General features: G+C 38.2%; 2 protein-coding genes across 3 annotated transcripts; both read right to left on the reverse strand.

Annotated features, from left to right (window-relative positions):
* Positions 1–4,725: 4,725 nt before the first annotated feature.
* Positions 4,726–66,803, reverse strand: LOC122096126 (programmed cell death 6 interacting protein). Of its 2 annotated transcripts, none has more exons than XM_042666544.1 (18): positions 66,435–66,803; positions 54,841–54,895; positions 52,973–53,042; positions 46,326–46,453; positions 43,803–43,956; positions 41,993–42,093; positions 39,587–39,703; positions 37,357–37,579; positions 36,102–36,225; positions 32,372–32,549; positions 23,327–23,438; positions 21,994–22,163; positions 18,135–18,383; positions 16,513–16,647; positions 15,324–15,418; positions 11,034–11,157; positions 9,839–10,026; positions 4,726–8,081 (listed from the first exon to the last, which is right to left on the reverse strand). In XM_042666544.1, the coding sequence occupies exons 1-18, from the start codon at positions 66,641–66,643 to the stop codon at positions 7,910–7,912; spliced, it is 2,604 nt and encodes an 867-aa protein (XP_042522478.1). In that variant the 5' UTR covers positions 66,644–66,803; the 3' UTR covers positions 4,726–7,909. The 2 variants fall into 2 exon arrangements, with proteins under 2 accessions (XP_042522478.1, XP_042522477.1); XM_042666543.1 differs by having other exon boundaries at positions 39,587–39,718; positions 66,435–66,789.
* Positions 66,804–77,986: 11,183 nt separating this feature from the next.
* Positions 77,987–79,737, reverse strand: LOC122096115 (general transcription factor IIH subunit 1-like). Its single transcript, XM_042666532.1, has one exon. The coding sequence runs from the start codon at positions 79,643–79,645 to the stop codon at positions 78,002–78,004; it is 1,644 nt and encodes a 547-aa protein (XP_042522466.1). The 5' UTR covers positions 79,646–79,737; the 3' UTR covers positions 77,987–78,001.
* Between the last annotated feature and the right edge of the window lie 64,442 nt (positions 79,738–144,179).

The following is a 144,179-nucleotide window of genomic DNA, read 5'->3' on the forward strand; positions in this document are numbered from 1 at the left end:
GACTGGGTTGTAGAGATTTCTCCTGCCTTAGGAAAATGGTGGGGGGGGGGGGGGGGAGCGCTAAAGAGTTAGTGCTCCAGCAAAAGCAGCTTTTAAACACTTGTTACCCCTCTCACCCCAGCAATGTCTGGGTGCTGTCCTTTGAAACTTTTGCCCAAGCAGCACCTGAGTCACCTGACCTACGTCACACAGATGTGCGCATGGGCAGGAGTGGGGCCCACTCTAGAAGAAGCTGTGGCAGCCCAACCTGGATCTTTCTTAGCCCTGCCCTACCCCCAATCCACAGCCATCACCACCAATTGCAAACTCTCAGAGCTAAAAACCTGCAGTGAGTCCTGGCCTTCACCCCAGCTCACTCCCAGTGGCCTCCTCAGGACCACTCCTTCAGAGTGGGACATACCTGGCTCATCCAGCTGCCCCTCCCACGCAGGCTACCCCACCAAGGACAGCTGAAGATGTCACACACGGGGATTCAGGAGATTTACGCTGAGACATGTCCATCTTCCTTGGCCTGAGCAAGCAAGACCAGGATCTGCCAAGATCAACCCTTCTCCTCCATCGTGCCCCTACTGTCTAGTCTTTGTGATGCAGCGGGTAGGAGAGGATGGAAGCGGGTGGAGCCAGCCACTCAGGTTGTCTACACTTGCTCTAGAAGTCCAAATCTGGACTCAGGAAGAGTGGGTGCAGATTCCTCTCACAGCCTGCTACAAGCCTTCTCCGGAACTCCCAGGGCCACACCCTTGGGATGTCATTCAGTGCCACAGTTTTCTCAGCCACCAACTAGGAAAGGGCCACCAACAGACCCACATGCACTTCTCCAGGGTCAAGGGAGGAACTTCAGGTCCTCCCCCCAAAAAAACTTGCTTCCAGTATGGCAAAACGGGTTGTGTGATTTGAATGTGCCTCTTGAAAGATCTTGTGCTAGAATTTCCGTTTCCCAATTCCTGTTCATGACACTTGGAAATGGGGGTCTGGGGACACTAATTAAATGAGGTCACATGAGCAGGGTCCCGCTGTGGGCTCTGTATGAGGAAGAGAGACCTGAGCTAGCATGCCTGCCTTGTCTCCTCCATGCAGTATGTCTTGGAGTTCACAGCCTAAACTAAATAAACCTCTGTTCTTAATAAATTGCTCCACCTATGGTATAGTAATAGAAAACAAGCTAACAGTCTTCCTCAGGATTGGGTAGTCCATTGCTAAGCCTTATGTGACAAGGTTGCAGGCATTGTAGGAATACTGTTTTTTATGGTGCTAGAGATGTGCTCTACAGGGTCTTAGGCATGCACTGCTGGACTACTGAGCTACATCCCAAGCTCCCATCACTGACGTGCTCAAACATCCTAATTCAGGCATCTCTCTCCAAATGATAGCACACTTGGTGATGGAAATGACAACCAGGAATCTCCCAAGTATCAAGCAATAAATAAGACCCCTTACATAGCTTGACTAGTGGGTAAAACCATTCAGAACTCTCTGAAATGCAAAATGAGGGAAGCCAACAGCAGCCTGAGTACATATTCACAAGGCAAATATGTCTTCCATCCCAGAAGTGGCAGAAACATTGTAGGTGACAATCAGCTGAAGCCCACCAAGCCAAGGATACAAGAAACATCATCATTCATTGAAGTCATTGGCTTCAGTCAAAAGCCATCCTGCTGGATGAGGAAGATTGTCTCAGTAATCTCTGGCTCTCCACATGAATGCCAGATGCCACCTTGGGCCTTACCTCATTTGAAGCATGACAGCTCTGTCATAGCTGTACCCAACAGCCATCTCTAAGATTTTACCACCTCTGAGATTTTACCTCCTGGACATTGACTCCAGCTCCTGCTCCCAACCCATGTCCCTCCCGGTAAAATAACCCCAGAAACACACTCTAGTGTATTTATCTGGCAAGAGAGGAAAGCAGACCAAAAAAAAAAAAAAAGACCACATAATATTAACCTCCAACCCTATAGCTCAATCTCACCGTCTCCCAAAATAAAATTTCAGATCATTGTTATCTTCTTAGTACCTTGAATAAGAGGGAGTCTTTCAATATATAATTTTGTGAAGGAAATACAAAAGGGTGGAAGGGCCATGAGTTGGTGGCTCATGCCTATAATTTTAGCTAATCTCAGGAAGCTGAGGTCTGAGGACAGAGGTTCAAAGCCAGCCCAGATAGAAATGTCTGAGAGGCTCTTATCTTCAATTAAGCAATAAAAAGCTGGAAGTGGAGCTGTGGCTCAAGTGGTAGAGTAAAAAAGTGAAAAAGTGAGTGAAAAAGCTAAGAGATAGTGACTAGGCCCAGTTCAAGCTCCAGCACACACACACACACACACACACACACACACACACACACTTTCTCTCTCACACACACAATGTACACACACAAATAGCTAACATAATTGAACACGTATGTTAGAACACCTACAAAGACCTGATGTGCAAAACAAGACTCCAGAATCAAGAGCACAAGGGGAAAAGATGAGACATTTTCTGAGCTTAATTTTTGTTTAAAAATGTACATTTGTATTAAAGTTCATCTGTACTTTTGGGCTCTCCAATGTGAGATGTGGAGAATTTAGAAGTTGTCATTCCATGTCTCACGGAGAATAAATAACTTATTTTAAACCTATCATAGGACTGAGGTCACAGGCAACAAGTACCCACACACATACCCCAAACTGGAAAAACACTTGAATATACAGCTTTTGCTTACTAGGAGCAAAAGCCACTAGAGCCAGGATTTGGAAGGAAAGCAAATGGTCACAAGACAAAGGACTGGAAATTGTGTGTGAACCATCCTGAGTTATAAAATCTGCAGTTCCATCAGAACATTCTGCTGTGTCTGCCATCAAAGGAACCTAGTTTATCAGAGCCTGCCAATGAAAGGAAGGGATCCACCCAACTTCAGCCCCTTCAAGCCAATGGAAAACGTAAGAAAATGGGTGGGGGAAGGAAGAGGGGAAGAGGGGGTAAGATTGAGAGAAGGCATGACTCTGATTAAAGATGCGTTGTACACATAAATGGATATTACAATGTGACCCCCTTGCACAACCATTTAAAGATTACAAAATAAAAAAGAGGGAAAATATACGCACATCTGAAAAAAATACAAAAGAGAATAAAAAAGAGGCAATGAGAAAAATATTGGCAAAATACATCTGATTAAGGAACTTCATCCAAAATACAAAAAGAACCTTTAAAATACAAGAAAATAATCCCAACTTAAAAATGGATAATATTCCTGATCCTCATCAAAGAAAATGTGAGATGGGATACAGAAAGACGCTCAACCTGTTTAATGGTTTTAAATTATTCCAAGTTCAAGCAGCAATAATACTACAGTATACACATAGTGACTTTTTTTTTAGGTCTGATGATACCAAAATGCTGGCAAAATGTGCAAAAACAGGACATCTTATTCATCTCAGTTGGAGATCAAAGTGATGTCAACACTGGTGATTGTTTGGCAGTTTCTTACACAGAAAAATACAGTCTTGTCATGTATTCCTGTACACTCCTGGATTTTCACTCAAGTAAGATGAAAACTTGTATCCACACAACCCTGCACTGAAGTGCTTATTCATCAATTCAGAAGATCACAGTTCAAGGTGATGCTTCAGTCCTCACAAGTTACCAGAACTCATGTCAACTAATACGCCACTTCATGCTTATTTGTTGCTAACTTCCACACCTGTGATCTTAGCTACTCAGGAAGCACAGGTAAGAAGGATCATGGTTAAGGTTGGCCCTAGGCAAAAACTCAAAGACCCTGAAAAATATAACTGAAGCTAAAAGAGGGACATGGCAGGTGAGTTCAAAGTTCAGAACTGCCAAACATGTATATGTGTGCCCTTCAAAAGATGGATAACCTAACTGTACAAGAAATTCACACAATGAAATTAGTGACGAAAAGAAATGCACTATCAACCAAAAGGCCACACAGGGCAAGGTATGGTGGCTTATGCCTGTAAATTTAATCTGGAGGCAGAGATTGGGCTAATAAGGCTCAGGTCCAGCACAGGCAGAAAGTTCATGAAAAAAGAAAGAACCATGTAACTGACAAAGTACAGGACCCTTTGCAGGGAGAGGCAGCATTGAGCAGGAAGGGCAGATCTGGGATCTCCAGCCCAAAATAATTAAATTCTGCCCTATTGTTTTATGCTAGGATATACTCAACATCTTGCCCATCGAAATTTAGCCATGAAAAAAATTGGCTCTTGAAAATATGTATCTTGGGGGCTAGGAATGTGGCTTAGGTGGAGTGCTTGCCTAAGCATGCATGAAGCCCTGGGTTCAATTCCTCAGTACCACATAAGCAGCAAAGGCCAGAAATGGTACTATGGCTCAAGTGGTAGAGTGCTAGCCTTGAGCACAGAGAGGCTCAGGGACAGAACCCAGGCCCTGAGTTCAAGCCCCAGGACTGGCAAAAAAAAAATATATCTCAAGTATCAAAAAAAGTATCTCAAGATGGAAATGTGGCTCCAAGTATTAAGGCACTTTCCTAGTAAGCACAACATTGAGATAAAACCCCAGTACCCACCCCAAATCATAGTAACAAATATTGCAAAATCTGAGGTAGACCCTAACTAATGAAAATATGGTCCATCCATAAATAAATGCTCAGTCATGCATTTAGTCAGAATGGATTCTTTCCCAACCCACCTTTTGTCAAGAAATTACTGAAACTCTCAAGCTTACAGTTAAAACACTTTAAAAAAGAATTCATACTCCAAGAAGTAAGAATCTTTCAACTTTTATTTCTAGGATACATTCATTGGGAATCTTTTTGTTTCTTTACAATTTTTCCCCTAAGAGAAATGAATACAATAAAAATATAATCCAACTACCAGCAATGTTTGTAAGCAGAAAAGAATCTAAAATCTCTGGTGTGATAATATAGGATTCTTTAAAAAATATAAACTTCATACCAGAAATAAAGCCTGAATATTCTCTTTCTTTAAAAATATAATTTTTCCTTCTTTGCTCTTCCATGTAAATCTTATAATCAACCATTTACCTCTAAAGTCTATATTTAAACCAGCAATTATAACACTACAGCAGACTGTCCTGCTTTGTATCTTGCCTATCCTGTGAATCAAACTAACACCTGCAGGCCTTTCAAAAATGAGATGTCACTGGGTTATAGCAAGACTCATCAAGATATACTAATAAAAATTAGAAAAGGAAACCATTAGAAAACTGAAACCTACTTAACAAATTATATTTTATCCTACTTAGGAAATTAGAAAGGTATACAAAGCACTTTTGCAAACTGTAAAGCTCTAATGGAAAACTTTTTTTCATCTTTTTGACAAGAAAAGCTGCTGATTGGTACAGTGTTTAGGATACAAGACTGTGAAAAGCATTTTTTTCTGTAACTCTTACATTTAGGAGGGTATATAAATTTCAAAGAGGCTGGAATCTGGATACAGGATCATATATAGACTGATTGCTTTGTAGTGAAATGTGACTCTTTTTCGCAATTGGGAATAAAGTCCGAGCAGCACGCAAATAGCTTTCTGTAGACCAAAACTTTGCACAAGACAGAAATCAGGACATTTGTCTCCAACCAGGAATACTAGAAATTAGGCAGTTTTCCCCAAATTCTAATTCCACTATGCATAGCTCCATTTTTTTAAAGTACAATCCATTTTATAACAGCATTCTAAAACCTCACATAAATGGCCTGAGGATGGTTCCCTTATGAAGAGCAACAACAAAAGCCTATTTATAAACATGGGAACAACATACAAGAGCCATACAGTGAAACGCTCCTACCTCCAAATGAACAGCACTAATCATTAACTTTATGGGTATTCTGTAGAATACAGGAAGCTAAGCAAAGGACTAAAACATTAGGTAAAAAAAATGGAAGCTTCTTTGTTTGCTAAATAAGAGAAGTTTTTTCTATGTCTCTTTCCAAAATGAGAAAGATCTATGAGGATAAACCTAGCACCAATTACCCATAAGATAGTCAATAGAACAGAAAACAGGTGACCTAAAGAAAGTTAAATACTGTAAGGATGTATGAACTGCCGAGAGGATGGGTCTGGGCTGCCACATCACACCAAGGCTTCGCTATCAGCTGACAGGGAGGCATGCTGGAGAGGATGCCTCCAGGGCTCTCTCACTCATTCTCCTGTGGGGTCTGGGACCAGGCCAGCTTTGCCTGGGAATGGACTAACTGGCTTTCCAATGATCTTTTGGCCCTCTGATGCACTTCTTTCTTTCAGTGCCCTCTTTACCCAAGAGAATATTCAGGCCAATTTTTTTTATTCTTGCATTAGGAAATATAAACTAGCAATCTGGGATATCCCTAACTCTTGAGTGTTTTATGCCAGTACAAGGTACCTCAACTACCATTTACAGAAAAGTCAAATAAACCCATCTCACACTTTGATGAATCCAGAGTGTTAAAACTTAGCAATAATACGTAATTTGCCAAGGTTTAACCACTGGACCTTAAACCAATTTCAATATTCATCATTAATATTGAATCAAACATGTCTGTGTTTCCCACATACAACAAAGATTCTTGAAAATATACATGTTTTTCAACCAATTTACTCCCTTTTACAATCAGATCTTTACTCTAACATTTAAAATATAAATCTAAATTGTCAATGAAAACAACAGTGGACTAAGAGACAGTATCATTTAAATGAAACAATGCAGAAAGTCATCATTAAACTCAGAAAATAAACACAAATGGATGCATTGGAAATCTGTTCTCGGGAACCCCACACAGAACAGACCCACTGTGACCCTGGACAGCTTGTGCCTTTCTCCCTTCTCATTCCATGGTGGGTCTTGTTTTTCCTGTAACTCAATATCCTCACAGCAGCGACCAAGTACAAAGCCTGTTCTGCAATTAGTACATGTTCTCAACAATTATTCTGCGTGCTCAAAATAGCCCAAAAATTGAGGAGCCAAAAAAAAAGAAGGGCTCAGACCTTTGTCAACAACAACATTGTTATTGGATTAAGCCAATAAAATAGAAGAAGAGTACAGGAAACTTTCTCCCAACAACTGTACATAGACAGTGCCAATGACATCAATTTATTTTATTCAGATTTTGAAGAAAAATTCTGGATGATTACCAGAATTTGTATCAATTTCTTGGGGAAGTTAGCAATAAAACATTAAAGATGAATTATATTCATTCGAAGAATCTTTGGTAACAACTGTGTTTCTTCTACAATATAAAACTTCTTAAAACAATTGTCAAAATTAATTAATGAACATACAAAAAATAAATTAAGATACTATCCTTTTGGTTTTTTTATAAAATGCCCTTCTACCTGTTAACTTATACTGCCTGTGCATTTAAACACAGTATGTTTAACTTGTGAACATACAAAATGAGAGACTAATACCAGAAAGAAATTAGACAGTAATGAGAATCAATGACAAACATAACAATGACAACTGTTCTTAAGTAATTTATTTTTAAATTATAAGATTTACAATGTCTTGATTATGCAAAATATCAAAATGAAATTAAATCAAATCAAGAAACCAAAAGAGAAAAGAAAATTTAGTTTCCTTGAATATCAGTACTGAGACCATCTTCATAAGTATCTGATGTCCCAACTGCATCATATGTAAAAAGTATGCTAGCTTCATTCAGAAGGCTCACTGGCAGCTTTAATTTCTCATCTTCAACTTTTATCAACTATAATGTAATTTATTTCAAATCTTATTATACCTAGTATTTATACTGCAACAGTAGCAAAATCTCACATGTGCAATCAAATGTGAAACTGGGGCACAGCTTTTAGCCGCAGACAGAAATAATACATTGTATTCAGTACAGTAAAGTACATTATATTAACCAGAGCGTAGAGTTTAGTACACTTTATTGCAGGATTGATATTTCTTTCCCTCTGAACTGAACCAGTTGAGCTTCTGAGCAGAAACATTACTGCTGAGGATAGTAGGACTGCTGTGGGGGCTGAGGGAAGGAGTATGAAGGCTGCTGGGGTCCTGGGTATGGAGCCTGTCCAGGGCTCTGGTGGTACACTGGTGGATATGGCATGTTAAACCCGTATGTGTAGACATTATAGCCCATGGGCATGGGCATTTGGCAATACCTGGTGGGGAGAAGAAGCCAAAAACACTGGGTTAGTAAATCAAATACTTGAAATATATAATAACTACTCTGATTACTTTTAAAAGCCATTTTTCTCTATTTACAATCTAGATAACAATACAGAGAAAAGGAAACTATTTTCTAGGTACTTCTCAGAGAAAAACCATTCCTTTTCTCTCATTAATTAAAATGAAAGAATATCAAACATGACAAAACTAATACTCTCAATAGTTCCTGCTCTGTATGAGTCAATATTCACTATAATGCATACAGATGTACACCTACAAATCATGACTTTGCAAGTGTACATATTAAGTAAAATTTAGAGCTTTTTTTTTTTTTTTGGTCAGTCCTGGGGCTTGAACTCAGAGCCTGAGCACTGTCCCAGCTTCTCTTGCTCAAGGCTAGCACTCTACCATTTGAGCCACAGCACCACTTCCAGCTTTTTCTGTTTATGTGGTACTGAGAAATCGAACCCAGGGTTTCATGCACGCTAGGCAAGAACTCTACCACTAGGCCACATTCCCAGCCTCTTAGAGCATATATTAACAAAGGAAGTAAAGTTTTTTATATAAATAAATAATTTTATTGTTATTAGGATGCTGTACAAAGGGGCTACCATTTCATAAGTCAGGCAATGAGTACATTAATAATGTCACCCCAAGTATGTGTGAGGCATTCATGGCTCATGCCTGTAATCCTAGCTACTCAGGAGACTGAGATCTGAGGCCTGCACTTCAGAGCTAGCCCAGGCAGGAAAGTCCGTAAGACACTTATCTCCACTTATCTTCCAAAAAGTCAGAAGTGAAGTTGTGGTTCAAATGGTAGAGCACTAGCCTTGAGCAAAAAAGCTCAGGGAAAGCACCCAGGCCAAGTTCAAGCCCAAGTCTGGCACAATAAAAAGTAAACAATAGCCAGACGCTGGTGACTCACACCTGTAATCTTAGCTACTCAGGAGGCTGAGATCTGAGGATCGAGGTTCAAAGCCAGCCCAGGCAGTAAAGTCCATGAGACTCTTATCTCCAATTAACCACCAGAAAACAGGAAGCGGCACTGTGGCTCAAGTGGTAGAGCATTAGCCTCAAGCTGAATAGCTCAGGGACAACGACAGGCCCAGAGTTCAAACCCCATTACTGAACAAAAAAAAAAGTTAAAAAATTACCCTGGGGGGAAAAACAAATTACCCTGGCTGGGGATGTAAGTCAAGGGTAAAGGATTCATCTAAAAATGTGGTCCTGGATTTGTCTTTTTTTTTAAAGGCCCTGGATTCAATCAGTGCCAAACATACATACACATACACACATACACACACACACACAAGAAAGAAAAGAAAAAAAAAAGAAATTGGCACACAAAAAAACTAAACTTTAAGTAATTCCCTAATGAGATCAATTACTCAATGGTTTGTTAAATTCCAAGATTTCACAGTACAAGTATGTAAACAAGGTTTTACCAATCTTGCCTCTAACTACTTATTACCTCAATAAAAGGGGACAAAGGAACAAATACTGAATTCTACATGAGAGAAATATGTTTAATACCAATGCAAAAAACTGAAAGGGTACATTTTAAGAGCCTAGAAGATGGCTATTTAACTATTCAAGTGATTTCAATATTATTTTAATTTCCAGGTAAGCTGACCTTGTAGCTTATTCATCCATAAGGCCTTTTTAGAGAAGGGTTAACAATCTTGTCTTTAGAAAACAATATCTAGACACCATAGCCGATATCCTGGAATGCGCTACGTGGTCCTCTTACCCGGGATATCCTGGATAGGTAGGATAGGGTGGTCCCTGGGCCTGAGGAGGAGGTGCTGAGCCAGAAGTCTGTGATGGAGCTGGTGCAGCAGTCCCCACCCCCACTGGAGGCGGAGCAGAAGCAGGAGGTGCTCGATTTGCTGGAAGCACAGGAGGTGGAGGCCGGGCTGGGGGCTGAGGCTTAGCAGGCTATAAAGAAAAAAATAGGCACTGACTACAAAACTTTCATGTGTCTCGCAAACTATTAAAACAAATTATGGCATATGAGAAACTAACATCCAATCAAATATACTTCCAATCGCCATTCTTAAATATTGGCTTATTACTCTAAAAATGTGTCAGAGTAGAAAAATAATTCTTCAATTTGTGATAGCCACCCTCTTCCCGATGCCTAAGATCTATAATTTGCTACTTCCACCAATGGTTGGACAACTGAGATGGAAAGTAGCATTAAGGTATATGGTATATATATATATATTTTTTTTTCTCCACCTAGTCCCTAAGCTTCTTTATTTAAAAAAAAAAAACTCCAAACATCTGAAAACTTAAAAGAAAATTATAATAAAGCAATCATACATCTATATGGAATTCTGTAACTATTAACACTATAATACTTCTTTCATGTAGCTATCTCCGTATTTATCTATACATTTGCAGATCCACTTGAAAGTTACAAACCTGACACCAGATTTCAGCATTCAAGTCACAGTAAGAAAATTGTTCTATAAAATCATTTAGCAATTATTCTCAGTATCACTAAATATCCACTCCAGATCCAACATTATCACAGATAAAGCTCTTGTGGCTGTTTTTATGAGCTAAACACAAATCACAATCTTTGCATTGTGCTTAATTAGAATAAATCTTTTAATTCTTTTAACCTAGAACACCTTATGTATATTAGAAAAGATCAACTCTTATGTCACATATAATGTCTCATGTTCTAGAATAGCCAACTGTTTGCTAACACCAGTTTAACTTAATCACTTTACTTGCTATAAACAAAGTCATTCTAAAGGTTTGGTTGAACTCAGCTTAGTTTTTCACAAGAGTTCATGATACAGTGTTCTACATACTGAAATGCATCCACCTGACCCAGGTGGTGACCACTAGAACCTCCAAAGGAAAACTGTTCTTCCTTTAGAGCAGGCAACTAATGTTCACTTCCATCTTGCAAATATACTGGCAGTACTAACCGGCATGCTTCTTGGAGCTGGTGTTGGAGGAACTGTTGCATGTCCCCCTGCTGGAGAGGACTGATATGCAGGAGTAGGAATTGAAGGAGCACTAGGTTCTCTGGCAATGCTTTGCTGCAAATCCCTTTTTAAAGACATTATAAATACACAGAATGTGGGGGAGAAAAAGTACATAAATACCAAGTCTGATTTTTTTTTCACATGTAAAACAGATAATGGCCTCTAAATAATGATATTTTAGAAATATAGCACTTCTATTTTTTTTACAACATTCCTACTCATGACTAAAACATAAATCATCTTTGTACAGCTTAACAAAATAAGGTTCTATTTTATTTCTGAAGATTACAACTAAAGATAAATATTTTTAGAGATCATAACTACTACTTAAGAACACGTTAAACTAGACAAGCATCCCTAAAAGACAGCTCATTATTTACAGACAAAAGATAAAAAAGACAAAAGACAAAAAAAAAACTACTCAAAAAGTAACAGAAAACACAAGGCACCAGTGGCTCATGCCTATAATCTTAGCTACTCAGGAAGCTGAGGATCTGAGGATCACAATCTGAAGCCAGCCCAGTCAGGAAAGTCCATGAAACTCTTACCTCCCATGAGCCACCAAAAAGCCAGAGGTGGAACCGGGACTCACGTTTTAAAGCAAAACAGCTGGGTATAACACTCAGTCCCTGAGTTCAAGCCCAATACCAGCACACGTGCACGCGTGCACACACACAAATTTAACAGAAACCACAACCATTTGATCATCTAGCTAATACATGAATCACTGTATGACATCAACATTTATACAAAACAATATGGCCAGGTATGTAATCCTAGCACTCAGGAGGTTAAGGCAGGAGGGATTTCAAGTTAGAGGACAGCTTGTGCTACAGTGAGACTCTGTCTCAATAAACCAAGTAAATGAATTACTACCTACCCAACCCACCTCCCAAAAAACAACTGTTAGAGCACTGCTCAAGTAGTAGAATATGTGCTTGGCATGTACAAGGCCTGGGCTCAATGGAAGGAAGGAAGGAAGGAAGGAAGGAAGGAAGGAAGGAAGGAAGGAAGGAGAGAAAGTTAACTATATGATGAAACTGCTATTCTAAGAAATATATTACTGAGATATATTATGTCAAAAGAAAACTCAATTTGTTGCTAAGGTAACTTACAAAAGATAATGTTGTAAAGGCCATTCAAACAGTACTAAACATTAGGAGAAATTTTAACTGTAATTATCCCCAAAATCTCATAAGGCCCTGTTACATCTAAAATACTATGCTCAAGTTCTCACTACGTTATTGAACAAAGCAAGCACGTGTCTCTGAATGCCTATACAGAACATCTGCCCTGATGTAACAATCCCAGCAATCTCAGCAACTCCTCACACCTACCACCTACACTTGAACTCTCAAGAAGGACCCTAGCTAAAGGATAGTCACTCCAAATACAAAAACTTAACACACCATTATCAAAAAACAAAACTACTTAATTTAAGTAAATAACTGCTTACAAGGTAAACTGAAAAGTTGTACCCAATATTAAAATTCTAAAAGGTCCAATTTTGAAATATCATTTTATATATATATAGAGAGAGAGAGAGAGAGAGAGATATAAAAACCTGGGGCTGGGAAGGTGGCTCATGGTAGAGCACTTACCTTGCATGCATGAGGCCCTGGGTTCGATTCCTCAGCACCACATAAGCAAAAAGAAAAAAAGCTGGAAGTGGCACTGTGGCTCAAGTGGTAGGGCAATAGCTAGCCTTGAGCTGAAGAGCTGAGGGACAGCGCCCAGGCCCAGAGTTCAGGCCCCATGACTGGACCCAAAAAAAAAAAAAACCTCTCCCACTAATTATTCATTTACTAATGATATCAATCAAAGCTATTAAATTGTAAGACAAATAGTGTAAAAAAGCAAAAATAAAATGCCACCAGTATTCCTATACCCAATAACCATGCCATGACATTAGTCTAAATCATTTGTGAAAAGTAAAGGTCAGGATAGTTTTTCATGAAAAGATTTCAATGAAGTTAAAATGAGGAATTAAAATTCAAACCTTCTAGCTAACAGGTTTACATCTCACTCATCAAGAAAATGAACATTATAACCACAATGTGCCAAGCAGAATAATTAATGGTGAAACTGAGGAGCCACAAGACTTCTCACAATGTGCTGCTAGTAATATAAATGAGTACAACCACACTGGAGCAATCTGACTGGCAATACCACATAGCAGCTGGGCACTATTTCCTATATGTGTACCCAGCAGCACTGGGCATACCTGCTCACCAAAAATAGGCAACATCTAAGGCAGGAACCACTGGGCAGCTATAGCTGTAAAATACCCACAATGGAGCTAGTCTGAATTAAGGGTATACTCTAAGTTTAAGATACATATTGGAATTCTAAGATCTGGTGTAAAAAAAGTATCATGTTCAAATGATAATATTCTAGATGTACTTAAATGAGATACACTACTGATATTACTTTTAAGTATTTCTTTTTTTCTATAGCTACATTTTCAGTAGCTTACATCACTGTTTAATATTTCACCATGGAATTATAGCCTTATTCCACCAGTCCCACACAGCTAATTCATTTATTCTTTTACTTCTAGCAGCAGACTGGCAAACTAATCTGTTGGGGGTTTTGTTGGTTTTTTTTTTTTTGGTTTTGTGGTGTTTTTTGTTTTTGTGAATTGCTTTATGAGACAAGGTCTCAATTTGAGTTCATTAAACTCAAAATTCTGCTGCCTTTGCCTCCCAAGTTCTGGGATTACAGGTAACCACTACATCTAGATAGGACAACTGTATTTTACAACATTGGTGCCAGGATAATCTGTGTAATAACCCAAAACTACAAACTAATGAAAGCATCTCATTTGCACTGAAATGAGAATAAAGATCTATAAATATTCACAACTAAATGGAGGAGTCTCTCAAGTACAGTGTTCAAAAAAAGCTAGTAACCAGAGTTTATGACTCCATTTCTATACTGTGCAAAAACATGAAGTAACTGCTCCACACAGTTAGAAAGGTAGTCACCATGAGGAAAGAGTAATTTCACAGCACAGATACAACTTTATTTCACCAACTCTGGACACAATTCTTCCATGCCCATAAGCAATGAAGAAATAAATAAGCTCATATGCCATTTCTAGTAAATGCTAATAAATTCCCCAAAATAGACTAGATACACTCAAGGAATTTTGCTTCACACAGACTGCACCTTTCTGTACTTTCACACCAATATATCATGTCTACTTCCACAACGTGCCAATGCAACATATTAGCCAACTGTCAGACTGGCACCAGTCTGAAAAGTGCTACTTCAGACTAATTTTAATTTTCTGTTTATACTGAAGCAGCTATTTCACATGTGTAAGAGTCACTTCTAGTCCCTGCTCTGCAAAAGTTACGGTCCTTTCTTTTTTTACTTTTCTTTTTTTTTTTCATTACTAAGTTCGAGGAGTTCTTTATAAGCAAGGTAAATTAGCCTGTGGCCTATGAATTAGGCTTAAATATCATTTTCCTATTTTGTTATATCTTATGTCTGCTTATCATGCAGGGAGTAATAGTTGTTTTAATTCACTGTGAAATGTTCATTCAGAATTTTCATACTCTGGTGAGTATTCTTTATTAAGATTTTTTAGAAGTTCATTTTTCTATCTTCAAAGGTACAGTATCTTTCATCACTACTGGGTCAACTTTCTACTGATAAGTAAGCAAGTAATGGCTCCTTCAGAAAGGGACTTTTTTTGCTGATACTTTCTGGGCTATTCATCCTGTCTTCCCCAAGTGTTGTATGTCTCATTTTATGCAAGGAATCTATTTGCCACTGAGTCTATTCACTGTGCTTCCTGAGATCTACTCTCAGGCATTTTATCATCACTACCATGATCTCCCTTTCTTCTACCTAACTTTTTGCTCCTTTTCATCCTTCCATTCCCAAACTGTGCAGATCTTTGCTTGTTACTTTGTAGCAATTCTCAGAAGAGAAATACTCAGAAAAGAAATTGTTCTCTCATACTACAAGTTTATCCCCAAAGTTTTCTACCTGACTTTTTTTATGTGCTGGTCCTGTGCACTGTACCTAAGCTTCTTGGTAGTTTACTGAAGAGTCTGACAAGACTTTCCTGCCCAGGCTGGATTTCAAAAGCGATGCTCAGATCTCAGCTTCCTGAGGAACTAGGATTATAGGCATAATCTACCAGCACCTGGCTCAACATGACTTTTGTTTTTTAAGAAAATACTTTTAATTAGAACTTGATACATCAAACAAACTTACTTTAAGAGTTCATCTCTTTCTGTTTTGCGTGCAAATACTATATCACTGCATTTGTTCTGGAACCGGAGTAGGATTTCAGTCAACTCATTGTAAAACTGTAAACAGAGAAGCAATCCAAGTAACAAAGACAAATAGGTGTTAACCTGGGGAGTAATAACAGTCTAAAGCTAATAACAATGCTGGTTTAACACTAAAGACCACTTATTATGCAACTTATTCTATGTAACTCAAAGTTAGTAAAGAAAATCATTTTTTACAGAACATTGTCATCAAAAACTAGATGGTAAAAGTTTCACAATCATAAACATGTTCTCAATTTCTAGAAAAAAGTCAATGATTTAGTAATGACCCTGAATCCATTTAGTGAAGGTTTAAATTTCACATTCACTACAGAGATGCAGACGTTATTTCAGTCAACCTTAAAAGACTATCCAAAGGCTCTCTAGGGAGTTTCCTCAGCTTATCTATTTGAACAAGGTATTTATCCAAACTAAAATGACATTTTACTCCTCTCTATATTCCGAAGCCTTCACAGTGATTTTATCATCTCTCCAGAGAATTGTACTTTATACCAAATGTATCTCATCAAGATAACTATTCGGTGATCATTATGGAACTAAGTACCAAAATTATACATCTGAAAACTTACAAGCCATTTGTTCTCTACGGAGTGTAATAATCAGTAGGAACAAATACAAGCATCTCTCTATAAAGTTTTTAAAGGACAGAAAAGAACAGCACTTAAAACATAGTTAGTAAGCACTTTGATTCTCAAGTAGATCACAAGCCTATCACAAACCACTAGTGAAGAATATAAAAGTCATGCATCCCCAGCCTCTTTTCAATCAAAGATCAGCATTGGTTACTCCTAGTACCTCATAATTCATTCAAATGGGTCTAGTTCTAATCCTCGAAAAGGTGTCATTGGCCTTTTGACCTAATTCTCACTACAGGAAATACTTATATTCCCTTTCTGCAGCTGTAATATATAATTTACTCTTAAAGTTCTAACAAAATGCGACTAACTTCATTAAGCTTTCTCCCTTTTAACAAACAAGAAGGTAAAGGCATGAAAACTACCAAATTCCAGGCAAAGAATAATTTGACCCACATAGAAATACCAATAAACCTCCAAACTACATTTTCCCATCTAGTTGATTAGCTAGTATTTCTCCTCTGTACTTCATACCTTTGTGCCCTCTTTCAAATTAGCTACAAGTTCAACAAAGTTGTCATATGCAGTAGCTAAATTCTTCAAAACTTCTTCTCTTAAATTAGCTTCATTGTTAGATTGTTTCATTTTTGAAAATTCTTGATGTGAGACCTTGTTAAAAGAAAGGTAGATATAATGTGCATTTATTTATAAAATCAGTTTAACAACTACATTTTTATTGATCCTTCTCCCAAATGTGAAAATTATTCAGGGTTCCAGACATATATAAATTACTAGAAGCACCTCATATGATATTTTTTTTTCTTTATGAAACTGAGACTTGAATTCAGGTCCTCATACTTGCCAGGAAAGCACTGTACCACTTGAGTCATATACTAGACCCTGTAATGTTTCTTTGGAGATAGTACAATGCTTTGAAATTTTCCTTAAGTAAAAATATCACAAATTCAGTAGATGTCAAAATATAACCAGTAATCATTACAATTTCTATTAATCTGTAACTTTAACAAAAAAAACACCATCAAAATAAACTCTTTTAATGCCGGCACCAGTAACCAGCCACTCAGAGGCTAAGATCTGAGGATCGTGATTTGAAACCAGCCAGGACAGGAAAGTTTGTGACACTCCTATTTCCAATGAACTTCCAAAAAGTCAGAAGTGGAGCTGTGGCTCAAGTGATAGAACACTAGGTCTTAAACAAAAAACCTCAGGACAGCACTCAGGCCCCAAGTTCAATGCCCAGGATCAGAACCAAAAAAGTAAATAAAAATGAATTAAAAAAAAAAAAAACTTTCACTGGGCTGGGAATGTGGCTTAGTAGTAGAGTGCTTGCCCAGCCTGCATGAAGCCCTGGGTTCAATTCCTCAGTACCACATAAACAGAAAAAGCTGGAAGTGGCATTGTGGCTCAAGTATTAGAGTACCAGCTTTGAGCAAAAGAAGCTCAAGGGCAGTAACCAGACCTAGAGTTCAAGCCCCAGGACTGGCAAAAACAACAACAAAAAACAAAAAAAAAAAACCTCTTTTACTTATTTAGAATACCTTTTATTTTATAGAAATATTCACTACACACTGTAATATTCAAACAGAAATAATGCATACCAACTACTAAAAGGACAAATTTTCCAGTCTTATTGTCTAAAAAATATTTATGAATATAAATAACTTTAAACATCTAAATAGATTTAATTTTGCACTATGTTGAAAATCTAAAGCGTATATGGATTAGCCATACAATTGCAGCAATATGTGCAATGATTCCAACTAATTTTGATTTTCCTCACATATAGCCAAAAAATAAATGTTTTCTTTTTATTTTTTGGTAGTGGTGGTGGTACTGGGGTTTGAACTCAGGACCTATGCATATATTATATACCACCTGAGGCACACTTCAGTCCTTAAGTCTTCTAAATATTTGGAAAAACTACTATTTTATCTGAAAAAGCAAGCATTGCTTGATATAAAAATCAAGCACTACAACATATAACATTTTAGCACTAAAGAGTTTTGAGTTAAATTTTCAAAACATAGATATGTCATACTTCCCACTGAACCACAGACTCTCAAGTTGCATGTAGTGCAGGCATATCCTTTCTGCAGCTTATTAAACATACATCCTATTAAGTATATAAATTTTACCTGAATACTTTTTAGAAGTCCCTCCTGTTTCTTTAGAGATTCTTGGACTTTATTTGTAAGACTGCCATAGATTCGATCCAGTTCAGTAACAGAAAGCGCTTCTTCATTTATCACACCATCTTGAGCCAGTGCTGTCAAAAACTTGCTTGTCATGTCAAAATTTACTGATTTCAGGTCATTCTCAAGACTTTCTCTATCCTTCTTCACTTCATCAAGGTTTGTCAATAAAGACTTTAAGACATTTACCACCTAAACAAGAAAAAAAAAGGTATCTTAATTTAAATAACAAAAAGCCCATTTCAAGAAGGAATTAATATACAAAGGTTAATTCATGGTCAGAGGGAGATACTTTCTCAGAGAGATAGTATAAAGTATACATCAGGTATTATTTATGTGTAGACATTGTACTTTTGTTGACTCAGATTATAACAGGAGCAGTACTAAATAACAGTAATATAAGCTATAATTTACTGAATTTGCTATACCAGGCACTGTGCTAAACAGTTCACAAATATAATTCCTTATAATGTTATAGCATATCTATATACTGTATCTCATTTCAGACATAAAGAAATTGAGTCCCAGAAAAATTAAGTAACATGGTTACAACATAATAACAGCCAGTAGTAACATTAGTCAGCTAGGCAGCCTCTGGCTTACATTCAAAATCTTAAGTGCTCCTTTATATTAATAGTATACAAGTGCCTCTAATGTTGCTTTCAAGCTGCCTCCTCCACACTCATTTCATCATACTTAGTAAGTGGGGGGAGGGGGGGGAGGAGATGGGAAGGGAGAGGAAGGGGAAACAAAGGAGGAGGCAACAATGCTTGATAAGAAATATACTCATTATCTTGCCCATGTAATTGTAACTCCTCTGTATGGTATTTTCACAATTTAAAAAAAAAAAAAAGACTATAAGGGAGAACTCCAACCCCCCTCCTCAGCCCCAATCTGTTTACCCTGCATAATGTTTTCAGAAAGAAAGCTGGGGAAAATACAAAGGATGATGCCCATAAACCACATCTCTCCTCCTCCCTTTCTTTTCACCAATGGCAATCTCAACTCCAGTGGACCTCTCCAACTGAGTATTGCTGTGCTATCCTGTCCTTCCTACCTCAGTGGTCAGTTCCTGGACAGTAATATCCACAGGTAATATTCCCTACTGAAGAGGAAAAACCTGAGGAAAAGTCTGAAGTTCCTTCTGAATTTAGGTGAACTTCCTTTGACCTTCTGTTCACACTCATTTTTCCTAAATGCCCTAGTGTTAACTTTTAAGAGAGGAGGCTTTTGAAAGGGAAGGAGTAGTACAAAAGCATATTTGTAAATCACTGTATTCTGAGTAAGAAAAAAATTACAATATAAAGATATATATTATTTAGAGACATCTTTACAAAATGAGTCTTTTGTAAAAAAAAAAGCAATAAGGACAAACCAGTAACATATTAAAAATTTGGTAACTTCTAGGAAGTATATACTCCCTAGCAGGAATAAGACTGTTCTATATGTACCTTTGAATCACAACTTTTTTTTTTTAACACATTCCAAAAAAATTAGCCAGGTGCCACTCTGTAATCCTAACTACTTAGAGGGGCAAAGATAGGAAGAATCACAGTATAAGGCCATCCCTCGAGAAGGAAAAAAAAAATCCTAAGACCTTTTTTCAATCAATAGCTATACACATGGTATTTGCTTATCACCCTAGCTTTATAGGAAGCATAAATAGATGTATGGCAGCCCAGAAATGTGCCAGGCAGGAAGCAAGACCCTATCTCAAAATTAACCAGTACAAGAAAGGGCTGGAGGCATGGTAAAATGCCTACCTGGCAAGCATAAAGTTCTGAGTTCAGAACCCAGTATCATAAAAATAAACACAAAAACAAAATATAAAGATGAAAGATAATTACATAGGAAAAAAACGACTTCAACTCTGATTATATTCCCTTTAGTAGGCACAATGGGCTTGCAAGGACAGTTTACAAATACAAGCATTTCTAAACTTTTTAAAGGACAAGAAAAGCACTTAAAAGATATTTAGTAAGCACTGGAAAATTCACCTGTAAAATAGAAATTATACCTATTTCAGGACCACTGTGAAGACTGAAATAACAAATAAAGTGGCTAACCTGATTTGTATCAAAGGGTAACAGTTCAATCATATTAACCACTGCTACTTGATAGTTGAGTTTCATGCCTAACTGTACACAGTAAGCCTGCCTCAGTCACAAATTATACATTTTTACCAAATATGGTCAAAAACAGTAAGCTTGAAGACACAAAAGAAATTTTAAAAACAAAAAGTTTTAGTTCCCAAGTGTACTACACAGCTCGGTTTGAGGTGGAAAAGTTCTCAGTGAGCCTCTGATTATCATCACTTGTGTTTAAATCACGTGTGTGATCTGCTGTTTCCCTACCTTTAACTGTAAGTTCAGGGATCTGTCATTCTAAAAGCAAATAGTGTCCAAAATACAAATTTAAAAACAATTTAATTTAAATAATAAACTGGACAATTTTATAGATTCCTTATATTGCAAGTTCTTTTTTTTTTTATTTTGGTCATAACCTTATTTTAGATTGCAATTTTCAAGCTGCTGAAGTTTCAATTCTTGATCTAAACCCTCACAGTATACTTTGTTTCCTTTTAAGCTCTATCCTTCATTAATTATCTTTGTACATGACTAATTTTCCACATTGAACTACAAATTGGGTATCAATCCATTTGTCAGCTTTTCAAAGTACTTAGTTGAGTGTCTTCTAGTAAGTGTTAAACACATGAAATCATTCTGTAAAAAAGACAAATAGGCAACAATATTGTTAGCTTTCAAAATCTACTATCTCAGGAAACTCAACTGTTTTTGGCTTATTTTCCAGTGTACTCTGGCACATCTACATCTCCTATCTCAGAGCATTTATCCATTCAATTTTACATGCTATGTGATCCTCTCATTAGGACTTTTCAAATAAGATTCCCTACTACTGATTTTCTCCTTCCTACCACAGTTAGAAATACCATGATGAGGGGCTAGAAAGGTGGCTCAGTGGTAAAGTACTTGCCTCCCATGCATGAGGCTCTGGGTCCAATTCCTCCTTATCACATACACAGAAAAAGCCAGAAGTGGGCACTGTGGCTCAAGTGGTAGAGAGCTCACCTTGAGCTGAAGAACTCAGGGACAGCGCCCAGGCCCAGAGTTCAAGCTCCATGACCGACAAAAAAAAAAAAAAAAAAAAAAAGAAAGAAATACCATGATGATGTTACCCATTTATTAAGTTGTCAATTTTCCCTTGAGAAATAATCCTAGCAGAATATAGTGGAAGGTACTATGCAATCTTTTAAAAGAAGAAATTATAGTCACAAGATTATATAGCTAAACCCAGTTTTGTTTGCTTTTAACTCCAGGGAAGTTTCTATACTTCCAAGGCCCTCTTTTATGAAACTTGAATACTGTGAATATATGAAGTATCTAGAATTTAGTACATCCTCATTAAGGCATTTAAAGAATGAAATTTTAACATTAATATCAGTAATAATTACCTATCAAACCATATATAATATTTTAAGTATTTTAAACAACCCCCAGTTATTTCTGAATAAATATGTGTGTATATGTTTATAAATACATATATATATGTATATATACATACACACAAGCAAGTATATGTGTATATATACATGTGTATATATGCTGGGGATCATACCTATAGGCTTGTGTGTACTAAGCAAATGTTCTATTACAGTTATACTCACAGCAAACTTGTGTGTTTTTTAAAGAGGACAGTAAGACATTAGCAGTTCACTGTGCACAATAGCCTGAACACAATTTTTATAAGCAATGACCACTCACACCAACTTTCACCCTCTTACCTCGCTGCCCTGCATGGTCTTTGCTGGGTTAGCAGAGGGGATGGCAGCATTCAGCTCAGGCTCTGGCTTACACAAAAGTGCAATGGTATCACGATGAGACTGATAACGTTCTTTCACTTGGCCATCTGCTTGTACAGCTTTGTCTAAAACTGTTCTGAAGTTGGTCCCCTCTGAGGAAAAAAGTTTCCAGAGCTTAGCATAATTCTAACAGCAATATTTATGGACCATATGTACTTTTAAGTTCTCATCCTCAACTTCACTCATCTTCCATTCCTATAGGCCCCAAATTACTAAATAAAATCTCAGTTGTCAATCTTGGCATTTTTGGTTTTGGAAAAATAAAGTCAGAAGCATAGACACATGTTAAATTTGGTATAATCTGGTGCCAAATAAAAGCACAATGACATTAGTCTAATCTTTTCCTATACTCAATGAATATCAGAAGGTATTAGTCACTCAAAAAATTGAACATAACATATAAAAAGAATTATCTCAAAAGACAACTTGAAAGCTGGGTGCCGGTGGCTCACACCTATAATCCTAGCTACTCAGGAGGCTGAGATCTGAGGATCGAAGTTCAAAGCCAGCCCGGGCAGGAAAGTCTGTGAGACTGTTATTTCCAATAAACCACTAGAAAACCGGAAGTGGCACTGTGGCTCAAGCAGTAGAGCGCTGGCCTTGAGCTGAAGAGCTGAGAGACAGCACCCAGGCCCAGAGTTCAAGCCCCATGACTGACAAAAAAAAAAAAAAAAAAAGACAACTTGACTTTAAAAACCAGTAGACATATTTTAGGTGGAAAAAAAAAAAGTGTGAAGATAAATAAGTCCCTAGTCATGAGGTATATCATAAGTACAAAATATTTAAATAGAGCCAGACACCAGTGGTTTATGCCTGTAATCCTAGCTTCTCAGAAGGCCAAGATCTGAGGATCACGGTTCGAAACTAGCTAGGGCAGGACAGGAGATCTTATCTCTATTTAATCACCAAAGGAACCAGAAGTAGGGCTGTGGCACAAGTAGAGCACTAATCCTGAGCAAAAAGAGCTCAGGCCCTAAGTTCAAGCCCCAACACCTGCAACAAAAAAAATTATAAAATCATCTATATGACTTCCTATGATTTTTAAATATAAAGATAGGCTGGCAAAGGAAATAAAGGTTCATTTTTTTTTTCTTCTTAGGAAGAACAGGGATCTATTGTAAGAGAAAACACAATTTTTGTAGTAATACACAATTCAGTAAAAATAAGTTTACAATTTATTCTAACTTAATCAAGCAAAACCATGGGTACAAATCAAGAATCTATTCTAGTGAAGGTCATTTATATATACTCTTACCTGCTCTTAAAGGTTTGTAAAGGTCATTGGATGGTGTCCTTTGCCAGCGATCCTTAAATTTTGCTCTTAAGTCGTTATCAGTTGCTTCTTCTTCATCCAACAATTTTAGTGACTTGAAAAAAGGAAGCAAAAAAACACTGAGATACCATTTCTATCATACAAAATTTAGGCATTTTAAAAATAATCATACCCCAGGAAAATGGATGTACCTACAACAAACCACACTCAGTGAAGTAAGCCAAGCTCAGGGAGACAAATATCATATGTGGAAACTAGATCTAAAATACACTGGTACATGATAAATTATACAGAACTCTAGGCATTCACACATAGTGAGACCAAAGAAGGATACTCTTTTTTTTTTGGGGGGGGGGGGGGGGGGCGGAGGAGAGATCCGGTCGTGGGGCCTGAACTCAGGGCCTGGGCGCTGTCCCTCAGCTCTTCAGCTCAAGGCTAGCACTCTACCACTTGAGCCACAGCGCCACTTCTGGCTTTTTACTTTTTGCTTATGTGGTGCTGAGGAATCGAACCCAGGGCCTCATGCATGCAAGGCAAGTGCTCTACCACTGAGCCACCTTCCCAGTCCCCAAAAAAGGATACTCTTAAGAGAGTGCCTCTGATCATACAAAATAGTATTTATCAAAATGAATTCCAGGAACCAGAAATAAGAAGTACTTTCTTCGTTGCTGCTTTCATTTTCTTTTTTGTCCTGTTTGTTTACATGTCTATGGGAGGGTAAAGGGAGGCACAGAAATGGGAGGGACTAAAGGTAAACAAATGTAGCTGTGGTACTCACTAGACACTGTTGAAAATGAACTATACAATTTGTAGGTGGGGATGGGAGTGAAAAACTGGCAGGGTGTGAGGGAAGGGGTGAAAATGTCCAAAAAGAAATGTACTCTTTACCTGACTCACATAACTGTAACCCCTGCATATAACATTTTATATTAAAATAATAATAATCATGCCCAAAGTAAGTGAGCTTCATAACAAAAACTTGTACACTACTGATTAATGAAAAAAATACTTTTTGTTTTTGTAGAAACCTAAGTTATATGTAATAAATAAAAAGTCATAAAATTGGGCTAGGGTATAGATCAGTGGATGAGCAATTGCCCAGCATGTGCAAGGTGCTAAGCTTCATGCTCAATACCATAAAAAACAAAAACAGTAACAAAATGTAAGGTTTACATTACTCATAGTATTTCTCAGTAAAATACTTCTTTAAAGTATCAAAGTACTTTGAAGAAATGTTTAAGATTAAAATAAACAGAGGCTAGGAATGTGGCTTAGTGGTTCAGTGCTTGCCTAACATTCATGAAGCCCTGGGTTCAATTCCTCAGTACCACAAAAACAAAATAAAATAAACAGACGTCATAAGACAAACCTCTGAACATAAAACAAAAAGAACAATGAAATTATGCTATGTAAGTCTGACTTCTATCCCAGTACACAAATTGAAAATTGTATGTCACATATAAAAATTCCCTTCTAATGCTCAGTTGTAAAGAAACACAAGAAAGAGCTTAATCTACCCATGGACACAAGGGCCAGAGCCAGGGGTGTGTGACGGGCCTTGATCACTTAGGGCACAGAACAGAATCTTTTCTGTCATATACCAAAGAGGAAATACTTTAGGCCTTGCAGGCCTCATAGAATCTCTATCATATATTATCATCTATATTAATATATTATCATACATTATTTTTATAATCCTCTAACAATGATAATGAATTCAGCTAGTGAGTGCATACAAAAGTAGGCCAAAAACCAGAACTGGCTTATTATCTATACTTTGCCATCTATGAAGTTCATCACTGAACTTAATATATGAGGAGGAAACAAAAAACCTAGGTAGAACCAATATAGTAAGAAGTGAGAACAAAAGCACTTTCTTTGTTAAACTAGGAAAGTTACAAATCAGAGACTCGCAATGAATATTTTTATTTTTGTGGGGAGAACATAGTTTGAACTCAGGGCTTCATACCTGTTAAGTGAGTGCTCTACCACTTCAGCTACTGCTCCAGCTCATTGTTGCCTTATTTTCCTGATAGGGTCTCAAATTTTTGCCCAGAGCAGCCTTAATCAGGCAATCCTACCCATGCCTCCCACATAGGAAAGGAGAAAGAAAGGAACTTTATGTATAAGTTCTCAAGGAAGGAGAAAAGATGGATTTCACTCAAGGAGCCAGGTGTATTGAACTTCCTCAACACAATACACGAATATAGGCCATCTCTGAACAACTAACAGCTAAAATCAATCAGTCTTGCACCACATACATAGCCATGTTTTTCTTCCAGTAGTACCATAAAATTACATGCCTAATGATGCTGTAAGTACACTCTGATATCTGCGCAATGACAAAAGTCACCTAACAAGTGTTTCTTAGAATATACCCCCACATTAAAGTGACACATGACTTTGCTTACTAAAAAAAAAAAAACTAGAAAAATAAATAATTAAACACTGGAAGCTTCCCTGTAAGATTAAAAAACAAAAGGATGTCCACTCTCACCACTGTAATACCACAAAAATTAGGCAAGAATAAAAACATCCAAATTGGTAGGAAAAAGTAAAACTATCTCCAGTTGCATTTGATAAAAACATATATGCAGAAAATACTAAAGATTGATTCCAGGCACCCATAGTTCATGCATATAATCTAGCTACTCAGAAAGCTGAGATCTGAGGAATGCACCCTAGATCCGCCCCAGGGAGCAAAGTCTGTGCAACTCTTATCTCCAATTAGCCAAAAATGGAGTATGGCTCAAGTGGCAGAGCACTAGCCACAGGGCCCAAGCCCCAAGTTCAAACCCTAGGACTGGTAGAAAGGAAGAGAGGAAGCGAAGAAGGGAGGGAGGGAAGGAGTAAGGCAGGCAGGTAGGCAGGCAAAAAATTAATAATTTCAGTAAAACTGTAAAAAATAAAATTCACATAGAATTTCACATATTTCAAACTTTAGTAATAAACAGTCCAAAAAAGAAGTATTTTAATTCATTTATAGTAACATCAAAATGAATAAAATAATTAGAAATAAATTACCAAACAGGTATTACAATGACTATACACTGAAATCTATATAACACTGTTGAAAAAATTTAAGACAAAAAAAAAATGGTAAGATATCCTGTGTTCATGGGTAAGACATAACATTGTTGAGACTGGAAATACTCCTCAAACTGATTTAAAAACTTAGTGTAGCCAGGCACCGGTGGCTCATGCCTGTAATCCTAGTTAATCAAGAAGCTGAGGTCTGAGGATCACAGTTCAAAGCCAGCTGGGCAGGAAAGTCCATGAGACTCTTTTTTTTTTTTTTTTGGTCGGTCGTGGGGCTTGAACTCTGGGCCTGGGCGCTGTCCCTCAGCTCGTCAGCTCAAGGCGAGGGCTCTACCACTTGAGCTCCAGCGCCACTTCCAGTTTTCTGGTGGTTTATTGGAGATAGGAGTCTCACAGTCTCTCCTGCCCGGGCTGGCTTTGAACCACGATCCTCAGATCTCAGCCTCCTGAGTAGCTAGGATTACAGGCGTGAGCCACCAGCGCCCAGCAAATAATTATCCTTTTTTTGTTGTTGTTGGTTGTGGGACTTGAACTCTGGGCCTGGGCCCTGTCCCTCAGCTCTTCAGCTCAAGGTTAGTGCTCTACCACTTGAGCCACAGCACCACTTCTGGCTCTTTCCATTTATGTGGTGCAGAGGAAATCGAACCCAGAGCCTCATGCATGCGGGGCAAGCACTCTACCACTGAGCCACCTTCCCAGCCCTCCATGAAACTCTTATTTCCAATTAACCACCAGAAAACCAGAAGTGGTGCTATGGCTCAAGTGGTAGAGCACTAGCCTTGAACTGAAGAGCTGAGGGACAGCACCTAGACCCAGAATTCAAGCCCCACGACTGACAAAAAAAAAAATGCAATCCTTATCAAATTTCACTTTTTATTGAAAAACTTGATAATCTAATCCAAAAATTTATATGAAATTTTAAGAGTCTCCAAATAGAAAAACAATCTTGAATGAATAGAGCAAAATTGTAGGATTAAGCTCCCCCATTTACAAAGCTACAGTAAAAAAAAAAAAAGTGGTAAGAGCATAAACTTAGATTTCATACCACATTCAAGATTTGAGATCAAACATAAGAGCTAAAGAAGAATATATAAAATATATATAAAGAAGAATATATAAAAGTATTCATGACCCTGAATTTTTAGCAACAGAATCCTAAATGACACCAAAAACACAAACAAGGAAAAATTACATAACTGTACTTCAAAACTTAAAACATTTGGCTAGGCAGTGTGTGTACCTGTCATCACAACTACAGAGAAAGAGGAAATAGGGAGGCTCAAAGTCCAGGCCAAAAATACAATATCCTATATAGAAATTAACAAAAGCAAAAAGGTCTGGGGGGCACGTCAACTGATAAGAGTGTCTATCAAATTCGAACTCCAGCACCACCAAAAGAAAATTTTAATTCTTCTACACAAAAGAACAATTTCATAAGAATGAAAAGATCATCCACAGAATAGGAAAAGATATCTGTAAATCATATAATGTATAATGCATAATACAAAATAATACTGTATAATATAAAAATATATGACACCCTTATAATTCATCAACAAAAAGACAATATGGTTTTTTAAAGGCTGAAGGCTTAGACATTTCTCCAAAAAAGGGACACAAGTGACAAACAAGCAAGTGAGAAGATACTCGTCCTAATGATTAGCCATTAGGAAAATGTAAATCAAATCCATACCACTTCATACACACCGAGTAAGCTACACTTGTTTTTAATAGAACAATTTCAAGGGCTGACTAGGATGTGAATACACTATAGCCCTCACACACTGTTGTCAGGAATGTAAACTGGTACAGCTACTCAGCAAAACAGTTTGGCAGGTCCTCAAAAAATTAAAGTTGGACTTACCACTTGACCCAGCAATTGTGATCTTTCACATATATCCAACAAAACTGAAAACACACATGTTCAAATTAAAACTTTTACAATCATACACACTAATAGCAGTAGCATTCACAACAAAGTAAAACCTCCAGTAGTGAGGAACAAAATATGGCATGCCCATAAGTAACATACTATTTAACTTTCACGAAGCACTGATGCATGAACAGTATGAGGACTGAAAACATGTTAAAACCAGCCAATCTCAAAAGGCCACATATGAAAGGATTCCATTATTATAAAACATCCAGAACAGACAGAAACATACATATTCATAGTTGCCAGCAGTAGAGGAAAAGTGAGAGCAAGTTACTGCTGATAGGTAGAGTTCCTGCAACTAAAGTATGAATGCTCCACAACATTGTGATGGTACTAAAGGTCATTCGATGCATTTTAACCAAGTTGATGGTGAATGTCAGGTGAATTTTACCTCAAATAAAAAGGAAGGGAAAAATGGCAAAGAAAGGAAGGGAGGAGAGAGCAAAGTTTAAGATAAATATGAGATAGATGAGATGTTTTAAAACAACTAGATATCTTGGAAAGGAAAAAGATCAAGGAAATTCAAACAAACACACAAACACACACACACACACACACTGAACAGAACAAAAAAGGCATAGCTACAAGCCAACCAACAATCTAGGATGCTTACGTAGTCTCTGAAAGAACACAGAGAGAAATGGTTTAAAAAAAAAAAAAAAAAAGACCATAAGTGATATTTACAACTGATTCTGAAGCCCCACCAGCAATCTAACAAGAAAAGGAGATGACAGAACAAAGGAAAAAAGGAGTTGGGCGTAATGGTATACACCTGTAATACTATCATCTTTGGGGGACTGAAAAAAGGGTAAAAAGTTCATGAAATCCTATCTCATCGGAAAAAATACATGCAGTGGTATGCTCCCATAATCCAACTAGGGATACATTTATATATAGGAAGATCATAATACAGGACAGTCCAGGAGAAAAGACTACATTAAAAATAGTAACTAGTGCAAAATGGACTGGAAGCATGGCTCAACTTGTACCTGTCTTGCAAGCACAAAGCCTCCCCAAGTTCAAACCCCAGTATTGGGGGGTAGGAGGAGGGAATCCAGGTGCCAGTGGCTCACATCTATAACCTTAGCTACTCAGGAGGTGGAAATCTGAGAATGGCAATTCAATGCCAGCCAGGGAAGATAAATCCTTAAGATTCTTATCTCTAACTAACCAGCAAAAAGCCAAAAACAGAAACACGGCACAAGTGGCAGAACACCAAACATGAACGAAAAAGCCAAGAGAGAGCATCAGGCCCTGAGCTCAAGTCCCAGTATCAACACCAAAATAAACAAATTTAAAAAAAAAAAACTGAAAAAAATCCAAGATTTATAGATCCAACATTTATAGGAAACAACAATGATAAATTATTAAGTACCAAAATTACAAGGGAAAATAAAGAAAAGCACAGTAAGGGGTGACATTGTCCAAGAAGCACTGTATTCATTACCTTACATACAGAGTTATAATTCCTTTGTATAACTCCTTAATTTAAATTTGTAAATTAAATTTTTAAAAATATGAAAGAAAAAAATTACACTGGGTATCACGGGTAATTCTTGTAATCCAAGCTATTCAGGAGGCTAACCAATCTAGAGGATCACAGTTCAAAGCCAGCCTGGTTGCTACAACTTCAAAATAACCAGCAAAAAGCCGGGCTAGAAGTATAGCTCAAGGGATAGAACACCAAGCAAGCAAGCTGAGAAATTATGCAGCCTTCAGTTCAAACCCTGTACTAGCAAAAATAAATAGAAATAGAAATAAAGAAAAAACCCTAAAAATTTCTAAAAATCAACACCAAAACAAAGTGTGTGAAAGCTACTAGAGAGACAAATAATGCAAAAAAGTAATAGTTTTACAACTTCACAACTTAACACCTTACTTAAAAGGAGACTCTCCAAATATAAAAGGAGAGTCTGTAAGTACAACTAATAGAGTAAAAGAAAACCTTCCTTACAAGGCTGTTACAAATAAGATAAAAATGTGCTTCATACTGAGATGAAGACAAACACTACTGTATAAGATGAATTTTTTCACATTCATAGTTATAAAAATTCTTCTCATAACTGATGACATTTCAGTAAGCAAAGTTTTGATTAAAAAAAGTACTTTTTAGGGGCTGGGAAGGTGGCTCAGTGGTAGAGCGCTTTCCTTGCATGCCTGAGGCCCTGGGTTCGATTCCTCAGCACCACATAAGCAAAAAGAAAAAAGCCGGAGGTGGCGCTGTGGCTCAAGTGGTAGAGCACTAGCTAGCCTTGAGCTGAAGAGCTGAGGGACAGCGCCCAGGCCCAGAGTTCAGGCCCCACAATTGGACCCAAAAAAAAAAAAAGTACTTTTTACAAAACCAAACGTGTATCTTCCATTCAATATCATCTTAAACATCAAGGAAATGATGTAATACCTAATGTCTAACTTAGACTAAGTAGCAGGCACATCTATTACTCTACTTCACAACTTTCTCATCTTAATTTCCAGATGAATCAACATGCAGATTTTAATTCAGGTCCGAGATTCTGAATTTCTAACAAGTTTGGCAGCAGCAAAGATTTAGTACTCAACTACACAATACTAATGATCGCGTTTAGTTTTTCTGATTATTATGTCTTTACAGGCAAGGCAGATGAATGCTGACGGCATAGGGTAGAATCCCTCATAAGCAGCTTTCCCAAGTCAGTAATGCAGTAAGTTCCCACTCTAACTTTTTTTTTTTTTTTTTGGTCCGGTCGTGGGGCCTGAACTCTGGGCCTGGGCGCTGTCCCTCAGCTCTTCAGCTCAAGGCTAGTGCTTTACCACTTGAGCCACAGCAACACTTCCAGGTTTTTTCTTTTTGCTTATGTGGTGCTGAGGAATCGAACCCAGGGCCTCAGGCATGCAAGGCAAGTGTTCTACCACTGAGCCACCTTCCCAGCCCCCACTCTTTTTTCAAGCTGATATACATTGAAAGATGAATAACAACCTTCATTCTCATTATCAAGTTATAACAGTTGCATTACCACTGTGATAATGTAACCATAATATAGCTATAATTTATTAAGAACAGACTATGAGTCCCAAGAGCTAGGTATTTCACTGTCTTGATTTAATCTTTGCAGTAATCCAGGGAGGTAAAAATTATCAATCACATACTTCACAATATCCTAAGTACTTAGAAATTCTGGGCTGGGAAGGTGGCTCAGTGGTTGAGTGTTTGCCTTGCATGCATGAGGCCCTGGGTTTGATTCCTCAGTACCATCTACGCAAAAATAACCGTAAGTGGCCCTGTGGCTCAAGTGGTAGAGCACTAGCCTTAATCTGAAGAGCTGAGAGACAGCACCCAGGTCCAGAGTTCAGGCCCCACAACCGACAAAAAAAGAAAAGAAAAGAAATACTTCCTCTTCCTCACAGTACTCAGAAAGTGAAGTAAAGCATATTCTCTGAAAGCTAACTGACAAATCAAAATATTATGTATTAAAAGCACTGGTAAGAGAACAAAAGAGAATATGTAACTCAAACTAGCAAAAGCTTTCTAACCAGTTTAAATGTATTCGTTAAATACAGAAATTGGGAAGTGCAAAGCCACCAGGAAGAGAATTACACTGGTAAATAGTTAGCTTTAACCAAAACAACTTTAGAATATTTCATTGAAAAAGTGCCATCTCTTCAAAGTAAATGAATTCAACCACCATTGGATGGTCTAACTTCCTTTGTCTGATTCTACATTCACACAGATATTATGTACAAAAGAAATTATTAACTATGAGGACTTGATATCGTTTGTGCAATAGTTTTCCATTGTATACTAGTATGATACAATGGCTCTGTCAATTTCATTAACATGCATTTATTTTCTCTTAACAATGAACTCATTCTCAACAGAATTTCCTCTGAAGCTGAAGATCAAGCTCTAAGCTACAATGCATTCACCCTGGTGTTGAATGTTATTCCATGAAACCCTCCAGTCTCAATTCCTACTGGATACCAAAAGGTAGGTTTTACTTGAATAACATCTTTCAAAACATACCATATCATGTTACAATAAAATATAAATAAATTTTTAAAAAAAATTTTAAACATACCACATCTAGGATTTCTCTATTTCTTTGCAATAGTTCAGGTAATTCTTTGATCAACTGATCAACAGTTTGGATGCCTCCTTGTTCAATGACAGATGTGGACTTGGTCAATATGGACTGAGGTACAGTATCTCCAGACACATCTTCAATCGCTGCTGGAAGATTGAGGGAAGCTAACACCCTGTAAAAAATAAAATAATGTATCATGCAAAGCCTAAATAACCTTTATATTATACTATAGCCACCAAAATCATTATCAATAGAATAAGCATCTCCACATGTCCAAAAAAGATTAGTATATATGAATATAAAAATAAAGGGAAAAGCAGAAAGACAGTGATTAATAAAATTAAAATCATTGGAGAACTAAAGTTCACAGTTCAGAATTAGAAGCTAAATTCTATGGACAGTATAAAATATACTTGGCATTTGGTTTATAGTTCAAACTAACATTTTTTCAGTCTAGTGAAAAGCTGAAAATTCTACCTTTAAAACTACTTTTAAAAAAAGTTTTTTTATAAACAAAGGAGGAGGCTGCAATGCTTGATAAGAAATGTACTCATTATCTTGCCCATGTAATTGTAACCCCTCTGTACTGTATGTTCACAAAAAAAATAAAGTTTTTTTATTATACTTGATTTATCATATTGTCACAATCATATAAAATAGGTCATAGTTAGAAGTCAGTCCACACAGAAAACTCAAAGAAGGAACCAAATAAATAGGCATATAGGTCAATGATAGAATGCCTACCAAACACATACAAAAATAAGGGGAAGCTGAGCGCTGGGGTCTCTCATCTGTAATCCTAACTACTCAGGAGGCTGAGACCTTTCGCACAGTTGAAGCCATCCTGGGCAGAAAAGTTCGTGAGACTCTTATCTCCAATAAACTACTCAGAAAAAGCCAGAAGTGGTACTGTGGCTCATGAGATAGAACACTAGCCTTGGTCACAAAGAGGCTCAAGGTTAGCACCCAGGCCCTGAATTCAAACCCCAGGACCAGCAAAAAGAAAAGAGGGGAGGGGAGGGGTGGGGAGGGGAGAGGAGGGGAGAGGGAAGAGGAGAGAAGGGGAAGAGGGAAAGGAGGATCCAAAGATAGCAACTGACATGTCACAGAAGAAAAATAAGTGGCCAATAAGCACATGAGAAGTTCAACATCACTGGGACTCAAGGAAGTATAAATTAAACCACAATGAGATACTAGTACACATGCACTAAAATAGTTAAAATTACCAATGGTAAGACTACAGAGAAACTACCTTTCTTGAAGCAAGAATACAAAATAGAATACTCAGGCTGGAAAGCAATCTTGGCACTCTTATATAAAGTTTAATATACTACACTCACTAATAAATTCCATTCTATTGGGTAAAATACTTGCTCCTTGGGTATTTTAACAATGAACTTATTTATATTTTAATAGTTGTACATTTTCATTTTAATTTAAATAAACTGCTATATTACCAAACAATGGGATAGTGCTCAATCACAATGGAACACTGTTCCGTAAGATCAGAGCTGGGATACAGCTCAGTGGTAAAGCATTTGCCTACCAAATGAAACATCTGGAGTTCAATATCCAGCTCAATATCCAATTATAAATATATAAATATATATTTAATAATATATACTGTTATCTATTGTTATATATATACATATACATATATATATATTTTTTTTTAAAGATCAAACTGACCTGGATGAATCTCAAAACATTATTCTAAGTGAATACATTTTACATATAAAGTTTCCCAGAAAAATAAGGTTTGAAAATAAGATTGAGTCATAAGGGAACAAACGTCAATGGATTTAGCCACTAAATGAGTTCACAGGTGAATGGCCCTTAAGAGGTATGGCCTAATTGAAGGAACTAAGTCATTGGGATTATGTCTTTGAAGAGTATTATCTTTTTACTTACATTTTATTATCGATTAATTGTATGGGCAGGGGGTTCATTTTGACATATCCACATATACTTGCCAGTGTACCTTGACCAGATGCACCCTTCCATCACTGTCCCCATCCTTCCCCACATCCCAAACCAATTCCAGTGAGTTTCTTTCTTCCATTTTCACACATGTACATCAAGTATTTTGATCATATTCACTTTCTGCATTCATCCGTGTGTGTGTGTGTGTGTGTGTGTGTGTGTGTGTGTGTGTGTGTGTGTGTGTGTGTGTGTGTGTGTGTAGCGTCTTATCCACAGACCCACCTTTTGTCTGTTTCCTGACTACCTTTAGATAAGTAGCTTTCTTCCACCATGCCCTTTTGCCATGCACAGGCCCAGAAGCAACAGAGCTCAGTGAACATGAACTACAACTTCTGAAACTATTTTTTAAAAAAAAGTTCCTCCTTTGTTTTTTTCAGGTTATTTTGTCACAGTGAGAAAAAAAACACAGGAGTACATACACTATATACTGTATTTTACATTATAATAACATACATACATATATATACATATGTATATAATATATACATATATATTATACTATAATATACATACTGTACACACTATAATGATTGCATTTAAACTGTATGAGAAGTAAAACTAACCTAGCTGGGCACTGGTGGCTCATACTGGTAATCCTAGAAACTCAGGAGGCTGAGATCTGAGGATTGCAGTTCCAAAACCTGTCCAGGCAGGAGAGTTCATGAAACTTATCTCTAATTAACCTCCAGAAAACCAGAAGTGACAACTGTGATTCAAAGGCTAGAGCACTAGCCTTTAGTAAAAAAGAGCTCAGAGACAGCACCTAGGCCCTGAGTTCAAGCCCCACAACCAACAACAACAACCAAAAAAAAAAAAATAAACTGTACTGATAAGGAACATATAGAGGGTGTCCAGAAACCAAAGGAGTAAGGGTTAAAAGCTAAGAGGAATAAGCATTTCTTAAGAAATAGTTCTTAACTTGGTCTAATGGATAGGTGAGTACATTTATCAAATTTAATTACGCAGTATACTTAAAATGTGTGTATCTTATGGTATAAATTATATATAAATTCTTTTATACCAATTAATTATTCCCTTAGTCTTTTTTCCATCAGAAGCAAAAACTGGTTGAGAATACCTAAAGTACCACGCATCTACTCAATTTTAACTTTCACTTTTTCTTTCACATATATTGCCTGAGTTTTCCCATATGAACAGATGTATAATGTATCTTAAAGAGATCCTTTCTTCTAATTTCCCTGAAGCAAATCTCTTAAAATACAAACTGGTAGCCAGATGCTGGTAGCTCAGGACTGTAATCCTAGCTACTCAGGAGACTGATATCTGAGGATTACAGTGTGAAGCCAGCTGGGCAGAAAAGTCTGTGAGACACATCTCCAATTAACCACCAAAAAGCTAGAAGTGGAGCTATGGTTTAAGTGTTAAAAGTGGCAGCCCTGAGCAAAAAAAAAAAATCTAAGAAAAAGCACCTGACACTAGGTTCAAGCTCTAGTATCAGCACCAAAAATAAAACAAAAACAAAAATTTAAAATTTTTAAAAAAACAAGTACAACATGGTAGTCAGCTTCTGTAAACTAACTTCTTCCAAGTATTATTTTTCTGCTAAGTTGCAATAAAATAGCCCAACAAATATATGTGTATCTGTCTTCCTACAACTGTACCATATATTCCTGACATTTAGCTACAAACTTAGAAAGCTAAAATGCTCATGCAATTTAGTCAAATAATTATTCAACAGGAAATTTTAGGAACTGATTTATGAAATGTAAACTCTACCTACCCATTTGCCAAAGTGGTAGCTTCTCTCATTTGAGCAATTGATCTGTTAACCAAATCAGCTTTCCTCTGATTAAATGCAGCTAAAGACTGCTGCACTGACATCGGGACCATCTTCTCAAACAAATCTGAAATTAGGAAGGAAAGTTCCAATAAATTTTTAGAACAAAAACTCAAACTGTAAAAGCAACTGTTCATATTTTCTTTCAGTATTCACATAGTCTACCAATACTTATCAGATCAAAACTAAACCATTATTGAAGGCACAATGAAGCAATTTCTGACCACCAAATTCATGACAATGGCAATAATGAACTTTATTTTTCTTTTTATTTCTTTTTGAACTTTATTTTCTGAATTTTATTTTTTCTAAACTAGAGAACATGAAAGACCTTTGATGACACCACTCATTTGTTGATTCAATTTCCAGCTCAACCACTTCCTAGGCTCTATGACCTTGGGAAATAACTACTCAATGCATCAATATCCTCATCAGTAAAATGAGAAAATTAACAGTACCATCTCATGGGTTTTGTGAGAAATAGATGAGCTACTCATGAAGTGCTTAAAAGAGTTGCTGGCACATGATAGATATTTTGTTTGCTAAGTAATCATAAGAAAAATAGTCCCTTTCCCTGGCGCTTAAAAATATTATACCTGGATTGGGTGGGGGGGAGGGGGGAGGCTGGGAAGGGAGGTGAAGGGTAAACAAAGGAGGAGGCTGCAATGCTTGGTAAGAAATGTATGCATTATCCTGCCCATGTAATTGTAACCCCTCTGTACAGTATGTTCTCAAATAAAATAAAATTAAATTAAAAAAAAATATATTATACCTGGAATCTCAGCTAAGGGATACCAAATACTGCATCATTTATTACAATAACTAAAGATATATTTACTTATTTCATACAAATGAGTTACTCCAAAGTCTGCCTATTTAAAAACGTATTTTTAATGTCAGTATCTTAAATACAAAAATAATATATTAAAGATGGTAAGTGAATATCTAAAATCTTAAGCATTACTCAGTTTCTAGTTTCTGCCTATGCTCCATACTCTACATATGCTTTATCATTAACTTTCCACCTTAAAATTGCACTAAAGAAACACTTTAATTTTTATTCTCACTTTCATTTTGAACATGAACGCAAATAAGACCCAAATTATACAAAGCAATTGTGACATTAGCTAAAAAACAAATACTTATTAAGTATCTGCAGAAAAGAGTACATTGAAGAGCACCAGAAGAATAGGCATACCAGTAAACTTCTGGCTGATGGGTACACTGACTGGGGTAGATTTGACTAGTGTGGCCTTGCCAATAGGATCTAGATCTTTAAGGTCTGGAACTCGATCATGATAAATGAAGTCATTATCCTTCTTTGCTGCAGTAAGGGCACGGTTGATCTTGTCAGAAAAATCCTTCACATTGACATATTCATCATAGCGAGATGCCACTGTCTTGATTAATTCTGCAGCATGCTAAAAAGAAAAATGTCAAAGGAAAAACAAAATCTTTAAGAAATGGCATTTCCAACATTGTAGCTGGCAAGATAACCTGGGAAGTCTCTCATCATAAAATCTTCAAACACTGAAAGGTAATGCACAGGTGCATTGCCAGGTAAATTGACAGAATAATACCAATTTAGCAGGAAGATATAAAACTTTAATTTTGTATTTAATACATTCTAGCTATATAAGTAATTATTATAAAAGAAAACAATAACTCTGCCTATACCAAAGTGGAATACTAACCAAAAAAATTTTAGACCATTATAGAAGATTTGAACACAGTGTGTTTTACCAGTCATAAACTTTTGAGCTATACAGAGACAGATTCTAACACATACAGACAATACTATACAAAACAATTAGATGAGATAAAATAAGCCTAAAACAAAATCACAAGACTACTACAAGAAAATTTACCTATACAATCCTCTACAATAATTTAAACTGGAAATCACAATCTTATGCTGAAAAGGGATTTCAAACTTGGATAAATGTCTCCCAAAGGCCGATGTGTGTTAAAGGGCTGGGGCTCAGACCATGATGTACAGAATGTGACCATCCAATGATTTCTCTCAGGTTTACAGGGTACTCATCTAAGAGGGTATATAGGAAAATGATATTATCTGGTCATCTATCTTATTTAATTGCCTGTATGTTCTATTTGGCCATCTATGGGCTGAAAATAATTTTTAAATATTTCATGCCCACTAGAGAAACTGTCTTTTGAGATATGGATTAGTGAGTACTTGTGCTCTTTGTTAACCTTTGACTTACCATTGAAGCTATAAAACTGAAATCTGTCTCTACAACTAACAGTCTTATTGTTTGAATTTGGAAGTTTCCTTTCTGAGAAAGCATCTAACAATTAGATTAGCCAGGTGCCAGTGGCTCATGCCTGTAATACTAGCCATTTAGGAGGCTGAAATCTGAGGATTAAGGTTCAAAGCCAGCCTGAGCAGGTATCTCCATGAGACTGTCATCTCCAATTAACCACCAAAAAGCTGGAAATGGAGCTGTGCCTCCACTGAACAAAAGTTCAGGGACAGTGCCCAGGCCCAGAGTTTAAACCCCAGGATGAGCACCAAAAAATTTCAAATTAAATTAATAATTCAAAAGTTTTCTTGAAAGGTTTTATATAAGCCCCTTAATTCAAACAGCCTCAGAATTCCTAAAAATGCATAGTAAATTCCAAATGATTTTAATATGCTATCCTTAAAAAAAAAATCTTTCCCACTGAAAGTTTTTATTCAGAAGCATTTTATACAATAATGTAAATTTTGTAATTATGTGAATTTATGGAAAAACCATCCATATATGAAAATCTGGGTTTTATCAAAAAACATCTTTTTCTGATTTTGTAACTATGGATTTGTTTACTCAAAAAGACTAATTTCAACTTCATAAAAAACACTTTCATGGTATGTTCTATTCAATCCTTACAGGAGTTTCCCTAATACTCTTGTTCCCATCTTCTACTTACCAATACTAAACACATCAATAATTCATATAAGTAGTACAGCCCCTTTCGCACAGTTGCTTTAGATATCATAACAAGTTTCTGACAACCTCCATAACACTGGATACAACTGCATAAAACTACCTACTGTTTTCATGTGTGTGTGAGTGCACACGCATATATGTATAACTAATCTCCTTCTCAAGCTGTGGATTATATCCTCCATTTTAGACTGAGGCAATCTAAAGTATAATTACCATGTTCTAAATATTAATATGCACACCTTTTTAGAGCATGGTAATTATACTTAGGATATTTTTATATTAAAATAGCATGGACAAATAAGAAATTAAATGCAAAAACTCCACTAAGTTTTTAGATAAATTATATGACTTCAAAAATATGCAGTATGTAAAGCCTACAGATAAAAAAACATCACCTTTCTTTATTGAATAAATCTAGAAATCTCACTAGGAAAAAAATGGCAAGTCATGATACCTGTTTATTACTCTGAGACTCACCTGCAACCTTGCAATCTCTTCCCCAAATTTCTTCTGCTGTTTTGCCAGGATAGACTGGTGGTATTCAGCATTGGCCTGCATGATGCAGTGCTTGGCCGCCAGGACAGGGAACACCTCCTGGAAATAAAAATACTGACCAGGGAAAGTCCAACCAAACAAACCATAACAGACAACAGGGATGCAGGAAGAAAAAGGAAAAGGAGAGGGAAATTAGAATCACCCCATTAATGGTTTAGAGACAGGTTAGTCACTAGGTGTAAATGGAGAAGGCAACATGATGTCGTGAGGATTGAACTCTATAAATTCAAGGTTTTTCTTCTAGTTAAGGACTTTTAAATTAAGGGCTTTTAAAAAAATGTTAACTGAAGCTAATTTACATTTTTTACAATTTTCGTTAATTAAGTCATGAAGTCAGCATTCTGTTTACAAGGAAGAAAGGAGAACATGCATTAGAAAGAAGAGAACTAGAATGGCCAAGCACAGGGCTCTTACAAACTTTCTTATGAGCCCTTACCCAGCTCTTAGAATTACCTAAACCACCATTACTCACATATACTAATGAAACTGCTCTATAGCTGACTGTTTCGTCATGTTAAAGAGACAAAAGAGAGTAAAGTAAGTTCTCACTTAAATTCATATGCTGAGACTTAAAGATTATTTTTAGTCAAATAAAAAATGATTTAGTAGCAAATATATACTAACAGTACCATATTCTCAAAAACACGTCACAGACATATAAATGCACTACATTAATAACTAATGACAGTGCTATTTTCCCTAATTTTTTTAAAATGATTTCTGTTCAAATTACTTTTAAAAAATCCAATTACATGAACCAAAAATCCACTATATTGATAAAGGCTCTTCCAAAATACCTAAGCCTATCCTGTCACTTCATTGTTTCTAGGAAACATTTTTTTTTAACATTTAAGAAATACACTAGACAATGATTGTCTAGACAGAAATATAGTTGAATTAAAAATTGAATTACTACCCCAGGGTTTCCTTGTCTCTCTCAGTGAACAATTTCCTAGCTTCCTGGGTCACTACTTGCAGATACACCAGTTTTATAACCAGAATGAAAATCCCGTATTAGCTTTATTAGTAAGGAGAAAACACAAGACATCTTTATCTTATACTTCAGTCATGGGAATACTCAAGGTAAGGCTGGAGCAACTTGTTACTTAAACAAGCAGTGTTTACAAATAACAGGAATGTTTAGAGACAGCTTCCAAGCCTTTGAAATGATACTATTCTCTTTATGACAGTAACAAACTCATAGTCTAACTGAATGTATCTGTACATTGAACAGCTGAACACTAGGTCTTTCACATAAAGAAAAGGGGAGAGGAGATCCCAAGTCTCTTTGTAACAGTAATGTTACTAATTCCTGGTGTCCAGGGCAAAATTCTACTAGGCTCTTAGTATTCTTTTTTTCTTTGCTAGGTAAGTACTCTACCAGCATGCACTCACTCTAACATTATTCTACACACTAGCCCTTTATGTATATGTTAAATCCCTAGAAATCCCTTCACATTAATTCCTATTTTTAAATCATCACTTATGTGAATTTTTTACTATAGCCCTAAGCTCTCTGCAAGAGAGAGTTCATAATGTCCAATGATTCTAAATATTACTTATAAATTCATAAATTCTCTTACCAAAAAAAATCACAGCATATCTGCTTCCACATAGGTGAAACTATTTCCTGAATTCTCTAATTCTGAAGAGAGTAGTTCAAATGTACTGTATATTTAAGTTCCTTTTTGACCATTCCAACTTTACTGCTTAGTCTAGTCATCACTTTGTCATTAACAAATGATCACCTCTGAACAATCTTTTCAATAATCACTTCAGAAAAGCTCACATTAAAACAGAATACTTCCTGTGATATGCGGTTTAAGATGGTTGCTTTTCCTTAGCTGTCCATTAGCAGCCCAATTTTCTATCCCTGTTGGCAAAACTTAATTCTAATCAAGGTATCAGATGAATTTGTTAAGTTTTCTTTTCCTTTTTTCTTTATGTCTGTTTTTGCGCCTTAAGACTCATCTTTAAGAAAACAGGACAATAATTAAAAATATGAATAATCAACATGTTCAAGTATTCATGCTTATACCAAATCACCAACAATTCAGCATGACACAATGCCTTGATCAGACAGATGATCAGTTTTTCTGAAAAAAGTATAGCTTAGGAAAATAAGTTTAGCACAGAGTATACATAGTATAAATATTAAATATAAAAGATTGTTCATGCATCTTCAATTTAAAATTTTATTTCTACAAATACGTTCTTTACATTTATTAAAATTTCAGATTTTTCTATACGAAACTTTTAACTTGATTCTTATATATAAAATATTTCCACATGCAAAATAACCAACTATTTGTAAAAACAGTAACTGACCTTGGGGAGTGTATCTTTATACTGACACTGTTTGAAAGCATCACCAAAGTAATCAGCAGCTTGATTAGCCAATTTAGCTATAATGGCATCTTTCATTTTATCTGGAATAAAAGGGACCATTATAATTAAAATAAGTAAAATGATACATGACTCAGTATAAGCACTACAACTGAGTTTGTGCATTTACTTTAAAAAATTCTTATTGATGATTAAGTATTCTTATAAGACTCAAATTGTTCTATAGACAAATCCAAAAACATAAAAAATAGAATCATGGTTACCAGCAGCTGGATCAAAAGGGAGTAAAGAATGACCACTAATGTATAGGTGTCTTCTTGGGGTGACAATAATGTTCTAAAATAAGATGACAATGGTTGCAAAATTCTGAATACACTAAACAACACTGACTTATAAAGTTTAGAATTTTGGTGTTTATGAAGTCCACCTCAATATAAGCTGTTTCTTTAGTTGGTTGGTTGGCTGAGTTTTTCATTTTGCTTTTTCTGGTGTTTGCTTTTAGTTTTGTTTACTTTTTAGTAGCACTATGGCTTGACTTCAGGGCCTAACAGTTGGTAGGCAGGCATTCTACCACATAAGCTATGCCCCTAGCTCTTTCCTGTCTTTTTGCCATGACAGGTTAGGTCACAATCCTCCTGGTTATTCCATAGCAGGAATGACAAGCAGACACCACCATGACCAGTTCTGGTTTTTTTGAGACAAGGTATCTCACCAACTTTTTGACTCTAACTGTAATCCTATCTCTGCCTTCTGAGTAGCTGGGATTACAGACTTCAGCCACCACATCTAGTATAATCCTTTATAAAAGAAAAACTTATGTTAGTTCTGCTCTCTAATTTTCAATTTCACTGCATTTACATATCTATATTCCATTCCCTCACACTAACTTCTACGCCTTAGAAGAAATGTTCTTACTCCCTTATACACCAAGGACTTTGCCTAGATGGTTCCTTCTTGTCATTTAAGTCTAGTTTAAATATAACCTGCCTTGGGCTGGGAAGATGGCTCAATGGTAGAGCGCTTGCCTTGCATGCATGAGGCCATGGGTTCAATTCCTCAGAACCACATAAGCAAAAAAGAAAAAAAAACAGGAGTGGCGCTGTGGCTCAAGTGGTAGAGTGCTAGTCTTGCGCTGAAGAGCTGAGGGACAGCACCCAGGCCCAGAGTTCAGGCCCTACAACCGGACCCAATAAATAAATAAATAAATAAATAAAATCTGCCTCTAGAAACTCTTGACTACCCCCTACTCAACACCTTTTTAATAAAGATTTTTTAAAAAACTTCTCAACTAATGAACCTAATTAGCATGACCACTAGTCACCACTATTCCACAGCCAGACCACCAACCACTACACATAATCCAGAGCCATTTTGTTCTCTGAAATGACCTTGAATAAATTTCTTCCTTATCATCTACCTCCTACTAAAAAGATTGAGGTCTTATTTGTTTGCTAATTCTGTTTATCTAGACATTAGAACAATGCCTGGCACAGAACAGATAGCCAGTAAATATTTGCTAAATAACATTTTGAATTATAAACACACATCATTATTATTCCATAATTCAGTATTTAAAGACAATATCTATCCACTCTACAAACTTTCAAACACAGCCTATACTTAGAGTACAAGTTTAAAAAAAATAGGAGTTAAAACTTTTCAACAATCCATGTATCAAGTTCAAAAAGTCTTAATAAAAAATCATTTTTAATCATATTTCAAATACTTTCTTAGTTTAAGAGCTTATCACTTCTTCTCATAGGCAATAAAGTGGAGGAAAAATTGGAGTTACCTCTTGTGGCTTTTAAAAAAAAAACTTCTTGTGCCTGTGCCAGCATAATAAGACTGAGGGTCCCAACAGTGTCTGGAGATATGTCCACAGTAGGTTCTCGATTTAAGGCAGATAAAACCGTCTCTTTAATATGTAAAAAGGCACCACTAGCAAACTAGAGAGGAAGGAAAAAAAACCTTTAAAATGTATAGGAATTCTGAAAGATTTAGTTTACTATGGTTACACACAAAAATCAAATGTTAACTGAGTGAATAATTGTTACACAAAAACTTTTATCTCACTTTACACAGTATCTTTCAAAACTCTAATACAAAACCTAATAAAAAGGAAAAACAAAATAAAATGATCACAAGTGTTAGATACACCTCTTCAAATCTGACCTAAGGATAAATGAAGGAAAAAAATTATTAAATGTTTTTAGTACTGAAATGCTCTTGTTTTGATCTCAAACCTGTATGTCAAACAAGCTCAGGGGAATCTCATCTCTGACACTTTGTCCTCTGAGGAAAAGCATTGCTACTTGTCTCAATTTGGTCTTCAAGACTCCCTAATAACAGGTGAAGCAAATTACACTGAGAAAAAGGGGAAATTTAACGTAGCTAGTTATTCAGGGTACATAGCTAGCCATACTAAAGAAAGTAATACCTTGTATACAGTCATAAAGTAGTCATAAAACTAGAGTATCTGAAAGGATTAATCAAACAAGCAAAGAATCAAGGCTCTCTCACTCATATGAGGAACCTGGTATCCAGAGAGGTCAAAGACTATAATGGCTTCTGAGTGGCCAGCAACCCAGACCAGGAGTGAGGTCTAAGACCATGTGGCCTGCTGTGAATACTCACAACACAATATGAACTCTATAATCTTACATGTCAATTAACTGAGTTACAGTTAAGAGAAAGCTAAACAAAATTTTAACAGATATTTAACCGTTAACAGAAAGCTAAAGTTTTATTGTGCTTAAGTATTTTGAAATATTTGTCATTTACAGGTTCAAAGAATAGTATGTGCATTATGTGTCACTATGACCACCAAAACAGTTCAACAAGCCACAAGTTGATACCTATGCTTTGCTTACCATTTACCATGTGTTTTCTTTTTTTTTTTTAACTGTATTTTTTTTTGTCTTTTCTTTTTTGGTACTGGGGATCGAACCCAGGACGTTGCACTTGCTAGGCAAGCGCTTTGCCACTGAGCTACATCCCATCCCCATGTATTTTCTTTTCAGTTTCCCAAAATAGCATTCCTCACTTTTCCTCTGAACTTAAACAATGAGGAAAGTCAAGATACAAGGCACATTTGAAACAAGTAAATTCCACAGAAAAGCAATGGAAAAACCAACAGAAATACCATGAAACTCAAAGTAAGGACAACTTTACCTCAAATGAACTGCTTTATTAATACTGTGCTCAGTCTCCTCACTGAGAGACATTATAGACAGACAGACAGACAGACAGAGATACATATGCATATATATAACATATATGCATCACAGGGTTTAAATAAGAATCAAATAACATGAGGTTAGAGACATGGTTTAAGTGATAGAATGCCAGCCAATGAATGAAAATATCAGATATCAAGTTCAAATCCCAGTCTCAGACCAAAAAAAAAAAAAAAGATCTAATAGCATACGCAAAAACACATTGTAAATTGCAAAGTAACATAAAATACAAAAACAAGATCATGTTATTAACAAGTCACTTATTTTTCAGAAACCAAAAAACCTCAATAAGTAACATGTCATATTAGTCATTGATTAGTAGCTAAAATATAGATTTAGTCATCTTATGAACTGTACATCTGATCATATTTAAACACAACCACTCTACTACAGGTCTGAGTTAAACTTTTATTTTCCTACCAAAAGTTCTTAATTTTTATATAACACTTGTCAAATCGTAAGTGTATGTCACTCTAAGAAAACATATAAAAATGTATAGCCAGGCTCATGGCTGCAATTCTACTCAGGAGGCCCTGAGTTCAAGCCTCATATTGATACACTCAAAATAATAAGGTATAAATGTTACAAGTAAAGTCATTTACTTACATTTATCATAAATGCAAGTGAATGACTTTTCTGATCAATCAATATTTACTAAGCCTCAATTATAAGTCAGGCATATAATGCTTATATAGATAGTCCAAGAAAAAATTCATTTTGGGCTGGGAAGGTGGCTCAGTGGTAGAGAGCTTGCCTTGCATGCTCGAGGCCCTGGGTTCGATTGCTCAGCACCACATAAGCAAAAAGAAAAAAGCCGGAAGTGGCGCTGTGGCTCAAGTGGTAGAGCACTAGCCTTGAGCTGAAGAGCTGAGGGACAGCGCCCAGGCCCAGAGTTCAGGCCCCACAACCGGACCCAAAAAAAAAAAAAGAAAAAATTCATTTTAAAAGTGAATTGCTTTTCAAAACAAATACTTGGTAGGTAAAGAAAAATGCAGGTTATTTTCAACTCAATCCAGCACTGGGTGATCATTATGTGGTGACCAGTTTACTACATACCTGATTACCAGTTTTCTACATACCTGGTAATGCTTAGCAGCGATTTTTAATCCTTCATCATTATCCAGGTTCTGTTCTGCTGCAATCTGGCTAGCTAAGGCTGCACAATTGAATAAGACACAGCTCTTTTCATATCCTAAGCTTGCAAGAGCTGTAAAATAAAATTGAGAAGGAAATATCAAAATTTTCCAAAGAAAACGAATGTTCCAAAGAGAAATAGTATGACTTGGGGGAGGGGGAAGAGGAGAGTGTAGTTGTGGAGATAGGAGGGAAGGGATGGGAAAAACAAAGTAGGAGGCAACAATGCTTGATAAGAAATATATTCATTACTTTGCTCATGTAATTGTAACCCCTCTGTACAGTATTTTCACAATAAAAAGCTTATTTTAAAAAAAATAGTATGACCTCTGTCCCACTGGCTCTCACAGAAAAGTTTCCAGACCTACTTCACATCTATTTCAGGGTGCCCTGACAAGTACTTAGTTCCATAATGGCCCCATCATCAAAAGCTGAACAGATCACTAAGTTATCCTTTCTCACTTTTACTTCTATGTTTTTATTATTATAGTCAGATTCAAAATATGAAAATCATTCTTATGTCATTTTTTTCTTTATCTCTTAAATTCAAATAAATTCTTTTCATCTTTCCATTACCTCTCAAAGGTATATCTTCCTTCCACTCTTAAATTAGTTTCTCTTTATTACAAACCTGAGTTAATGCAAGCACCTCTCCTAGCTGGCTTTTCATGCCTCAGTCCCTAATGCCAACTAATTTCTCAGAAGCCTATAGCAGAGTAATGTGGCAAAAATGCAACTCTGTCCAAGAATCTGTAATATATCTCACATATATTAGCATAGCTATTTAAAAAAAAACAAGAAAATAAGAAGAGTTGATAAAGATGTAAAGACACTGGAACTGTTGTACAGTGTTGGCAGGAATGTAAAGTGCTATGGAATGCAATATGGGAATCCACAAAGATTAAAAGCCGAATTACCATAAAATCAAGAAAAGAATTACTAAAAGCAGTCTCTCAGGTTTGAACTAGGGTTCAAAGCAGCATTATTCACCATAGCCAAAACACAAAAGCAAAGCAAGTGTCTATCTACCCACTGATGAATGAACAAAATACTGTATATACATATAATCAAGTATTACTCAACCCTAAAAAGAAAGGAAATCACGAGGGAAAGAACTGGGAAAAAATGAGGGCAAAGGTGACACTGTTCAAAAAGAAATGTACTCATTTCCTGACCTATGTAACTATAACTCCTCTATACAGGAGGGAGGGAAGAAGAATGGAAATCACACACTACAACACAGACATTCTGCTAAGGGAAATAAACCAGTTACTGAAAGATAAATACTATATGATTCCATTTATATGAGTTATTTATAGTGTAGTTGAAATCATAGAAAAAGGAGTTAGATAGTGATATCCAGGGAAGTGGTGGCTATCATTTGATGAATATAGCATTTCATATTTGCAAGAAAAACAATTGTAAAGGCTTCTTTTACAACAATGAATGCAGTAACATTACTAAACTGTACAGTTAAAAATAGTTAAAATGGCAGATTTTGTGTTGTGTTTTTACAATGTAATAATTATATTAGAATAATTATTCATAAATTAAATCAGAATAATTAAATTCAGAGACAAGAGGAATACCGGTGGTTCCAGAGACTGACAAAAAGAATGGGTAGTTAATGTTGAGTATAGAATTTCAATTTTGTAAATGAAAGAGCTGTAGAAACAGACAGTGGTTATAGTTACAAAATAATGTGAATATGCTTAAAATCGCTGATCTGTACATTTAAAATTATTAAAAAGGTATTTTGTGCATTTTATCACAATTAAAAATAAGTGTAAAGAAAAAGAATCTAATGGATAATTCAATCACATTATTATGACTTTCCATTGCACACCAGACAAATGGCCACAAAGCAAAATAATCAGAAGACTTCTTACAAAAAACATAGGGTAAATCATCAAAAAGAACCAGAACAACACAGTTTTATATCTAAGTCTCAGAGTAGTGCTATACATTATAGCCCCTCTTGCTACAGCATCTTGGTACCCTCCCTTTTAATAATAGCAATTCACTACTAGCATCCTGACTCTGTAGTTCAATAGACATAAATATATATATATATTATATATATATAGAGAGAGAGAGAGAGACATATATACATATATATATTACTCTTACCTGCTTTCTTAAGTAAATTCATACTTTCTTAAGTAAAATATGACATGAGGAGAATAATAATGCCCTTAAAAAAAAGATCAAGGTAACTGAAAAACAGCCAAAGTAAGCAAAGCCAATTCCAGTAAGTCAAAGATAATTAGTACTCTTCAAGAGATTTAAAGATGGTGAAATCACAAGACAAACAGGATGTAGTATCTTTAAGTTGGTGAAAAAGAAAAGCTACCAAAAATTAAAATTTTAGTTACTAACACTATTTCAAAAGAAGTGTTAGAAAGTATTATCTAGGGCTAGGAAGGTGGCTCAGTGGTAGAGCGCTTGCCTTGCATGCATGAGGCCCTGGGTTAGATTCCTCAGCACCACATAAGCAAAAAGAAAAAAGCCGGAATTGGTGCTGTGGCTCAAGTGGTAGAGTACTAGCCTTGAGCTGAAGAGCTGAGGGACAGCGCCCAGGCCCAGAGTTCAGGCCCCACGACCGGACCCAAAAAAAAAAAAAAAAAGAAAAGAAAAAGAAAGTATCATCTAGACATTCTCCTACAAAGAATGTAATGTTAAAGAAATTAAAACTTATGCACTCCTATTTCTTAACAACCAACATATAAAAAAGAATCTACAATAGCTCTCAATTACTTGGAAAGAAAAAGTATAAAGAGAGGGATTGAAGGGACAAGAAAGATAAGAAAAATTCCCATGGTTGAAAAGAGATGAAATGATCCAACTAAAAAGGTTAGCAATAAATCACACACACACACACACACACACACACACACACACACACACACACACACACACACACACACACACACACACACACACACACACACACACACACACACACACACACACACACACACACACACACACACACACACACACACAGCGGCTTGGCCCTGGATTTTTATCTAACACTATAAAAAAGGAAAAGTTAAAAAATTCCCATGGTTGAAAAGAGATGAAATGATCCAACTAAAAAGGTTAGCAATAAATCACACACACACACACACACACACACACACACAGCGGCTTGGCCCTGGATTTTTATCTAACACTATAAAAAAGGAAAAGTTAAAAATGAAATATAGCAGGCACCAGTGGCTCACACCTATAACCCTAGCTACTCAGGAGGCTGAGAGCTGAGGACTGTGGTTCAAGGAAAGTCCATGAGACTCTTACCTCCAATTAACCACCAGAAAACCAGAAGTGGTGCTATAACTCTAGTGGTAGAGTGCTAGCCTTGAGCTGAAGAGCTGAGGGACAGACCCAGAGTTCAAGTCCCATGACCAACAAAAAACAAATGAAATATACTCCAAGCAACAAATTAAACTACATACATTTTTGTAAGTATTATTATCTCAAGCTATTGTCATTTTATTTTCATAATTTCTATGTCTGACTTCATAAGAAATTTTTGTTCTTACAATTAAAATCTTATTTTTTTTCTTTATCAATTATCTTTGTTTTGTCACATTATCTCTTCTTTTTCACCAGGGCTTTTCAAAATTACTAACTTGGTTATAAAGTTTTTAATTCAAACATCTGATTATAAACAGAATTAGAATAAAAACAATCACCCAATACCTTACTCTTAAGAGTAACCACATTAATTTCTTTCTCAAATAACTACACGTATTTTCATCTGTAACTTTTTTCACACTACACTCAAGCTGCCTGGGATGCTCAACTCCAATAAGCTGCACACAAAGTCCGTTTAAGAGTGTTTCAAGGATCCCAATTCAGAAACGTTGTACAACACAAATACTCTGATCTTTGGGGTTTAGAGTTTTGTTTTTTGGAGGGGCAAGAGTGGTATTTGAGGCTGAATTTGGGCCTCATACTTGCAGGCAAGTTCTGAGCCATGCACCCACTCGTACTTTGATATGTATTACAATATTCAATTGATGTAGCTTTACATATCCACAAATATACACTTGCATTATCACTTAGTCTTCTAAAATTGCACAATATTCTAACAAATGTATATTACTAAAAGACATCTAGTTTCCAATTTTTGTTAGCAAAATACCCAGACGAATCACCTCCTGTTATATTCATACGCTCAAATTTCTTGCTTCCTACCACCTCTTCTAGAAGCTAGGTTCATTACTCAACCTTTCTCATTCCAGAATTTCACCTCCTGTCACCTGCTCCTCTTCTCAGCCTACCAATCTGCTTTTTAAATCACAACAGCACTAAAAGTCCTTTCACCTTGGCTCCCTCTCAGCATAACATTGCTCCCGTGGAACCAAAATCCAGACTGAAAATTCTCTGAAACAAGTAACCCACTTACTATTTACATTTCCTTGCTTCCTGTCAACCCTCTCAATTTCATGCAATTTGTCTTTTTCCACACGCTTCTAGAAAGACTTCTCTCACTGTCCAACTCAATGTCTTCCTCCAACCCTACAACTTAAGTTTGTCACAGTATCCTTCTATCACATCAGGTACTCTCTGTGTTCACCTTTATAGAGCCAGAACCCCCACAAGTAATTATGATATGCAGCAGGCATGGGAAATGACAGTCTACATCACCTTTAAAATTCCTCTATATTCACTTCCACATTTCTGTCTGTTCCTAATTCCTCCAGGATCTAAAAGACTTTTCTCAAACTCATTTCAGAACTCTTCCTATTATTTCCTCTGACTATTATATTCTCTAGCTCTGACTTTCACAATTTTCTATTATCTGCCAGAGGGGTTCAATTTATTATCATCTAATAATTAACTCCTCCCAAGTCTACAACTCTCTTTTCTGAACTTTAAACCTATTATTTCCAAGTGCCAGAGAATTTTTTACCCTGAGGTAGCACAGCAAACTCAAGACTGATCTGTCTATGTAAAACACAGGTCAATTCAAGTTTCAAAGCAAAGTCAACCCTTAACTTCTCTTCTTCTCTTCTTCTAACTAATAGAGGGCCCATCCATTTCACCTCTGAAGTGTCTCCAAAGCCCATGATATCTCCTCTGACCATACATACTCCCTTGTCTAGCCTCCCTTGTCTAACCTCACTGTCTCTCCTTTGCTTCCCAACTAATCTGTTGAGTTTCTCGAGTCCCTGGAATTAGACTTTCTGGATTCACATATCACTCTCACTAAACCCAAGTCTTATGATCTTTGAAAGCCACTTACTCCGATCCAGCCAGTTTAGTCATATGGCAACTACAGTGCCTTTCCTCATTGGACTAACAAGAAATTCAGTAAAGACAATATATGTAAACCCGTTCCACAATGCCTGGATAGTCAATACTCAATATTAAATATAAATAAGGAGCATTACAATTTTAATAATATAATATTTGCACTCTTCACAATCTATTTTCCATTATCATCACCCTCAAAATTCCTCAACTCAAACTGTTTTAAGCCATATAACTATTATATTACTATATTTTCATTTTCTCACCTATATAAAAAGCATATATCTGATACTTGGATTACCTTGTATTTGGATACTTAAGTGCATTTGCATCACATATCTAAATATCATACACAGTAAACAATACCTCAGATAATATGTATATATGACCTGAAGTACATATATAAACATGATATGTAAATATATTATACATACATAATTTTACATAATAATGTATTTCATTCAGTATTCATTTTAATCAGTAGTAAATGAACACTGTAAGGATTTTACGTATTTTCACTTTTACTCCAACCAGTAATTCCATGACTCACTTCACAGATGAAGAAATTATGGCACAAAGAAGATACCTTGCATGAGCTATGTTGTAGTATGTGTGATAGCATTTTCCACCTGAAAAAACAAATTTATCCTTCAAGACCTAACAAATATTGCTTCCTTTCAACAGATAAGAGTTAAACATCTTCCTCATCTAAGTTCCCATAAATGTGTTTCACAGACTGATTTAGTCATGCCTCACTGAAAAATCCAGGACACATTTTGAGAAATGAGCTGTTCAGTGGCTTCATCATTATGGAAGTATTAAAGTGTACTTAAGATAACAAAGAAGACTACAACATCATTCTGAGATATAAGCTTATGGTACCACTAATATGTATGCATACTGTCATTGATGAAGATGTCATTATGTGGTACATGTTACACATTACATAGTGCATACTACATTTAAAATGATCAACTTGTTTCCCAACCAGACTGAATATAATAACTGTCTTACTTATTGTTATAACTAGCATAGTGTAGGCTCTGTCTTACTTATTCTTCACACTAGTCCAGCATAGTGTAGGCAATCTACAAATATTTTCAAATTACATTAGAAGTTGAAGTTAAAAAGAAAATATGTAGGAAAAATTTAGTATTTACACAGAGTCATTAGGAGGCCAACTTTTTTGGATGAATTTTTTTTCTAAACTTCAAACAGTTGTACAAGGGGGTTATAATTTACCATGTGATAGGACAGCAAATTTTAAAATCAAAAATAAAGGAAAGTGGTTAGATCAAGTTTCTTATTATTTCTATTTAAAATTACATACCCAATTTTACTGATCCTCCAAAAAGTGAACCTTTATCAAAAGCATCCTTCCAGGTAAATGTCAAGCAGATCTGGATAGAATGAGAAAAAACAGAAAATTATTTGTTTCTTAGATCTCATTAAATATTTTATTTTTTTGAAGAAAGTCCTCCAACAAGGTAAGAACAAAAGCTCACTCTATATAAAATAATATTTTCTGTTACCAAATCCTTTCCAGTCCTTGGGATTATAATTTATTAAAAAGTAAAATACTGTTACCAGGGTATTTCAAAATATCATTGTATCAATAATCATAAACATTATCTTCATCTTTACAATCACAATAAAGCAAACACACCAAATAAGCAAAAAGAATAAAATAATCATTACAAAGTTTCCTAGGAGATAAAACTGAAAACAAAAGTTATTAAAGTAGCAACTGTCTCTCTGGGAAACAGGATATTTTATTTATTGATCTGAGTGTTAGTTATACAAACATATTTACTTCGTGACCATAAAAGTTATAAACATGATCTGTTCACTTTCTATACTATGTTATATATGAAAAAAATCTTACTTAACAAAAAACTACATTTCCCCTGGTTTCATATAAGAATACTATATGTAAAGGTTCAACCAAATTTAGATCCATTTAGACTATTTATAAGGAGTACAAAGATTTTTTTTTTTCTTCTCTGAATGTGGAACTCTTGACTTCATACATGCCATGCAATTACTCTATCACTTAGCTACATTCATAGCCAGTAAAAAATACTGTAAACTCTGAATTGGAAAAATTCCACAAAACTCGAAGAAAAAAAAATCAAGTCCTCTAAACCCATTAGCAGCTTTAACCTTTTGCCTTTCTTTGTTCATCTATTCCTCAACTTCTCCTCCCACCACCTCCAACTACCCATCCACAAACATTTTCTTCCTTGCCTATTAAGTAAATAATAATAATCCCATTGGTACAAGAATGATTAAAGAACAACAGACCTTCAGTATCTCTATGAGACTGCCATGGAAGAAAATACACATGTCCCCAGTACATAGATATCAGCACTCTCCTGCACTGCAGATGCTTGTTTCATTTTTCTCATAACATCATCCAACTTCTGCTAAAGACATCTCACTTCTCAACCAATCTCAAATTTTCACTTCAGTGAATCATACTGCATGTCCTTTTTGGCTTACAAGCATTAACTATAATCTTCACCTTGCTTTTAGAGCATCATTTTTTTTCACTAAATGGAGAGATCATACAATGTCCCTCTTTCCCCCTGCCCTCCCTAAGCACAGAGTTCATTTTTTACATGGTGTGCACTGTATCAATAATTTTTAAGGCATTAACCTGAGGTTGATACTTCCTCAACTATACAATTTCTTAATTCTGTAAAAACTAAGGGAAAGATACCATCAATTACATTAATCAACAGGCGGCGGTAGCTCACGCCTGTAATCCTAGCTATTCTGGAGGATCATGGTTCAAAGCCAGCCCGGGCAGGAAAGACCATGAGACTCTTATCTCCAATAAACCACTAGAAAACCGGAAGTGATGCTGTGGCTCAAGTGGTAGAGCGCTCGCCTTGAGCTGAAGAGCTGAGGGATAGTGCCCAAGCCCAGAGTTCATGCCCCACGGCTGACCCCCCCCCCAAAAAAAATTACATTAGTCAAAAAATAAATAGATCCTATTGATATAAAATATCAGTATAATGCTCTACAGGAAAGTGACTCTAGGACTCTTCACAAGATAAACCTAAGTTTCTAATTTATATAAAACTATCTCATAAACCTACAGAAGGAAAAGAGATGTAACTGATTTCAATAAAATGATACTATAGGTGGAAAGAATGGACAATTTATTATTACCATACAAAATCAATAACTTACCTGGTTTTCAGAAAATGGGAACTTAGGTTCAATGGAACAAATTTGATCATAATATCTAAAAAGTAGAGTGAAAAGAGTAATTAGCTAAATATGCATTTATGAAAACAGAATGGTTCAAGTATAACAAACTATTCATGCTACCTTGAAAACAGAATGGTTCAAGTGTAAAACTATTCATGCTAACTTGGAGTAACAAATCCTATTCAATCACCTGTTTGAAAGTCAATGAAATGCAATCTTCGATGTGTCAGCCAGGAATTAGAGTATATGCAATGAAAAGGAATTTACAAGAGACTCTCCCACCAATATAGAAAAACATTACCAAAATAAATCAAAGTAAGTATGTAGCTCAAAAGAATGTGTTTTGAAAATACTTTATTATGATAAATGTTTATATGCATTGGACAAATTCGTATCTTTGGTAAATTGTTAATTAAAACAGATTAACATTTTCAAATGTACTCTAGGTACATCCACTTCTGTAGGGATAGCCCCCACTGCCAAAAAAACTCAACAATACTCACACAAATCATCTCCAACTGACTAATCCAAGGTTTTCTAGTCAATCTGCCTGTTTCCTTTCTCATTCTTTCCAAACTAGGTCCACACAGTAATAAAAAATAACCAATAAATCTTTTTCCAACCTCTATTACCAACTTCCCTTTCCTATTAAGAAAAAGGGAAGGTGAGCAGGCCAAGCTTTCCAACTGTTCTTAAATGTTTCCTCCTTCATTTATTCCCTTCTACCCTTTCCTCACTGTCATCAAGATTACCTTTCCAATGATTATTTCAAGAAGCAAGTTATCATGTGGTAAAGGAGTGGGGTGAGTCAAACACCATGTCCGAAACCAAGCTTTTGGCTGCAAACTGCAAGAACTAAGCAATTAAGTAAACACACTGAAAATAATGGAAATGAGGTTTCTCACTGTCAGAGAAAAAAGAATGGTAAATAGGGAAAGGGTAAGACTAAAACAAATGTTTTGAGACCAGGGGGTTTCAATGTGAACTTATTTTTTAATACTATAGAGAGAACCAAAATGTGTATATTTTCCTAATTACATATACTGGAGGATATAGAAGCAATTACACCTCACAGTCACATAAATAATGTCCTCATTAAAAGGAGCCAGCACCCCCACACACACACCACAGAAATGAGACGACTACTGAGAAAATTCAAAACAAGACAAAAAATGATGACACATTTTTTAAAAAAATAGAGCTGGAACAGGTGGCTCACACCTGTAATCTTAGCTACTCAGGAGGCTAATGTCTGAGGATCACAGTTCGAAGCCAGCCTGGGCAGGGAAGTCCATGCGATTCTTATCTCCAATAAACTACTCAAAAAAGCTGGTAGTGGCGCTGTGGCTCAAGTGGTAAAATGGTCCCTTGAGCAAAAGAAACTCAGGGTCAGTGCCCAGGCCCAAAACTAGCTAATAGGCAGTCAAGCAGGCAGACAGATGGCCTACCATAAAGGGATTCCCAATTGTCAAGTATGACAAGTTAGAATCCATTGCAAAACGTAAGTACTGTACTCTGAATCCTATTGTGCAACACCAAAAAGACATAATGGAATTAGAAATGAGCACCATTTGGTATCTTTCATAGTAGAATAGTAACTAGTTCTGATAAGATTAGTCAATGGATACTAAAAATAATGAAAATTTTATGAGAAATGAGCCTCAAAGCATCTCCATACAAAATATTTATTAATAAGCACTACATTCTCATTAGTTTTAACATCAAGAAACATAGCAAACCAGGCACATCTACACTCCTAGCTTCTTGGAAAGCTGACAATGGGGAAATAACCATTTGAGGCCAGCCCAGGAAAAATGATCATGAGACCCCTTTTCAACCTACAGCTAGATGTAGTAGCACGCATACGTCATCCCAAGATACATGTGAGGCTGGGACTGGGAGGTACGGTTATAAAACAGCCCAGGGAGGAAAGTCAGTGAGACTCCGTCTCAAAAGAAAGAAGCTGAGTGTGGTGGTACATGCCTATCATCCCAGCTTTGAGGGAAAGCCTAAAATATGTTTGTGGTCCCAACATACACCTGAGATACCCTATCTCAAAAATAAGCAGCACAAAAAGAGCTGAGCAGGAAAAAAAAATGTTTAAATCCCAATAATAAAAATAAATAAATCCCAATAATATAGATATATAAATATAGATAGATAGATAGATCTATATATACATATTGATTTATTTATATAAAGAGATGTATATATATATATATATATATGAACCAAGTGCTAAAAATATTACTACTAGGACACATATCATTATGCTTTTTCTGATACACACCACAAAAATAACAGAGCAAGAATTCACTGGTACACCTCCACATGTAAGACAAAACCTTATTGAGAGACAGGCTACAAAGTAACAACTAACAAACTTGGTATTATTCAAGAATATCAAGGGCATGCAGCTGAGAATATAGCTGGATAGTAGAGTACTTGCCTAGCATGTGCAAGACTACGTGGGAATGATCTCAGCAACAAGAAACGTCATGAAAAATAAAACTGAGGGACTATTTACAGACTGGGGGATACTAAAGAAATATAATTAAATACAATGCATAATCCCAGATTAGGTCCTGAATTTGTATATAACATTACTGGAAAAAATCAGCAAATTTTGAATTTACAAATTCAGGTTTTTGTTTTGTGGGGTGTTGTTGTTTTGCGGGTACTGGGGCTCAAATTCTGGGCCTGGGCACTGTCCCTGAGCTTCTTTTGCTCAGGCTAGCACTCTACCTCTTGAGCCACACCACCACTTCCAGCTTTTTCTGAGTTTATTGGAGATAACAGTCTCACAGACTTTCCTGCCTTGGATGGTTTCAAATCATGATCTTCAGATCTCACCGCTGAGTACCTAGGGTTACAGGCATGAGCCTTCAGAGCCCACCACTTTTAAACAACTGTTTTTACTCTAACTCAGTCAGAAATAAAGAGTTTAAAGTCAAATAGCCTTAGATTCACTATATAATGCTGTTTCTTTTTTTTTCTTTTTTGCAGTCCTGGGCCTTATGCTCAGCTTGTTTTGCTCAAGACTAGCACTCTACCACTCTAGCCACAGCACTACTTCCAAAGTTGATGGCTCAAATGCGAATATGCCAATTTCTTAATTATGAATTATAGAACAGTTATATAATGCAGGAGCGCATCCTTGTACATAGAAAGTAAACTTCAAGGGCTGGGAAGGTAGCTCAGTGGTAGAGCGCTTGCCTTGCATGCCTGAGGCCCTGGGTTCGATTCCTCAGCACCACATAAGCATAAAGAAAAAAGCCAGAAGTGGCGCTGTGGCTCAAGTGGTAGAGTGCTAGCCTTGAGCTGAAGAGCTGAGGGACAGCACCCAGGCCCAGAGTTCAGGCCCCACTATGGGACCCAAAAAAAAATTAAGTACTGAAAAATCTTTCATGTATTCTCATTATACTTGAAATCACATTGGAAAACACTAACAAAGCCTTTCATTATTTGGCCACAACCCAATTATCTGGCCCTATCTCAGCATATTCTCTATACATTAAGTCAATAAATTAAAAGCTCTCCTAAGGGAGACTTTTATTTCCCTCTATATCCAAAAACTTGGAATTTGGTATTTATCTTATATTTTCCCACTTTTTTCATCTGGACTGACATGCCTTCAAAAAAAAGCTTTTCTTCAGGCCAGGTATTGGTGACTCACACCTATACTCATAACTACTCAGGAGGCTGAGATCTGAGGATTAAAGTTCAAAGCCAATCTGGGCAGAAAAGTCTGTGAAACTCTTATCTCCAATAAATTCAGAAAATCCTGGAAGTGGGGCTGTGGTTCAAGTGGTAGAAAGCTAACCTTGAGCACAAAAGATCAGAGATAGTGCCCAGGCCCTGAGCTCAAGCCCCAGGACTGGCACAAAAAAAAATTTCTTCAATCATTTATTCATTCAATACATACTAAGAACTTACTACGTTACCAAACATAGTTCAATGACATAGGAATTTGGTAGCAAACAAGCACTTATAGCTGTATATCTTTGTGATGCTTTTAGGAAGGATGACAAACAAGATAAGTTTTAAAAAGCATATGGTATAGTGGATAGTGGCTAAGTGCTATAGAGAAAACTAATGATAGAAGGATAAAATTAACGCGTGAGGTAAGATAGGAAAGCGTCTACTTTAAATGTGAAGGAAGTGAAGAAGACAGGTATCTGAAGAAAAGTGCCAGGAACCTGGAATGAAAGTGTGCCTGAGATTATACCTGGTGTTGCCACTGTGGCCATATACTGAGCATAGGAGAAAACAATAGTAATGATACCTTAAATACAACTTCAAGATCTTGGCTTTTACTACATGGAGAGGGTAAACAAAAAAGTAACAGGATCTAATTTATGTTTATAATCACCAAGGCTACTATTCAGAAACTGACTAGAGGTGTGCAATCACAGAATTAGGGAAATCAGACAGGAAGCTACTATAGTAATCCAGTCAAGAGGTGATGTTAACACCTTATCCTCTCAAAACAATTCTATGAGCACACAAAATGAGTTGACTTGTGGGTTACTTACCCCAAGCAAGTGAGTCAGGAAATGCTGTTTTAAAAAAATAACCTTGCCGGGCGCTGGTGGCTCACGCCTGTAATCCTAGCTACTCAGGAGGCTGAGATCTGAGGATAGCGGTTCAAAGCCAGCCCGGGCAGGAGAGAGCGTGAGAATCCTATCTCCAATAAACTACCAGAAAAAAAACCGGAAGTGGCACTGTAGCTCAAGTGGTAGAGCGCTCACTTTGAGCTGAAGAGCTAAGGGACAGTGCCCAGGCCCAGAGTTCAAGCCCCACGACCGACAAAAAAAAAAATAAAATAAATAACCTTTTTTTCCTGAAAAGTAAAGATTCTCTAGAGAATGAATAAGAACTTTCAATAAATGATCCCATATGGAAGGAACCATCAACTGCCAAGAGCCTGGGGCAAGAGAATATCTAAAGGTATTCCAGGCTCAGCCTGGAGCACAAGTTGGCTACTGAGCAAGAACTGGCAAACTTTTTCAGAAATGAGATTATTCTAGACTTTGCTGGGGGACAGGAAAAAAATCAAAGGGAGAATGTAAATGCTTCTATAACAAGACAAACTACTGTCCTGCACCTTGTGTTTTGTTTTGTGTTGGAGGTGGGCATTCCCATGATGAGCACACCAGGCACACAGCTATCCAAATGCAATCAGGTAGAGACATTCTCTGAAAGAAAAGTCAGAGTTCAGCTGGGCTTGGTGGCTTTCATCTGTAATTCCAGCATTTGGGAAACTCAGGAAGGAGAACTGTGGCTCAAGGACAGCTATTGCAAAAAGTTAACAAGATCTCACCTCAAGCAAGGCATCATAGTTCACATTTGTAATCCTAGCTACATGAGAAGCATCAATAGGAGGATCATGGTCTAATCTTGCCTATTTGAAAAAATAACATAAATCAAAAAGGACTAGAAGTACAAATCTAGTGGTAGCATATTTGTGGATTCAAACATCAATATCAAGAAGAAAAAAAAAAAAGTACCAGCCAGTCTATTATAAGGGACGCACAGAAGAGGGGGAGTGTTAGTTTCACATTCTATCCCACTTGCACCTGCCATGGTTTAGGTATGAATGCCCCCAGGAAATCCATGTGTTAAAGACTTGGTGGAACTATTGAAAGATGACTGGATCATGGGGCACTAACCCAATGATGAGTTCACAGCTGAGGAAGGAGCCTAGTTGGACAAAGTAGGTCACTGGGGGTATGATTTTTGAAGTGTGTATCTCGTTGCTAACCTCTTTTCTCTGTCTCTGCTTCCACATCCCCAAGAGGTGAGCAGCCTCCTGTCATAGGCTCCCTGTGCCATGTTCTACCTTACCATAGGTTCAAAGAAATAGAGCCAGCTGACCATGGTCTAAAATATCTGATACCATGAACCAAAATAATGCCTCTGTCCTTTAAGACATTTTCCTCCAGTGTCTTGTCACAGCCACAACACCAAATTGAAGCACATATTTATTTTCTCTAAAGAGCCTGGTCTTTTCACTTGGGACACCTGATACAGCTGGCTGGAGACAAGTGGTAATCTTCCTTACAGATTCAAGTATTTGGTGCCAAGCCATTGCCAAGTAAAGTAGCCAGTGTATAGATAACATGAAAGCAAACCTAGGTAGCAGGGAAGCATGGCCACTGGCCAGGGAGGGAGACACTGGAAGCCCAGGGAACATCCAGGTAAGTCTCCAAGGACCATAGTACTAACCACTAGAGTATCCATAGACTACACAGCTCTGTCTCCAAGGATATTAACACTAACCACTGGAGCCCCCACAGACTACACAGAAACTTGTACTGAGATTGGCTTTATCTTACTGATCTCTGTTATAAAGTAAGCAAGGAAGGAAGTAGTGAGAAATGAGGCTAAAATGAAGAAGAAAAACTGCTGAACTGAATATACTGAATTTTTGCACCCATTCTATTCACTCCAAAGCCTCTGAGATCAACTCACAAAACTTGAGCAGGGCGGGGGGAAACAGTGCATTTATATTGTTCATCTAATGACTAGAAGCTATGAGGTAGAATTTTCAAAGCAAGTTAGATGTCTTCCGACAGGCAATGTAAAGTCAAATGGAAGTACAAGGAAAGGGTAGTCACTAGAAATCACAATATCTGATCAATATGAAGCCAACCCCAACAAAACAAGAGAGGCTTTATACCTGAAAGCAGCAACTAATAAATGTGGTCACCAGAGGCAATGTTATCTACTTCCCTCATATAATTCCTACAGCTTATGTTCTCTAGAAAGGGAAGTCACGGAACTCACAGAAACAAAAGAATCTACCAAGCCCTTCTCCTTATTATTTACATAGGCATCGTTATAGGGAACCATAGCCTCCAACATATGTTGACAGACAGAAAGATTGGTTAGTACACTAACTCAGAAAGCTGGTCCCAAAAACAGTAATGCAAAAATTATCCTTATAGATCATGTGTGTGTGTACAAACTCTGTGTGCACATGTGTGTGTGGCTGGAACTCAGGACATAAGCATTGTCCCTGAGCTTTCTGGCTCAAGGCTAATGCCCTACCACTTAATCCATAGCTCTACCTCTGGCTTTTGGGTAGTTAATTGGAAACCAGGCTCACAAACTTTCCTACCTGGAATGACTTCAAACTACAATCCTCACATCTCAGTCTCCTGAGCAGCTAAGATTACAGGCATGAGCCACCAGCACTCAGCCAGATTTTATTTTTAAAATAAGTGAATTTTTAATCACTTATTTAAAATGTAAAATCCTAAGCATACCTAAAAGGTATAATAATGTCACATTTGGAGGACTCAAGATTTCAAGTCTGACAACCTGACTCTGATTTCCATTTCTTAGTTGTGTGATCATGTGTGAGCTATTCAATTTCTCTAAAGCCCTTCTAAAGTAACATAATACTCTCCTTATGGGTGAGGGAACAAATTATGTAATAAATAAGAAATGCTTAAGATAGTATCTGGATACATAGTACACACTAGATAAATGAGCTACAGATTATTTTGCATATCTGGATACATAGTACACACTAGATAAATGAGCTATAGATTATTTTGCAACTACATGTAAGTACTTTTTTCTATATGTGCTCTTCTATTTCAAAAGACTCACTTTAAATAAAATATGTAATATAATTTAATTTAAAAATCTCATGCAAAGTTGAGGGTGCAGCTCAGTGGTATTAGCATGAGCAAGGTCCAGGGTTTAACCCAAAGCACAGAAAAAAAAAAAAAAAAAACCTTGTGGGAGGAAAAAAAAATACGTAGAAAATTAACACAACACTTAAAAAAAAAACAACAAAGCGTGGCCAAATCCCTATTGAAAAATTAGTTTTAAACATTTGTAAAAGAACAAGAACAACCAATCGACATTGACAACTAATATACCACACACTTCTATAACCCTTTACTACTCAAATATATATTTAGGGCTATGCACTTCAGGCTACCAATTACAGGGAGAAATTAAGAGAATCAAAAGGTGTGGGCCAGTTACAGGTGAGGCCAACCTCATAGATCCCTCCTAACCTGACTTTCATCTAATTCATCCCAAGAAAAATCACTGCTACAGCAAAAATATGATAGAAACCAAATCAGTCAAGGAGCTAGGACCTCAGTCAAGCTGTGCCAAAAAGTTACCTATATGGGCTTAAATGTTTGGCATGAACAACAAAGATACTATTATGGTTACACAGAATGATAGTCCTGCCAAGCTATTATATATACTACACACCAGAATTGTCAAAACTACACGAAATTTTTAATTTTCTTTTTTTTTCTTTTTTTTTCTTTTTTTTGCCAGTCATGGTGCCTGAACTCTGGGCCTGGGTGCTGTCCCTCAGCTCTTCAGCTCAAGGCTAGTGCTCTACCACTTGAGCCACAGCACCACTTCCAGCTTTTTTTGCTTATGTGGTGCTGAGGAATCGAACCCAGGGCCTCATGCATGCAAGGCAAGCACTCTACCACTGAGCCACCTTCCCAGCCCCAAATTTTTAATTTTCTTATTTATCTATCTTATTGATGAAAAAAAAAAAAATCACTGAGCCAAATTAAAGTCTAACAACTACAAATACTCTTTGAGACCAAGTGTCAAGTACAACATGTCTTTAAATACTCTGCAGCTTCTTCCTGTAGTGTGGTCCCAAGACTCCACATTAACATTTGATTAATAAACTGTAGCAGTGTACAACAGTATACTGTACAATAATACAATAGTATTTCAATATCTCACTCCTAAGTTAACAATCACAACATAAGCAAAAGTTGTGAAGGTGGAACAGCGATAAATGTAAAACTATAAAATATTAGCACTTGGAAAACATTTTGGAAATTGCTAGAGTAGTTCAATCAACTTTACAACTCGTAAAATGATGAAACAGTCTGTTTAGAAGTTTTACAAAATCTATGTAAATGATCCTTCAACTAAAGAAAACTGAGGCAGGCACAGCAGGATAGACCTGTTATCTTAGCACTCAGAAGGTAGAGGTAGGAGGATCTTAAATTCATGAGTTTGATGCCAGCTTGAGCCACACAGCAAGAACCTGTGTAAAAGCACCGAACATGTTTATAATCCCAGCACTTCACAGGCTGGGGCAGGAGCTCCTGCCTGTGAGTTCAAGACTAGCCTGGCCATACAATCAATTACCAGCTACTCTGTGCTACATATCAAGAGCCTGTCTCAAAAAAAAAAAAAAAAAAAATCTCCATACACAAGGGCAGGGGATGTAAATCAGTGGTAAAGCATTTGCTTGGCCTAGGCTCCATCCCTAGCACTAGCAAAATATTTTTTTAATACAAATTAAATATTTAGTCCCTCAGAAAAGGTATACTTCTTGTTTTAAATATCCCAACAGTTCAATTCACAACTATCCAATTTTACAGTACATATGCCCAAGAAATTTTTGTATATCCCTCTAATATAAAATTTAATATGCTAGCCAGGCACCAGTGGCTCACGCCTGGAATCCTCAGGAAGCTGAGATCTGAGTATTGCAGTTCAAAGCCAGCTTGGACATAAAAATTCTCATAAGATTCATCTCCAATTAACCACCAGAAAACCAAAGTGGTGCTGTGGCTCAAAGTGGTAGAGTGAAAAGGCTCAGGGATAACACCTAGACCCTGAGTTTAAGCCCCACAACCGACAAAAGAAAAAAACATTTAGTAAGCTGTAGTGATTTATTAGCTTACCCTTACCACAGAAAAATCTCAGTTATTTACTAAATAACTCTGCTGGATTACAAAAAAAAAAATAAAGAAAGAAAGAAACATAGTTTCAAGGAGACTATCTTCAACAGTTCCACTATCTAGTCAACAGTTACACTTATTAAAAGAAAAAAAAAGAACAAATGAAGTTTTAACTTTCCCAGCAGCATTCTATCTGAACCACTGCCCACTATCTTTCCTTGTCTATTATTCTAAATCGATGGATCAAGTGTCTCCCATCACCCCAAATCCTTGGAATCCAAACTATTCAACAAATTTTTATTATAAGGCTCATTAAACCAAAAATAGGTCTTACAAATACTAATTCAAAATTCTCATTGAATGCTACTCATGTCTACATAAATATAGCCTTCAAGATTTTTTTTAATGGCCTAGTACTCCTAGGTTAACATAAAAGTATCATTAAGTATGAGACAACAGTCTAAACTTTCTAAGGTTGGCTGAAAAAACCATCATAAATCTCTAAGCAATCTAGTCAATGTCTCTTCCTTTGGCCAACCAACCCTTCCTCGAATCTTGAATTGATACACAAAGATGGAGAAGTTAAACCAATTGGGTGACCCAGACAAAGGTCATTAATAACCCCATTTCCTACCAAAGATAAGTTTGTATCAGCCAACCAAATGAGCAACCTCCATGGACTTTCAACAGAGCTAAAGACAGCATTAACTTCTGTAAGAGCTGTAAATGATCATCTCTCTCAACACATGACCAAAGCTCACCTAAGATGGAAGCATCTGGAGGCACAATGATACCCAGAGATGCCCAAACCTAAGGAAGAATCAAATATGCCTAATGTTTGGTTATCAAAACAGGTATCCCTTAAGCTTAAACTAGTTTAAGCTGGGTTTCTGTTTCCTGCACCCTAATACAACTTGGACTTCTCCCATGAAACAAGAATAATTACATATGGGAAATGAAGCGATGTATCATAAAGTGATATCCAAAAAGAAAGGTATCATTAACTGTTCCACAAAGAGAACAAATACAAAGTGAGACCAGATACAAAGTGAGGCCAGTATGCACTTTCTGAAATGTATTCTATTAGGTGCACAGTCAAACAAACTGACTTTAAGCAACCTACTTTGAATAATCTGTCACTTAAGTTTCTGTGCAGGTTCTGAGGCTTGAACTCAGGCCCTGGGGGCTGTCCCTGAACTTTTATACTCAAGGCTACTGCTCTACCATTTGAGCCATGGCGCCACTTCTTGTTTCTTTGGGTTTTGTTTTGGTAGTTCAGTGGAGATAACAGCTCGCAGACTCCAGCCTGGACTGACTTTGCAATCCTCAGATCTCCGCCTCCTCCTGAATGGCTAAGATTACAAGTATGAGCCAACGGGCATCCAGCTTGTCATTCAAGTTTTAAGTAACTTACAATTCTCCTATAGCTTGTTCAAACGACTCGTCTCAAGCGAACCATGCAATGAAGTAGTACACAGACATGGATGGGGTCCAGGGTCCTGATTCCAAAAACACACACTTCCAACAAAACTACTTTTAGGAAATTCTAGATTTGGGCCCTAAGACAGTGGCAGAGCGAGAAGCAAGGAGTCTCCATTTAAAACAAACAAAACACACACACACACACACACACACACTAGTGGAGTATAAGGAATCTGGGTGCGTGGCAGACTTCCTCCCAGGTAAGGGGCCCTGGTGACCCCGGGAAGGACTCCGAGGACCCGGCCAGGCCGGCCAGTCGGCTCACCAGGAAAGAATGCAGGCCACACCCACGGCTCCGGCCGAGTCAGGGCGGGGCGGCGGAGTGGGAGGGAGGGAGCTGGGGGAGGCCGGGGGCGCCCGCCGCCCACCCCCATTCACCCGGGCCCGGCCCGCGCCCACCTCAGCAGCGTCTCGAGCGCGCCCTCGTGCTTGTCGAGCGGGCGGCCGAGCGCGGCGCGCCGCAGCTTGCTGAGCTCCTCGGCCGCGCGGCAGTACTGGGCCTGCTCCTCCCCGCCGCTCGGGTACGTCTGCTGGATGAACTTCACCAGCGGCTTGGCCAGGTCCACCTCCGACGTCTTTTTCAGCTGCACCGAAATGAACGTCGCCATGATGAAGCGCCGGCCGGCCGTACGGGCCGCAAAGACGCCGGAGCAGTGACAGGGCCCAAACGCTCCGGTGGGTGAAGCCCCGCGGCGGACGAGCGGACCGACGGGCCGACGGACGGACGTGCAAACCGCCTAGCGCTACGGTCCGGCTACTTCCGGGAGCTGCGGCAGTGGCGCAGGCGCAGTGAGGAAGCGCGGCGGGGAGGAGCGTGCGTCGCGTGGTCAGGTGATGTTGTCCCGGCGACGCCAGCTCACCTGCGCAGTGGGATCCCGGCCTTTGCCGCCTCTGAGGGCTTCTCACCGCTGCGGTGACCGACGGAGCTCTACTGCTCCGCCGAGGGTGTTACGGCTGACCTGCCCAGGACCTTGTGCGCCCAGGGGTACTGTGACCTAGGAGCGTCACTCCGCCTCTGGGCACAAGCTGTGAGTGCACTGTGAACTCAGTAGGGAAAGCCTCTGCCTTTGTGCAGTTCACGGCAGGGAAGGACCAAATGCAGGTAAGCCACCACACTCTCGGCCGGGGAAAGAAACCGGGGGCTTGGATATTAGAACCTAATTTAAACAGAGGCTTTCTCCTAGGAAGCCAGCTTTTATAACACTTGATGTCTGAGAAGCTGCTTGGCATTAGGAGGGAGGAAAGAGTGGAGAACCTCCAAGACCAACAGCACTTTAGGTTCTATAACAGAACCGAAAAACCAAGCTGTGTACGTGGCGGAACACAGCTGTAATCCTAGCACTCAGGAGGCTGAAGCAGGAGGATGCAGAGTTGGGAGGCCGACGGGCTGCATAGTGATGCTATCTCAGAGACAAAGGAGGACAGGTAAAGGGAGCAAGAATAGAAGGAATCATCTCCCAGTCCTTTGACTAAGAGCAAGTAGAAAATAAAGTTGGAAGAGAAAGCACGCATCAGATCCTTCAGAATCTTATTTTGTCTTCTCTAAGGGGGAAGGGAGATAGAAATAACACTTAAGCAATTTACATTCTTAAAAGGCCACCCTTTGGATTAACCCTGTAGATTAGTACGAAATATACCACATTGTGAAACATTCCTGGCAAAAATATTTAACTGAATTGATCAAGCTTTTATATATGACATACATAATATATAGCAGATAAATGACCTAAATGGTACCACAGGAAGTAGCCAAAGAAACTACAAGGAAGAAATAAAGCTACTTTATGAGGAGCTTAAAGATAGTACAGTCTTAATTGGATACTGGACGGAAAAGATTACTCATAGAATTTTTTATAGGATAACCGGGAAATTTGAATGTAGAGAGACCAAATATCAGATGCGACTGGGTGGCCATAGAAAGGTAAGGATCATTCATTGAAAAAGAACATGTGACAACATCAGAATATCTTATATTGGTTAAAAGAATATTCAGGGAAGTGACGCTGTGGCTCAAGAGGTAGAGCACTCGCCTTAAGCTGAAGAGCGCAGGGATAGCACCCAAGCCCAGAGTTCAAGCCCCACGACCGACTAAAAAAAAAAAAAAAATCAGGTATCTTAAGTACCATGAAAGAGTTGTACCCTAAGGTCTTCTAATCTTTGGAAATAGAAATTGTGTGGTTTTTTTTTCCTTTTTGTATTGCATAAATTTTTCTACTAAACTATATGTACCTCTGTCATTATAATAAAAGTTTATTTTACCATGGCTTATGAAAATGTCTTTAAACTATTCTCAGTTCACAATCACCCTGCCTGATGAGTGAACAAAGCATAAAGGCTGGACACAGGGAGGGAAATCATGAGACCAACTCAGAAATCCTGGCAGAAAATGCTGAAAGTTCACATAAGGGTGAGCAAAAGTGGTATTTTCAATTTAGAATTGAAGGCTGCACTAATGAACTGGGTAAGGGGGAATGATGGAAGATAACACCTGAACATCTGATTGGTAAGCCTATGTACTAATATAAAGAAGACCAGTCGATAACCTACTACTGATCAGTATTAGAGAGTAGGTTGGCTTAAGCTTGACTCTACTGCTTGGATAAGCATTAGAGTCACTGTATGCACAATTAGGTATGTATGATAGGAGCTCCACAAAGAAATCATGTTTGAGAGTCAACAGTGGCATATTCATTGTTTTTGATCCCATAGGACTATAAAGGAATACCTCAGAATAGGCCAAAAGCTATTAGGAAATCAAATTAAGTAGGGTTTTTTGAAGGGGGGGAAAGGGGGACAAGTTGTTTTTTGGAAGTACTAGTTTGAACTTGGGGCATTGTGCTTGTTAGAGAGGCACTCTACCACTTGGGCTACATGCCCAGTCTGTTATATTTTGAGTTTTTGCCCAGCTGCCTTGGATTGGGATCTTCCTATTTATGCCTGCCACATAGCTGGGATAGCAGGAGCATGTCACCACACCAAGCTTTGGTAGTTGAGATGGGTGGGGATCTTGCCAGTGTTTTTGAGGGGCTATTTCACACCATGATCTCAATCTCTTCCTCCCAAGGAAGGGATTTGAATTATGATGCAGGGTTTCTCATTTTGTAGTCCAGGCTGTTCATGAACTCAAGGTTTTCTTGCCTGTGTCTCCTTATTTCTGGGATTACAGGCATGTAATCTAGCTAGGTTAAGTGTTTTTTCTTAAAGATGGAAGAGGCTAGCGTATCATGTAGATTGGTTGATCATACTGATTGGGAGAGAATGAAGATTCAGAGTAGATGCAGCTAACTAAAAGAGCAAGGGGGAAAGCAAAGGGTAATCAGAGCAGTGAGTATTCAAGAAAAAGTGATAAGCCCTCAGAGAAATGTTAACATTATTTGTTGAGGTAGATGGAAGGGAAAAGGAAATGAAAGATGTGGCACTGATCACAGGAATATTAAGATGATCTGAAGATGAAGGTGGTTCTATCTGTTGTAACCTAGAACAAAATTCTATTTTGTTCTATTGTATGACCTCTATCACTTCCAAGTTCCTGTTTTGCCACTTGCACCTCAGTTGTTACTGCTGAGTTACATTGGTCTTACTCTTTTTTTTTTAAGTTCACCAAGATGATCTTTGCCTCATATGACCTAGAATGCTTCCATCGTTGAAATATTTTCTCCCCATTGTACTATCTAAAGTAGAACCCTCCACACCAGGCCATTACTTCCTATATAATACCCTACCTTGCAAATGTTTAATAATTTTTATCTGACTTTCTCATACCCAGTGCATATTTTGTGCCTGGATAGGGTTGCATACATCTGTAATCCCAGCTACTGGGGAGATAAAGGCAGCAAAATCAAGAGTTGGAACTCATGCCAGGTGCTGGTGGCTCACATCTATAATCCTAGCTACTCAGGAGGCTGAGATTTGAGGAAGGATCATAGCTCAAAGCCAGCCCAGGCAGGAAAGCCCATGAAACTATTTCCAATTAACCACCAGAAAACCACAAGTGTCACTGTGGTTCAAAGTGGTAAAGCACTAGCCTTGAGCAAAAGAGCTCAGTGACAGCGCCCAGGCCCTGAGTTCAAGCCTCACAACCAACACAAAAGAAAAAAATTTAAAAAAGGTGGAGCTCAAGCATTAGCAGGACTCTGTCTTAAAAACAAAATAACAACAAAGGAGGAGGAACAATGCTTGATAAGAAATGTACTCATTACCTTGCTCATGTAACCGTAACCACTCTGTACAGTATCTTCACAATAAAAAACTTATTAAAAACAAAAATAATGGTGAAAGGGCATGGCTCAAGATGTAAAGTGCTTGCTTAGCATGTGGGAAGCAATGGGTTCAATCCCCATCACCAAAAAAAAATGTGTTTATTTTGTATATATGGGTACTTCTTAATTTACATGGTATTATGTCCTGATAAGCCCTGTGTGAAAATATCATAAGTCAAAATGCATTTAATACACTTAGTCAACTGAATACTATAGCTTAGCAATAATACTCTATGAAGTATCATTGGTTTACCCTCATGACTGGCCCACTATCAGTATTCTACATGACTGAAGTATCAAATGGAATATCAATAGTCCAGGAAAAGATCACCATTTGAAGTACGGTTTTTACTGCAGTCAAAAGTCAAAGTCATCCTGTGCATCTACCCAGAAAACCACAAACCAGGATACCGTAAAGACACTTGCACACCCATGTCCATTGCTGCACTATTCACAATAGCTAAGTTATAAAAACAGTCCAGCCAGGTGCCGGTGGCTCATGCATGCAATCCTAGCTACTCAGAAGCCTGAGATCTGAGGATGGAGGTTCAAAACCAGCCCGTGCAGCAAAGTCTGTGAAACTCTTATCTCCAGTAAACCACCACAAAACCGGAAGTAGCGCTGTGACTCAAGTGGTAGAGTGCTCACCTTGAGCTGAGGAGCTGAGGGACAGCACCCAGGCCCAGAGTTCAAGCCCCACGACTGACAAAAAAAAGTCCAGATGCCCTACAATAGATGAATGGATCCCAAAATCTGTGGTCCCTATACATAATGGAATTTCACACAGCCATTAGAATCATATGTCATTTGCAGGGAAATGGACCTAGAACAAATCATGTTAAGTAAGATAAGCTAAACTCAGAAACAGCACGTTTTCTCTCATATGCAGACATTAGATTAAGACTTCATCAAGACAACATGATCAATTTTACTGGACTCTAGGCATTCATACACAGTGAGACCAAAGAAGGTTACTCTTAGGGGAGGAATACAAAGGCCCAATGCCTATGTGCCTCTGATCTGTAAAATATTAATTGAAATGAACTGGAGGCAATGGAAATGAGGCTTTTCCCTGATTATGTTTTCTTTCTGTCTTGTTTGTTCACTTATCTGTCTTTGGGAGGCCAAGGGGCCACAGAAACGGAGGGACAAAGAGTGAACTAATGCAGCAGTGGTACTCGCTGGACCGTATGCTGCAAATAAACTACATACCTGAGCACTGGTGGCTCACAACTGTAATTCTAGCTACTTAGGAGGACAAGATCTGAGGATTGCTGTTTGAAACCAGCCAAGGCAGAAAAGACCAGAGACTCTTATCTCCAATTAACCACCAAAATGCTGCAAGTGAAACTGTAGCTCAAATAGTATCGCACTAGCCTTAAGCATAAAAACTCAAGGGCAGTACTCAGAGCCTGAGTGCAAGCCCCAGGACTGGCACCAAAAAAAAGGAGGAAGTGAGAAGTGAGAAGGCAAAAGTGGTGTCCTGTTCCATACTCTACACTCAGGGAATATGTGGAAATGGGAGAATGGGGCAAGGAATAGGAACACTCAGGTAGACCTAACAAAATTAAAACAAGGCTGCTCCCCCACATTACCTAGGGAGGACATGTTCTATAGGAATGGGAAAGGGCACTAATACAGGTTTTTCTGTAAGATGTAACCAGCATCTATTTGTCTCCTTGATTTATTTTCATATTTAACTTTAAAAAAAATTATCTGGGTATTGGAAGCTCACACTTGTAATCCTAGCTACTCAGGAGGCTAAGGTCTGAGGATCACAATTTAAAGCCAGCCCAGGGAGGAAAGTCTATGAAACTTTAATCTCCAGAAAACCAGAAGTGGAGCCATGGATCAAACTTGTAGAGCACTAGCCTTGAGCAAGAGAGCTCAGGGACAGTGCCCAGGCCCTGAGTTCAGGCCCCACAACTGATGAGAGGAAAGGAGAAAGAAAATAAGAAGCAGAAGAAAGAACTGCATGCTTTTCAAATATAGGTGTAGAAACCTTATGGCAACAAAATTATTAAAGGAAAGGAAAACTACTTAACATTTTATTCAGAACTATTTCCTATGTAAGCTTATCCTACACATTGTTGATTAAATCTCCATCAGTTTCCAGTTCTGCCATTCACACTTGTTTAATTACAGTCCTTTGGACTTTGGCTTTTAGATCAGAGTGATTTTGCCTGAGTAAGACAATTTCTAGGGATGCATTTAAGCTTTCAAAAAAAACTGCTTTATAGAGCAAAAAGCAATTCTGGGGAATTACAAGTTACCTTGTGAGCATCGTGACATTAGCATACATTTCAACCTCTTATTTCCACTAAAATCCACTATTTTAAGCAGTTAAAGTTGAAAGAGGAGCATTCTCTTGCACCCTGACTTCTATAACAATGTTTCTTTAGTCTTTTTCCCAGACATATTATTAACTCTTTTCTGATTTAGTAACAAGATGCTAAGTAAATAGTTATTAGTTTATTGTCTTCATATAAAACTCACTTGAGTTTCCAAATATTATGATAAAATTGGCCTCTATTTCTCTCCCTTCAAGCATGACTTGTCAAAGTGACATTGCAGGTTCTCCCATGTAGTAATGGAATCTAGGCAGGCACCTGTGGCTTCTACCTGTAATCCTGGTTACATAGACCTGGAGGACTGCAGTTCAAAGCCAACCTTTGCAGAAAAGTCTGAGACTCCATCTTCATTTAACGAACAAAAGCACCAGCCATGAGCAAAAAAGTCAAAGGAGCTTAAGGCCCTAAGTTCAAAACAGTACTGGGGAAGGAAAATAAATAAATAATGCCAGGCACTGTAGCTCCTGCCTGAAATCCTAGCTACTCAGGAGGCTGAGATCTGAGGATCACAGTTTGAAGCCAGCCCAAGCAGGAAAGTTCGTGAGACTGTTATCTCCAATTAGTCACAGAAAAATCCAGAAGTGGCACTATGACTCAAGTGGTAGAGCACTGACCCTGAGCACAAAAAGGCTCTGGAACAGCACCTAGGCCCCAGAATTGACAAAAGGAATAAGGACATGGAATTTACTTGTCCACCGCTTAAATGTTGGTAGGCATCAGCAGTCATGATGCAAGCCAACATTTAGTCTTCACTTTGGTCTTCTTTGCTGCGGTTGGAGCCTTGTGGCCTTTAAGCCTGCAAGAGGCACATGGCCCAGTCCCTTTCCTAGCCCACCAACAGAAGTGTGTTGAGAGGTTAGTGAATCCAGCCTAGAACTGCCAAGCCACATGTAAGGATTCATAAAGTGAATCTACATGCTACACAATGTTTCCATCAGTGTACAACTACATAAGCCATGTTCCCATGAGATGATAATGGAGCTTAAAATTTCCAGTCACTTAGCAATATAACCTGTCATAGCACATTTACAAGGATGCTGGTATAAAAGGAACGTACTTAGTCAGGCTCCAAGAGCAAATGCCTGTAAACCTAGACACTGGGAAGACAAAGATTAGGAGGATTGCCAAAGCAAATGATTCCATTTCAATCATAGCTGGGCACAGTGGTACACACCTGTTATCTTACTTATGTGGGGGAGTCTCATCCATAGGATTGCAGTCCCAGGCCAGTTCCTAGCCCCCCCCCAAAAAAAATCATGAGATACCATCTCAAAGCTAGACATGATGGTGTGCTCCTGTCATCCCAGCTACTAAGGGAAGCATAAATAGGAAGATGGCAATCCAGGCTGGCTCCAGCAAAAAGCAAGATCGTATCTCAAAAATAACCAAAGCAAAGAAGGCTAGAGCCATAGCATACAGCTCTGAAATCAAACCCCAGTACCACCAAAAAAAAAAAAAAAAAAACTCTGCTGTTGACCATAAAAATATAGTACAAGAAATAAGTAGAGCCAGGTGCTGGTAGCTCACACCTGTAATCCCATTCAAGAAGCTGAGATCTGAGAATTGAGGTTCAAAGCCAGCCTAAGGTGTGAGACTTTTATCTCCAATTAAACACTAAAGTGAAACTGTGCCTCAAGTGGTAGAGTGCTAGCCTGGAGCACAAACATTCAGGAGCAGTGCCCAAACCCTCACCAGGACTGGCACACATGCATGCACACACAGCCAGGAATGATGTGAGGAAGGAAAGGACAGAAGGAAAAGGAGGAGCTATATTCCTGTTTTATACTTCATATCTTTATTTTAAGGTATTCTGCTTATAACAACAAAACTGGAAGTGAGGTGTAAAATAGCCTCAGGCAAGTCCTGCAGGAGCTGTTCCAGAAGAGGCACTGTTGTCCTTGGAGGTGACAGTTCCATTCGTGTTGTTCCCCTGGAAGATCGTCCAGTGGAACAAAATGTGGACATGGAAGACAATGGTGTTGATAGTCCTGACTCCATGTCAGCCTGGGCTAATGCATGTGCTTGGGTCCTAGTTAACACAAAGTTTAAAAAGCAAAAACTGAACATTTTTAAACAGAAGAGAGCCTGAAGAATGCTATAAAGAAAAGGAAACATTTCTGTACAGCTCTACAACGTGTTTGACTCACGCCAGCATGCTGCTATACACCTGTAACCTCAGCACTTTGGAAACTCAGTCAGGATGACAAATTGGAGGCCTTATATGGAAAAAAATTAGTAAAATTATATGAAGTAATATATATAGTAAGCTAAGATGAATTCATGATTGAAGAAAAACTATTTTTATAAATTTAGGGTAGCCTAAGGTTATTTTGTTTACATAGCACGTACCTATGGGTAAGATCTGACTGTTCCTTCCCCCACTCCACACACCATGTAGTACTCCTGAGAGCAACTTCCAATCCTAGAATTCCTTTCATACCAAGTGCCCTATACACATGTATCATCTTTTACATACTTTTACTAAACCTTTTCTACTTGGGGATACTTTGAGATACATGAATGTCACTGTGTTGCACACTCATCTACAGTTTTCAGTACAGTAGCATGCTGACAGTTCTGAAATATAAGAGCAGTAGGCTGTACCATATATGCCCAGATGCAAACTAGACCATCAAAGTTTAAGTGCACTCTATGATGCTCAAGCAGTAGAGCCATCTAACTAGCAAGCTCAAAGCCCTGAGTTCAAGCCTCAGTACCTCCCCATTTAAAAAACAAAACCTACAGGCTTGAGTTTCCAAATAACATTAAATCTCTGGCCAACTCTGGAGAAATTTTAAAAAGAAAGCTGTTCTGGGTGACCTAAAGAAGATACACTTGGAAACAAGAGATGTGGATCAAGTCTGCTCTGAATAAGAGTGTATAGTGTTAACTTTTTGAAACAGATGTGGGGGCCGGGGATGTAGGTCAGTGGTAGAGCACTTTCCTAGCATGATTGGATCACTGATTTCCATCCCTGGCACTGTACTTGTGGGGAGGAGCCAGATAAATTATTAGGCAGATGAGAAAATAGAGGTCTTCCAACCTGTGAATAGGCTATATTCTGGAAATATTTGTCCTTGGGATGTGGTGATTCAACAATCACAATACAAACATACCACCTTACAGCCCATAGACATTTCTTCACCTATTGTATACTTTTTGAATAGTCAGAAGTGCCCCCCACCCAAAGTTGGGGTGAAAGACCTCTTCTCCCCTCATCCAACACATCCTCTCCCAGAGAATTAGTCTAGCCTAGTGCTTCCCAAGCAGTTAATTCCAGAGGACATTTAACACTATCTGGAAAACACTACTGATATTTTTTTACATTCGCAATTCTTGAGCCATTTTTCCATTGGATTTCTCATCTTTTTCCCCCTCCTTGACATGTAAAGTACTATTTATTTTTGTACCAGTACTAGAACTCAGCACCTCACTCTTACTGGGCTTTCTTGCTTACAACTGGCACTCTACCACTTGAACCAAGCTTCCAGTCTAGCATTTTGTTGTTTAACTGGAGATGAGAGTCATTTTTCTGCCCAAGTTGGCTTCAAACTCAGCCTCCTGAGTAGCTAGGATTACAGCTGTGAGCCACCAGTGCCAGCTAGTACATTTTTAAAATATTTTGTCATGTTTTTATTACCATTTTGCCCTTTGATTGGGGTTCTTATTTGCAGGGGAGGGAGTTGTAAACTCAGGACCTGGGCATTGTCCCAGAGCTTTCCTTTTTTGAGCCACACCTCAAATTCCAGCTGTTTTGGTGCTAATTGGAGATAGTCTCAGATTTTCCTGCCCAGCCTGGCTTCAAGTCAGGGTCCTCAGATGGTAGCCTCCCGAATATGTAGGATTACAGACATGAGCCACTGGCAGCCGACCCATTTCACTGTTTTTAACATTGAAATTAAAAGGATGAACACAATGTATCATGTATACTCTAAGTCTGTGTCCTTGTGTGTTAGGTTCAGGAACACCCAGTCCAAAGCTGAAAAGCTGCTGTAGTTCACACAAACCCAGTCTTTACTCCATCTATCCCACAAGGGGTCACTGTTGAAATACAGATCCGCTGCTATCTCAAGACCTTTCACAAGATGGAGCTTGTGAAACTTAGGTGCTCTTAAGTGTTGTTTCTATAGGTTGCTAACACAAAGTTTTAATTTGTAGGAGCTAGCCAAAAAATCTCCAGCAATGTTAACCCCAGGAAAGCAGACCAAGCTTTCGTTTCCTATCATGGTGACATTTCTCTTGCATTAGCTCTGTTATCTCACTACCATCTCAGGTCAAGCCCACTTCTCTCCCAGATGCTATAATAACATTAACATCTTCACCCCCAAGTCATCACATCTCAGTAACTTTTCCAGAAGGTTCCTCAGTCTGTGGGAATTTTTTTTTCCTTCAGCAACCTTCAGATGTTTATATCAAAGGACATAATGAAAAGAGCTGTACTGTCAACTCCCAAAATGTCCAGCCATATTACCCCTCCCCCAACTACAAGAACCCACAAGTGCGTCTTTCATAGCTAAGAACTAGTAGAGGATCTTCACTGATAGATATAGCTGACAATTGTAAATGATAGTTTCTCTGCTAATTAAAAATTAACCTCCAGCACTACATAGCTTTTTTCACATGAGAAACATCCTTTATTTCGTCTAGAGGTAAAAATAAGATTTTTGTATTTCTCATAAGATATTTAAACTCTTAAAAATGCAACTTTGTCTCAAACAAAGCACATGCTATCTTAAAATCTTAGCAATATACATTTGCATATAAACACACAGCACCATTGTCTTCTGACAAAATCCTGCATTAAAAGCCCACACATGACTTTTTGTAAACATGATCCCCCTTAACTTAGGGATTCCAAACCCATTCAGTGCAATATTTATTCTTATTTCCTTAGGAAACACAGGACCAATGATATCTTCTGAGGGTCCAAGTGGAAGATGGAGAAATACTTAAGTTTATAGCACAGGATAGAAAAAAGTTTACAAAAATGAAAAAAAAAACCTCAGATTTTTATCAATATACCCTTTAAGTTTTTTTAAAACATTTCTCAAAGCAGCTTAATGTCAAAAGTAGTTCCTGAGTAACTTCAGTAAACAGTCTTTAAATACATCTATATGCACACACATATTCAAATATATTTGCAACTTAGCTCATGGTTCTGCATTAATTTACTTCCCCCTCCCCCCTCCAGCATTTAGTTGAGTCAAGGTCCCTTCCTTCACTTCAACATGCAAGTCCAATAGCATATGCTGTGGAAGTTGGCATACTGCAGATAGTTCTCCTTCATGAGTATCCACTTGTCAGGCCAGGTCTCCAGAGTCACTGCAGGTCTCCATCTCATTCAACCATGAACACCTCAGGTCTTCTTCATCCGGCGCTGCGACTGCCATGAGTGAAGCTTGTTGTAGGCTGTCTGGAGCATTTCTTCTATGTGACTTACCAAATTGGGGCTTAAAAGCTGTCTCTCAATTTTCTCTTTAAATGGGTTGAGCTTTATAACTTGGAACCGTTCCAAATTACTTTTCATTTTCATTACCTTTGCTTCGAGGGCTGGTGTATTGACAGGAAAGCAGGACCAGAAATGCTGGAGAAGTTCTCCAACAGCCGCATACAAATGTTTCAATTCAGACTGAATATCATCTGGCAACATACAGTTTATGGCTTGCTGTGTCCCTCCCTGCATAAGTGCTCCTCCAGGTGACAGTGCTGTGATGGCACTGATAGCAGCACTACTTGAGAGGGCCTGAGTCAATCTGGGTGTATAAGCTTCCATTTCTTGTCGAATACTTTGAAAAGAATCAATAATTTCCTGACTTGTTGCATACTGTAGTGACTGGTTTGGAATTGGACCAGGATAATACCCATCAGACTTCTTGAGGTTTAGTGCAATTGTTTGAATGGAATTGCTTTTTTCCAAGTCTTCATATTCAATGGACTCTTGCAACTTTGGCCTGGTGACTGCTGGCTGAAAGCATTCAGCATCTCCAGAATTTCCATCCGTGCAGCTGGATTCAGCATTTTCTTCATTTTGTGCTTGTGGTTTCCTGAGACCAGCTGCCAGAACCATGGCACTGTGATGGTTAAATCTCTTTATGATTGCAGCATTATTCGTCTCCATTATGGATGTAGAATTGGAAGTAGATGGCACTGAGGAAATCCCATAGCCCTCATCTAGTGGCTTGTCTTCCAAAGCTGTCAAATCTAGTAGTGGGTTTTTCACTCCTAATGAAATCGCTGTTTTTAACTCCTCTTCATCTATGTTGGCACATTCTGCAAAGAGACCCTTTGAACCTGCAATTAGCTGGTCCCTATGAAAATAATGAGACTGGAAAAAACGTGCCCAAAATTCCTTTTCTGATATGTGGTGGGGAACATTTTCTACATATTTCTTCTTTACTGCTGGGTAGGTCTTAAATATGGATTCAATGTTATCAGATGTTAAATTAAATCTTAACCTATTACAGTCATCTGTTTGGGGCTGGACATCAGCCAGAAATGCTGCAGAAACGCCAACATCCTGCTTGTGATGGGATGTGGAAGAACTATCTGTTGCATCTACACCCAAATGATTGGCCCAGAATTCCTCAGCACTGATCACTTGACTTACAACAAGGTCTTTGTACAGCTGAAACAAAGCAGGGTCTTCTTGGAGCATTCTGGTTTTTCCTTCCAGTTTCTTAGTTGCTTTCCTCTTGAATTTGGGCAGTAGATGCTGAAGAAGTTCCTTCACTGCATCTCGCTCTTTCACTGCTGTGCTTTCATTGGAAAAATGGAAGTCAATGGTGTCTCCTGAATGCAGAACCAGTTGAAGTTGAATTTTAGCTTTGCCTTCTGGACTGATCTTCTGACAGTTAATATCTGCATACCTATGACTGATGGTAAAACTATCTTTGCCTTCAGGTGCCCAAGCAATTCTTTCCTCCATGAGGTATAACACTCCATCCTTCTTCTTTTGACGCACCTTTTTTACAACCAACAAATATTCAGTGGAAGTTGCCATGATGGCAGGTGGAAACTAGAGTCTCTGGCAGGGAGTAAGAAACTGAGGTGCATAGGATGGAGCTCCACTCTGCTCCTAAGAGGCGCAGTTGAGAAGAGGCTGAACCCCAGTGGCTGCGGCCATCACCACTGCCTCTGTTCCTGGGGGACTCTCGCCTCCATCGCTGGCTGCGAGCTCTCGGAGGGCATGTGACCAGAAGCACCAAGCTGAATAGCTATTACTTAAAAAAAAAAAAAGTGGGGGGATTTTTATCACACACTGTCTCTGCATCTTTGAGGCACTTGTCCAATGGATAAGAACTCTAGAATCTCAGTACTAGAATTAAAAAACTGAATTCCTGTTTTTCAGAAACAGAAGTGTGGATTGTATGTGTGATTAACAATTCACTTAATATCTCACTCTTCACATCTGAAAAGAATACCTACCACAAAGGGTTACTATGACAATAAAACATGTAAGTACTGCCGGCACTGAGGGCTTACACCTGTAATCCTAGCTACTCAGGAGGCTGAGATCTGAGGATCACGGTTCAAAGCCAGTCTAGGCAGGAAAGTCCTTGAGACTTTTATCTCCCATTAACCACCAGAAAAATGGAAGTGGTGCTGTGACTTTAAAGTGATAGAGCCCTAGCCTTGAGCTCAAAAGCTCAAGGACAGCACTCAGACCCTGAGTTCAAGCCGTACAACCAACCAAACTATAGTAATAATAATAATAAAACATACTGGACACATTGCCTAATGTTGTTAAGTACTCAATATAAGCTGCTTTTGCTGTTATTATTACTAAATGTAGCTCTTTGACCCAGATGCTGGAGGTTTGCACCTGTGATTCTACCTACTTCAGAGGCAGTGATTGGAAGGTTGCAATGCTAGGATGAACAAAAATGGTCACAAGACCCCATTTCAACAGAAGAAGCTGGGTGTGGTATGCATCTGTCATCCTAGCAACATGAGGAAGCATTATCTAGTGGAGACTCTCCAAACTGGGCCAAGCAAAAGTAAGATGCTATCTCAAAAATAACTACCGCAAGAAGGGCTGGAGGTAATAGCTCACATGATATAACACCTGTCTAGCAATCCGAGTTCAAACCCCAGTGCCACCACAAAAGAAAAAGTATCTCTTCAGTGCCTGGAAGTAGAAATAGTTTATTTCTAAAATCACCTAGGAGCTAGTGGCTTATGCCTTGTAATCCTAGCTTACAAGGAGGCTGATACCTAAAAGATGGTTTAAAGCTGGCCAGAGCAGAAAAGTGTTCAAGAATTCATCTTTGATTTATCTCTAATGCACTATGTCTGACTCAAGTAATAGTAGAGTGCCAACCATGAGGAAGAAAACTGAGAAAGAATGCAAGGCCTAAGTTCAAACCCTAGTACAAGCACAAAAGGAAATAAAAGGAAGGAGCAAAGATTGTGTGGTGAACAAGAAAACCAGTTTTACTACTGGTCTGGAGATATGGTTCAGGTGGTAAAGAATTTCCTTAGCTAGTGCAAGGCTCTGAGTTCAAACTCTAGTACCAAAGGAGGGAAAAAAAGAAAAAAGTCAATTATTGATGAAAGAATTTTATTTTTTCTTAATTTTTGTCATTTAATCCCTCTTTACTTCCTAGTGAAGTCAAACACAATTTTTTGTAATACTGGGTTTTGACAAATGCCCTGCCAATTGAGTCACAACTCCAGCCCCAGATTTTAATAGTATATGTTGCTGCTAAAAGGACTTAGGCCTCTTGAGGCACACCTATTATCCCTGCACTGAGGAGACAGAGGCAGTAAGATCCTAAGCTTAATGCCAGCCTGATCTACATAGCTAAACCGTGTCTTAAAAACAATAACCAAAAATGTCATAGCTGGGCACTGGTTGGTTCACATCTGTAATCCTATTCAGGAGGCTGAGATCTTAGGGTAGTGCTTTGAAGCTAGCCTGGGAAGGAAAGTCCATGAGACTCTTATCTCCAATTAACAACAACAACAATAATAATAATAAGCTGGAAGTGGAGATGTGGCTTAAATGGTAGAACACTAGCCACTCACCTTGAATTAAAAAGCTCAGGGATAGCTCCTAAGCCCCAAGTTCAAGACCCAGAACGATCACACACACACACACACACACACACACACACACACACACACACACACACACACACAAATACACAAATACCTTACATGAAATTAAGTTTATTTGACTAAAAGAATGATTCATGAATTGGGAAACAAGAACCAAATAAGTTAATAGGTTTCACTCTGGCAGTGTGTTCAGTGAGCTTCAATAGGTTGAATTTAGATTGGTATCTTTGGTATCTTAGCTACAGCTAAGGTTCTGCCCTATGTATGTATAATCTAACAAGAGATCCCTGGTAATCTAACAGTTAGCTGATTGGCTGAGGCTGGTTGGTTTGTTTATTACTTAGAGCCAAAATTAAGAGGCCAGGAAAATGGTTCCCACCTGTAATCTCACCTTCTCAGGAGGTAGAGACAAGAGGTTGTGAGTTTGAGTCCAGCACAGGCAAAGAACAAGACTTTATCCCCAAAATACAGTGCAATCAAAGGGCTGGGAAGTGTGTCTTAAGTTGTACGGTGCTTACCTAACATATCCAACCCCCAGCACTACCAAAAACAAATTTTCTTTTAAGGAATTGTGTAAATCCACTACAAGAAAAGCCTATCTATCCATTTCAGTTTGCTTATGGAGGTGCTCTGAGTTTAGTAGCTACTAGGCTGATGTACTTAGTTTTTATTTAATACTACCAAGACATCCATTTACTAGAGGAATGCTTTTAACTATTTTCCCATTTTAAAAATATTTACATTGTGTTTACTTTATTTCTTAGTGGTACTTTGGTTTCAACTAGGGGATTTGTGCTTGCTAAGCAAGTGCCCTATCACTTAAGCCAGGTCCCCAGCCCTTTCTGCATTCATTTTTTTATTTTATTTTATTTTTAAGATAAACTCAGGTAAGTTTGCCCCAGATAATCCTACTTATGCTTCCTGAATAACTGGGATTATAGGTGCACACCACCTTACACAGCTCTAACTATGGACTTTGTCAGGTGTTTGTCATTTTCTGTATTCTTTTGTAAATTGATATTTTAAATATTTCTGACAATTCATTTATTCATCTTGTTTCCTAAGGTGTTTTTTATTTTAAGAATAGTATTTTTTTTGCTGAGCAAAAATTACTCCTGTAATCCAAGATATTCAGGAGGCTGAGATCTGAGGATGACTGTTCAAAGCCAGCCCAGGCAGGAACATCTGTGAGAGTCTTATCTCCAATAAACTGTTTTTAAAAGGCTGCAATGGAGCTATGGCTCAACTGAGAGAGCCCCAGCTTTGAGCAAAAGAAGCTCAGAGGCAGTGTCCAGGCCATGAATTCAAGTCCCAAGACAGGCATAAAAATAAAAAAGTATTTTTCATGTTGCAAATATTTCCCACAATTTGCTGTTTGCTCTTCCATTTATAAAAATTTAAAGCACTAGGCTTCCAAAACTCAATTTTCTACTCTTCTACAGCAGCACATTTTGAAATATTAAAACAGATAAAGAGACCATGTTCTGAGTATCCAGCGACAAAGAAAAGGATCAGGTACAGGAATCATAATAAAAGTGACTAATACTTGAAGTCAGAAGAAAGTGGAATGATATGTTCAATGTGTTGAAGGAAAACACCTTCCAACCTGGAATCTATGCCCAAAGTACCAGTAAATACAAATATTGAATATGGACACTGCAGGCTAGCAAGATCTGAACAACTTTTTCACTAATATTGATATTTTTGTGTTCTGCTTTGGCTCCAGTTAACAAATTGCTATGACTTTTTTGTGGCATAAAAATAATACTGTCTCTTGAAGACAGTGCTGGAAGTCAAAATTCCAAATTTAAGATACTAGTCCCTTCCTCTGTATAAGTAGCAAGACTCTGCTTAAGTATTCAATCTCTCTCTCTAATCCAGCATAATCTCCCCATTTCAAGATTCTTAATGTGATCACATCTTCAAGTCTTTTCTTACCATTTAAGGAAACAGATCAAAGGTCAGAGATTATAACACAAATCTACTTGAAGGACTATTTTTTTTTTTTTTGGTCCGGTCGTGGGGCCTGAACTCTGGGCCTGGGCGCTGTCCCTCAGCTCTTCAGCTCAAGGCTAGCGCTCTACCACTTGAGCCACAGCACCACTTCCGGCTTTTTTCTTCTTGTTTATGTGGTGCTGAAGAATCGAACCCACGGCCTCATGCATGCAAGGCAAGCGCTCTACCACTGAGCCACCTTCCCAGCCCTTGAAGGATTATTACTCTGTGTTCTACATTACCTAATCACACAATGTCTCCACTAAAATAAGGGTAAGAAAAAGGAAAATATGGAATTTAGAAAATAGATTCAGCTGAGCGCCCATGGCTCACGCCTGTAATCCTAGCTACTGAGGAGGTGGAGATCTGAGGATCCTGGTTCAAAGCCAGCCCAGGCAGGAAAGTCCATGAGACTCTTATCCCCAATAAACCACCAGAAAACTGGAAGTGGCACTGTGGCTCAAATGGTAGAATGCTCACTTGAGCTGAAGAGCTGAGGGACAGAGCCCAGGCCCAGAGTTCAAGCTCCACAGTGAAAGAAGAAAGAAAGAAAGAAAGAAAGAAAGAAAGAAAGAAAGAAAGAAAGAAAGAAAGAAAGAAAGAAAGAAAGAAAGAAAGAAAGAAAGAAAGAAAGAAAGAAAGAAAGAAAGAAAGGAAAGAAAGAAAGAAAGAAAGAAAGAAAGAAGAAAGAAAGAAAGAAAGAAAGAAAAGAAAGGAAAGAAAAGAGAGAAAGGAAAGAAAGGAAAGGAAAGAAAGAGAAAGAAAGAAAGGAAGGAAGGAAGGAAGGAAGGAAGGGAGGGAAGAAAAATAGGAGATTCGGTACACAGTAAACAAAAGAACTCTCCATACTGGTGAAGTCACAACAGCCAAATAACCACTGTTCAGCAGTCCTAATGAACACCATGAGAACCATGTCAACTCTCGCACTCACCATTTGAGGAGTCATGAAAGCATTTGGTAAGACTACTAAAGAATATGCTTCACCAAAACACGGAATAACTCTAAATATAAAAACATATTAAAGGAATCCAAGCCCACCACAAACATGAACAGAATTACAAAATGAATATATACTTAACACCTTGGAGATGGTTGTGCAGTAGATCCAGAGGGTAACAAATAGTGACAGAAGGAGAAGATATAGCAAGGAAATGTCTCCCCCCCAAACATTGAAACTAATTAAGACATGACAAATTCAAGAAAAGCACAAATGCACAAGAGAAACTACGTAAGAATGTCAGCTTCTGGCAATGGTGAGCCTGGCTAATTCAGACCAACCTGGCCACTAAAGAAGAAATAATAACAGAATAAAGCTAAGAACTAATATGACGGTGAAGTAAGAATTCAGGGGAAGAAGTTACAATAAGGTGAGAATTCAGGAGAAGAGAAGAGTCTCAAAGGGTAAGCATAATAGTCACTTTTTGCTCAATACCTGTTGGCCTGATGGATGACAGAGCAGTTGAACTTTTGAAAGATTCTCAGGTTTAAAGGACTAAAAGGTGAAATTCAGAATTATCCCTTGCTCTGGGCTGGGATCACAAAAGTCTTTCTCCAAAAAGTAAGCCAACCTTCACACAGATTGCCACCAGCTTTGGACCATTTAATTGGCCAAAAACCTCAAGCCTTGAGATTGAAGTAATCCTAGATTGCTAGTGGTCCCAGGAAGATTGCAGAAGCCCAAATGCATTTCTCTTCCTGAAGGGTAGAAAGACTATCATCCTAAATGATATGCAACTTTTAAAATACATGTCTAACACAACTATAACTTGGTCACATGATATATCAAGGTAAACAATAAGAAAAATACAGTGACTCACACCTCTAATCCAAGCTACTCAGAGGTAGAGAACGGGAGAGTGGTAATTTGAGGCCAGTTGGGAAAAAAAGTGAGACTCAAACAGCCAAGCAATGTGGCATGCACAGGTCATCCCAGCCATGAGGGAGGCCATATGTAGAAGGATCATGGTTTGAGGCCAATCTCAGGCACAAAAACAAAACTCTAATGTGTATGTGGTAACCTGATTAAAAACCAAAGATACAACTCCTGGATAAAATTGTGAGTTAGACAGAGAAAGGAAGAGGAAGTATCTGAACCCAGGATCTCTAAAATATTGAGAGGTTGGATAAATCCAGTAGAACCAACAAAGGAGACAGTAGGAAGTGCTAGAAGCATAAAAGAAAAGTGCAAAAGTACTAACCCAGAGGCCAAGTAGAAAAAGTATTTCAAAAAGGAATAGCCAACTGTATCTAGTATCCGCATGTGCATCTAGTTGCTGTCATTAACTTGATCATGTAAAATACAGTTGATGTAAAACAGATGTAAGCAATGGCTTATGTTTCAATAGGGTACACTGTCAGATTCATGGAAGAAGGAAAGGACTAGTTGTGGTAATGAAAAAAAGTTAATAACTGGAACCAAAGCGAGTTAGCACAGCCAAGTTAGGACAAAGAAGAAGCAGTTTAACTGTTGCTAGACAATAGTAAACAATGAGACAGTGAGGTATCACATAACCTATTGGGACTTGTCCACTTAGGACTTGAATAGTGGGAACTCTTAAGCATCTTCACTCTTATGGACTGAGAGTTTGGAGGTGGAAGAACTCTGTATGGAAAGAGACAATCCTTTATCCAGAAAGAACACTTTCTTCCCTCTGCCCCTCCCCCGGCAGAAGTAGCATGTCCCTGGATATTTTGTGGCCCCTACTAAGGGCATTTAGCTTTCCAGTGCTTTGTTTCTCTCCATTTATGACATTCCTGCAGGTTGCTGAAATCAACCTGGTTAGTTTCCCCTAATTGATTCTCAAGGAAGCTTTTTTTTTTTTTTTTTTTGGTCCGGTCGTGGGGCCTGAACTCTGGGCCTGGGCGCTGTCCCTCAGCTCTTCAGCTCAAGGCTAGCGCTCTACCACTTGAGCCACAGCACCACTTCCAGCTTTTTTCTTTTTGCTTACGTGGTGCTGAGGAATCGAACCCAGGGCCTCAGGCATGCTAGGCAAGCGCTCTACCACTGAGCCACCTTCCCAGCCTCAAGGAAGCTTTTCTTTAGAGAAAATATCCCATTATAGAAAATATTTAATCTTGCCTCTCTGCCTGTAGCTGACCTCTCAATTTCATGTTTGTTTTTTTTTAAATAAAATCTCAACTTTTAAAATCTCAAGTGAAATCCCTATCTATATAACATATTAGCCAATGAAAAATTACTGACACAAATCAGAACTTTAGATCCCTTACAAGTTAGGAGAGAACAGGACCTGGGAACCTAAGTAGCCTTATTTTCTATTGTACACGACTCATTTACATTGTATGTATAATGTTCATTCACATAAATGAACATGGTACAAAAATTGGTCATATTGCCTGCAGTAAACTTACATATTCAATAAAATTTTCCTTAACATCAGAAGACTTAGACATAATGCTCACCTATTTAGTATGGTGTTAAATTTTAATCACTTAATAAAAGATTTTTGCAAAACAAAATGAACTTTAGAACTCAGTTTATGGGCTTGGTTAAAATTAGCAGAAAATTGGTTTGACCTTAATGAAACAGTCTTTTATCAAGTTTTTGTAAATGTCACTAAGAGAAAAATAGTTAAAGAAAAAGAATTACTTATGTTTTTAAACTATATCCAACAAAATAGTATACACTATAAATGTATGAATATTAAATCACAAATATTAATTTATGAAAATTACTGTTAGCATACTTTAATACTCCCCTAAAACATTCTTTAGCCTTCTGTTATCTTTGTCCTTGCTTACATTTTCCAATTTGAAACACTTTTGGACAAAGCAAGCCTTTCAAAATCCTTTTCATCCAAAAGCATTTTCTCTCTCCTTTAGCTTTTTAAAAATCACATCCTCACAACATTCTGTATCTTTCCTGAGAAAGGTCTCTTGTATGAAATGATTTTTCATCCCTTTTTAATTTAAAATAATTCTATAATTTTTAATTTTATGAAATACTTTACAAAAGAAAATTCTCCCCAGTGAATTTTTTAAATGAAGACAAAAAAACTTTCTCTATAACTACTTACAAAAGTACACTTGTTTGTCAAATTTTCTTTGTCCAACATAGAAAAGGGCATTGGATAAAGAAATAAAATATTTGAGAGAAAATAAAATTCACCATAACATATGAGCTAGGAAAGTAGAGAATCTTTGGATCTTTGTGGATTCATCAATACCAGTTATCATGCAACTTCATTTAGAAAGAGATCCAGGGAAGTCAATTAAGGCACAAAAATCTGTATGCATCATCTAATTAAAATAATCCTTTACTCACCTCCAGGGACATCTGGGGTTTCTCATAGGCAATTGGGAATTGACCAATTGGAGGGCAAATAGTGGGAATTCTCCAGCAGCTTTAGTGCTAGGAATGCCTGTTTGGAAATACACATTGCCCACACACTCTGGAGAGAGAGCAATAGTCCTTTATCCAAGCAAGGTTGTCCCTCTTGGCAGAGATAACATGTCAGTGGCTTCCTTCTTAGACCTTCTTAGACCACTTGGTTTCTCATGCCCTGGTTCTCCATATTTCAATCATTTCCCCTTCACATTATTGAAATCAATCTATTCCTTAAGAGTTAATGCATATTTTTAGGTTTAATCTTATTGTAAAGGTGTTATATAGAGGGATTATAGTTACCTAAGGTAATGAGTACATTACTTGTTACCTCCTCTATCATTTTTCTCCCACTTTCCCTCCCCTTGACTCTTCTCCAAGTTGAAAAATTTCTTTCCAACATAGTGTATTGTGAGTATTGCTGTTGCTTTGGTTCACCCTTTGTCCTTTGTCCCACTGTTCTGTTATTCCCATTCCCTTCTCCAAATCAGATAAACATATATACAAGACACAGGGTACCAAAGTCAAAAATAGTGACAAGAGGGGATAAACCAATGGGGGAAAACAAAGAATAAAGAAATAACCTCAGACAGTACATTACAAACAAAATCCCCTTATTTCCATATCTTGGTGTTCATTTTTATTAGCATCATTTTATATGGCCCTATGCACATAGCTATTGAGCTATTGTAATCATCCTCTGTTAAGACTATCCTAGACATATACTAATTATTACAAATGAGGGAAACCATAGGATCTATATTTCTTTGTGTCTGGCTTACTTCATTTAATAAACAAACTTAATATGTTATTTTCCAAGTCTTTTCATTTCCTTGTGAATGGGGGCAGTGTCATTATTTCTGATAGAAGCATAGAATTCCATTGTGTATTCATCTACTGAGGGGCATCTAGATTGATTCCATATCTTAACTATGGTAAATAATGCTGCAATGAACATAGTTGTGCTGGTAGCTTTAGTGTGGCCTTGGGAGTGGGATTGGTAGTTCTATGTTTAGTGTTTTGAGGAACCTCCATACTGCTTTCCAGAGTGATTGAACCAGTTTACATTCCCACCAACAGTGTAATGGCATTCCCTTTTGGCCACATCCCCACAAGCATCTACTATTATTTGTTTTCTTGATAATGGCCATTCTGACTGGGGTGAGGTGGAATCTCAATGTGGTTTTGTTCATCCACATTTCTTGAGGAAGCTTTCCTTTAGAGAGAAATATCCCATTTGCAGCTAATACTTTACCTTGCTTTTTAGCAAATAATTCAGCTTGTTTCTAAGCTTGTAACTGGGTTCTCTTAACTTTGTTCTTTTATTAAATCTCAAATTTTGAAAACTGTGCCAATGACTAATTTTTGTAGTGGAGTCTGGGAACACACATGGCTTACTGGTATCTGATGCTGATGGACTAATAAAACATATTTTCAGAAATGTTTATCCTTCTATTGACTCTGAGCTGACACTTGCATTTTTCCCTTGTGAACCAGTGTAGAAACAAGTTAGGATTTTTCATTTACTTCCTGAGAGAAATTCATTAATAGTCTTAAACCCTGATTTCTGTATTCCTTCAATTATGCAATTACACCTAATTTTTTAAAATTTATATTGTCATTCCCAACCTGATAGTTCTGATGTGGTTCCTCCTTGGTAATGGCAACACATTCCATTGGTTTAGTTTTACTCATGATATGGATTTTATCAGCCCAAGTCCAAGGTGCTGTCCAATTGCTACGTATCTTTTCCAGAGCAACACACTGAAAATAGGTTAAGCCAAAAGCAGTTGTAACCTTAAATAACCTTAGAATTCCAGGGTCTTTGGAAAGCACATGTGTTTTTCTTTGCAATGTGACAATGACACATCATTTGAGACCATTGTTTTCTACTTCTTTTGCAAAATAGGTCTACCTGGAGAATAGTATTAAAATCAGAGCACACATCCTGGAGAACAGTATTAAATGAAAGCTCACATGAACAGGCTGGTAATTTTTATTACCTAACTTATATTCTAGACACATTGTATTATATAATAACAAGTGAGTGCTTTTTTAAATGCCTGTTGTTTAAAGTGCAGATTTTTTAAAATACCCCTTTAATGGCAAATCACCAAGTCTACCAGCACTGGTTCCCATCTTCATTTTCTCTGTGCCTCAAGCCAAAGTAGAAAAGAAAAATATAGCTGCCACCACTTTTTTTTTTTTTTTTTTTGGTTGGTCCTGGGGCTTGAACTCTGGGCTTGGGCGCTGTCCCTGTGCTCTTCAGCTCAAGGTGAGCGCTCTACCACTTGAGCCACAGTGCCACTTCCAGTTTTCTAGTGGTTTATTGGAGATAAGAGTCTCACGGAGTTTCCTGCCCGAGCTGGCTTTGAACTGCGATCCTCAGATCTCAGCCTCCTGAGTAGCTTGGATTACAGGCGTGAGCCACCAGCGCCAGGCTGCCACCACTTTTTGAGAGGGAAACCACCCTAAATGGCTTTGTTTAAAATATGAATTCCTTTAATCAAGTACCCTTAAGGACAGACATCCTCTCAGCTTTAAACAATAAAGGATTAAGAAACATGTAATGAACTGGCAAAGAGGTATCCTTTATTATACCTTCCAGTGAGCTGGGGCTCACAAAACCTTAGCCAGCTAGGGAATCTAGTTGTCTGGGCATTTGTAAAACAAGTTATTCCTTTTCAAAGTTATTTTACTTTTTTTGTCACCAAGACAAAATCCAAACTATTTTATATGCCCTTTCTTTTTTCATTTTATAAGTAGTTGTAAAAGGAGTTAATTCAACATAGCAATTTATGAGTACAATACATCTTAAGTAATGTCACACCTTCCATCTATCATTCTCCCCCATTAACCCAACCCCACCTCAAAAATACCAGTTAGCTGGACACTGGTGTCTCATACCTGTAATCCTAGCTACTCAGGAGGCTGAGATCTGAGGATCTCAGTTTGAAGACAGCTCAGGCAATAAAGTCCCTATGATACCCTTATCTCCCATCAACCACTGAAAAAAACCAGAAGTGGCACTGTGGCTTAAGTGGTACAGCACTACCTTTGAGCACAAAGAGGCTCAGCAACAGTGCCCAGGATCTGCATTCAAGCCCCACAACCGACCAAATTATATATATAAATATATATGTATATATTTGTATATATTTACATATTTTTATTTATGTATATATTTAAACATTGCTCTTCTACTCCTTACTTTGAGGAGCCTGATTGATCTCTGACATTAGAATCTGCAAGCCATGATGAAAGGGAAAGAGTAAACCTGTTGTGGTGAAAAAGATTTGCATCTGTACTGCACTTGCGCATCTTAGGAAGCATACAAAAGATAGAATTATAAATTACAGGAAATGAGCCATCTCATAATCAAAAAGGGGCCCAGATCCCTATGAACTCCAAGACCAGCTGCTCTCCTGACATTTAGGTAAACTCATGAAGGACATTTCACTCTGTCTTTTGTTTACAAAAGCATTTAATGGGAAGACATGAACCATTTCCATCTTTGCAGCGTTTTTATTGGTCTAGCTGTATTGGGGCCAAAGTACTTTGGAGTCTTTTTCATATTATTGGGATCAAAGCAGTCTTAAGTACCTCAAGGTTTAGGCCAGCTGGATTTTAACACCACCACCTCCATACACACGAGCGCATGCACACACACACACACACAAAATGTGCAGGAAAAAACAAGAAGCAATTCCAGGAATGTGGATAGAACCTCTATTTCTTCCCTAGATCTGGAGTGTAATGGTTAAACCGGAGCCCCTTTCATCCCCCAAATCCTATGTTCTACTGATGAGGAGTATACTCTGTTGAATATTTTATCTGCTAGCCTCAAAGAGAAGGTTATTATGTCACTACCATACAAGGGAAGCCTTACACTGCAAATATCTGATTAGAACCCTTACACTGCAAATACCTGATTAGAACAGACACAAACTTTTCATAGTTAGAAAACTTAAGCATAGACCAATAATTAACCTGCTTCATTGCCTGAGTCCTGAGATGGGGCAGATTGGTCCTGAATCCTGAGCAATGCCTATATGACTAGCTCCAGTGGTTCATGCCTCTAATCTTAGCTGAGGCTGAGATCTGAGGATCAGGGTTCGAAGCCAGCCCAGGCCATAGAGTCCATGAGACTCTTATCTCCAATAAACTACTCAGAAAAAAGCTGCAAGTGGTGCTGTGGCTTAAGTGGTAAAGCACTAGCCTTGAGCACAGAGAGGCTCCGGGACAGTGCCCAAGCCCAGAGTTCAAGCCCTAGAACCAGCACAAAATAATAATAATGATAATAATAATAATGTCCCTGTATCATTTATCTATTCTGCCTCATTTCCCTCCCCCAAATGACTTTTGGTCCCTTTTAATCTTAAAATGGGGTGCAGGGGACAAGGGTCACTTTTTGCCACTGCTTCTTGCTGAGAATGGAGTGTTGGACTTGCCTGGACAAAAGGAACCAAAAAGTCATTTCTCTATCTAATTTAGGAAGTAACATGACAAATTCAGGGGCAAGATGTTTAGTTGACAGGATTCCATAGGATCAGAAGGTGTTCTGGATTAGAAGATAACAAGTTTGGTTTTTGTTGTTGTTGTTGTTGTTTGTGTGTGTGTGTGTGTGTGTGTGCGCGCGCGCGCGCCTGCCAGTACTGGGGCTTGAACTCAGGGCCTGGGTGCTCTATCTATGCCTTTTCTGAAAACCTAAGATTTTTGTAAATCCCCCAAATTAAAAAGATCACCTGCATATTAGAGTAAGGTTCCAGTTTAGAAATTAAAGGATTTTAATTTTTGTTAAGGTGAGTTTTTGTATTAGGTTAAGATGTGACATACTACTTAGACAGGAGAAAAGATTTTTATTAGTCTTCTTGGCTATTATCAGTCTCAAATTCAATATACCTTGTAAAACTAGTACCAAAATCATTGTAAGTTGAAAAACAAGTATTTGATAGTGTTGTCATGAGTTAGATAACAGGGTTGTTCCTCAGTTTGTCTTAGAGAACTATAATTACAAAACCTTAGAATAGCCATGGTTAAGTTTTTGTAAACTAGGTTACTAATTGAAGTATTATTTCTTTTATTGCATATGACATTTGAGGACACTAATTTTGGTTGACATGAATCTAACACTATCACACTCCTTGTTAAAATTAGGAACCTATGTATATGTCACTAATTTAAATATCACCAGCTTGGTAAAGTTTTTTGTTTTTGTTTCTTTTTTTTTCCCCCAGAGCTGAGGATGAAACTCAGGGCTTTGCATTTACCAGGCAAGTACTCTTCCAATGAGCTAAATTCCCAACCCCATTGGTAAAGTTTTTATTGTTGTTGTTTTATGAGATTTACATTTTAGAAGGCTTACACACTTGGGGAGCATAAATACATCTAACATACGCAGGAGCCAATAATAACCATGACCACAATTACATATATGTCACACATAGATATTAATTAGGACTTACCTTTGGAATAAAATTGTCCTTTATAAACTATTGACCCAAAAACTTTGTTTTCCATTTTTAAATTGTTATTATTATAAATGTATGTACAGAGGGGTTACAGTTACATAAATCAGGTAAAGAGTACATATCTTTTTGGATGTAATTCCTTCCCTTGCTCTATCCCAGTTTTTCCACCAGAACTTAATATTTTACAAGAGAAACCGTGCCAGTAAGCACATAGAGTAGTTTTCTATTTCACAAGCACATGTCTTGTGTATGTTCATTTAGTTTGATGGACTAAACAGTTTAATGGACATAGTATAAAAAGTGGTCATTTCACCTTCAATAAACGTATATACCCAGTGAAATTTCACCTAACATTTAAATAAGGCTTCACATATAGTCTACCTGTTGAGTATGATGTCAAATTTCAGTCACTTACTATAAGACTTCTATAAAACAGATATTTAAATGAACTCTAAATTAAAATTCAGTTCAAGTAGTTAAGAGGTTTAATAAAATTAGAACAAATCAAGTTTTCCTTGAAAAAACAAGATTTTTTAACTGAGTTTTTTGTAAATGTCACTAAGAGCAAATAGGTTAGGATAAAGAATGCTATATTGTAATGAAATTGCATCCCAGGCAAAGCCTTTAAATATTTTAATACTTTTAAAATTATAGTCAACAGAATCGCATTCATATCTCCATTGTAATATACTTTTTACCTACTCACACAATACCAGAACACTGTATATAGATTTCTGGATCTTGTCCTTCTTTACATTTTTTCATTAAAAAAAAATAGAATATTCTTGGCATTTGAAAACGAAAATCAAGGAAGAAAAAAATCTCAAATTATCTTTCTGTAAACCATGGGGAAAAGTTCTCAGTCAATATATCTTTGCCCAACATGGAAAGAGGCACTTGGTAAAACAAGAAATCTTTTGAGAGAAAAAAAATTGCCGTATTTATGAGCAAGGGGAAAATCTTTGAATCTTTTTTATCAATACCAGTTACCAGGCAGCTCCATTTAGAAAGAGATCCAGGTAAGTCAATTAACGCAGAAAATCAGGCACTTATTACCTATTTAAACTAATGTTTTAGCCACCTGGAGTTTCTCAAAGGCATTTAGTAGTTGGCCAATTGGGGATGAAATAGTAAGAACTCTTGGGCATCTTTCTTCCGAGAAACTTCCAACTTTGAGGTGGACATCCCCCACTCTCTCTGGAGAGAGGAACAGTCCTTTATTCAGTGTTCTACCTCCTGGCAGAAGAGTAATTCCCTGGAAAACAATATGCCCCTTCTTAGGGCATTTGGCTTTCCAGTGCCCTGGTTCTCCACATTGATATCATTTTTTTCTTTGGGTTACTGAAAGCAACTTCTTGCTCAGTTAACCCAGGGTATTCCTCCAAGTGGCTTTACTTTAGTGGGAAATTTCCCATTCACAGACATTATTTGATCTTGCTTTTTAGCAAATGATTGAGCTTTCCAAAATCAGATTTTGGAAACTTGAAGAGCCAAATGGGCTAATTTTTGTAGTGAGGTCTAGACACCCACATTTTTCTTTCTGTGGCTTACTGGTATCTGGTGTTGACAGGCTAAAAGACATCCCAGTAGTGTTTTTCCTATTGAATACAGGCTCTGATTATTACTATACTTTTGTCAGGATCTCTGTTAATGATCCTAGAAATATGTTAGCATTTTTCCTTTTCTCTGAGCTATGTCCCTTAAATCTAGCTCAAGAGACTCATACTGGCTACTGTATTACCATAATTTTTAGATTTTATGCAGGCATTCCCAACCTGTTATTTCTAAAGTTTGTGAATTCTGTGAGCTTTGACAATACAACTATTTCTTCCACATCAGGTGATATTTACATTTCTTTCCTTTTGCTTAGTGTAATGGTCTGGTTTTATCCCTGACTTGGACCTCATCAGCTAAGTCCCAAGCTGCTGTTCAACTGCTATGGGTCTCTTCTAGAATACCAAAGCCTGAAAATAGATATCTAAGTCCTTCTAGGTTATGCCAAAAGTTATACTTATAACAGTCAATCCATTTACATATTTCCTAGGATCCTTGGAAAAGCATTTGAGTTTTGCTTTGCTATGTGACTGTTATCACAAGGTATACATAGATCATTGTATTCTGCATTTTACAAAACAACTATACCTGGAAAGTATTAAAAGCTTACATTTCCAGGCCAATAATGTTTATTATCCAATTTATAAATATAATTATTTTTTAAATCCCTGTTCTTCAAAATCCCTTTTTTTTTGGGGGGGGGGGGGTTGTGGGGCTTGAAGAACTCTGGGCCTGGGCACTGTGCTTTACCACTTGAACCACAGCACCACTTCCAGTTTTCTGGTGGTTTATTCCAGTCTTATAGACTTCTGCCTGGCTTTGGACTGTAATCCTAAAATCTCAGCCTCCTGAGTAGCTAGGATTACAGATGTGAGCCATCAGTGCCCTTTTAATGGCAATTTGCTAGATTTACAAGCATCTGTTCCTATCTTCATTTTCTGTACCTCAAGACAAAGAAGAAAATAAAAGAGAGGAGCACAGCTGCCCCTCATTCCAGGGGATGTCTTAAATCCTCACTACATGACTTTTTTAGGAATCCCTTTAATCTAGTACTCTCAAGACCGACTTTTCACATTCTAGGAATAAGGATTAAGAAACACGCAGTGATCTGTTAGGGAGGCAACCACTGTTACCCCTGCATCTTCCCAGTATTTAATTGTTGAGGCCCTTTGCATCTCTCCAAAGCCTACTGCATTATCTAGGCATACATAGCACAAAATTAGTGGCAATAGCTTTTTTCTTTTCTTTTTCTGTTAGCAAAACAGAATCCAACAATTTTTATTATTATTCTAGTCATTAATTTCTTAAGCTGGAATCAGCAAGGAAAGCATTCCCAAAAATACTAACAGGTAAGTTTTAGGGCTTCCTCCCTTCCTACCTATTTATAGAGTTGCCAGAATTTTACCATTTCAATAAAATATGTTTAGGGAGCCTATTTTAGTTCTAGGAGCCTTTGCAACATTTTAAATAGAGGCAAGTTTGATGGGTGATTTGAATTGCTTTATGGCTACTATGATATTTATTTTAAAAAATAATTATTTCCTTGTATCCTCATCTATCTGTCCTGTCTCATTTCCCCCCTAAATGACTTTTGGTCCCTTTTAATCTTAAAGGGGTAAAAGGATGGCGGTCCATCTTCTGTAACTGCTTCCTGCTGAGAGTGGACTGTTGACCCTGCCTGGACAGAGGGAACCAAAAGTCATTCCCCTATCTAATTTAGGAGGAGACATGGGAAATTTAGCTGCCAGAAGGTTTTGTTGACAGGCTGGCACTATCAGTGATGATCTGGGCCAGAAACAACCAATTGTTTCATTTCAGGTCAAAAAGAAGTTAAGAGGGTATCAAGGGAAAACATCTTTTGGTTGTTGTTGATGGTGGTGGTTTCAGGGCTTGAGCTTAGAGCCTAGGTGCTGTCCCTGAGTCTCTTTGTGCTCAAGGCTAGCACACCAACTCACAGCACCACATCTGGATTTTTAGTGGTTAATTGGAAATAAGAGTCTCATGGGCACTTTTCTGCCTGGACTATCTTCAAACTGCCATCCTCAGATCTGAGCCTGCTGAGTAGCAAGGATTACAGGCGTGAGCCACCAGCACTCTGCAGGGAAACCATCCTTTAAAAGCAATCAGTATTGGGCTCCAGTAGCTCAAGCCTGTAATTGTAGCTGCGCAGGAGGCTGAGATGAGAGGATCATTGTTCAAAGCCAGCTCAGGTAGAAAATTCTGTGGGATTCTTCCTCCAATTAGCCAGCAAGAAACTGGAAGTGGAGCTTGTCTCAAGTGGTAGAGCCCCAGCCTGAGTGAAAAAGCTAAGGGACAGCAACCACCCCTGAGTTAAAGCCTCAATACTGGCACAAATAAAATAGAAAAAGAAAAATTTGTAATGTGGAGTTTTAAAGGAATTTTAAGACATGAAGGATTTGCAAAGTCCTTAGGTTTAATATACTTAATATACCTCCCAGCTATGGGACCAGCATTCTAGATAGATAGTAAAGATAAAAATTTATATCCAACTGTCTTCTATTTTATATGGAACAGCAGGTCACAACTACCCTTTCTGGACAAGGTTTCAATCCTCTCACGGAGGGAGGAGTTGATTTTAAGAATTTTACTCTATGATGAAGCTGTTTCTGCTGTAAGAACTCAAGAGAAATAAATGTAAACCTAAATATGACAGCATTTAATAGTTTTGAAAAAGAAATGAGACTATAGAATTTTTTTCCCCAGTTTTCAATGGGAACCTTGATGCCTTCCCATGTCATACTCTGCTTTTCTTCTCTCCCCCCTCCCCTACCCCTGCCCTGTTCAAAACTAGTACTCAAACTCTCAGTACTCAAACCCAGTACTCAACTCATTGGTTGGCATTCTACCAACTGAGCCATGCCTCCAATCCCAGGCTCTGCCTTCAAGTTACATATAAGGGAGCTCTATGTTCAATCTTTCAAGGAACCTCCACACTGCTTTCCAGAGTGGTTGAACAAGTTTACACTCCTACCAACAGTGCATTAGCATTCCCTTTTGCCCACATCCCCACCAGCAACTGTTGCTATTAGATTTCTTGATCATTCTAACTGGGGTGAGGTTAAATCCCAGTGCTGTTTGATTTGCATTTCTTTTATGGCCAGAGATATTGAGCATTGCTTCATGCATCTATTGGCCATTCTTATTTCCTCTTCAGAGAAGTCTCTCTTTAGGTATTTAGCCAACTTACCACTTATTAATGGCGTGGTTGTTTCTTTGAGGATTTATTTGGGGGGGATTTAATTTTTTGAGTTCTAAGTATATTTTAGATATGAGGCCCTTGTCTGTTGTATGGCTAGATTAAATATAGAGCTCCCCTATGACCCAGCAATCTCACATCTGGGCATTTACCCAAATGATCACAAACAAGGCCATACTAAAACACAACTATGTTTGTCACAGCATTATTTAACGTAGCTGAGATATGGAACCCACCCAGATACCCCTCAGTAGATGAATGGATCAAGCAAATGTGATATATATATATATATATACGAATTCTATGCTTTTATCAGAAAGAATGACGTCACCCCATTCATAAGGAAATGGAAGGACTTGGGAAAAAAATCATTAAGTGAATTAAGCTAGACCCAAAGAATCATAGGTTGGCTTCCTTCATTTGTAATAATTAGTATATGTCTAGAATAGTCCTACCAGAGGATCACAGTAGCTCAATAGCTATGTATATATGACCATATAAAATGATGTCAATTTCTAAGATATAGAAATGAATTTTTTATTGTTATTGTTTTTAATGTAATATGTGATTTCTTTTTTCTTTTGTGTTTGCCCCCTATAGTATATCCCCTGTTGTCACTGTATTTGATTCTGGTACCCTAGGTATTTTATATACTTTTATATATGTTTATCTGAATCAGGGGAGGGAAACAACAAAATGGTGAGACAAAGGACAAAGGGTGAACCAATGAAACAGCAATACTCACAAGACAATATGTTGGACATGAACTGTACAACTTGGGCAGGAGGTGGGGCGCGTTGGGGGGAGGGAAAGTGAGAGAAAAATTTACTCACTACTTATGTAACTGTAACCCCTCTGTATCACTTTGACAATAAAATTAAAATAATTTTTTAAAAAGTTACACATAAAGTGAAAGTCTTACAAAACTTGGAATTCCCAGGGGTATAGAAGATAACAGCAAACCTCTACTTAATAGGCCTGAACAGGTGTTTACTTTCAGGGCTCCAGTTTCTCACACAGGTACAATGTTTTACCCCAATACCAGTGATCTAAGTGCTATGGAACCCAGCCATTTCCACTAACTTCTCAACCTTTTTTTAAAGGTGGCCCAAATATTAACAAAGTATCAAAGGTTAATTTCTTTGAAATTTAAAAATTAAAAAATTTCTTGCAAAACCTATGCCTTTTGTGGAAATTTGTGTTCCTACAAAACCAAAGACATTGAGATTACCTGCATATTGGAGTAAGATTGTACACTTTATGGTGGTTTTTGTTATAAATTTAGGATCCAGCATACAACATAAAGCTAGAGATAACAGTTTTATTGGTTTTCTTGGATAATTTTAGCCTCACCTTGTAAAACTGATACCAAGATTACAATAGTTGAAAAACAAATACTTGATACAAATGTTGGTTTTCCCAGAATTTGCTAACACTTTAGAGAATTATAATTACAAAATCTTCGAATAGCCACAGTTAAAATTTTTGTAAAATAGTATAGTGATTGACAGTCTTTTTTTTTGCATGTAGCAAACACTGACAGAATTATATCAGCACTATCAAGCTCCTTGTTAAAATTAGGAAACTGTGTATAAATTTAAAGATCCTTGGCTTGGTAAAGTTTTTATTTTTGTTGTTATTCAGTATTGTTTTGCCCTTTTTTTAAAATCTTGGCATTTTAGGAGTCTTACATACTTGAGGGACTCAAAATACATTCAACATACATGGGAGTCAGCAATAACCATCATCATAGTTGCACAGATGTCTCACATCTGCGAAGTAAAATCTAAAATAGTTGTTTATAAATTATTGACACAAATGAAAACAATACCTTACAAATCAGAAGAAAGAGTGAATTCACACAGATGGTTTTATGTTTGCCCAATAAAATCTATGTTAATATCCATTTTCCTTAATGGACATTTAAAAAATTGGTCATTTTGCCTGAAGTAAATGTATATGCTGAGTAAAATTTTGCATAACATTGAAAAGTCCTAGATATATAGCCCAAAATTTAGTATAAATTAAAATCACTTAAGATTTTTGTAACACAGATACTTAAATGAATTTTGGTTTAATTAGAACTTGAGGTTTTTAAGTAATTTGAAGCCTGATAAATAAAATTAGAGAAAAAAAGTTTTTCTTCGTTAAAAAAAAAATTAACTCCCTTCTTAGGGCATTTGGCTTTCCAGTGCCCTGGTTCTCCACATTTATATCACATTTTCTTTGGATTACTGAAAGCAACATCTTGCTCAAAGCCAAGTGGCTTTCCTTTAGTGGGAAATTTCCAATTCACAGCCAAAACTTGAGCTTTTCTTTTTAATAGCAAATAATTAGGCTTACTTCCAAGCCTATTAGCTGGAATTTCTTTTTCTTTTATTAAATCTCAGATTTTTGAAACTCGAAAAGACAAAATGGGCTAATTTTTCTAGTGGGTTCTAAGCACCCACATTTTCTTTCTGTGACTTACTAGTAGCTGGTGTTGATGGACGAATAAAAGACATCCCAGTAGTGTTTGTCCTATTGAATCCAGTCTCTGATTTAGAATTCCTTTAAATATCTTTCCAGAAAAAATTCTGCTTCTAAATGACTTTTTCTCTTGGAAGGGAAAGGTTTTCTTTTTCCTTATCTCCTGGAATTCTCTTTTTTAACACAACAAGAACATACAAAACCAACCAACCAAACAAAAAAGCCTGATGTCTTCTGGTCCAGAGCTTTTCGATCTTGTTCATGGAAGCCTGTCAATGAATTGTCCTGTCAACTAAATTAGCCATTGTCACCTCCTCAATTGGGAAATGACTTTTGGTTTCCTTTGTCCAGACAGGGCCAACAGTCTACTCTTAGCAGGAAGCAGCTACAGAAGATGTAGAATTTTTTTCTGGAAAGACTTTTTTTGAAGGAATTCTAAAACAAGAAGGAATTTTACAAGTCTATAGGTTTAAGGTGTTGAATCTACCTCCCATTTACAGGAACTGCATTCTGAATTCACAGCAATAGTAGAGATGGACATTTCTATGCATCTGTCCTCTACTTCAGATGAAATGTTCAGGTCACAGATGCCCTTTCTGGACAAGGTTTCGACCCTCTCTGATTTTAAATTTTTCAATAAAGTTTTAACTCCTAGTAGTAAGATTTGTTTACCCCGTGGGGAATCTAGCTATTTAAGAAATCAAGATGAAGAAAAAGTCAGGGGAAATACATGTAAATCTAAATGTGATAGTACATCATAGTTTTGAAAAAGCCAGAATGATAACTTTTAATGGGATGCTCTGCCTTAAAGCTATACCAAAGGTGAAAGACTTAGCTAAAAGGTGGAATTCCAAAGGCTAGAAGATACCAGCAAACGTCTAAGTTCGAGAAGCTTTTTATTCGTTCCCAGTTTGCACCAGGTGTTAACAGTCAGGTCATAGGTTGTCTCACATGGGTGCTTTATTTTACCCCCAATGCCAGGAATTTAACATCATATAGAGCCAAGCCACTAACTTTTCAGCTTTTTTTTTCAGGTGCCCAAATATTAAGAGTTAGGATAAAAATTGGTTTCCTTCGAGTTACAATGTGGCTTCTGTAATTTTAATTTTTTCACGCTTTTTTTTGTAGAAACTTTTCTTTTTCCCAGTCCTATGGCTTGAACTCGGGGCCCAGGCACTGTCCTGAGCTGCTTTTGCTTAAGGCTAACCCTCTACCACTGGAGCTACAGCACCACTTCTGGGTTTTTTCTGTTTATGTGGTACTGACGAATCAAACCCAGGGCTTCATGCATGCTAGGCAAACACGCTACCACTAAGCCACATTCCCAGCTCTTGTGGCAACTCTTGATCCCACAGAATATAAGAAATTAAGATCATCTGTATATTGGAGTAAAAGCTATACAGTTGATAAAAGACCTTAACTTTTGTAAATTACAAATTTTGGATCCAACATACTACATAAACTTAGAAAGAACAGTTTTCTTTTTTTAACCCTCCTTGGATAATATTAGCGCTACATTTGATGGTACACATTATAAAACCAATAAGGTGTGACAGTTGAAAAACAAGCATTTGAGCAAAGGGGAGATATTGTCCAAAAAGGAAGGTACTCTTTACCTGACTTATGTAATTGTAACCTTTTGAATATCACCTTTATAATAAAAATAAAAACAAGGGCTGGGAAGGTGGCTCAGTGGTAGAGTGCTTGCCTTGCATGCTTGAGGCCCTGGGTTCCATTCCTCAGCACCACATAAGCAAAAAGAAAAAAGCGGGAATGGCATTGTGGCTCAAGTGGTAGAGCGCTAGCCTTGAGCTGAAGAGCTGAGGGACAGCGCCCAGGCCCAGAGTTCATGCTCCATGACCAGACCCCCCAAAAAATAAAAAATAAATAAAAACAAGTACCTAGCAGCATTTTTTGTTAATTTGATAATAAATGCCTTTGAGAAGTATCCAAACTATTTAATAAAACCTTATAATAGTCATGGTTAAATTTTGAAAAATGCTGTAGTCTTGTTTCTTCTATTGCATATGGCATTTTAGAATACTGATTTTGATTGACACCATTTGACCAGCACTATCAAACCTTTTGTTAAAATTAGAAACCCATAAGGACAAAGGGTGAACCAATTCCACAGTGAGACTCACTAGACACTATGTTGGAAATGAACTTTACAACTTGGGAGGGAGGGGCCTCAGGAGGGGAAAAAAAATGGGAGAAAATGAGGGAGGGGATAACTATTCAAAAAGAAATGTATGGGGCTGGGAAGGTGGCTCAGTGGTAGAGCGCTTGCCTTGCATGTCTGAGGCCCTGGGTTCGATTCCTCAGCACCACATAAGCAAAAAGAAAAAAGCCAGAAGTGGCGCTGTGGCTCAAGTAGTAGAGTGCTAGCCTTGAGCTGAAGAGCTGAGGGACAACGCCCAGGCCCAGAGTTCAGGCTCCACGACCGGACCCCCCCCCCCCCAAAAAAAATGTACTCATTACCTTACATATGTAACTGTAACCCCTCTGTTCCTTACCTTTACAATAATATTTAAATTAAAAAATTAGAAACCCATGTACACATCACTAATTTGGAGATTAGGGGTTTAGTACGGTTTTGTTCTGAGGTTGGCGCTGAGGAACCCAAACACATTTAACACACACGGAAAGCAACTCCCCTCACAGTGGTCACACAGATGTCTCCCATTAACCTAGGCTTTAACTTTGGATTAAAACCCAAAATCTTTGTTTACAAATTACTCACACAAATGAGAACTTTTAGCTCCCTTCCAAGTTAGAACAAACAGTGCCAGTGGACCCAAGGACTTTTTCTTGGATAAGTATATCTTATATGTGCAATGCTCATTAAACTAAATTTCTATTCAATTTAGTGAACATTGTATAAACTGTGTTCAATTTTCCTCCAGTAGAGTTAGTTGTGTGCATGTGTCAATCCTGGGGCTTGAACTCAGTGCCTAGGCACTGTCCCTGAGCTTTTGTGCTAAAGGCTAGCGCTCTAAGCACTTCAGCCCCAACTACACTTCTGACTTTTTGGTAGTTTATTGAAGAGTTTCAGCTGGCTTTGAACTATGACCGTCAGATCTCAACCTCATGAGTATCCTGGATTATACCCATGAGCTACCGGCACCTGGCCACCGGTAAACTCTTACACCAATTAAAATTGCGCATATATTTAGACATATAACATATCTACTTAATATGTTTCTTATAATAATTTAATATGAACTTTTAAATGACTTAAAGTCATAAAAAGTTAAAACTTTTTAACTTTTAATATGAACATTTAAACTTAAATAGAACTCAATTTTAAGTAGTAAGAAACCTATTAAAATTACAGTAAAACAAGTTTGACAAAACTTTTGTTACTAAGAGTAAAAACATTTTAAGACAAAAGAAATAGGTGTTGTAATAACAGTGCATTGAATATAGAGCCTTTTAGATAATTTTGGTAGTTTTTAAATTATACTCAACTTAATCATGTACATAAGCCTTTCATAACTTCATCTTTAATTTACTACAACATTTTCTTAGCCTTCTGGCTTCTTTGCCTTGTATTACCTTTTCCAATTTGGACTATTTTTCAGGACAAAGCTAACCTTCCCAAATCTATTTTCATACAAAGACATTTTCTCTTTCCTGTACTTTTAAAAGTTATGTGTCCTTATAACTCTCTATCTCTCCAACTTCATAAAAGTCTGTGTGAAATACTGGTTTGGGGATTTTGTTGTTGTTTTTGTTTTTTGTTGGTCGTGGGGCTTGAACTCTGGGCTAGGGTGCTGTCCCTCAGCTCTTTAGCTCAAGGCCAGCGCTCTACCACTTGAGCCACAGCGCCACTTCTGGTTTTCTTGTGGTTAATTGGAGATAAGAGTCTCATGGACTTTTCTGCCTGGGCTGGCTTTGATCCATGATCCTCAGATCTCAGCCTCCTGAATAGCTAGGATTACAGGTGTGAGCCACTGGTACCTGGCCTGAAATACTGTTTTTAAACTAGTCTTTTCACTTAATTTTTTTTTTTTTTGCTTAATTTGAAAGAATTTTACCAAATTTTGAATTTAGGCTACATTATATAAATTTAAAAATACACTCAGTTGCACTTTAAAACAGAAATAAGGGGAGGAAATGTCAAATTACCTTTCTTTTCAACAATTTTCAAAAGATTGTTTCTCAACCAAAATAGCTTGCTCAATATGAAGAGGCATTTTGGTTAAAGAAGAAAGCTTCCAGAAAAATTAAGTTTTGCCATACCTGTGAGCTAGGAGAGTGGAGAATCTGGATCTTTGCAGTTTTGTCCACACCAGCTCTCAGGCAACTTCCTTTTGAAAGGGATCCAGGGAAGTCAAGTAAAGCAAAAAAAAAAAAAACAAAAACCCACACACATGGTACTCATTACCTATTAAAGCAGTATTTTAGCCTTCTGGAGAAACACCTGGAGTTTCTCAAAGGCTACTGGGAATTGACCAGTTGGGGCTCAGGGAATGTAAACTCTGAGGCAAATTAGGTTCTATTGGAAAGTTCCCTGGTCCTGTTAGTACTAAGTATTAAGCCTTAGTATTGAGTGAAAATAATTTTAAAAACAGCTTTGTGAATTAGTTTGCTTTATTTTTTCAGTTAAATAAGGAACGCTTCATTTTTTAAAATCTTACATTAGGATTCCCACCTTGGCAACTCCAAAGTAGTTTTTCACTCAGTATGACATTTCCCTTTAGTTTGGTTTTAATCCCTGATAGGGACCTGATGAGCCTAAGTCTAAGCTACTGCTGTCCAAATGCTATGAATCTCTTCCAGAATGTATTTAAATGCAGGATAATTTACCTGCTTTTTCTTTTGCATTTGGGTTTCAACTTCTAAATATGGTCCTTTTTATTTTTATTAGAAATAGTGTCACTTCCCTGTCCCCTCTCCTATCTGTCCGGCTTCATCTCCTAAATGACTTTTGGTCCCCTTTCATCTTAAAAGGGATGAAGGGGGCCATGGGCATCTTTTGTAGCTGCTTCCTGCTGAGAATGGATTATTGGTCCTGCCTGAACAAAGGGAACCAAAAATTGTTTCCCTATCTAATTTAAGAGGTGATATGGGAAATTTAGTTGACAGGACAATTAGTTGACAGCTGCCATGAGCAAGACCAGATGAAGATCTGGACCACAGCAAAAAAAAAATTGTTGGTTTGTTTTTTTGTTAAAAGTGAAGTCAGAGACATGAGGAAAAACCTTCCCCTTTTGAAGGGAAAACAATCCCTTAGGAGTAAACACAGTTTTTAAAAGAAATTATAAAACATGAAGGGAGCCAGGCGCTGGTGGCTCACTCCTTTATTCCTAGCTACTTAGGAGGCTGAGATCTGAGGATTGCGGTTCAAAGCCAGCTCCAGCAGCAAAGTTCATGAGACTCTAATCTCCAATAAACCAACAGAAAACAGGAAGTAGTGCTGTGGCTCAAGTGGTAGAGCGCTAGCCTTACTGAAGAGCTGAGTGACAGCGCCCAAGCCCAGAGTTCAAGCCCCATGACTGACAAAAACAAAAACAAACAGTCTCTAGGTTTAAGATATTGAATCTACCTCCCAGTGACAGGAACAGCGTTCTAGGTTGATAGCTAGAGTAAAGGTGGACGTTTTCTTATCCATCTGTCCTCTAGTTTAGATGGATGGCACACATCACCTTCTCTGGACAAGTTTCATTTCTCTCTTGTTGAGGGAAGAGCTTGATTTTGAATCCCTTAATAAGGTTTTAAACTCCCACAAATAAGATTTTTTTTTACACATTGATGAATCTGGCTTTTTCTTTTGTAAGAACTCAACAGAAATAAATGTAAATTCAACTGTGACAGTACCCAATAGTTTTGAAAAGACCAAAATGACTTAATGTTATTCTCTACCTTAAAGGTACACAACAGGTGAAAGACTTGGTTAAAGCTTGAATTCCAAGGGCTGGAAGAGATACCAGCAACCTGTTACATTTGGGAGGCTTGTTAGTTCCCAGTTTATACCAAGTGTTAAATTTCAGGTCTCACATCTCACCCAAGTGCTTGCTTTACCCCAATATTAAGGATTTAATGTTCTATAGAACCAGCCATTTCCGCTATCTTTCCAGTTTTTTTTTCTTCAGGTGGCCCAAATATTAAGAAAATGAGAATTAAATTAGTTTCCTACCAGGCACTGGTGGCTCCTGCCTGTAATCCTGGCTATTTAGGAAGTTGTTATATAAGCCAATCAGGAAATTCTATATGTGTATACATGTATATATTTCCTTAGAGTTATAATGTGACTCATAAAGTAGTAAAATTTCTCAGGCAATATTTGACTTTTATGAAAACTCTCAGTGCTACTGAGCACAAAAAAAATAATATCACCTGCATATTAGAATATGGCTACACCATTGATTAAGAAAAGGACCTTAATTTTTGTGAAGGTAGTTTTTGTTGTAAATTACAAGTTTAGGTTTTCACACACTCCCTATAGCTAGAGAGAGTAGAGTGTGTGTCCTTGGATAATTTTAGCCTCATATTTAATGGTATACCTTGTAAAACTAGTACCAAGATTATAGTAATTCAAAAACAAGTATTTGGTAGTGTTGCTTTTCATTAGTTTGATAATAAAAGCCTTTGAGAAGGATCCAAACTAAATACAAAATCTTAGAATAGCTGTGGGGTTACATTTTGAAAAAAAATGGCATCTTATTTCTTTCATTGAATATGGCATTTTAGAATACTAATTTTGATTGACACTATTGGGGCAGCACTAAGAAGCTTCTTGTTAAAATTAGAAACCCAGGTACACAACACTAATTTAGAGATCACAGGCTTAGGAAGGTTTTGTTCAGAGGTTGGCATTGAGGAACACAATATATTTAATACGCACAAGAACCAATAATGCCCCTCACTGTGGTCACACAGATGTCTCCCATTAACCTAGGCTTTAACTTCGGACTAAAACTTAAAATCTTTGTTTACAAATTACTCACACAAATGAGAACTTTTAGTTCCCTTCGAAGTTAGAACAAACAGGCTAGTGGACCCAATGACTTTTTCTTGGAAAGCATATCTTAGATGTACAATGCCCATTAAACTAAATTTCTACTCAATTTAGTGAACATTATATAAACTATGTTCATTTTTCCTCCAGTAAACCTTTAAATCAAGTGACACGTGCATAATATTTAAATGAGGTATAGATATATAGCGTACCTACTTGGTATAATCATTTAATAACTTTTATAAAACATTTAAATAAACTTTAATTAGAATTTCAATTTTAAGTGGTTAGAGGCCTAATAAAAGCAGAGTAAAACAAATTTTGCTTGATAAAACAAAGCCTTTTGGTACAGGCCAAACTTTTCTTAATAAAGACCCAGAAATCAAATCAAAGAAAGGCTGGGCAAAAGGGATTGCATTAAACTGCAGAGCTTCTGCATGGCAAATGACATAGCAAGATAAAAAGAAAGCTCACAGATTGGGAGAAGATCTTCACTAGCCATACAACAGACAAGGGTTTCATATCTAAAACATACTTAGAACTTAAAAAACTAAATCACCCAAAAGAAGTCCTCAAAGAAACAACTGCCCCATTAATAAGTGGTCTAAAGACTTAAAGAGAGACTTCTCTGAAGAGGAAATAAGAATGGTCAATAGACAAATGAAGAAATGCTCAACATCTATGGCCATAAAAGAAATGCAAGTCAGGGGCTGGGAAGGTGGCTCAGTGGTATAGTGCTTGTCTCACATGCATGAGGTCCCAGGTTCAATTCCTCAGCACCACATAAGCAGAAAAAGCCAGAAGTGACCCTGTGGTTCAAGTGGTAAAGTGCTAGCCTTGAGCTGAAGAGCTAAGGGACAGCACCCAGGCCCAGAGTTCAAGCCCCATGACCAGCAAAAAAAGAAAGAAAAGAAAGAAGAAAAAGAAATGCAACATTGAGATTCTACCTCAGCCCAGTTAGAATGGCTATAATCAAGAAGTCTAATAACAATAGATGCTGGAGGGGATGCAAAGGCAACCCTACTGCATTGTTGGTGGGAGTATAAACTTGTTCAGCCACTTTGGAAAGCAGTATGGAGGTTCCTCAAAAGACTTCACATAGAGCTCCCCTATGACCCAGCAATCCCACTTTTAGACATTTACCCAAATGATCACAAATAAGGCCATACTAAAGCTACCAGCACAACTATGTTTGTCACAGCATCATTCATCATAGCTAGGATATGGAACTAACCCTGATACCCCTCAGTAGATAATAGATCAAGAAAATGTCACACACACACACACACACACACACACACACACACACACACACACACACACACACACACACACACACTGGAATTCTATGACACCTCCAATTTGATAGGAAATGGAAGGACTTGGAAAATCATATTAACTGAAGTAAGCCAGACCTAAAGAAACATAGGTCCCATGGTTTCTTTCATTTGTAATAATTAGTATATGTATAGGACAATCTTAGCAGATGAGCAGAATAACTCAATGGCTATGTACCATATAGGATGATGCTAAGTGAAATGACACAATAGGTTTTTCTTTGTTGTTGTTTTTAATGTACTACGTGACCTCTTTTTTCTTCTGTGTTTTTCCCCCTATGGTTTATCCCCTGGTGTCACTGTATTTGATTTTGGTATCCTGGGTATTGTATATGTGTTTATCTGAACTACGGAAGGGAAGGGGAACACAAAATGGTGAGACGGGGGCTGGGAAGGTGGCTCAGTGTAGAGCGCTAGCCTTGCATGCATGAGGCCCTGGGTTTGATTCCTCAGCACCACGTAAGCAAAAAGAAAAAAGCCGGAAGTGGTGCTGTGGCTCAAGTGGTAGAGTGCTAGCCTTGAGCTGAAGAGCTGAGGGACAGCGCCCAGGCCCAGAGTTCAGGCCCCATGACCGGACCCCAAAAAAAAAAAAAAATGGTAAGACAAAGGACAAAGGGGGAACCAATGCAACAGAGATACTCACAAGACAATTTGTTGGAAATGATTTGTACAACTTGGTCAGGGTAGGGGGAGAGAGGGGAAAGAAAGAGGAAGAAAAATGAGGGAGGGGGTAACAAGTGTGACAAGAAACGTATTTATTACCTTACTTCTGTAACTGTGACACCTCTGTACATCACCTTGACAATATTTTTTTTTTGTTTTGGTCAGTCGTGAGGCTTGAACTCTGGGCTTGGGTGTTGTCCCTCAGCTCTTCAGTTCAAAGCTAGCGCTCTGCTACTTGAGCCATAGTGCCACTTCCAGTTTTCTGTTGGTTTATTGGAGATAAGAGTCTCACAGACTTTCCTTCCCAGGCTGGCTTTGAACTGCGATCCTCAGATCTCAGCCTTGCCTGGCTGACTATAAAATTTTTTAAAGCCTTTTTTTTTTAGTTAATTTTTAAGGCCAAAAAAATGGGTAATGTAACAATGCATTAAATATTGACCCTTTTAGGTACTTTTTTTATTACAACACTTTTTTTTTTTTTTTTTTTTTTTTTTTTGGCCATCTAGTTTCTTTGTTCCTTACTTTTTCCAATTTGGAATACTCTTTAGGGCAAAGCCAACTTTTCAAAATCTTTTTCATCCAAAATCATTTTCTCTTACTTTCAACTTTTTTTTTTTTTTTTTTTGCCAGTCCCAGGGCTTGAACTCAGGGCCCAGGTGCTGTCTTGGAGTCTCTTTGTGTTCAAGGCTAATGCTCTACCACTTGAGCCACAGCATCACTTGTGGCTTTTTTAGAGTAGTTTATTGGAGGTAAGAGCCTCATGGCCTTTTCTGCCCTGGCTGGCTTTGAACTGTGATCCTCAGATCCCAGCCTCCTGAGTAGGTAGGATTATAGTCATGACCCACCATCACCCAGCTCAACTTTCTTCTTTAAAATCATGTGTCATAATTTTCTGTATCTCTAACTTGAAAAAGGTCTCTTGTATGAAATACTTTTATCCTACTTTTTTTCTTAATTTGAAGTAAATTTATCAAATTTTGAATTTAATCACATTATTTAAATAAAGTATTCTCAGTTGCATTTTAAAATAAAGAACAAGGAAGAAAAATCTTAAATTATCTTTGTCTAAAACAGTTTTCAAAAGTACATTTGTTTCTCAATCAAAGTATCTTGTTCACATGGAGGAAGCATTTTGGTTAAACAAGGAAACTCCCAGAGAAAATAAGTTTTGCCATACCTGTGAGCTAAGGGAGGAGAGAATATTTGGATCTTTGCAATTTCCTTCACACCAGCTCTTAGGCAACTTCCTTTTGAAAGGGATCCAGGGAGGTCAAGGCAGAAAATCATGGCACCATCTACCTACTTAAATTAGTGCTTTAGCTTTCTGGAGGAACACGTAGGACTTCTCAGGGGCTATTATGAGTTGACCAGTTAGGTTCAGGGAGTGGAAACTCTGGGGCAAATTAGGTCTTGAATTCAAACCTTAGTACCAACACAAAAAAGTAAAAATGAATCAAAACAGCTTTCTTTATTTCTTTAGTTAAACAATACATCCTAAGGTTGATTTGATTTGCATCTTCTTTATGGCTAAGGGTACTGAGCATTTCTTCATATATTATTTGTCCATTTGTACTTCTGTGAAGTGTTCATTTTATTCCTTTGCCCATTTATTAATTAGGGATTGATTCTTGGGAACTACATCCTTCGCTGTGCAGCAAGGTTTTTAGCTGTATGCAATTCCATTTGTCAATCCTTGCTCCTATTTGCTGAGCTGTTGGAGTTCAAGAAATTATTTCCTATATTAATAAGTTCTAGAGTTTCCCTATTTTGTCCTGAAGATGTTTCAAAGTCTCAGGTCTTACATTAAGGTCCCCGATCCACTTTGAATTAATACTGGAATAGGGTGAAATATAGAGTTCCAATTTCAGTCTTCTGCATGTGTATATCGGATTCACCCAGTACCATTTGTTGAAGAGGCTATCTTTTCTCCAATGTATATTTTGAGCTCCCTTGTCAAAAATCAGTTGGTTGGGATTGAGAAGGTGGCTCAGTGGTGGAGTGTTTGCCTCGCATGCATGAGGCCATGGGTTCGATTCCTCAGCACCACATAAACAGAAAAAACCAGAAGTGGTTCTGTGGCTCAAGTGGTAGAGCGCTAGCCTTGAAATGAAGAGCTGAGGAACAGTACCCAGACCCAGAGTTCAAGCCCCATGACCAACTGAAAAAAATTCAGTTGGTTGTAGGTATGTCGGTTTATTTGTGCCTCTTTTAGTCTCTGTTCCACTGGTCTTTGGGTTTGTTTTTTGTGTGCCAGTACCAAGCTGGGGGGGGGGGGGGGGAGGTTGTGTGTGTTTTTTGTTGTTGTTATTGTTGTTTTGTTTGTTTGTTTTGTCAGTCATGGGGCTTGAACTCTGGGCCTGGGTGCTATCCCTCAGCTCTTCAGCTCAAGGCAAGCGCTCTACCGCTTGAGCCACAGCGCCACTTCTGGTTTTCTAGTGGTTTATTGGAGAAAAGAGTCTCACGGAGTTTCCTGCCAGGGATGGCTTTGAACCATGATTCTCAGATCTCATCCTCCTGAGTAGCTAGGATTACAGGTGTGAGCCACCAGCGCCCAGCCCAAGCTGTTTTTGCTATTATGACTTGATAATATAATTTGAAGTCTGATATTGTGATAGCTCCAGCATTGTTCCCCCCCACCCCAGCTCAATATTGTTTTGAGTATTCAAGGCCTTTTGTAGTTCCACAGGAATCTTAGGATTGCTTTTTCTGTCTGTCTGTGTGTGGAATAATATTAGAAGTTTGATGGGTATTGCATTAAATTTGTAGATTATCTTCAACAGTAAGAACATTTTCATGATATCAGCTCTGTCAGTCTAAGAACACAAGAGGTCTTTCTACCTTCTGGTGTCTTCTGTTTTTTTCTTCAAGATGGTAGTATTTTCATTATAGTAGTCCTTTATTTCCTTGGTTAGGCTTCTCACTAAGGTTTCTTAATTCTTTACATGTTCTTAGCAGTGCCTGGAATATTATGTGTAAATACATGTTATTACTTCTGGGATGCTTTAAATAAGCCAGACTTTTCTTTGTTCAAGTACACACTACTGGGCTGGGAAAGGTGGCTCAGTGGTAGAATGCTTGTCTTGCATGCATGAGGCCCTGGGTTCAATTCCTCAGCACCACATAAGCAGAAAAGGCCGTAAGTGGCACTGCGGCTCAAGTGGTAGAGCGCTAGCCTTGAGGACAGTTGGCAGGCCCACAACTGACAAAAAAAAAAAAAGGTGCACATTACATCTACCAGAGCCCAAGGATCTTTGTAATGGGCAAAATTACCAGAAAGTCTTCTCTCTTTACAGCTTACATTCTATGAGCCACAAGAGGGAGCTGGAATCCAGAAACACACAGAAAGTGATTTGGAATGACTGTTCCTAAGAGTGGTAGTCAGGGGAGCTACAGTTATAAACAAAGCTAAACAACTTGAGGTCAGCCCTCTCCTTCCCCCAACAGAAAAACCAACATTGTGTCTAAAGACTGTGATACCTTGAACACAATCATCCTAGTGTGAGAGGGCAAGTGGACTGTCTTGGTGTGGAATGAGGTGTGGTGGAGAACCTTACACGCACACTCTGGCAGGCCTGGTAGACCGGCCTCTGCTTGCCATTCTGCAGTGCCAGCCACAAGGTCCCATCTCTGAGGAGTTCCTTCACAGAAGCAAGACTCATAGCAATATTTGAAGGGCACCTAAAAGCATCCTTGACTGCAGTATATCATGCCAGCCTCTTCTCTTGTGGTGCCTGTGATATCCTTCCCTGGGTAGTTTCACTCCTTAAGGACTTGGCCTTCCATAAAGCACACTAGCTCCCTGAACAAGAAAGAAGAAGCCTTCCCTTGCTGCAGTTGGGGTTTCCAAATTGCTTAGGAGGGTCCCAGAGGAAAGAAAAGAAGGGCTGGTCAGTGAGGCAGTCCCAGGAAATACTAGACACCTGGACTGGTAAAACCTCATGCCCCAGAGAGATCTGATGGACCCATGTTAAACTCTAAAGGATAACTGTGGAAACTGAGATTTCTCATATTTAGCATCTAGGAGCCAGTTGCCATATTTTCATCTTGTAGCTCATACTTGGAGGAAGATTTGAAAAATGGGACCAGGCTTGGCTATTTGTTATTCTATTTATTTTGGAGACACTGTCTCTCCATGTAGCCCAGGCTGGCTTCAAACCAGCAAGCCTGACTCAGCCTCCTGAGTACTGAGATTATAAATACGCCCACCACACCCAACTCAGATTTGGCTTGTATTTTATTTTTGGCAGGACTGGAAGTTGAACTTGGGGCTCTGTGCTTACTAGACAAGCCTTCTGTCATTTGAGCCATGCCACCTAATCCATTTTGCTTTAGTTCTTTTTCAAATAGGGCTTCTCACTTTTGTCACTGGCCAGCCTCAGACTGTGGTCTTCTATTTATGCCTCATGCATAGCTGAGATTATAGGCATTTGCCACCAGATCCACATTTTTTATTGAGATGGAGGTCTCTATCTTTTTTGCCTGGAATGGCCTTGAAATGTGATCATCATGATTGTTGCCTCCTAAGTAGAAGGATTACGTGAGCTGCTACTACAAACTTAGCCTTTTTTCAGAAAAACTTTGTATATTTTTTATCTCCCCTGGCCATCCAAAGTTTTTTCTCTTATATAAATATGGCTCTCCTGGGGAGGTGAGGAGGGAAGGGATGGTAGGGGAAAAACAAAGGAGTGGGTAATGTTCAATAGGAAGTGTACTCATTACCTTACTCATGTAACTGTAACCCCTCTCTACAGTATTTTTACAATAAGAAATATATTAAAAAATAAATATGGCTCTCAACTACAAAACTGTGGACTTCAATTCTTTCTGTAAGAATAAAGTTTTTCTCCTCATAAATAGAAATGTGGGGCTCGAGGAATGGCTTAGCTATAAGAACACCTGTCTGGAAAGTGAGAGGCCCACACTTCAAACTCTAGTACAGAAAAAAGAAAAAGGAAAGGAAAAGAAAGGTGATAGACAGAAATAACAGGAGAAAGAAAGGAAAGAAGAGGGGCTGGGAAGTTGGCTCAGTGGTAGAGCGCTTGCCTTGCATGCCTGAGGCCCTGGGTTCGATTCCTCAGCACCACATAAGCAAAAAGGAAAAAGCTGGAAGTGGCACTGTGGCTCAAGTGGTAGAGCACTAGCCTTGAGCTGAAGAGCTGAGGGACAGTGCTCAGGCCCAGAGTTCAGGCCCCACAACCGGACCAAAAAAAAAAAAGAAAGGAAAGAAGAAAGAAGGAAGGAAAGATGAGAGAAAGAGAGAGAAGGAGAGAGAGAAAGGAGGGAAGATGGAGGAAGGAAGGAAGGAAGGGAAGAAGGAAGGAAGGAAGGGAGGGAAGAAGGAAGGAAGGAAGGAAGGAAGGAAGGGAAGAAGGAAGGAAGGAAGGGAGGGAAGAAGGAAGGAAGGAAGGGAGGGAAGAAGGAAGGAAGGAAGGAAGGAAGGAAGGGAAGAAGGAAGGAAGGAAGGGAAGAAGGAAGGAAGGAAGGGAGGGAAGAAGGAAGGAAGGAAGGAAGGAAGGAAGGGAAGAAGGAAGGAAGATGAAAAGAAAGAAATTTTACCTGTCTTTATGGGTTTAGATCTAACTTTGGCTAGAGTCCCTTTTGCATTCATTATGCCCCAATCCAACGCTGGTACACAACTGTGTAAGATCCACATTTACATCTTTGTGCAGTGCTAATTCCTTACACAGAGTAGGCAATTATTGAAGCAAAGCTTGTATAAGCACCAAGTGAAGATGTGCAGAAACTATAGCATTGTTGACTCTGTTCTGCTCCCTCTTATAATTTTTTCTTTCTTTCTTTTCTTTTACTAGAAGGGAGTGAAGGTTATCTAATACAGCTATGTCAAACGTACGGATATTTATGTTTGGTGGCAGTACTAGGGCTTGCGCTGAGATCACTTCCTCTTCCTCTGAGGTCATGTCCTCATCCACCCAGGTCACACCAACTTCAGACCATGAGAGATTCCCAGGCTCTGGGGTCATGTCTGCATCCTCTGTGGCCATACCTCTTCTCCACCCTCTCCCTATATAATCAATCTCCATCATTAGTTCCCCATCTGCAAGCTCCATCTCATGGGGGCCAGCAGGTTGCCCTGCTGCCTGAACAACCATGTGGAGGTCTCCTTTCTCCAATCGTTACATATGGTGCTGAGCCCAGGAGGGAATACTGTCAAAAGTTGCTGGGCCCCCCTCCTCACTTTCTTAGGGTCAGTCTGTCTCCTGGCCCCCTCCACAGACCTGAATTACCAAAAGATCCCCATGCCGGACTTCTAGTCTTTACCATTGCTGGCCACACATTCACTACACGTCTCCTGTCTCTGTCTGTGTCTGGTGAGTGACTCCCATCTATGCGTCCCTCTGTTGTATCCTTCCCCAGACTCTGTCTCACTATGCCAGAGGGAATCCCTACACCTTTTGGCCTCCTTTCTATGTCTCCAGGGACTCCTTTCCACGTCCTCACCAGACTCCCACTCAAGGACTCCATACAGCCAAAATACCTTATTTTTATGGCAACCATTTCTGCGAACACAATGGTAAATGGTCAGAGGACATGTTCAGGTTTTCTATGCTCTCCTTGCTCATCCTTCTCTCTGTCTGTCTCTCTCCTGTCTCTCTTCTAAGCCTCCCTAGCTATTTCCTCTAGAAAGGTAACTTTCCTTGTCTTATAGCAGTTCAATCTATCTCTCTGTCTCTTCTCAAGAGCACCCAAACTCTGTTAGAGTATGACCCTGCCTTTCTGCTTGTTTGTCTTCTTTTTGTCTGCTTGTCTTCTTGCTTCCTTACTTATTCAATAAAGCTCCATTAAGTTTCCTTACCATCATGACTTATCCAGAAATTCACCATCTAGGCCACATGATGGGTTTTCATGTGACCTTCTAGCAAGTGTCAAAGGTGTCTCTTTACCAAATGTGTCTCTTTACCAAAATTGTTTTAAAGATTTTCTGGTTACCAAGACTTAACTGACTCTGAAGGTCAAAGGTGGGAAATGGGCAGTTTTAAACTCAAACACATGCAGTTCTAAGGTAACTAAAACTTAATTGGCTCTGCAGGCCAAAAGAAAAAACAGGCAGTTTTAAACTCAAACCACAAAGAAGCTCATCAGATTTGGTGCAAACAAATGTGTCTAATGTCTGCTTCTCAAGTATGTAAACTGCCTTGGATACAGAGATGACAATGGTTTCAATCTTAATTAGTATTAGATACAAATTAACTAGATTGTTTAATCAGTTGCTGTTTCAAAACTCTGATTATGTCTACTATTTAGTTTTGTCATTACAGATTTTATCCTCTGCAGTGTTTAGTCAAATCCACAGGGGGATAAATAGCTCTTATAAGTATTTATTGGTCAAATTTAACTTCTATTCTTGATAAATTATAGGTAAACTCTGCTTAAAAACCATTTCTTTTTATTTCCTTTTTGCTTCATTTGGAAAGAAGAAGGATCTTGTGACAAAAATTCATTTAATCTGTCAGTCATTTCCCCTCCATCATGGGACAAACCATCCATCAACTGGACAAGACATCCCAGCAATGAGGAAAAACACAAACTTACATGCCATCCTAGCAATGAGCAAATGAAGCATTATCCCAGCAAGGAGCAGACAACTCCGGGACAAAGCTTGTCCTGGTGATGAGTCCATCCAGAGGCATCTGAATAAGGGGATGGTGTCAGATCCTAAATAGAGTCACTTTCTGCTTGCCCTTTTAAATTAACCAAAGCTAGGAGATCAAAAGAAAATAGTTAATAAGTATGCCTAGCTAATGTTCATACCTGCCTTCCTTCTAACTGGACAGAAACATATCTATCACCTGCTATTTCTGTCCATATTCTATAGTCTGTGTATCTATGGTCCAGACACCTATAGTCCAGATATTTATAGTCCAGACACTTATAGTCCAGTTACAGACAACGATTAAGGCCTTCTACTAGTCCCTTAACCATTCTACTCCAGCCCGGCTTCTGACTGGTTATTCTTAACCAGTCCACCATGCTCTTCCCTACCCAGCCACCAGACGTTAATCAGTCAAAAGTACTTAGAGACATGATCCACCAACTCCAGGATTGCCTGGATCACAGGAGATGGGAACTAGCCAAGTTATCCAATTTTTTTCTTTTCCACCCTGAATGGATGGCTGCCCTTCTGCCATTTGTGTGCCCTCTAATAGTATTTTTTTTCTAATTGATCAGCCCTGCTTTCAGAAGACTTTGTTCAGATTTTATCCAAAGATGCACATGTTCACCACTAAGGAACTGTTTCTGCCTTCTCCTGGACCAGACAACATCTCTGCCTTCTACCACTAATGCCAATGCCCCTTGCCAGGAGGAAGTAGCCAGAGAATCAGAGCCCCTTTAAAACTGTCAAAAGGCTGGAATGTTAGGCCTGCCTAGGAAAAATAGCCTTTCCCTTTGTTCTCCCTCTGGTGTACACATGTCCCCTTCCCTAGAAGTCCCTGCCCAGATAACTGGCATAGCTGGGGGCAGTGGGAGATTTCCCAGGCTCTGAGGTCACTTCTTCTTCCTCTAAGGCCATGTACTTATCTGCCCCTTTAGACCATGAGTGGTTCCCAGGCACTGAGGTCAACTCCACATCCATTGTAGCCACACCTCCTACCTACCCTTCTCCCTATATAGTCAATTTCTGTCATTAGAAAGTTTCCCCCTCCAAGTGACTACATCTCATGGAGGCCAGTGGTTCAGTTCTGCTAATAAACTCTCTTCTGCCTGAACAACCGTGTAGAGGTCTCCTCTCTCCAAACCTTATACTATCATTTTAATTTTGTTGTTTATGCTTTTGACTATAACATCTAAGAATCCATTGCATGAAGATGTAACACTATCTTTCCTTCTAGAGTATTAGAGTTTCCCCTCTGACAGATTTTTGACCCATTTAAGTTAACTCTGGTTGACAGGATAAGGCAGAGGTTCAGCATTATTCTTTTTGTATATGAATGTCCACTTATCCCAGCACCAGCTGCTAAAAATGTCATTGTCTCTCCACTGTCTTTGTACCTTTCTGAAATTTCAATTAATCATACATGTGTTCATTTCTAGCATCTTAATACTGTCAATTGTTCTATTTTTTTTTTCATCCTTATGACATCTCCATGCTGTTCTGATTACTATTCCTTGGTAATAAATTTTGAAATTGGATATAAGTCCTCCAACTTTGTCCATTTCCAGGGTGTCTGATCTTGGTCCTTTGAAATTCCATATAAATCTTAAAATTGACATTTCTTATATTTGGTGTTCTTTTTTGTTCAAGCTGGGACTTGAAATCAGGGCCTGGGCACTATCCCTGAGTTTTTTCATTCAAAACTAATGCTCTAACACTTTGAGCCACAGCACCACTTCCAGTTTTCTGATGGTTAATTAGAGGTAAGAGTTGTATGGGAACTTTTTGAACTGCAGTCCTTAGATCTCAGCCTTCTGATAGCTAGGATTACAAGCATGAGCCAGCCACTGGTGCCTGGACTGTTGTTTTCTTTATAGTGCTAGAGGTTGAACACAGGGCTTTTTCATGTTAGGCAAGTACTCTTATTGAGCTCCACTCGCAGACCCATAGTCTATTTTGGGTGAAGGAGGGAAGGGGAAGGATGGGAAGCTACAATTTTGATAGAGATTGCACTGAATTTGTAGGTCAATTTGAAGAGTACAAAATAAACTTTCACAATGTTTTTCTAGCTGAATAAATTATGGAAGTCTATTTGAAAGATTGGCCACAATTATTCTTTTCCTTATATGATATGGACAGTCTATAATGTTTAAGTTTCTACCATCAAATGTAGGACTCTGCCCCCATGCTTTGATTCTAGTATGGCCTTAAAAATTACTTTTGAGGTGAAGTAACAGCTGGATAGTTTCAAGCTCAGGCTTAAAGATAACTTCCACACTTCTTCTCATTCTCCTACCATATAAGCAAGTCCAGGATCATCAGCTCCAGCTGACCTAGAATGTAACTACAGATATGAGAGCCAAGATCATACAGCCTGGGTCAAATCAATAGAACTTTCTAGTCTTTTTAAAGACTCAACTTCGATAAATTTGGAAAAAAAGAAACAAAAGAAGAAAAGACTTGTCTTAAACCAATTAGTTAAGGAAATGTTTTTATATAACCATAAGTTACTGTCATAAAGGAACATATTTTTAAATGTTAAATGGTCACAAAATGGGGCTGGGAAGGTGGCTCAGTAGTAGAGTGCTTGCCTTGCATGCATAAGGCCCTGAGTTCCATTCCTCAGCACCACATAAGCAGAAAAAGCCAGAAGCAGCACTGTGGCTAAAGTGGTAGAGTGCTATCCTTGAGCTGAAGAGCTGAGGGACAGTGCCAGGCCCAGAGTTCAGGACCCACAGCAGACAAAAAAAAAATTCACAAAATATTCTCTTATGACTAAACATAAATAGCATACCTAAAATTCAGTATTACTCATCCATAAAAAGAATAAAATTCCATTAGCTGACTCATTATCTGACACATGTAACTGTAACCCCACTGTACATCATCTTTGTAATTACAATAAAGAAATAAAAATAAAAAAGAATAAAATTCTGATACAGGCCACAACAAAGATGAATCTCTGAAGCATACTTAATGGGATAAGCCAGAACACACATTGTGTGATTCCTCTTATGAGATGTGCTTACAATAGACAAATTCATAGAGGTTTAAAATGCCATACAGGTTACAAGGGGCTGAGGGGAGAGACCCTGGATATTACTGTTTAGTGAGTAGAAGAAAGCTTCTACTTAGTAAGATAAAGATAGTGCAGGAGCCTTCACAGTATTGTGAATGTACTTACTGCATTGCACATTGTACTGCATTGCACATGATCGAAATGGCAAATCTTATGTATCTTTTACCTCTGGAATATTTAAATACATTTAGTTAACTCACTTACTCAGATGGACTCTCCAGCAACCTTTGAGGACTAAAACTCACTGTAACACAGCAAGCTTCAGAACAGCTGTTTATTTTTCTCCCTCCAGCTGACTGGTCCAGTTGGACTAGTGTGGCCCAACTCCTCATTAGAGACAAGTTTTCACTCTGGCCTTCAGCTCCTTGCTTGGAGTTAACAAGAGGATGTCCTTGGCAGGATCCAGCCTTTGGGCTCTCGAGTCCTGGACACCCACTCTGCCTATGACCCTTTGTGTTTGCAGCACTGCTGGCAACAACCTTGCTTGTCCCACCCGTGTCTTATACTCCCTTCTAGAATTGGGATGCCTCAGATAGGACTATCAAATAGATACTTGTAATGTTTGAGACATAACTTGCACTTTACTTATACTTTATCTGAAATCCAAACTTGAGTTCATAGACATATATATATATATCCTTTTTTGCCAGTCCTGGGGCTTGAAATCAGGGCCTGGACACTGTCCCTGAGCTTCTTTTGCTCAAGATATTCTACCACACTCAAGTCACAGCTCCACTTGTAGTTTTTTTCTATTTATGTGGTACTGAGGAATCGAACCCAGGGCTTCATGCATGCAGGGCAACCACTCTACCACTAAACCACATTCCCAGCTCCAAGTTCCTATAATTTTACTTGATAAATGTAGTTACTCTAACTCCAGAACTCTAAAGGAAACTTGGTGACAAGGGGGATAAATACATTGGGGAAAAGATATTAATTTTTTGGAGGGGGTCTGGTCGTGGGGCCTGAACTCTGGGCCTGGGTGCTGTCCCTCAGCTCTTCAGCTCCAGGCTAGCGCTCTACCACTTGAGCCACAGCGCCACTTCCAGCTTTTTTTCTTTTTGCTTATGTGATGCTGAGGAATCGAACCCAGGGCCTCAGGCATGCAAGACAAGCGCTCTACCCCTGAGGCACCTTCCCAGCCCATGAATTTTTTAAAATCTTATTGTAGCCATTTTTCAAAGCATTACTTACATCAACATGTTAAGGATTTCAGAAAACAATTTAATAGTCACAAACTGAGAAATAAACATATACAAATCCTGCTTTCAAGAACATATATATTGTACAGTGAATCTAGTGGTTTTGTGTGTGCGCACACATGCATGTTTATGCATCCAAAGGCCTGGGCACTGTCCCTGAGCCTCTTTTTTTTTTTTTTTTGCATCAAGTATCACAATGTTTATTGATAGATACAAATATATAAAATCAGGGCATGAACATGACTTGATAAATTAAGTAGACTTAATTTCAATACTATAATAAGAGAGACCAATTCAAATTCTCACCATTTGTTTCACACCCACAGAAACCACCCCCTGAGCCTCTTTATGCTCAAGGCTAACACTCTACTACTTGAGCCACAGGCCACTTCCAACTTTTTCTGAGTAGTTAATTGGAGATAAAAATTTCATGGACTTTCCTGCCCAGGCTAGCTTTGAACCACGATCCTCAGATCTCAGCCTCCTGAGTATCTTCGATTATAGACATGAGCCACTGGTGCCCAGTTGAAGATATTTTTAATATCTTTTGTTTCAATCTCCTCCTGGTAATATAGAAAAAGTATTGATATTTCTGAATTAAATATTTTGTTTGTTGTGATTTGTGTTTGCTTTGTAAGAGTTATTTGTTTGGGCAAACAATCTCAATAGCCTTTGGTTGATACCAAAATAAAATTGTAATTTTATTGAGGTGCTGGTGGCTCACAGCTGTAATCCTAGCTACGCAGGAGGCTGAGATCTAAGGTTCGCAGTTCAAGTCCATAAGACCCTTATTTCCAATTAACCACCAGAAAGCTGAAAGTGGCATTGTTAGCCCAGAAGCCTCCTCCCTCGTGGCTTAATATGCTCTTTCCCTAGGCAACAAATGATCAGCCCCTACCCCCCTGTTGGGATAGCTATGACCATATAAAGCAGCGAGATCCCCCAAATCCTGGAGGTTATAAAAGGTCACCTGAGACAATAGCCGGCACTTCTTACTTCCTCTCACCTGGTGAGATGGGTCTTACTGGGGTCTTCCTACCTGGATGTCCTCGTGGTTTTCTGGCGGGTTCTAATTTACTCTAACAGGAGCTGTGGCTCAGAGTGGTAGAGCATTGAGTGAAAAAGCTCAGGGATAGTGCCCAGGCCCTGAGTTCAATCCTCACAACTAACAAAAAAAATTGAACTTTTTAGAATAGGACTTAGTAACAGTGATGCTTGATTTACAGTTTTAAAGTTCCCTTGTCTGTATACTAATACTGTTATACTAAAACACCTAATGTATGAGGCACTTTGGAGAAAACTGAGGAGAGATGTGAGAATTCTGAGACAATTCTGAACAGATGTGATAGGAAAAATAAGTGGCCAGCAGGAAGGGACCTGGTTTTGGTGCTAAGGATCGAAATTACAGGTGGTAAGCAACAAGAGAGGCTTGTTTTCAACTATGGATTATTCAGGAGTGGAGTTGAAATATTCTCTCCTGGAATATGTCAGATAGCACAAAACCTTGAAAGGACTGTTAATCCATGAGCAGATACAATCTGCCCACATATCTCTAGGTTCACTGGAAGAGAGTTAGGGAAGGGGAACATTGTCCAAAAAGAAATGTATTCTGTACTGACTTAGGTCACTGTAACCCCTCTGTACATCATCTCATAATAACAATTAAAAATTTAAAAATAAGCCGCGCACTGATGGCTCAAGCCTGTAATCCTAGCTAACCAGGAGGCTGAGATCTAAGGATCACAGTTCAAAGCCAGCCTGAGTAGGAAAGTCCCTAAAACTTTTATCTCCAATTAACCACCAGAAAACCAGAGGTAATGCTGTGGCTCAAGTGGTACAGCACTCACCTTGAGCTGAAAAGCTAAGGGACAGCTCCTAGGCCCAGGGTTCAAGCCCCATGACCGACAAAAAAAATTAAAAATAATAATAGCTCAGTGGTTTACTCAGTGGAAAGATTATTGTGTGACTGGATTGAGTTCTATATTGTCTCTATATTGTCTCTTATTCCTCTTCCTCCTCTTTTACTACCTCTTCCTCCTCCTCCTCCTCCTTATCCACTTCCTTCATCATCATTATCATCATCACTATGAACCCATGGAATAAATTCTAAGTTTTGATAAACCCTTGAGCCTCACATATAGAACAATGACTAGAGGTTCTGAAAGATGAAACAAACAAACCAAATGCCTAAGGATGTCAGCACATAAGTTAGCACATGCATTGTGCTCCTTGAATTTTCCTTTTCCCTCATCCTCAGGTGGGTGCTGGAGAAGCTGGCAACCCAGAGATGCCAGATATAAACAAAAAGGAAAACAAATTCCGTTCTTTGTAGGTAAAGGGCTGACACCCAGCTGGAGGCTGGCTGGGAAGCCTTGACTTGTACTCTCACCCAGCTAACATGAGGTATGTCCTGCCTGCGTCCCCAGCACTGTGGTGGGGTCAGAGAAAGCCAGCTGGATACCAGGATTTTTTTGTCCTAAGTATGCAGCAATGGGCCCTCCAACCTTTCATTTTCAGTGGAGAACTGTGAAGGCCTTGGTTATTCACTCCCATGACAGCCACAGCCTTCTCGGCACCACTGTGCTGGCAGAGGAGACCTGCTAAATAAGCTTTACCTAAGAGCCTGAGGCTCCAAACAGAAAGTGCAAGATCAGGTTTTTCAAAAGTCATTCATATCCCAATAATCAAGTTCATTTGGTTTGGTTTGGGAGACAAAGTCTCACTCTAGAGTCTAGGCTGTGGCTCCAATCATGAACCACTATGCTTGGCTAAGAAGGATGTTTTTCCTTTTTAAAAAATTTTCTGTGTTGTTTGTTTTGTTTTGCAGTGCTAGGGAGAGAACCCAGGAATGTGTGGATGCTAGGCAAGTATTCTACCATTACATCTCCAGCCCCTTCAAGAAGATCTTAGCTAGAATAAGACAAACCACTAACAGATGGCAGCACTGAGGTGACACAAGCATTAGAATTGTCTCACAAGGATTTTTCATACAGCACTTATAAAAATGACTCAGGAGAAATGTTGACATGCTTGAAACAAGAGAAAAAGAAGTTTCAACAAAGAAATAAAAGGTATAAAAGGATAAAGTAAAAAAATTTAAATTGAAGGGTGACATTGTCCAAAAAGAAATGTACTTTATAGCTGACTTGTGTAGCTGTGACCCCTCTGTACATCACCTTTATAAATAACAATTAACTTTTTTAATTTTTTAAATTGAAAGGTATAGTAAATTTAAAAACTCACTAATAGGCTCAAAACAGTGTAGAAAGGATAAAAACAAAAATATCAGTGCCAGGTGCTGATGGCTCATACCTGTAACCTTAGCTACTCAGAAGACTAAGATCTAAGGTTTGAAATTCAAAGGCAGCCCAGGGTAAAAATGTTCTGAAGACTCCTATCTCCCATTAACCCCCAAAAGCCAGACTGGAGCTATGGCTCTCACACACACACACACACACACACACACACACACACACACATGATATATCAGTGAACTTGTAGTTACATATACAAAACTGAACTGGTTTCAAACACAAAAAGGAAATAAATTGACAAAAAGATGAACAGGACCTCAGGAATCTGAGGGAGTTAGCAAAAAGAAAAAAGTGTAAAACTAATCATTGCTAGTAATGATCGAAAATTTCCTGGCATGAGGATGTACCTACAAATTTAAGAAGCTGGTTAAACTCCAAGCAAAATAAACTCAAAGGAATACATCTAAGAGACATGATCAAACTTTTTCAGTAGTATGTTTTTGTCATACAGGTTTGAATCCAGGGCCTTGAGTTTGAATGGCTTTTTTGCACTCTACCATTTGAGCCCAGAGTTTTGCAGATTATTTTGATTATTTTGGTTATGAGGACTCTAAAATTTTTCTGTCCTGGATGATTTTGAGCCGTGATTCCCTGGATCTCAGTCTCCTATGAAGCTAGGATTACATGTGTAAATCACTGGTGCCCAGCAACACTGTAACATTTTTAACTCAGAGCCTCATGCTTGTATGATCCACATTCCCAGCCACCAAATCCCCTTATTTATTTCTGTATGTATTTGTTTTCTTTCATGATGCTGGGAAGGGAGCCCAGGACCTCATGTATGGTAGGCAATCATTCTTAACACCGAAAATAAATCAAACTTCTAAAAACTAAAGACAGGGAAAAAAATGAAAATAACTGTAGGAGAAAAGCAATCTCAATGATGAGATTTCTCATCCAAATCATGTAAACCACAAGGAAGTGGTGCAAGATTTTTAAAGAAGAGAACTCTGAACTCTCTAGCCAATCAAAATATTCTTCAGAAATAATGGGGAAATCAAGATATTCTCATGTGAAGCAAAAACCAGAACTAGATGTGCAGCCTGTTATAGATAACATACTTAGTCATAAGGGATGGGGCTGAAACAGAACACAGCAAAACAAAACAAAGATAGTTTGTTACCAGCAGAGAACCTCAAAAGAATGGCAAGAGAAACATTCTTTAAACCAAAAAATTTAATGAAGATGGGATCTCAAACATCAAGAAGACAATGAAGAATGATGGCGACTAAAATATAGGTAAATACAACAGACTTCTGGAATTTTCTTGTGATATTTGGGATGGACCCAGGGTGCTGGCTCATTGAACCATACCCCTTCCCTATTCTTCTATGTTTATGTTTTTTTCCCCTAAATTATGTTTGAGCCAAAGTTGCAACATTGTATGATGTAATTCTTGATACACATGGAGAAAAGTGGTTAAGCCAATTGTATGATAAATGGAGTGGTAAAACAATTTAAAGAAAAGGATGGTTTCTCTACTTACACAGGTAAAATGGTGGCAACAAAAGATTTCAAGTAATTTAGAAAATTATGAAGAAAATGATACTAGTAGGCTTATTCTTACAAAAAAATTAAAAAGTAAGTTAAACCAGGTGCTGGTGGCTCATGCCTGAAATCCTAGCTACTCAGGAAGCTGAGATTTGAGGATCACAGTTCAAAGCCAACACAGGCAGTAAAGTCTTTGGGACTTTTTTTTCCAATAAACTACCAAAAAGCCAGAAATGGAGGTGTGGCTCAAAGCACTAGCCTTGAGTAAAAAGAGAAAAAGAAACTTGGAGACAGTATTCTGAGTTCAAGCAGGACCAACAAAAAAAGGAAGGAAGGAAGGAAGGAAGGAAGGAAAAATGGTTATGTTATCAGAAACAGCAGTGTGTGTGTGTGTGTGTGTGTGTGTGTGTGTGTGTGTGTGTGTGTGTGTGCGCGCACGCGCGCTCACATTTGAACCTATGACTCAACTTGATTTAATGACCAAATTTAAGAATCTCAAGTGATACTTCTGAATCCAACTGACAACATGCAGAATGCACTTATGGGAGGGAGGACAATCTCCCCACTTTGACACAGGACCGAGCACAGTTCCAGCATTCCAGGAGGTAGTAGGGGTGTCAGTAGACAGCACTGGTCCTTGGCTAGGATTTTCTATTGAAGAACATAGGCAGCAGAGGAAGCTGATCAGAAGCAGGAACCAAAGAATGATAGTACCTGGTCCTCATCATGAGACAAGACTTCATGAAGATTCTGAGGAGAAACAGGACATGCATAATCAGAGGCTAGGTACATCCATGGGCAGATGGGGGCTCAACACTGTTGTAACTGAGATAATAAATTTAATGGGGCTTAGTTGTATCCTAGGGTTTACTGAGACTTACGTACATTGACCAGAGTTGCCTTCTCAGAGGACTTTATGGTATGATTCTCTCTTCAGATCAAGGTGGCTAAACCATTTTTTTTTTTTTTGTTGGCCATGGGGCTTGAACTCTGGGCCTGGGCACTGTCCCTCAGCTCTTCAGCTCAAGGCGAGCGCTCTACCACCTGAGCTACAGCGCCACTTCCGGTTTTCTGGTGGTTTATTGGAGATAGGAGTCTCACGGTCTCTCCTGCCCAGGCTGGCTTTGAACCGCGATCCTCAGATCTCAGCCTCCTGAGTAGCTAGGATTACAGGCGTGAGCCACCAGCTCCCGGCTAAACCATTTTTTGATGACAGCAATTCTAAAACTTCTTTTTTTCCTATTTATTTATTTATTATTGTGAGAATACCATACAGAGGAGTTACAATTACATGGGCAAGATAACGAGTACATTTCTTATCAAGCATTATTGCCTCCTCTTTGTTTCCCCTTCCCATCCCTTCCCATACTCCCCCTCCCCCTACCTGATCCTCCCCCCATCCCCCAACGAAGTTGAAAAGTTTGATTTTCGACATAATGACTTGTACATCTCATTGTTGCAATGGTTCCACCTGTATCCCTGAAATGAATCCTGTTTGATCTAAAACTTCTTTAAATTTTTTTTTGTTTTTAGATTTCCTCACTACTTCATGTTCATGTCTAAGAGATTTTACTATTGCAGTTTTTTTTGCTTGCATATTATATTCTCCCAATATAACTCATATTTTGTTTTCGTTTTGAGGTGGAAAATGACTGGCTTTCATATTTGTTTCTTAAACCATATTTTAAAGGGTATCATCAAATCATTATAATTGCACTGACTAGCGTTCTTTTTGGTTTTTTTTTGTTTTGTTTTGTTTTTTGTTTTTTTGGGGTCTCGTCATGGGGCCTGAACTCTGGGCCTGGGCACTGTCCCTCAGCTCTTCAGCTCAAGGCTAGCGCTCTACCACTTGAGCCACAGCGCCACTTCTGGCTTTTTTCTTATGTGGTGCTGAGGAATCGAACCCAGGGCCTCAGGCATGCAAGGCAAGCGCTCTACCACTGAGCCACCTTCCCAGCTTTTTTTTTGTTGTAAGTACAAAAACTCAAGCTGGCTCAAATAGGTCTGGGGGTGTAGTTAGTTCAGTGGTAAAAGGCATGCTTAGCGTGCTCAGGCCCTGAGTTCAAAACCCAGCACCAAAAAAATAAATGGCAAAGTGTTGTGGTTTCCTTCAACCACATTTTTATCTAGGGGCTCAGGTCATTTTCATGATCTTATGTTTTTCTCCTACAATTAGAGGTTATATCTCAGTTTCAGAAAAATCTCTTTCCAACAAAGAAGTAGGAAAAGCCCTAGAGAGAACTCATTGTCTAGCTTATTTCAAGTGACTGTGTCGGAGCCAATCACTGAGTTCAGGGAAAAACAGTGGCAAGATTCCATCACTTGTGGATGAGTAAAAATTGAAATCCTCACCAGAATGACATAAAATGGCTCTCCCAAAGCAAAGAAGTTCCCTGGTATCTAACAGATGGCTACCAACTCTTCTTAGGACTCAAAGGGAACAAACATAAACACACCTATTAGGGAGGCTCATTCTCCCCAATTTTCTTCTTTTAAAAATTTTCCTTCCTGATTCCTTTGACAATTTAGTAAACTGCTTTAGTTCATTTGTAAGGTACTATTCCAGCCTGAAGCCTTTTCTGATTTTTATTTAGAGATCTCTGAATTTCTTTTACCTTTTTGGCCCAAGACCAGGATTCGGTATCTGACATATTACTCTCATTGGCAAGTACCCTACCATCTGAGCCCTGACTCCAACACCATGGGGCTAGACCTCCCTCCCTCTCTTCCTTTCTTCCTTCTTTCTGCCCTCCCTCTCTTCCTCCTCCCTCCCTCTCTCACCCTCTTTCTTTCTTTCTTTCTTTCTCTCTTTCTTTCTCTCTCTCTTTCTTTCTTCCTTTTTTCATTCTTTTTCTCAGAATTTCTTAAACTCTAGAAAAAAATCTGATCATTTTGGGACTCTCCTACTGAGTGGGAGAATAATATATCTTAAACTGAAAACTTTATTTGCCTCCTGGAGTTGTACATAAAATGTAACTGCTAAAAACTAGAGGCTTCTTTTATTCCAAGAAGCAATGTATGATTAAATCTATTATGAGGGAAAGAATTCAGGTCCACTGCTACCAATCGTGGTGTAGGTGTGGCTCTGACAAGTGTACACATGTCCTGCACATACCTGACACATGCATATGTTCACTCCACCCATGTCAGGAGCCTATGAAGTCAAGGCCAGTTTCAGATATTACTGTGGTTGGATAAGGGAAGAGGGTTGGTGTGGATGTGAAACTGCAGATGCCAAGACCAATCTCATTTACCTGACTCCTTCATTGTTGAAAATGAACCAGTTACTGTGTGACTATGCAATTATTTTTTACCAAAATAAAAACAATAAAATCAACAATAAAATAACCTAAAAGATGGTTTATTTTCTCAATTAAGGGTCAGATCTACACCTGACTCAAGGTCTGAAGGAATTAACCTTCAGACAAAATTATTCCAAACACCTTTCGTAATTTATTGCTTTGGGGCCTATCCTTAATACCCAACCCAGAACTCAGTTGAGTTGGAGAACAATATAAGTGAATGGAAATATTAGAGAGTGATAGAGAGTAAGCACGATGGATAAAGGAAATGATATCTGAAATGAAAATAGGAGGTGTATTTTTAAGTTATATGCTTGGAGTTTCAGTGAATCATAGTAAAAGACCACTTATATTGCTCTGCTCCATTCTGTAACTTCATCACAATAACCACAGTTGGATTTTTAACAGCTTTCTTGGGGCATACTTGACATATGATAAACTATACACATTTAAAGGGTATAGTTTTGTGTGTATATACACACCACCACCACTATAATTAGAAGCATGAATGTATATGTCATCCACCAAAGTGTCCCTGTGTCTCTTTGTAATCTCCCTTTCAACCCCTCTCTTCCTCCATGCCTTTCCTTTTCCAGGCAAGCATTGATCTACTTTCAGATCACCACACATCGTTTTTGTATATATGAATTCTGTAAAAAATGAAATCATATAGTCTATAAACTGTTATTTCTGGCTTAATTTTTGTGGAGTAGCATTTCACAGAATGGATATACTACACTCTGTTTACTTACTATTTATTTTGTTTGTCTTGCTAGATAACTCAGGCTGACTTTGAACTTTGTCTCAATCCTCCAGCCTCAGGCTCCTGAAGGGCTGCAACAATTTAACAGGCATTCACTACCATGCCTAGCTTTTCTATTATTTGCTGATAAACATTTGCGGTTTTCACATTTTTTGACAGGGATGGGAAGCATCTATGCACACTTGTATACATGTTTTTGTATGAATATATACTTTCATTTTCCTTGAGTCACTCCATTGAACTGGACTGTCAGAATCCTATAGAAAGAATATCTAAAGGGGCTGGGAAGGTGGCTCAGTGGTAGAGCACTTGCCTTGCAGGCATGAGGTCCTGGGTTCGATTCCTCAGCACCACATAAGCAAAAAGAAAAGAGCCGGAAGTGGCACTGTGGCTCAAGTGGTAGAGCGCTAGCCTTGAGCTGAAGAGCTGAGGGACAGTACCCAGGCCCAGAGTTCAGACCCCACAAGCGGACCCAAGAAAGAAAAAAAAAAAGCGTAGCCAGGACAGACACCCTTTCATGAGTAACGAGTAACAAGCGAGGAAAAAAGGAAAAAAAAAAAAAGAATATCTAAGGTGTTTTCTTTCTTTTTTATGTGTGCATATATTAATTGTACAAAGGTGATTTTATGGTATAATGTACTCTTATCAAATTCATCCCATCTACTACTCTTTCCTATTCCTCTTTACTCCATTTTTAAACGAGTCTTAATGTATTTTGTTTGTTTGGTTGGTTGGTTTTTTTGGGTCCGGTCGTGGGGCCTGAACTCTGGGCCTGGGTGCTGTCCCTCAGCTCTTCAGCTCAAGGCTAGCGCTCTACCACTTGAGCCACAGCGCCACTTCCAGCTTTTTTCTTTTTGCTTATGTGGTGCTGAAGAATCAAACCCAGGGCCTCTGGCATGCAAGGCAAGCGCTCTACCACTGAGCCACCTTCCCAGCCCCAATGTATTTTGTTATTCTCTGTTCATACACACATGTAAAGTACTTTGATCCTATTTACTCCTCAACACCCTCTTCTTTCATCCTCTCCCATTCCCCTAAAACAGTCTCCCTGTAACCTTCCATCTGTACCAGAACCTGCATCCTAACCTTTCTATCACCCATTGTTTCTATAGCTGCCGGTAAGACACAATATGTATGAATATTCATAACCTCTTAAAAATAAAAAGGGGTGAGTTTTCAACTCCTCCCGGTGCCCCCACTGCTTTCGCTCATTGGTTAGAGCTCTGCCAAGTGGGCCACGCCTCCAACCTCTCATACCACTCCAGGCAGGCCTAAGCATTACATACATTGGAGGCTGAATGTAATTGAAGGAGCTAGCTCTTCCTCCCTGTCACTTGAAATAGCCAGTGTTTTCAATACCCTAGCCCCAAAACTCATGATATGCAAAAACATATAAACTCTAACTGACATAATCTCACTGAACTCAAAGGTTTTAAATATGCTCATTGATGCCTAAATGGAAACATGAGCTATGCTTGGGGAAGACTGCCGGTTTAAGAGTTTTTTGATTGATCTGGACAAGTTCAAGTGAACATTCCTAAACAAACCCACCAAGCTTCTCAACGTATAGAGTAAGCCACCCAAAGTTAGCTGTGTCCTGGGAAAATACCTGGTCGTGGATATCTTCAGTCCTTCCTTTCTTGGACCTCTGCTCTATCCTCCTTTGCCTGGCTCTTGGTATTTTGTTCTTGATACAACTCCATAAGAGAAAGTGGAGTTTCCTCTCCACAGGCCACATTCTGAAGTACTAGAGGTAAAGATTCAACAGACCTTCTTAGAGACCATAATTCAAACCATAACCACCTACCAGGAAATAGATTAGAAGATTACACTCTGGAAAAGTAAAGAGGAAAATGCCTACAGATATCCACATTTACTGATGTTCCAAACATCAGATTTTAAGTAATCTGACTCCCACCAGCAAAGCTTTCCAAAAGTTCTGGTAACTTTTTGTTCTTGTTCTATTAATTAAGCATTTAAGAAAACACATTCATAAAATGTAGAGATGGATGAGAAGGAAAACAGCATATTGCAAGGAACAGGAAAAAAATTCTATGGAAACCTTTGAGGAAGTAAGAGAAGGCATACATATCTACATCTGTAACACAGAAGAGAGTTCCTTTGTCCATCCATCCTTCTTCCTTCCTTTCTTTCTTTCTTTCTTTCTCTCTTTTCCTTTTTTTTTGGTACTGGTTCTCCAGCTTGACCTTGGGGCCTGGGCACTGTCCCTGAGCTTCGTTTGCTAAAGGCTTGAGCTACAGTTCCACTTCCAGCTTTTCTAAGTAGTTAATTAGAGATAAGAGACTTATGGAATTCCCTGCCCAAGCTGACCTTGAGCTGTAAAACTCAGATCTCAGCCTCCAGAGTAGTTATGATTACAGGTGTAAGCCACCAGCCCCTGGCAGATCTTTCTATTTCTCTTACTGTACTTTTTACTTTTTTTTTTTTTTTTGACGGCCATGGGTCTTGAACTCTGGGCCTGAGCATTTGAGCTATTCAGCTCAAGGCAAGCACTCTACCACTTGAGCCACAGCACCACTTCAGGTTTTCTGGTGGTTAATTGGAGATAAGAGTCTGATGGACTTTCCTGCCCAGACTGGCTTTGAACTGTGATCCTCAGATCTCATCCTCCTACGTAGGTAATATTACAGGTATGAACTACCAGCACCTGGCTTCTTACTGTACTTTTAAGAATTGTCTTCTGCCAGAAAGAAAGAAAGTAGGAAGGAAGGAAAAGGTAGGAAAGGAGAGAGAAAGAAATAGAGAAAGAGAAAGAAAGAGAAAGAGAAAGACCTCTGAAAAAATAAAAAATATGACAACCCAAAATATTTCTCTTTTTCTTTTTTTGGGGGGGGAGGGGTTGGTCATGGGACTTGAACTCAGGGCCTTGGTACTGTCCCTGAGGGTGTTTTGTTTTGTTTTGTTTTTGGTACTCTACCATTTTGAGCTACAACTGCACTTCTGATTTTCTGGTGATTAATTGGAGAGAAGAGTCTCACAGACTTTCTTACCCAGGCTGACTGAAGCATGATCCTCAGATCTCAGCCTCCTAATAGCTAGGATTCCAGGCATGAACCATCCGCTCCCAGCCACCTTGAAATATTTTGCTTTAATATGTTGCAGAGGAATGGAGAAATTCTCCTGGAAAGTAGGGAAAAATGAGAAATAGAAAGAAAAAAAGACTTGAAAATCTGTGAGTAGAGCCAGTCTAACAATCAAGTATGAGTTCTAGGAGGATACCGAGCAAATATGATAAGACCTTTTTCAAAGGAATAAGACTAAACGTCTACAAATTACATGAAACAATTTTTTAGATTACAAGGTCTAATGAATGTCAGAAAAATAAATTATAAGAAAACATATAAAGCTACAGCTTCATGTAATTTTACCACAATTGAAAAAATACATAAATAAATAACATTCTAAAACTTTTCAACCAGAACTTCTGAATCCAAAAGAACATTTGGACAATGATCTCTGAAATGTAAGAGAAAACTATAATATAATTTTATGTATACTCAAATTACTCGACTATGCCAAATGCTGATGTCTCAAATCTGTAATCCTATCTACTCAGGAGGCTAATAGTTGAGCAAGACAAGGCAGGAAACTACATGAGACTCTTATCTTCAATTAACCCCCCAAAAGCCAGAAGTGGATCTGTGGCTCAAATGGTAGAGTAGTAGTCTTAAACAAAAAAAACTCAGGGACACAGCCCAACACTGAGTTCAAGCCCCAGGAATCACACACACACACACACACACACAGAATTACCCAAGTCTGACAGAGGATAAATATATAATTAAAAGTGCCAGTTCATAAATATTTATCTTTCAATGTAGATTATACTTCTTAAGACAAGGTTATAAACCAATGAAGAGAAACTATAGAATTCAAGGCCAAAGAAATAGCAGAAGTGAATTCTTTGAATTGTTGTGTAATGAAGTCACAAGACAGCTGTATAGCCTACCTACAAAGGGACCAGCATAGGCCAGAACAGGATAGGAAACTCCTAAAAACATGCTTTCACAGATAAAAATTGTGCTAGTGAACTACTGTGTCTGTGTAATTCACTGGGAAGACTAATAGTTCTGACAAAGAATTTGAGAATATATTAATAATAATAAGTATATAAAACATTAAACCACTGGGTTTAGTCTCAGTAGGTTGAGATCTAAGGATCCCAGTTCAAAGCCAGCCCAGGCAAGAAAGTCTGTGAGACTCTTATCTCCAATTAACCACTGTGCTCAAACACAGTGCCAGCCTTGAATGAAACAGGTAAAGAATACTGCCTAGGCCCTGAGTTCAAGCCCCATCATCAAAAAACAAAACAAAACAAAAAACTACATTAAACCAAAAACCAAAGCAATTATATATCCACAGTCTGCATAAACAAAACTTTACAAGGTAGATGATATAATCATAATTTTCTATATAGCTCAGTATTAAACAATAGTTATATATCCCATAATAAAATAACCATCAACATCAAGTTAACACAAATAGTGATCTAAATATATTAGGAAAATGGAGTACAAATAAGAGAACATGAGAGGGAAATGGAAAAGTGGGGGGGGGGGGGGGGAGAGACGGAACTTTAATTTAGAGAAGACAATGGTTAAGTTTCTTTTAAAAACAAACAATGACAAAACAAAACAAGACCCTTGGGCTGGGAATGTGGCTTAGTTGTAGAGTGCTCATCTGGTATGCATGAAGCCCTGGGTTCAGTTCTTCAGTACCATATAAACAGAAAAGGCCGAGAGTGGTGCTGTGGCTCAAGTGATAGAGTGCTATCCTTCCTTAAGCAAATGGAGCTCAGGGACAGCACTCAGGCCTTGAGTTCAAGTCCCAGGACTGGTTAAAAAAAACAAAACAAAACCACAAGACCCTGTATGTTGGGTATTTTATTCTTTAAATTTTAAGAAATAGTATTTAGAAATGCGGTAGTAAATACTAAAACAAAAAAACCTAGCTAAAAATGCTGAAAGAACTTACTTCTGAGATGTGCATTCTAAAAATAGGAAAAGGGGAAAATAGAGGATTGCTATTTCTTCCTTTGACCCTTATTTTGAATTTTACTTTTAAAATCATTAGTATATGAATTTAAAAATATTTTCTTGAGGGGCTGGGAAGGTGGCTCAGTGGTAGAGCACTTGCCTTGCATGCATGAGGCCCTGGGTTCGATTCCTCAGCACCACATAAGCAAAAAGAAAAAAAAAGCTGGAAAGTGGTGCAGTGGCTCAAGTGGTAGAGTGCTAGCCTTGAGCCGAAGAGCTGAGGGACAGCACCCAGGCCCAGAGTTCAGGCCCCATGACCAGACCCCCCCCAAAAAATATATTTTTTTTCTTGAAATACAATTTGCATCCAGAAATGTGCACATTTTCACGTATTTTTTAATTCAAAAATTAATTTTAAAAAGTCAGGAGAGATCAAGTGCCTGCCTAGTAAGTGCAAGGACCTGAGTTTGAATCCAGTGCCACTACCACAAACAAACAAAAAAGTTCAAAGAATATGCAAAAGGTTATACAGGTGTAGCCTGAGAGGACATACTATTGATGGAAGAAATGAACTTCTAAGGGAGTTTCTGCAGGTAACATTCCAACAGTAGTGTATTGGTCTGTGGTTCACAGGAATTTGAGGAGTTTCTGAGGAAAAAGCAATTAGGAATATTACTCATGACTTTGAAATAAAAAATGAACTATGACTTTTTCAGGACATGCTAATTATAGTTGGTGGCAACCTTAAAGATGACTTTTAAACTGTTCTTAAAGATCAGTTCATGTAATTCAAGTTTAATGAATCTCCTAGGCACAGTGTTTTTTGAGTTATTTCTATGTGGTTGTTTACTTCTGTTAAGCTTAATAATGTGGTTCTTACAAGCCTAAAATTAGAAATGAAAAAAGTAACCTAAATATTACTGCTAAGAATAAGTTAGCTAGTCTTGGCTAAGTCTAATTTTAAGCTCTTTAAAAATGAGCATTAAGAGGACATCCCAAAATTACAAGGGACTAATAACTGGCTAGGTATTCCGCTCTTCCTTTTTTCCCATGGCAGTGCTTCTCTACTGTAGTTGTATACTACATTGGCTAAGAATGATTCCAGATTTCCAGTTCTCAGGCCATACCTCAGACTGGGTAAATCTGACACATGGATATTGTTTTTTTGGTTTTTTGTTTTTCTTTTTTTAATTCTTCCAGGCGCCAGTGGCTCACGCCTGTAATCCTAGCTACTCCAGAGGCTGAGATCTGAGGATCACTGTTCAAAGCCAGCCCGAGCAGGAAAGTCCATGAGACACTTATCTCCAATAAACCACTAGAAAACCAGAAGTGGAGCTATGGCTCAACTGGTAGAGCGCTTGCCTGGAAAAGCTGAGGGTCAGCGCCCAGGCCCAGAGTTCAAGTCACACAACCAACCAAAAAAAAAAAAAAAAAAGCTGAGCACTACTGATCTATGAAAAACCACAACAAACAATATTCAGATACTGCTACCACATTGGTTCTAACCCTTTTCTTAAATAATCACAGCCCTCTACTAAGTAAAGTAATCCTCCTTGGATGAGATGGCTTTAGGAAAAGGGAGATTTGCACTCAATCTGACTCTTGCTTCAGTTGAAATGGTTGTTTCAGCTCCTCATATTACCTAATTTAGGATAATAAAGGTTGCAAGGATGATGTCCAATGATCCTAACAGTGTAATAATGTTATTACCCAGTTGAGCTTTGTTTCATGTACAACTTCTCTGTATTCTTCAGTTGCAATATTAAACAAAAAGGCACCTTTGAAAACTATGTTTAAGATACAATTTATGTACCATAGAAGCTACTGATATCAGTGGAATTCGATATTTTTTAATGAATTCAAAAAAGCATGCAACAAGAACAACTATTAGAACCTATTCAATACCTCAGAGTGAATCCCACAACTTTTTAAATTTTTATTTAAAAAAAAAAATTTTTGCCGGTCCTTGTGTTCAAACCCTGGGCCTGGGTGCTGTCCCTGAGCTCCTTTTGGCTCAAGGCTAGTGTTCTACCACTTGAGCCACAGCACTGCCTTCAGCTTTTTCTGTGATTAATTGGATGTAAGAGTCTCACAGTGCCAGTTGCCAGTGCCCCACGCCTGCAATCCTAACTACTCTGAGGTTGAAATCTGAGGATCATGGTTCAAAGCAGACTGGGCAGGAAAGTCCATGAGACTCCTACCTCCAATTAACCACCAGGAAACTGGAAGTGGCACTGTGGCTCAAGTAGTAGAGCACTAGCCTTGAGCTGAAGAGCTGAGGGACAGTGCCCAGGCTCAGAGTTCAAGCCCCATAATCACCACCACCACCACCACAAGTCTCACAGACTTTCCTGTCTGGGATAGCTTTGAACTGCTATCGTTAGATCGTAGCTTCCTAAGTAGCTAGAATTACAGACATGGGCCATCAGTCCCAGGCCAAATTCCACATTTCTTAGTATTTATTCCTCATTACCTCTCTACAGAATTCTCAGCCTAAAGACAAACACTAACCTAATTGCTGTCCTATAAATTTGCTTTCTCTAGCTAGTTCACCTATCCAGAATAATATATGTAACCATACACTATCTGGTCACTTGTGAAGATTTCTTTCATTTAGTGTTTTTTTCACGATGCATTCACATGATAACACATATCAGTACTTCATTGTTGGTTTGCTTTTTGTTTTTTTGTCCTGGTCCTGGGGCTTAAACTAAAGGCCTCTGAGCTTTTGTGCTCAAGACTAGAGCTCTACTACTTGAGCCACAGCTTCACTTCTGGCTTTTGGGTGATTATTGGAGTTAAGAGTCTGACAGACTTTCCTGCTCTGGCTTTCTTAGAACTATAATCTTCAAATTTCAGCTTCCTAAAATGTTAGAATTATACGCATGGGCCACTGGTGCCCAACCTTCATTGGCTTTTACAGGTGAATAATGTTCCATTGTAAAGATGTACCTTATATTTTCATCCACTCATTAGTTAATGAGCATTTGGATTGTTTCCATCTTTGGCTATTTGAAATGATTATAAAAATTGTGTGCCACTGGGGCTAGGAAGGTGGCTCAGTGGTAGAGTGCTTGCCTTGCATGCATGAGGCCTTGAGTTCGATTCCTCAGCACTACATAAGCAAAAAAAAAAAAAAATGTGTGCCAGGGTTTGTCTATTTTTATTTCTGTTGATAAATACCTAGAAGTAGAATTGCTGAGACACATAGTATCTATGCTTAACTTTTTGAGGAACTGCCAGACTATTTTAGTACAATTTTTGAAACAAAGTTTTCTTTTTCTTAATTTTCTCCACAGCCTGTCCTAGGGCGTGAATTCAGGGCCTGGGCTCTGTCTCTGAGCTGTTTGGCTCAAGGCTGTGCTTTATCACTTGAGCTTCAGCTCTACTTTCAGCAATTCTCAGATCTCAGCTTCTTGAGTAGCTAGGGAGACTGAGATCTGAGAATCTTAGTTCAAAGCCTGCGCAGGCAGGAAAGTCTGTGAGACTCTTATCTCTAATCAATTAATCACAGAAGAATCAGAAAGTGGAGCTGTGGATCAAGTGGTAGAGCACTAGCCTTGAGCAAAGAGAAGGTCAGGGACAACGTCCAGACCCAGAGTTTAAGCCCTAACACTAGCAACCCCCTCCCCACACACAAAACACACACACACACACACACACACACACAAAGGTTTCTGGAACATGGAAACTTCTATCTAGATGTGAAAAGAAGGCTTGGGAAGATAGGCTATGTGTGACAAGGTCAGAATTCCTGCAGGCAGATCCTGAGAGTGTGATATGTGAAACACTGAAGATAAAGCCTAAGCTGTTATGGGGAGCCCAGGAAGTTAAGAGAAGCCAGGATATGGATGTCTTTCAAAAGAAGCTGCAGAGAATGAGTAAAGCCAGCCCAAAAGAAAGGCCTTGTGGGAGGCCATCAAGCAGGAACACAGAAATAGAGCCCCTAAACCCCACGGAACTCACATTATAATACTATGTGGCCCAGATGCTGGACATGGAGCTACAAGATTTAATGTCTGCTAGGCTTTGGCCTTGCTTTGGCCCAATTTCTCCTTGCTTCTATCAATGAGTTTTGGAATGATACAATGTACCCTATTCTACCACTATATGTTGGAAGCATATAATTCTTGTATATATTTTTTATTGTAAAAATGTTCTACAGAGGGGTTACAGTTACATGAGTAAGCTGATGAGTACATTTCCTATGCAGCATTGTTACCTCCTCCTTTGTTTTTCCCCTACCATCCCTTCCCTCCCCCCACCTCCCCAACTCCTCCCTGCCCTCACCAAAGTTGTAAAGTTTGTTTTCAACTTAGTATCTTGTACATCTCATTGTTACAATGGGTCAACCTGTGTCCTTATTTCAGCATTTTGTTATTTCCTCTCCCCTCCTCAAATTAGAAAAATGTATATACAAGATGCAGGACACCAGAATCAAATACAGTGAAACAGGGGTTATACCATGGGGGAAGAACATACAAAAGAAACAAAAACAAAATCACATAGTATATTACATATACATTAAAAACAACAGCAAGAAAGGTAAAACCTCTGTGTCCTTATCTTAGGATTCATTTTGCTTAGAATCATCTTATATGGTCAGTCATATGTACATAGCTTTTGATCTTTTCTGCTTGTCCTAGATATACACTAGTTATTACAAATAAGGGAAACCATGGGAGCTATGGTTCTTTGGGCCTGGCTTACTTCACTTAATATAATTTTTTCCAAGTCTTTCCACTTCCTAACAAATGGGGCAGTGTCATTCTTTCTAGTGAAGGCATAAAATTCCATTATATATATGTACCACATTTTCTTGATCCATTCATCTACTGAGGGGCATCTGGGTTGGTTTCTCATCTTAGCAATGGTGAATGCTGCTGGTAGCTTTAGTATGGCCTTGTTTGTGATCATTTGAGTAAATGCCCAAAAGTGGGATTGCTGGGTCATAGGGAAGCTCTATATGTAGTTTTTTAAGGAACCTCCCTACTGCCTTCCAAAGCGGTTGAACACATTTACACTCCTACCAATAATGTAGTAGGGTCCCCTGCAGCATCTGTTGTTATTAGACTCCTTGATTATAGCCATTCTAACTGGGGTGAGGTAGAATCTCAATGTTGTTTTGATTTGCATCTCTTTTATGGCTAGATAAGTTGAGCATTTCTTCATGTGTCTATTGACCATTCTTATTTCCTCTTCTGAGAAGTTTCTCTTTAAGTCTTTAGGCCAGTTATAATTGGGCAGTTGTTTCTTTGAGGATTTGTTGTTGGGGATTTAATTTTTTGAGTTCTAAGTATAGTTTAGATATGAGACCCTCGTCTGTTGTATGGCTAGTGAAGATCATTTCCCAATCTGTGGGCTTTCTATTGATCTTGGTAGCTATGTCCTTTGGCATGCAGAAGCTCTGCAGTTTCATGGAAGCATATACTTTTTAAAAAATTATTTTATAGATTATCACAGCTAAGTTTGGCTTGAATCTTTTTGCAGCAAAGACTTTGAACTTGGACTTTTGAGGAATGCTGAAACTGTCTAGACTTTGCAGACTCTTGGAGGTGACCTATATATATTTTATATTATGAGATGGGCATGAGCCATTTGGGAACCAGGGAGAGAGCATTATGGTATAGATATGAAGTATTTCAAAAAGAAGGACAGGGAGGAGAAGGGGGAAGAGGAGGAGGAAAGAGAGGAGGAGGAGGAGAAGGAGGAGGAAAAAGGATTCATGTGTTGCTGGGTAGTTCCTCAGGTGATGATTAGATCAGGAGGGTACTAATTTATTTCACGAATGGACTAATCCATTAATTAATGCATTAATCTAGTAGTCATAGTCCAATGAACTATCGGGTGCTAACTTTGCCAGTGGCTTAATCAATTAATTAAGGCATTAATCTAATAATGATAGACTATTAAGTCTAATAATCATGGACTATTAGCATTTTCCATCTGCTTTGGAAGTTAAGGAGACAGCCAGTGTTTGGGAGAACTACTTATGATCTAGTAATCTCACTTAGTACATATCCAAGGCAAGAATATCAATATTTTGAAGAGAGTCTATAATTCCATAGTCATTGAAGTATTATATATTAACATCACAATAGCCAAGAGATAGTGTCAACCTCAGAGTCCATCAATGGATGATAAGGAAATATGTTATATAGTACAATGTTTATATATTGCGGTGAATCTGTTAGTCTTATCAAGGATGAACTTGTGGAATCTTAAAAAAAGTCAAACTCATAGATGAATAGAATAGAATGTAGTTTCCTGAGTTGGGAGCGGGGTCAAAGGATACAAAGATTAGACTCTGTAGGGTGATTTATTTTCAAGGATCTAACATATAAGATGACAACAATAGTTAATAAGAATATATGGTATACCTTTTTCTAATATTTTTAATGTTCTCACACAAAGGTTAACCTGTGAGGTGATGGTTATGTCAGTCAGCTTGATAGTCACTGCACAGTGTGGTGTGTATCAAAACCTTACATGTGTGTCTTAATTATATTCAATTCTTTTATTTGTCATTTATCCTCAATAAACTTGGGGACAATGGGCAAAAAAAATCCTAAACAGACATTTCTTCAGAGAAGACAGATAAAAAATAAGTATATGAAAAGATGTTCTACAGCATCTTGGAAATGCAAATTAAAACAATGGTATATAACTCCACATCTATTACAATGGCTCAAACCCAAAACACTGATAACTACAAATGCCTACAAAGATGTATAGCAATAAAAACTCTCAATGACTACAAAATGAAACAGCCACTTGGAAAACAGTCTACTAGTTTGCTTTTTTATAAATAAAATTAAATATACTCAGGTGCTGGTGGCTCACATCTATAATCCTAGCTCCTCAGGGAGCTGAGATAAAGCCAGCCCTGGCAGAAAATATCTGTCTGCAAGACTCCATCTCCAAAAACCAGCAAAGTACTAGCCTGGAGGTCTGCCTCAAGTCAGAGAGTACCAGTCATGAGCAAAAAGGCCAAGTGAGACTGTAAGGCTCTGAGTTTAAGCCTCAGTATCAGCACACATACAAAAAAATAAGCTGGGTGCTGTTGGCTCATGCCTGTAATCCTAGCTAGTCAGGAGGCTGAGATCTGAGGACCACAGTTCAAAAGCTAGCCTGGGCAGGAAAGTCCATGGCACTTTTATCTCCAATTAACCACCAGAAAACCAGAAGTGTAGCTGTGGCTCAAAGTAGTAGAATGGTAGACTTGAGCACAAAAGCTCAGGGACAGCACCTAAGCCCTAAGTTCAAGCCCCATGACTGACTAAAAAAAAGAAAAAGATATGGAAAAAGTGCAAATAGATATTAAGTGAAAGAAACCAAGCTGAAAAGCCCATGTTCGGCAGGATTTTGACTATGTAAGGGTTAGAGACGTAGCTCAGTAGTAGAGCATGTGCTTAGCACTTTTGAAGCCATGACTTCCATTCAGATCACTGAAATAGAAATCTGTCCAGCTAGAGGACATTTTGGAAAAGTCAAAAACAGATGATAGTGAGGAAAAAGAGTCAGTAGGTGTCAGAGATTACTTCCAGCTTTTCACTTGCTTATTGGAGAGTAAAGTCTCCAGGATTTGTCTTCTCAGGCTGGCTTTGAACAAACATTCCCAAATCTCAGCTTCCAGAGTAGCTAGGATTATAGGCATGAGCCCCTGCTGCCTTCAGGATTTCTATTAGGAATTTAATGACAATATTTTTTTTTGGGGGGGGGGGGTCCAGTCATGGGGCTTGAATTCTGGGCCTGGGTGCTGTCCCTCAGCTCTTCAGCTCAAGGCTAGCACTCTACCGCTTGAGCCACAGCATCACTTCTGGCTTTCTTTTTCTTTTTGCTTATGTGGTGCTGGGGAATTGAACCCATGGCCTCATGCATGCAAGGCAAGCACTCTACCACTAAGCCACCTTCCCAGCCCCTGATGATAATATTTAAGAGTAGTTGACAGTGACTCAAAACATGCTGCCATTCACAATGATCTGTAATGAGTCTCATGGTCATCTACTTTCCATTTATTGCTGAAAAATAAGTCAAAATAGAAAGATAAAAACCTACTGAGGTTTAAGCTGACCAACAGAACTCAAGTTATAAAAAGATTCCTTTCCAACAATCTTCAGACTATATTAACTGCTTCATATCTACCAACCATTGTAAGTAGTTATACATCAATGAAATACAAACACCTACCCATGTATATGCAGAGAGTTTGAGAAACCATGTTGAACTATGAGACTCATAAAATATTATAGGCCGGTCTCCCATATATTTGTTACCACTGGGAATTCACATTTTAATTTTTAAGTTTTAATTATTTTTACTGATACCTGAGTTTGGACTCAAGTTCTTGAACTTGCTTAGCTCCATCACTTGAGCCACACATCCAGCCCAGCCTTTGAAGATGGAATCTCACAGACTTTTCTGCCTAGTTAGCCTCAAAGAAAATCCTTCGCGTTTCAGCCTCCTGAGTATTTCAAGTAAGAACTACTGGCACCCGGCCCATTTTTTTTTCAAATTTCTTAATACAGGTTTTTATTTTTTGTGATCTGAATCTTTTTTTGACTTGTAATCATTTCAGACTTGCAGAAAATTGCAAAAATAATACAAAGAATTCTCATACACACTTCACCTGGTTTCCCTAATTGTCCATATTTTGCCATAATGATTTTAAACTTCGTATATTTTTAATTTTAGTTACAAAA

This window comes from Dipodomys spectabilis, unplaced genomic scaffold (assembly GCF_019054845.1).
Source record: "Dipodomys spectabilis isolate Male_0828 unplaced genomic scaffold, ASM1905484v1 ptg000365l, whole genome shotgun sequence".
Taxonomy (NCBI): Eukaryota; Metazoa; Chordata; class Mammalia; order Rodentia; family Heteromyidae; genus Dipodomys; species Dipodomys spectabilis.

Excerpts from the sequence above, each read along its gene's own strand:
- LOC122096126 (XM_042666543.1), bottom strand. The coding sequence starts at position 66,643 with ATGGCGACGTTCATTTCGGTGCAGCTGAAAAAGACGTCGGAGGTGGAC. Across the intron at positions 42,094-43,802 it reads TTTTTTAAAAGCCACAAGAG|ATAAAATGAAAGATGCCATT; the intron begins GTAACTCCAATT and ends CTTTTATTCCAG. Across the intron at positions 22,164-23,326 it reads TTACAAACCTTTAAGAGCAG|AGGGGACCAACTTCAGAACA; the intron begins GTAAGAGTATAT and ends TTTTTTCCTCAG.
- LOC122096115 (XM_042666532.1), bottom strand. The coding sequence starts at position 79,645 with ATGGCAACTTCCACTGAATATTTGTTGGTTGTAAAAAAGGTGCGTCAA.